Source organism: Kogia breviceps, chromosome 9 (assembly GCF_026419965.1).
Source record: "Kogia breviceps isolate mKogBre1 chromosome 9, mKogBre1 haplotype 1, whole genome shotgun sequence".
NCBI lineage: Eukaryota > Metazoa > Chordata > Mammalia > Artiodactyla > Physeteridae > Kogia > Kogia breviceps.
In genome coordinates, this window is record NC_081318.1 from 83,347,109 (window position 1) to 83,491,287 (window position 144,179).

The window sequence follows — 144,179 nt, forward strand, 5'->3', positions numbered from 1 at the left end:
ATCTCTAGTGGCTCTCTCAGGTTATCATCGTTAGGCTTATTGGTAGAAGGTAATTCATCCTTTGGATGGGGATCATGTCTCCTTTCCTTTGTATGGTCTTGTATCTATTAGTACATTGGGCAGTCAAAGATGATTAATGTTACTTCCTAGCAGGTGCAAGAATTGGAGTAGGTTTTAACATATGATTTTATGTTTGTAAAAAGACGTGTAAATACAACAGTCATCCAAGAAACAGTAAATGGGTTGGAGGGGATAAAAATACTTTCAATTACCCACTTTACACCCATAGGTCCTAGGGTATGTGGCCAGGATTTTTAGCAAAATCCATCTGTGTTTGACAGACTTTGTGTAATTCCTATAACTATTTTTTCTGCTCCTTTTAAATAAATTATTTGACTTTTTCTTTGCACTGCTACGTCAAATTTTCAGTTACTTTTGCATAAGAACTTTGGATTTACATCCCAGAGGAGGCTCTGGGAAGTTTTAGGGTATCAGATAAACTTGGACTGGAGGAGTGCCAGACATATAAAAGAGTCTCCAACAAGGATAATACTAGTTGTAAAATCCTCCTTCCTTAGGAATCTGAATAGATAAAGGAAAAGATAGTTTTGCAACTTCCTCTTTCAAACATACAGATCTCCGTCTTTCCAAACAGCAGTATTGTTTGCTAATCTTCCTGCACTGTCAAGTGTGATTTTTTGTGCTTTCTCCTGATTCCTTGAATAGACAGCACATTGCAAAATGTCTCTCTCAGAGAGCAGTTAGTGCATTATTGCACAGGGCAAGGCAGAAACCACTGCAAGGTTAAGATTGCCATCACAGACTGGTTAGTATAGACGGCTTTTTTTTTTTTTTTAAACTTCCATATTATATCATTCAATCAAGACTTCTTAAATACTTACTAAGTGAAAATACATATGAAGTGAAAGCATCTTTCCAAATTACCTTTCCAAAGCTAATTTGGAAAGATACAAGGAAATGTAAGGCTTAACTCCTACCTTTAAAGAGTTTACAAACTACTCAGGGAGGTTAGACATACATATATGTATTAGTTTTTACTGTTGTTGTAACCAATTACTACAAACCTGGTGGCTTAAACATAAAATTAATTACCTTAGTTAGTGTAAGTCAGAAGTCTGACATGGGTTTCGTTAGGATAAAATCAAGATAACAACAGGGCGGTGTTCTTTCTGGGGGTTCTAGGGGAGAATCTGTTGCCTTCTTCAGCTTCAAGAGGCTACCCCAATTCCTTAGCTTGTGTCCCCTTTCCTTCCTCTTCAAAGTCAGCAATTTGCACTTCTCTGACTCTTCATCAGTCATCATGGCTCTCTCTCTGAAATAGCTGGGAGAGTTTTTCTGATTTAAAGGACATTTGTGATGAGATAGCACCCACTTTGATAACCAAACATAATCTCCCATCAAAAGATCCTTAACTTTAATCACATATGCAGAGTTTCTTTCTCTCCTTTGCTATGTATATTCATCGGGTTGAGGGATTAGGACACAGATATCTTTGAGAGCAATTCTTCTGCCTACCACAACATGTATAATCACTGTGGCATCTTTAGCACCTAGCAGAGTGCTCCATAAATGTTTTGAATCAATGAATGGAAAGATTTATAAAGCAATATATTAAAGATACAAGGAAAGTGTGTTTTCGGTTTTGGAAACAGACATCACTTGTACATAAATTTACAAGACCTGGCTATGGCTACAGAAATATATAGTTGTTTGAAGGAAAAGATTTCAAGTCAAAAGATTCAAAGATATCTATTTAGAATATATTATAAGTACATGCTTATAGATACATCATTGGATGTTGTTAAATTATCAAAAATAAATCTAATGTTGATGCACGTAAATAGTTCCTAAGTTTTGCTATTACAAATCATGTACTATTAAGATAGTATTTATTAGAGCTGAAATCAATCTCAATAGAGCATCAACGGACATACATCTTGGGTTTTGTCTTAAATCAATGTCTAAAAGTGTATGTCAGAGAATAGGAGATATTTGAGTGTTCTACAAAAGTAGAACTTTGCTTTCAGTTTAAATTTCTTTTCGGTAAAGAGCAGACTTTGGGTCACTTAAAAATCTAGCAGTCTACTAAATGGTAAACTGGCTTTCCTTAGAGGAGTTTATGGTAGTTTTGACCAATAGATTTTATTTCTGCACTCATGTGTGTATCTGTAAGCTTATGTGCATAAAATTAAATGGTGAATTTACTAGTATTTTGTCATGCTGTTTGAAGACAAACATCAAAAATTTTGGATATGTTAGGTGAAAATTCATAAAGCTTATTCAGAATCTAAATAGTTTTGGGTGGTCACTAAGATATTCCAGACATCACTGTAGGCTCTAACTGGCAAGGTGGACAATATCTATTCAACCATTTCCTCTGTAGACTTGCATGTACAATGAGTGGGTAGCTTGAGTTACTTGGAAATAGGAAAAAAGCAGCGAACCTTTTAGCATTGAGAAAGGGAGTTGATAAGAATCTTTTGGATAAAGCATGCTGCACTTAATACCTTTTTTACCGATTTAATGGAACAGAACACAAATACTGTTAGTTTCTTGATGCCGTATTTCCTTTAAGTAACTTCAAGGAATTTATTTTAATGACATTTATCCAAGCAAGATGCCAATGCAAAGTTGAGCATGCCCAAAACATTTTACATTTAAAATTATCAAATTATTTTACTTATATTTAATTTTCACTAGCATTACTTTATAATATGGAATTCTGTGTCTCCTTCTACTTCCCTAGATTAGTTAATACATGCATACATATGGAAAACTTAAATTCATATTTAGTGCCACTTAAAATTTATCACAAAATATTAACAGACACTTCGGATTAAATAACTGTTAAATACTAGGGGTTTTCCTAACATCATCATTCCAAGAACATGTATTCACTCTGAATTTTAATTTAGGTATTTTCTGTTTGAGATATTAAATGACAAGAGCATCTAAAAGGACAATAATAATTAAAATTGTATTGCACTCTTAAATATTTCCCATGTGCTTTGTGTGACTATTCGCTAATCACTATGTTACCAAGGCTATTGCCCCAGCATCATACCCCTGCCTCTCCCTTGAATGGAAACCAATTACTCTTACCTAAATTTCAAGAGGAAGTTGCAAAGAGAAAACAACAAGAACTGGTTAGAACCAACTAGGCCCAAGATGGTGGAAGACTTGACTTCCAGTAGTCCTTGAGCCTCATACGCTCATTGTAACACATTAGCATGCTAAATGACACATCCACCAGTGCCATGACAGTTGACAATTGCTGTGACAACAACCAGAAAAGCCCAAGCAAGGACTGAAAAAGAGGGTTGCATCAGTTCCGGGTCCAAACCACATCCATGTGATAAGTCATGACTATTCCTTCCAATTTTTCCTTTCCCCCCCACTTTACCTCAACCCTCCTATAAATTTGGTGTCTCTGCCCAAATTGGGTTGAGAAGTTGATTTGCGAACTAAGTTCTTGCTTTTCAATTCTTTGGCCATCGAATAAAGCTTGAGCTGTTTTAGTCTCAGCATCAGTTTCATGATTGGCTGTGCAAATCCAATTGGAAAAAGAACTTCCCTGGCTGAGACAAGGAGGTCTAGGCTGGGGCTAGGGCCCCGGCGTGGGGGCCAGTCAACCAATTCAGCAACAATTACTATAATTGATAATTATAAAATAAATATAATTATAAATAATTGTTACAAGAAGCTGTCCTCTCCCTGGACCCCCAGATCAGGCATCGAGAGATTTATACTCTCTAACAGGCAGAGTCGATGTTCCCACTCAGCCCTGAAATAGCTACAGAAGACGGACCGTTGCCCCTCTGCTTCCCATAAGATTATGGGAGTAAAATCTCTGAGCTGGGAATGAGACAGGAGGGAAGGGGGCAGGGCACAACTATTAGCCATTGAGGATAAGACAAAAACTGGTTAGAACAAACTAGGCCCAAGATGGCAGAAGATATGACTCCCAGTAGACCTTGAGCATCATTACATGCTCACTGTAATAAATTATCATGCTAAATGACACACCAACAGGCACCAGGACAGTTCTGAGGCCGACCATAAAAGGGCAAAAATTGAGGCGACTTCCCTGGTGGTCCAGTGGGTAAGACTCCGCGTTGCCAATGCAGAGGGCCGGGGTTCCATCCCTGGTCGGGGAACTAGATCCCACACACATGCCTTAACTAAAGATCCCACATGCTGCAAGTGAGACCTGGCGCAGCCTAAATAAATAAATAAATATTTTAAAAATTAAAAAAAAAAAAAAAGGAGGTGGAGAGGAACATGGGTTAAAGGCCTATGAAGCACCTCAGGGTCTTGTAAAACTGAGCAATGACCCAATTCCTGGAAATTTCCTCCCCTTCCCCAAAACGGTTGGAATACTCCTCCCTCTCATTAGCCTATGAAATTACCCAGCCTGTAAAAACTAACCACCCCATCTTTCGGGGACTCTTGCCTTCTGAGATGGCCCACCCACTATCTGTGAAGTGTGTATCTCCCTGAATAAACTTGCTTTCACTTAAAAAAATTATTACAACCCTAATTATAATCATTTTGCCAATGAGTAGAGTGAATTAAGTTTTCCAGGTTTGCTCAGTAAGTGAAATAATTAGGACTTGAACTAGCTAGTCTTAACTTTGCACTCTTTGCATACATTAAGAAAGAATTAAATAAATCCATAATAAGGAATGTTAAATTGTACGGCCTTATGGTTATATATTGTATAGAAATCCTGAATTAAAAATTAAGCAAGACACCGGTTTTTTTCTGATAATTAACTTGTCAGATGATGCAGAATAACCATAACATGAAATAGCACTTTGGAGAGTTAGGAATTTGTTTCTGAGCAAAAATTCAGGGAAAAAAAAAAACCAAAACAAAACCTAAAACCTGGAAAAAAATATTAGTATACCTTTAAGCACAAGAAATGTTACGATAAATATATTGTTTGGGGTTGGATAGAATAGCTAAAGAAATTATTTTATTTACTTTTAAAAGGAGGTTATAACCTCTCTTATTCATAAAAATAAAAAATAAAAGTTTAAGATAGCTATAATCAAGTGTTCTCCATTGTGGGTGTCCTGCTAAATGTCATCACCTATTCAATAAATGAGGTGGAATTCTGTTTTAGAGTTTCAGGGTGAGAACGTTTGGTTCATTCTAGAGTTATTTTTCTCCCTTCACTCAGGATTAGATTAAAGCATCCAGCAACATACTTCATCTGTCCTTTAAGGCTGGCATTTTACATAATTTTGTTATTTTCCCCTAATATTGTGAATTGAAAAGCATATAAATTTAGCAATTAAAAAAAAAAGTTTCAGGAACCATGAATTTCCCTCCTCATATTCAACGCTGCACTGCCAGTAAAAAGTGATGTTTCTGATGGATTTGGCTCTATAAAGTCTCCAGGGGTCCAGTGAGTACAAATACTCCCGAACCTGAAAGGGCTAAGAAGTCAGCCAAGGACACTACCATTTAGAGTAAGGAGTCCCAGGCTCATAGATTAGGAATTTAAGGGTAAGCTTGCTTAACAACCTAAACCCCATTGCCTTACAAACAAACTAGATAGAAATTCAGTCATTTAAAAAAAATTACCAAGGTTATTATGTTATATAGGACCATGCTATCATAGCATTAAGTTAAATAGCTCTTTAAGTACCTCATAAGTAGGGCCAATAGACCAGATGAGCTATGTACAGTATAGAATATTATAAGGAAAAAACACTCCCCACCCATACCCCCCAACACACACACGTCCATTCATGTGAAAGCAGTACTCAACCAGGTGAAGCCTTTTTCTCTCAAGTTTGAAATATAATTCCTGGTATTGAGTGCCATCTGGTAAACGGAGTTGCCCTCAGATATCCCCACGACCACAATAAACATGCAACATGTACATATAATAAAAAGGAAACCTCAATTTTATTGTGTGGCTTTTTAGATGTAAAAAATAAATGGATCAAACAGTTGCTTTGAAAAATTCCTTATTGTGAATATTTGTTTTCTTACACTAATGATTTTATCATGTTGGGTTCTAAACTCAGAAAAAAGACATGATTCCCTAAATTCACACATTTTACTAATATGCCAATGTCCAACGTACCAGGTGTGGAATGCTTAGGCTTTATAAGTTTGGGGGCACTCCAGATTTAACAAAACAGCCAACACCTGGAAATACATAAAAGCTGGCCTCTAAACGCAAGGTGATGAGTGTTAGTTAACTAGGCCCCCTGGATTCAAAGAATGGCCCCTTGGCAGCTCAAAAAAGAAAACTGAAAACGCAGCATCATAGAGTTTAGTTTTAGCTCAGATTTCCTGGTGTTCTCAACGCCTATCTTCTCTTTACTCCCCAAAGGCAAGGAACAGCTCTAATCATGACTGTCCTTTTGGTTTTAGAAGAATTTTTTCTAACATACTCCGCTATTGCTATATAGACATTAATGAACTGCATGAAGATTTCTGCTTAAGTATGTATGATACATTTCTACAGAAAAAGTAACCCTGCTTTTTTACACACTTGACCATTCCTACCTTGTGATGATGTTACTGTCATTTTCCTGGATGCTGCCTTGTGGTCTTACCACAAATTCTGCAGCAGATTTCCTGGGACTGTGGCAAAAGTCAGGGGTAAGAGTTGAGCCTATGATTTGATTGAGTAAACATTAATCTTTTTAGTGGTAAATCTATGTTGAATTAACTTTAAAAACCTTACGTTACATCTATGATGCATCCTAAAGTCCTGCCAGGGGTTTTCAATTAGGTCATTAAAGAAAAAAAATGTAATAGACAAAGACCTGCCACATTCCCAGACACCCTATACTTGAATGTATGGGTTGTATCACATTCCTTAGTAGACAGGTGTTTTGTGAAAAATAACGATTTAAAAAACTTTTTCTCATGACAAATTTTTCTGTGCTTGTGTCTGTCCTGTGTGCCTGACACATCCTCCAAACAATGACCTGTCTTCTGTTCAAAAGAAAAAGTAATTTGGAGTCCTGTTATACTTGTTCAAACTATGTAAAATACTAATAGAAAGAAAGTTGGGGGATTTCAAAGTAAATGTCACCAACGTACAGATTAATTTTTAGTATCCTTTTTCTTTCATCTTTAACAGTCATTGTTTTGCTCTACCCCTCTGCTTGAGCCTACAATCACATTAAAATGACATTTAAATGACTTCTTAGACTAGATAAAAATTATCTAATAGAACTTTCTGCAATGATGGAAATATTCCATATCTGCATTGTTCATGACGGGAACGACATACATTTGATGGTTAAGTATTTGAAACATTGATAGTGCAACTTTGAAAGTGTAGTTTTAATCTTACTTAAGGTTTTACATAGCCACATATGGCTTGTGGCTAACAGGCTGACAGCACAGGGTGAAGTTTTTACGTGGCCATTGTACCCTGTCTTGAAGAAATTTTCAAATAAACATGCTATCATGCCTACTTTTATCATATTGTTTTCTGATTCTGCTTCACTTATTTATAAATGTTTTCTATCTGATCCAAAGTTATAGTTGAAGTAGTACTCAGTGTTAGATATTAGACACTTTTCAATTTTGTTTTCTGAAAAGCAATTACCCAATAACCATTTTCTATCCCTAGAACATACACTCCTTCACTAGGAGCTACTGTTAAAGGTACTTGTGTCTTAGTCTTTTTGAGCAGCTACAACAAAACACCACAGAGTGGGTGGGTGATAAAGAGCAGAAATTTATTTCCCACAGTTCTGGAGGCTGGAATTTCAAGATCAGGGCACCAGCAGATTTGGTGTCTAGTGAAGGCCTACTTTCTGGTTCATAGATGGTGCCTTCTTGCTGTGTCCTCACATGGTGGAAGAGGCAAGGAATCTCCCCAGAGTCTCTTTTATAAAGGCACTAATCCCTTTCCCAAAGCACCTCCCAAAGACTCTACCTCCTAATACTATCATCTTTGGGGGTTAAGATTTCAATATTTGAATTTTGGGGGGGACACAAACATTCAGATGGTAGCACCTTGGATATAAGTCAAGGCAAATTAATGTGTCGACCAACACTTTTATGTACATGCTCTGAAATGAGCTGTATTATCTAAAGGAAATCAATACAAATCATAATAAATTTTGCAATATTTCCTACATTAAAGGTAATCAACACGATTGTTTAGTGGTGAGGCCTACAGATGAAAAATTACCATTTAGAGGGTGGAACAAATAAGTAGGGAAAGAATGAGAAGATATGGTTGCATGGGAAAGATAAGCCATCTCAAAGATGACACAGGTACTTTTTTTCTTATGCTGAAGGTAAGAATTGCATAAAAGTATAGTGACCACTAAAGAATTCATATAAGTAGAATAATGAAATTTTAAAGCTAGGAAGAAGGTTGGAAATCTTTCAATCTGGATCTGTCAGTGCGGCATAGTATTTGATAGCAGTGACTTGATACCTGGATAGCTGTGGCTTTGAATCACATGCTATTGGCAGTTTAACCTAAAGTGAGTTACTTATCATCTCTAAATCTGTTTTTTAAAATCTGTAAATCAGAGACAATAATACTTACCTCTTATACAGCTCCTGTTTAGGGGTGGGTGGGTAAGTGAGATAACACATTTGAAATGTTGAGCCAAGTATCAATACCTGGTACATAGGCTAATTTTAGTGATTATAATCTTGTACAAAAGACATGTGGTTCTTCTTATGAGGTTTACAGAAGTTAACCCCATCCTATGGGTTGTGACCAACAATGTTCAACTCTCCCACCTGCATCTTTATTCCTTTGGGATCTTGAACAAGTTATTTAAGAATAAAAATAATCTACTTAAGTTTCATCAACTATAAAATGGGAATTATAATAATTCCTTTTAATGTAGGTTTATTGTAAGGATTAAATAAGAATCTTTTTAAGAGTACTTGGTACAAGGCTTAGCATACACTAAAAACTCAATGCATATTAGCTGTCATTTCAATATAGATAAACCAAATAACCTGTCAAAATAGAAATATAAATAAGGTTAAGCATTTATTATATTTAATGTGCCAATAAAAAATTGTGAAGATGTGTGACCTGTTAAATAAGTTTATTCAATTTCTTTTCAGTGCCCTGAATCTCTTATCCAGGATAGATTTTGCCCCAAGCTATAATGATAATTAAAATTATGCTTATGGCCCTGATTCTGTTTTCTCTGAGAAAGAGAAAACAAATAGAAAGACTGGTCTTCATTCTTTACCTATAAGAATTTACCTACAGAAAAATCTAGCTTCTTTAAAAGGCGTCTGAATCCCTAGTAAAGCACAGGAGATACCATGGGGCAATTCAGAATCATGGTCACGCAATATACTGAAATTGAGAATTGTAATAGAAAGTGAAAAGGAAAGTAAAATAGGCTGACAAATGATTTTTAAGTTTGCTTCGTTTTGTTCCTATAAGTAGAAAATGATCATAGAGAAGGATTAACAGTAGGAAAAGGTAAGATGAAGTGGATTCCTCAAAACTAGTTCTTAATCACTAGCTTCTCTAGCTCTCCCCCAACCTCAGGTTCTTTCTGGAGGTGGCGGTGGACTGAACTGGAGGATGAGGAGTGAGAAGTGCGCAGGGAAGGCTGTTCTGTGGATGGTTTTAATTTCGCCCACTACCATCTCTGTACAGCTGCACACTGCTCCAGAGACATTCCACATTATGCCCACTTTCCTTTCTTCTGTGGACGGAGACACTGTTCCTACCTGTACCCATTTCAGAGATACACAGGGGCAACTATACCCTCAAATCCATTAAATATAAAGCAAGCTCTTACCTAAAGTAATCAAAGCATCACCTCAAGGTGCAAAGACAAATCTCTAGATAACAAGTGTCTGTCCCTTATCTCCACTGCCACCCCAATGCAAGCTCGTCTTCTCTCCACTTAGATTTAGGGAGGCTGCTGAGCGCAGGCGGGACGGAGCTAGAGAAGAAGAGGGGTATGAATTATTTATGAATTCAACCCCCTTGAGAGAGTTCCAGTGAAAGTTAGTCTTAGAAGTTACCCACATGTGTGAGTGAGTGTGTATGTGTGTGTGTGCACAAGGACATGTAATCCGTGCCACGTTTATCTGTCAGAGAGAGGCAGTGGGTAATCCCAATGTCTTAGACATTTTAAGAAGAGTACATGACCAGATTTTATCACAGACCCCAAATCAGACAAATTTCTTCTATGTGCTTTTGGTACCTTTGTGGTGACTGGGGAGTTTAGCTCAGCTTTTGCAAAAAGCTACCTGCTTTGAGCCCATTGGGCCGGGGCAATTTTCCTGCCTGACACTGTGGGTGCTCTTGTTTTGCTTGTTTATTTATTTTTACCCCACAATAACATACCCTTTTCTCACCGGACCTCTTGCTGTCTGGGCTGGACCAGTCTGCGCTCTGCCTGCCAGCCTGCCTCCCCGCTCCTTCCCGGGCTCTGACCACCTGGGGAGCCTGTGTCCGTGTTTGGAATCCCTGGATTGCTCTAGTAGTGAAACTAGAGAGATTAGGAGCTGACGCACATTTGACAGAAAGGCAGTGCTTTGCTTTCTTCTTATGCTGCTTCCCCTTCCTCTTTTCCCAAATAGAGATGTAAACACGTGTATTTTCCTGTTTAAATTTACCGAATTGGTCCTCTGCCTGTGCCTTGATTTAGCTATTGGGCTGAGCCTTGCTCCTCCCTTCCCTGCTCGGATAGGAGCCACTGAGATCTGGAGCTCCAACTTCCAAATTGAAGCTGGCCTCAGGCCAGGTGACCTTCTCTTTGTAAGTCTCTTTCCTCAGCAGAGTGGGGGTGGGGGAGTGGGGGAGCTGCGATCTGTTTGGTGCTGTTGGGGGGTGGGGGGTGGCGAGGCAAGGAGGGGGGTGGAAGAGAGTAAAGGGGCTGTTGTTAAACAGTTTCTTACCGTAAGAGGGAGTTCAGACCTAGATCTTTCCAGTTAATCACACAACAAACTTAGCTCATCGCAATAAAAAAGCAGCTCAGAGCCGACGGGCTCTTCTGGGCACTGAGTCGGAACAGGATTCTCTCACCCAGGCATCGCCAGTGGGATCCGCCAGCACACCCAGCAGCACCATGTGGGTGACCAAACTCCTGCCAGCCTTACTGCTGCAGCACGTCCTCCTCCACCTCCTCCGGCTTCCCATTGCCACCCCCTATGCAGGTTAGTTTTCCCTTTTTCTTCCTTATTATTATGATTCTTTAACTCTCTCTTGCTAACCTTTCCTTTTCCTAACGCTCTCTCTTTACCCTATCCCCAGCATCCTTCCTTAACTCTGTATGTGGTATGGGTTTTTAAAATCTCTCATTTAGCTTTCTTTGGACATTCTCTTTCTGTTTGAAAAGCATTTAAAAAGATACTTAGCATCCCCTCTGGTGTTTCCATCCCCCTCCCCATGGATCCAGCGCCCTCTCACTTAGCCTGAGAGTCAGGGATGGTGGGGCGGGAGCGAGATGCTAACACTGGCTGCACTTTGCTGGTTTGGATAAATTTAAAGCTGAAGAGAGGGAGGAAAGGGATGGTCAGTACAGCAGGGACATTTTTTTTTTTTTTTCCAGAGGACAATTTTCCATGACAATCCACTACCCCACATCACGCAGTCAACATTCAGGGCCAAATTATGACTTAATACACGTTTTCATTTGGAGAAGGCAGATTAAACTCTGAGCATATGCATGTTATAAAAATGAAAGAGAGAGCCTCTCTCCTAAGGTCTCATTCTTTCTGGGTATGGATGCCTGCCCTTTTGAAACTGCAGGGCCAAGGAGGCAAAAATTGTGTGACTCTGATTATAGCTGTAGAACTGCTCCTTTCGGCCTCCCATTTTCTCCCCAGAATTTACAGGTTGGGAAGGAGTTGCTTGGGAGTTCATATTGCCTGGCAGTTTAGAGGTTTCATTTGCTGCTTTGGGAAGTTTTCTGTTGTTATCAGGGCAAGAGGAAACATCTGTATTTGGTTGTATTATCATTGTCTTGGCTGGGATGCCAACGGGAGAAGGTAGTGAGCATCATAGGTGGGCACAGGGGAATAAAAGGATGGAATAACTGCCCAGAGAGTAGACATAGTTATTTTTAATAATATAAGACAGAGAACTGAGATATATCTCAGTTATATCTTTTGAGATAAGTTAAATATGACATTTATCAGACCTCCAATCTAGTTTCCAATGTAATACAAGGTTGAAAACACCAAGAATTTGCAAAATGATGAGGAAAATCAGTCCCACCTGGCTTTCTTCGATTTTGTGATGTGTCCCTTTTGGAAAACAACACTGTGTGGGAAGTGTCAGTTCGAGAACATTTATGTTAGATTTCTGAAGAGGTGAAAAAAAAAGTTCAATCTAGCAGGTTATCACCTTTGAGATGGGTCATGTTAAAATTGATTCTTATACGACATTGCTGGTTTGTGGGATTCTGAGTATAAATTGAAATGACAGCTAATATTTTGAGGACTTTCATTTTTCAAAGATCAAAATGTTGATGGGCTGGAGTAGAATATGGTTACCTGGAATCATCTGTGCTTATGCATGGGGCACACAGTGTGGAAAACCCAAACGGTAGATCAACCATAGACAATGTCTATTTGTTTTTGGCATGCATTGCGAAGTTTTGGCAGGAGATATACATTTGTAATTATATTTCATTTTGGCTAATGTTGAAATGACTGCGTTTCCTGAGGATAGGGGGAATGCAGCCCAAGGGTATGCTGCAGGCAAGGAGAGGCCAGTTGGGAATTACAAGTAATAGAATAATTCCTAAAGTGGATAATGCTAAAATTGTTAACAAAAGAGGGTCTGCCTTTGTCTGGGTGGCAACTTTGTTTTGATAGTTTAAAAAAAAATAACTTTGTTCAAAGTGGAAAACATGGATAGTCCTCTTAGAACATACAAAGAAAGCCTGTTCTTTTTTATATCATCTAACATTGAACATTTAGAATTTTGTTGTTACTTGCTTCCGTTATAGTTTTTGATTGAGCTTATGAGTCTGCTTTTTTACCTATTGTGAAATAAGACAATATTTAAAAAGAAGTGGATACTATAATGAGGTGACAACCAGTTATGAGCAGAACATATTATGGAGATATTTTTAGAAAAGTTTCAGAGAAGTTAAAGAAATGTTCAATATAATAGACCCAAGCCATCTTTATAGGAATTGGTTTACATAGGATTATCCTCTGTCCACTCCCACCTACACTGGATACAAATATCCAATCCCCACTAGCAACAACAACAAAACATTAAATGAGCACCTACTATCAAGGAGCCTGTGGGAGATATACAGATGAACATGTGAGAAAGAAACCTACATTTTGTTTTGTTTTGTTTTGTTTCTTTTACTGACTCTCCACCCCAATACGTTCATTTGTTTTAACATTTTATTGGCGTATAATTGCTTTACAATGGTGTGTTAGTTTCTGCTTTATAACAAAGTGAATCAGCTATACATATACATATATCTCCATATCTCCTCCCTCTTGCATCTCCCTCCCACCCTCCCTATCCCACCCTTCTAGGTGGTCACAAAGCACCGAGCTGATCTCCCTGTGCTATGTGGCGGCTTCCCACTAGCTATCTATTTTACATTTGGTAGTGTGTATATGTCCATGCCACTCTCTCACTTTATCCCAGCTTACCCTTCCCCCTCCCTGTGTCCTCAAGTCCATTCTCTACATCTGCGTCTTTATTCCTGTCCTGCCCCTAGGTTCTTCAGAACCATTTTTTGGTTTTAGATTCCATATATATGTGTTAGCATACGGTATTTGTTTTTCTCTTTCTAACTTACTTCACTCTGTATGGCAGACTGTAGGTCCATCTACCTCACTACAAATAACTCAATTTAATTTCTTTTTATGGCTGAGTAATATTCCATTGTATATATGTGCCACATCTTCTTTATCCATTCATCTGTCAATGGACACTTAGGTTGATTCCATGTCTTGGCTATGGTAATTAATGCTGCAATGAACATTGTGGTACATGACTATTTTTGAATTATGGTTTTCTCAGGGTATATGCCCAGTAGTGGGATTGCTGGCTCATATGATAGCTCTATTTTTAGTTTTTTGAGGAACCTCCATACTGTTCTCTATAGTAGCTGCATCAATTTACATTCCCACCAACAGTGCAAAAGGGTTCCCTTTTCACCACACCCTCTCCAGCATTTATTGTTTGTAGACTTTTTGAAGATGAAACCTCATTTGTTGAGTGACTGTTATGGACCAAGTTCTAAAACAAAGCTTATTTAATTCTAATAAGATTGGCATTATTGGATTGACTCATCTTACATGAGGAAACTGAAATTAAAGAACTTAATTTTTTTTTCTTATTACCTTACATAATGGATAGAGCTGAGATTCCTACCCAAATCTATGTGAATGAAATATTCAATGTGCATTTTTCCCTTTTATTTATATTGAATACAGCAACAGTGAAATCAACTGAAACTCACTTTAAAAAATCCATTTTGCTAAGTAATATAAGAACAATTCTGTGTTAGAAGTATTATTATGATATGGTTGAGAGTTCATTTCTAGCTTAGAGGATCTAAACCAGGTTTAGGGAGTATGCAATACTCAAGTTGAGTGTGAAAATACAGGTAGTAGTACGGTCAGTACTTAAGTCAGGGGAACACAAAGAGGCTGAAGGTACTGAAGGGAGAAAGTATAAGGACAGGCAATCACGTAGGGCTGGTGTACTGAGTACCTGAGGAGGAGGAGTATGGCCTGGGTTTGGAAAAGTAAGGTAGACTAGCATGTATGCTTGAATATCAAGCTAAATTACACTATTTTAAAAATTATGGGTCACAGCTGGAAGTTTTTGAGTTGACAAGATACCTGACTGAAGTGTGGTTGTTTTAGTTGATGTGTGGAGGAGAGCTGCAGGCAGAAACAGACAGTGAAGGAAGAGACCAGGAGGATGAATGAGGAAGTGGCGTGGAAGTAGAAGGAGGGAAGTATCTAGGGAGGTCCCTATTCTCACACTGAACATCATTTCTTTTGTAAATCTTTTTGGAAGAGATACTTATGCTGCTTGCTTCTCAAATACCAACATTTGATTTAAATCTGACTCGATCCCTTCTTGACATCTTTATTTATGATATTGTTCCCTTCTCTAAAGAAGGGATGAAAGTTGTCCACTTGTGAAACCCAAGTCCTAGATAATAGAAATGAAGATTTGGACTTGTATTTATGATTTTTGCCTTTGGGAAGTAAATCTCCAGTCACCACCATTACCTTCCATTAATTATTTGTGTACTTTCATCTTAACATCTTGCCACTTCAAGCTGTTAATCACTAATCATGTGGGTAGATTTCTCAGAAAATGTGGAGCCAGATTCCTGCTTCTTTCCACACCCTGCAAATCCTTTCCTTTGCATGATTTTTCTTTGAAGTCAATGGTTAGTCCATACAGAGAAGAAAATATATGAGGTACTGAGAGAAATGAGTGTGAGGCCCAGGGACCAGAGGGAGAAATGTGTCTTTCTTCAAGCACCTTGATACATTTGACCCTACTTTCTGTTTGTAGCTTTTCACTGAGAGCCTAATGACTTCAGTTTTAAAATAGGGACTTTGGTTTCTTCAGGAAATATAGCCACAGAATGTTTTCCCATACTGAGGGAAGAGAGAAAAGGAGTTGCAATTTAAAATATAAGAAAGCATGACAAAGTTGCAGTGATCTCTTACCCTTTGATTTCATTTCAATGTTTTGTTTATAAACTTCAACTAGCAGTCACGCACAAAAAATAGTAGGGAAAAATCTGATCCAAAGATATTTTTGAGTTTCCTCCCAAATTAAGCTTGTCTTTTAACTGTTGTTAAAACAAGCATCAGTTGTTAATACATATGGAAGAGAAAGTTAAAAGTATTTTCAGCAAAGGAATTTTATTTTCAGATGCTGTTTTTGAATGACTTCTGTTTTGAATTTTTCTTTTATTGAAGAAGGAATTAATTTTATTGATGTGTGGATTACATGACGTACAACTAGCTTGAACTTCACATTTTTGAATAATTAGTTACTGACCTAATGATATGACTGAATTATAAGGGAAAGCTTCTAAATCATGAGAAATAAAGAGGAATCTTAGTATCTGGTTCTGATTGCCCCTGATTAGATTTGTAGCCCCAGACAAGCTTTTCTCTCCTATTTATTATCTAGTAAAGGGAAATCATAGATTTATTTGCTTTTCAGGATACTTTTTGATCTTTAGATGAAAGGTAGTGATCAAAAGTTTATCAGCAAGCAAGAGTAGACTCTTTTTATGAGGTACAGCCAGGCATTAACACATTACAATAGGACAGCTGAGGAACTGCGGAATTAAATATAATCAACGATCCCACAGAAACCACTTTTCTCTAGTCATCCTCAGTGCCTTCCTTCATGTTGTATGGTTCTGAGAAAAGAAACCAGAGCACTGACCAGGTATTCTATTTTATTTGATAATTGGTAAAATACATGTCTGAACTCAATGTTTGTCTTAGACTTTTAAAATTTAGTTTTATGTTCTTCTCTCACACTGAAACATAGGTAATAAATACATAATACATTAGGCCAATTTTAATTCTATACTTTTAGTTAATTGAATTTATTTTATATATATGTATATATACACATATATATGTATATATATACCACAATTTTTCACTTTGGCAGATAGTTTTTTGAATAGATTTTCTGCGTCCATTAACCACTATTTGTTTCTGAGAAGTATTCCAATTTATACAGGAATTCAGATGATTTTTATGCTGTGAAACATTTCACAGCACCTAAGAAATAGTGCACTAATGTCAAAAGAAGCAGAAACTCTTAGTGGAGAAACTTACCTCCCATTAACATGGTCCTGTGGCAGAAACCAATATTTGAAAAGAATAATACCACTTCTTTGCTTGGGAGAATAATGGTTTCTTTTCTTATGCCAGAAATTAAAGGATGAAATTTCAAAAACAAAACTAAAACTTTGCATATTCATAACATTTTTAACCCAAATTGATTTCCAAATGATTATAGTTTAAATGGCTCCTTTTACTTCAAATATAATATAACTTTCATTTTGTAAATTGAGTAATGGGTTATTAGCATTGAAGGTAATTAAACAAAGTCACTTGGCAAGTCAATAAGAATGCCAGAATTATCATCAGTCTGCCAACGTTATGCAAGGCATTTGGTCCACACTCAATAAATAACATGTTGATGGATTATTTGGTTGACTGAATTTCTATGTTAAAATGTCTTTTAAATTATATTTGTTCTACCATAGCCATTCCATTTTATAGGGCAAAGAAAAGTTGAAGAAAAGAAAAGAAAATGAAAGCATTATTACAGAAATTAGTACCAGTCTTCTGTGGATTGTGTTCTGGAGTTTTATAGAGAACCAGAAATTTTGAGGAATTCATGTTTTCTCTCACTTACTGTGGACTTCAGGTTAGGATAGATATTAACGGGTAGCATCTGCATGCTTAATAAAACAACTGGAGCCAGTGGTTGCTGGCAGACTTAAGAGTGTGATGCCATTCTTGGTACCTCACTCTGTTAAGCCATATTTCCAAATTTTCTACAGAAAAATTTTCACCCTCCTTTCTTGGCATATTTCACCACGTTTAAAGACAAGAAGTGATTTCCTGTTCTGCCATCCAAGTTATTTTTCTACTGATAGCTTTAACCAAATCTTCAGAAACTGTTTACAAGCCGTTATTTCCACATGCTTTCTTAACAAGTCTTAAAGAGAGATGGCATCATACGTGTTTAAGAGTGGGGGCTCTGACCCAGGCAGCTGGATTTTCAATCAGATCTTCTAAGTCGTCAATTTTCCCGTGTCTTGGTTTCGTATCTTAAAAATGAACGTATTGGGCTTCCCTGGTGGCGCAGTGGTTGAGAATCCGCCTGCCGATGCAGGGGACACGGGTTCGTGCCCCGGCCTGGGAAGATCCCACATGCCGCGGAGCGGCTGGGCCCGTGAGCCATGGCCGCTGAGCCTGTGCGTCCGGAGCCTGTGCTTCGCAACGGAAGAGGCCACAACAGTGAGAGGCCCGCGTACCACAAAAAAACCAAAAAAACAAACCAAAAATGTACGTATTGTTACTGCCTTTGTTATAAGGGTATTCAAATGAATTGACAGGCAGAGGAGGGGCACAATTATGTCCATCCTTGTTCTACAACAGCTGCAAAATCTCTCAGACAATTTGATCCTCATTGTGAAGAGGTGATTATCATTAGAAACCAGGTAACTTTGGGCAAATTAAGAATGAAGAAGCAAGTTCTTCATATTCTAAAGTTATCCATAAGATTAAGTCTCTTGGGATGTTTTAGCCTTGCTCTTCAGCTTTTTAATAGGAGGCTTCATGCTATCTAGGGGCCTGGTAGAATACTCTGATGAAGAAAAATGATATTGCTACATTAAAGGATGAAGTTTTACATACATTTGATTTACAACATTTGGCTTGATTTCAAAACAAGCACTTCAGTGATACTGAGAAATAGTGCCCCAAAGCACAGAAAACACTTATGTAGGAAATGAAAGGGCAAAAATATGAATAGTATGAAATACTTTAAAGAACAAGTCAGAAAAATTTACCCAGTGCACCATTTGTAGTGAGAAGTTTCTCACCTGTCATTGAATTGGCTTATCTAATTAGTACTATAACTTACATAAGGACCAATTGTAGAAGGAAATGACAGATTTAATTATAGAGCATGATATGATATGTCCTGGCACTGTCTTTCATACTATTTGGAGAATACCATGTTATTTATTTCTTAAGAGTGAACTCTGTCCTAATTTTTAAAAGCATCCTTCATTTGAAAGAATGTAGATAAATGACTCTGTATGTGAAGTTATTTTTTCTTCACTGATTAACTATCCCTCTCTTGATCTTAAGTATCTGAGAGTATCATTACCCACATTACTCCACCCCCCAACCCCTGGAGGTCTGGTATGTTGTCAGATAAAATCATTACCTTGTAGATGATTCTTAGGGATATTTTTTTCTATATGAGCCTTAAAAGCTTTTCCCCTATGTTTTAAAAAAATTATTATTATTAATAGAAGGACAGAAGAAAAGAAGAAACACACTTCATGAATTCAAAAAGTCAGCAAAGACTACTCTAATTAAAGAAGACCCATTACTGAAGATAAAAACAAAAAAAATGAACACTGCAGACCAATGTGCCAATAGATGTATTAGGAATAAAGGACTTCCATTCACTTGCAAGTAAGTTGCTTCATTTGTTCTTAGAATAATTTTCCAAATATAGCATGGAGTCATTATCATCATCTTTTTTGTATTCAATGCAATGTACTCTTAAAATTGTAAGCTTGATTTTAGTTTTAACTCATTGCAACAGAAGACTTAGCTCTCATTTGATGTAAATATGAGTAAGGGAGAACACATAAACTGAGATCTTTTAGAATCCACAGTGGCTTTAGTTATGGAATTTATATTTTCTCATCTTATGAACAACTGAACTTTAGGAACTAAAATTCAATTAGATTAACTTTTTATCTCTCTAATATTTTACAATATTCTCTTCAGAGTAAACTTTTTTTTTTTTTTCTTACAAGAGGAGTGGAGGAATTTTCGGAATAGAAGTTGGCCAACAACCAAAACTTACTGCAACTTGTATCATTGTGTTTAGGGATGTAAATAAAAAACATTGAGATAATTAGATTAAAAAACTAGAGGGATTGGTGTCAGCAGCAGAGGCTGTTTAAAAGAAGTTAGCGGGTAGTGATGATGAAGTTTTAGGTGAAAAGTGATGAGGCAATTCAAAGAGGCATGAGGGGACTCAAATGGAGAGTTTTCTTATCTTTTGAAAGTTTCTCTGTGACCTCCCAGGGAAAAATTCCTTACAACTTTGCCAGTATGCCAGAGGATAAAACTTGGAGTTTTGGGCCATGAAGGTAACAATTTCATCTGAATAGTTTTCCAAATTGCCAGAAGAAAATGCATTTCCTAGTTCTTCATAAATATTCCCTCCCCACACTTACTTTCCACCTTTTAATTCCCTATTTCATCCCACTTTAACAGGAGTGCACATGGCGTCCTGTCACTTTTGAATTCTACTCTATTACATTTGGGTAGCTAACACATAATGTGAACACAGATTTTAGTAATGTCATGGCAAGAGGTCCTAAATTCGTCTTGCCTTTCTCAGAGAAATAAGTGTTATGGGCCTGAGGAGAAAGGACATGGTTAGAGGAGGTCTTCAATAGATTTAGCAGGAGGAGAGACTATCTCTTTTCTATTCATTTAGATCTCCTCTGGAAGTATTTTTATAGCCAAACTGCCACTTTCAGGAGATATTTCCTTGCACTGGGAGTGAGGAATTAACTTTGCAAGTAATTCCTATGATAATTCCTTCTTTCCCTGACTTTTCTAGAAAAGCCTTGAGATTAAAAAAAATAGATGAGAGAAAACTACTCTCAATCAATATCTCAGCTGTGTAGATTTATGGAGATGTTCTTCTGGCAATTGAGGAGGTTGGATTTATTGTATTTTCCCCTTTCAGGGTTAGAAGGGCAGGGCAAAGGGAATGGGAGAACCACATCTCATTGTTGATTTTTAACTTTGAATCTGAAAATACACTCTCCTGGATCCACAAGTAAGGAAAGTATTGCTAAGCCTCAATTTTCACATTAGTCAGCCTTATGCCTAGAAAAAACCCCAAACAAAACAGCTTTCCCTTTGTTTTATTTAGGAGAAACTAAAATGATTTTGCTGCTTTGGAGAACACATGTGACCAGATTAATAAAACTTTACATATCCCATGTATACGAGGTTTCATGCTTTTCAACCATATTCTGATTGAGTTATATGTAGTCTCCAAATTTATGGCAACCTGTGCAGAAAACCACATGTAGTAATACCAATGTACAGCTAAAGTCCTCTGCTCAGAAATGGTGTTATCCTTCACACTTGTGTATCCTAAATATATATACACACTTATTTGGAATCACTAAATACATTACTTATTCAGAATTGAATGGACATACTTGTGATAATCTGAAAGTAGGTTCTTAATGAATTAAAGATCTTTTTGAGGACTTGTTACATGAACTAGAATCATTGAAAAACAATGGCAAACACACTAAAATGTTTGGAAAATACCAACAATGGTGTGTGAAAGCATCTGTGACTCAGTGGGCATGAAGTAGAGGTCTCAAATTTTGTTTCCTCTTGAGAATGTATCAACAATATTGACTTTATAGAGACTGAAGTTGTTTTTTGCTGGATGAGAAAGATGACCAGAATGCCTGATTCTAACCGTTTCAAAAAATTACTGTACATGAACTGACTCAAGAGATGAAAATTTCTAACCATGACTGAGTAACTGGTACTGGAATTGCCCTTCTGCCATAAGCAACTCAACAAAATAAATTCTTGAAAGGAAGATGATAGTTAAAAATAAGGCTAAGAGAAAGACTCCTAAAGTCAAATTTAAAAGAAGATATGCAGCTAATGGAATTTGTCAGCTTGGATCCAGTCCATATGGAGGTGTAAAATAATACAAGCAAATACAGTTTTCTGAGAGTATGTGGAATTGTATGGAATGAGTGAAAAGGGTGAATGAAAACAGCAAATTGGAAACCCTGTCACCCACTTTCCAGATGGAATCACCTTTGTATTCACAGAAGCAAATCTCACATGTTCCTGATGGGGCTCATGAGTCACTTGCAAGGCAACCTCATGTCAAAGCCATATTACTGAAAAAAAAGTAGTAGTTTATATATGTGTGGTACATTTTTATTTTAATATTAAGTGGTAGGTATTTGAGTCTGTAATTTTAAAATTTCTTTTTAGATGTTCGTTTAGTTGTTATCTTCATATGTATTCTTTATCTAATTACTGTGCTTTCAAGGTTATTTAACTCTCTCCCCCCAACACCCTACAACAGGGAAATAGGAAATTTTACATGTATTGCATAAATTTACTATCTACCAGATCAAAATTCAAATATATTATTAGCCAGTTTTTCTCTTATCAAGTTATTCTGGCACAGTTGCAAAAATAGACTTTTATGTTTGTTCTTTAATACTATTTCAGCTGTAAAATATTCTTGTAGGTGGACATTTCAAAATGTCTACGTGTAAATCAAAGCACAAAGTTTATACATATAATTTCTGAAGTTATTTAGATATAGAATAAAATGCAGTATGTAAACATATAAAATAATAGTTAATACTTAAATTTTATAACGTCTTTTAAATATTTGTTTTATAAAAGTTATTTCCCCCTATTTAAAATTACTTAAAAGTTGTTACAATGTTAAGAAATAAATGACTAATTTGAACTACATAAAATTACAAGAAAATTATGTGCTTTCAAAAATATATGATCTGGAGGAGGACCTTCAAGATGGCGGAGGACCAAGATGCGGAGATCACCTTCCTCCCCCAAAATACATCAAAAATACATCTACATGTGGAACAACTCCTACAGAACACCCATTGAACGCTGGCAGAAGACCTCAGACTTCTCAAAAGGCAGGACACTCCCCACGTACCTGGGCAGGGCAAAAGAAAAAAGAAAAACCAGAGACAAAAGAATAGGGACAGGATCTGCACCTCCGGGAGGGAGCAGTGAAGTAGGAATAGTTCCCACACTCCAGGAAGCCCCTTCGCGGGCGAAGACTGCGGGTGGCGGACAGGGGGAGCTTCGGAGCCACGGAGGAGAGTACAGCAACAGGGGTGTGGAGGGCAAATGAGAGATTCCCGTGCAGAGGATCAGAGCCCACCAGCACTCACCAGCCCGAGAGGCTTGTGTGCTAACCCTCCAGGATGGGTGGGGGCTGGGAGCTGAGGCTCGGGCTTCGGAGGTCGGATCGCAGGGAGAGGACTGGGGTTGGCGGCGTGAACACAGCCTGAAGGGGGCTAGTGTGCCACAGCTAGCCGGGAGGAAGTCCGGGGAAATGTCTGGACCTGCCTAAGAGGCAAGAGACCATTGTTGCAGGGTGTGCAAGGAGAGGAGATTCAGAACACCGCCTAAATGAGCTCCAGAGACGGGCACGAGCCGTGGCTATCAGCGTGGACCCCAGAGACGGGCGTGAGATGCTAAGGCTGCTGCTGCCACCACCAAGAAGTCTGTGTGTCACCATCCACACCTCCCCCCACCCCCCGGGAGTCTGTGCAGCCCGCCACTGCCAGGGTCCCGAGATCCAGGGACAACTTCCCCGGGAGAACATACAGCGCGCCTCAGGCTGGTGCAACTTCACACTGGCCTCTGCCACCGCAGACTCGCCCCTAATTACATACCCCTCCCTCCCCCCCGCCTGAATGTCCCAGAGCCCCCGAATCAGCTGCTCCTTTAACCCCGTCCCATCTGAGTGAAGAACAGACGCCCTCAGGTGACCTACACGCAGAGGCGGGGCCAAATCCAAAGCTAAACCCCAGGAGCTGTGCGAACAAAGAAGAGAAAGGGAAGTTTCTCTGTGCATCCTCAGGAGCAGAGGATTAAATATCTACAATCAACCTGATGCACCCTGCAACTGTGGAATACCTGAATAGACAACGAATCACCCCAAAACTGAGGCGGTGGACTTTGGGACCAACTGTAGACTTGGGGTTTGCATTCTGCCTCAAATTTGTTTCTAGTTTTATGTTTATCTTAGTTTAGTATTTAGAGATTATCACTGGTAGATTTGTTTATTGATTTGGTGGCTCTCTTCCTTTATATATATATAATATTTATATATATAATATATATATATTTTTCCTCTTCCTCTTTTTGTGTGTATGTTTCTTTGTGTGATTTTGTTTGTATAGGTTTGCTTTTACCATTTGACCTAGGGTTTTTCTGTCCATTTTTTTTAGTGTAGTTTTTAGTGCTTGTTATTGGTGGATTTGTTTATTGGTTTGGTTGCTCTCTTCTTTTTCTTTTTAAATTACTTTTTAATTTTAATATTTTTAATTTTTTATTTTAATAAATTTATTTATTTTATTTTTTTCTTTCTTTCTTCTTTTTTTTCTCCCTTTTCTTCTGAGCGTGTGGTTGACAGGGTCTTGGTGCTCCAGCCGGGTGTCAGGGCTGAGCCTTTGAGGTGGGAGAGCCAAGTTCAGGACATTGGTCCATCAGAGACCTCCTGGCCACTCGTAATATCACTCAGTGAGAGCTCTCCCAGAGATGTCTGTCTCAATGTTAAGACCCAGCTCCACTCAACGACCAGCAAGCTCCAGTGCTGGACACCCCATGCCAAACGACTAGCAAGACAGGAATACCACCCCAACCATTATCAGAGAGACTGCCTAAAATCATAATAAGTTCACAGACACCCCAAAACACACCACCAGATGTGGTCCTGCCCACCAGAAAGACAAGATCCAGCCTCATCCATCAGAACACAGGCACTAGTCCCCTCTACCAGGAAGCCTACACAACCCACTGAACCAACCTTACCCACTGGGGGCAGATATCAAAAACAATTGGAACTATGAACCCGAAGCCTGTGAAGAGGAAACCCCAAACACAGTAAGTTAAGCAAAATGAGAAGACATAGAAAATACACAGCAGATGAAGGAGCAAGGTTAAAAACCCACCAGACAAAACAAATGAAGAGGAAATAGGCAGTCTACCTGAAAAAGAATTCAGAGTAATGATAGTAAAGATGATCCAAAATCTTGGAAATAGAATTTAGAAGATACAAGAAACATTTAACAAGGACCTAGAAGAACTAAAGAGCAAACAAACAATGATGAACAACACGATAAATGAAATTAAAAATTCTCTAGAAGGAATCAATAGCAGAATAGCTGAGGCAGGAGAACAGATAAGTGACCTGAAAGATGAAATAGTGGAAATAACTACCAAAGAGCAGAATAAAGAAAGAAGAATGAAAAGAATTGAGGACATCTGGGACATTAAATACACCAACATTCGAATTATAGAGGTCCCAGAAAAAGAAGAGAAAAAAGAAAGGGTCTGAGAAAATATTTGAAGAGATTATAGTTGAAAACTTCCCTAACATGGGAAAGGAAATAGTCAATCAAGTCCAGGAAGGGCAGAGAGTCCCATACAGGATAAATCAAAGGAGAAACATGCCAAAGACACATATTAATCAAACTATCAAAAATTAAATACAAAGAAAAAAATATTAAAACCAGCAAGAGAAAAGCAACAAATAACATACAAGGGCATCCCCATAAGGTTAACAGCTGATCTTTCAGCAGAAACTCTGCAAGCCAGAAGGGAGTGGCAGGACATATTTGAAGTGATGAAAGGGAAAAACCTACCACCCAGATTACTCTACCCAGCAAGGATCTCATTCATATTTGATGGAGAAATTAAAACCTTTACAGACAAGCAAAAGCTAAGAGAATTCAGCACCACCAAACCGGCTTTACAACACATGCTAAAGGAACTTCTCTAGGCAGGAAACACAAGAGAAGAAAAAGACCTACAATAACAAACCCAAAACAATGAAGAGAATGGTAATAGGAACATACATATTGATAATTACCTTAAATATAAATGGATTAAATGCTCCAACCAAAAGACATAGACTGGCCGAATGGATACAAAAACGAGACCTGTATATATGCTGTCTACAAGAGACCCGCTTCAGCCTTAGGGACACATACGGACTGAAAGTGAGGGGATGGAAAAAGATATTCCATGCAAATGGAAATCAAAAGAAAGCTGGAGTAGCAATTCTCATATCAGACAAAATAGACTTTAAAATAAAGACTATTACAAGAGACAAAGAAGGATACTACAAGATGGTCAAGGGATCACTCCAAGAGGAAGATATAACAATTGTAAACATTTATGCACCCAACATAGAAGCACGTCAATACATAAGGCAAATGCTAACAGCCATAAAATGGGAAATCGACAGTAACACAATCATAGTAGAGAACTTTAACACCCCACTTTCACCAATGGACAGATTATCCATAATGAAAATAAATAAGGAAACAAAAGCTTTAAATGACACATTAAACATGATGAACTTAACTGATATTTATAGGACATTCCATCCAAAAACAACAGAATACACTTTCTTCTCAAGTGCTCATGGAACTTTCTCCAGGATAGATCACATCTCGGATCACAAATCAAGCCTTGGTAAATTTAAGAAGATTGAAATCATATCCAGTATCTTTTCCAACTATACCGCTATGAGACTAGATATCAATTACAGGAAAAAAACTGTAAAAAATACAATCACATGGAGGCTAAACAATACACTACTAAATAACCAAGAGATCACTGAAGAAATCAAAGAGGAAATCAAAAAATACCTAGAAACAAATGACAATGAAAACACTATGACCCAAAACATATGGGATGAAGCAAAAGCAGTTCTAAGAGGGAAGTTTATAGCAATACAATCCTACCTCAAGGAACAAGAAAAATCTCAAATAAACAACCTGCCCTTACACCTAAAGCAATTAGAGAAAGAAGAACAAAAAAGCCCCCAAAGTTAGTATAAGCAAATAAATCATAAAGATCAGATGAGAAATAAATGAAAAAGAAATGAAGGAAACGATTGCAAAGATCAATAAAACTAAAAGCTGGTTCTTTGAGAAGGTAAACAAAATTGATAAACCATTAGCCAGACTCAAGAAAAAAAGGGAAAAGACTCAAACCAATAGAATTAGAAATGAAAAAGGAGAAGTAACAACTGACACTGCAGAAATACAAGGATCATGAGGGATTACTACAAGCAACTGTATGCCAATACAATGGACAACCTGGAAGAAATGGAAAAATTCTTAGAAAATCACAACCCTCTGAGACTGAACCAGGAAGAAATAGAAAATATAAACAGACCAGTCACAAGCACTGAAATTGAAACTGTGATTAAAAATCTTCCAGCAAACAATAGCCCAGGACCAGATGGCTTCACAGGCGAATTCTAACAAACATTTAGAGAAGAGCTAACACCTATCCTTCTCAAACTCTTCCAAAATATAGCAGAGGGAGGAACACTGGCAAACTCATTCTACAAGGCCACAATCACCCTGATACCAAAACGAGACAAAGATGTCACAAAGAAAGAAAACTACAGGCCAATATCACTGATGAACATAGATGCAAAAATCCTCAACAAAATCCTAGCAAACAGAATCCAACAGCACAATAAAAGTATCCAACACCATAATCAAATGGGGTTTATCCCAGGAAAGCAAAGATTCTTCAATATATGCAAATCAATCAATGTGATATACTATATAAACAAACTGAAGGAGAAAAACCATATGATCATCTCAACAGATGCAGAAAAAGCTTTTGACAAAATTCAACACCCATTTATGATAGAAACCCTCTAGAAAGTAGGCACAAAGGCAACTTAGCTCAACATAATAAAGGCCATATATGACAATCCCACAGCCAACATCGTTCTCAATGGTGAAATACTGAAACCATTTCCACTAAGATCAGGAAAAAGACAAGGTTGCCCAATCTCACCACTCTTATTCAGCATAGTTTTGGAATTTTTAGCCACAGCAATCAGAGAAGAAAAGGAAATAAAAGGAATACAAATGGCATTTTTCATAGAACTAGAACAAAAAAATTCACAATTTGTATGGAAACACAAAAGACCCTGAATAGCCAAAGCAATCTTGAGAGAGAAAAACGGAGCTGGAAGAATAAGGCTCCTGGACTTCAGACTATACTACAAAGCTACAGTAATCAAGACAGTATGGTACTGGCACAAAAACAGAAATATAGATCAATGGAACAGGATAGAAAGCCTAGAGATAAACCCACGCACATATGCTCACCTAATCTTTGATAAAGTAGGCAAGAATATACAATGGAGAAAAGACAGCCTCTTCAATAAGTGGTGCTGGGAAAACTGGACAGCTACACGTAAAAGACTGAAATTAGAATACTCCCTAACACCATATACAAAAATAAACTCAAAATGGATTAAAGACCTAAATGTAAGGCTAGACACTACAAAACTCTGAGAGGAAAACATAGGCAGAACACTCTATGACATAAATCACAGCAAGATCCTTTTTGACCCACCTCCAAAAGAAATGGAAATAAAAACAAAAATAAACAAATGGGACCTAATGAAACTCAAAAGCTTTTGCCCAGAAAGGAAACCATAAACAAGACGAAAAGACAACCCTCAGAATGGGAGAAAATATTTGCAAATGAAGCAACTGACAAAGGATTAATCTCCAAAATATACAAGCAGCTAATGAAGCTCAATATCAAAAAGACAAACAACCCAATCCAAAAATGGGCAGAAGACCTAAATAGACATTTCTCCAAAGAAGATATATAGATGGCCAACAAACACATGAGAGGATGCTCAACATCACTAATCATTAGAGTAATGCAAGTCAAAACTACAATGAAATATCACCTCAACATTAGAATGGCCATCATCAAAAAGTCTACAAAAAATACATGCTGGAAAAGGTGTGGAGAAAGGGAACCCTCTTGCACTGTTTGTGGTAATGAAAATTGATACAGCCACTATGGAGAACAGTATGGAGGTTCCTTAGGAAACTAAAAATAGAACTACCATACGACCCAGCATTCCTACTACTGGGCATATACCTTGAGAAAACCATAATTCAAAAAGAGTTATGTTCCACAATGTTCTTTGCAGCTCTATTTACAATAGCCAGGACATGGAAGCAACCTAAGTGCCCATCAACAGATGAATGGATAAAGAAGATGTGGCACATATATACAATGGAATATTACTCAGCCATAAGAAGAAATGAGATTGAGTTATTTGTAGTGAGGTGGATGGACCTAGGGTCTATCATACAGAGTGAAGTAAGTCAGAAAGAGAAAAACAAATACTGTATGCTAACACATATATATGGAATCTTAAAAAAAATTTTTTTTATGAAGGACCTAGAGGTAGGACATGAATAAAGGCACAGACATAGAGAATGGACTTGAGGACACGGGAGAAGGGTAAGCTGGGATGAAGTGAGAGAGTGGCATGCACATATACACACTACCAAATGTCAAATAGATAGCTAGTGGGAAGCAGCTGCATAGCACAGGGAGATCAGCTCGGTGCTTTGTGACCACCTGGCGGGGTGGGATAGGGAGGATGGGAGGGAGTCGCAAGAGGGAGGGGATATGGGGATATATGTATACATGTAGCTGATTCACTTTGTTATACAGCAGAAACTAACACACCACTGTAAAGCAATTATACTCCAATAACGATGTTAAAATATAACATATATATATATATATAAAATCTAGAAGCAAAATATCTTTATTCTTAGAAAATCTATGTGTTTTTCTTAATTAGATGCTTATACATGGTGACATTATAATTAGCATGAACATGGTTAAGATGGAGTTTTAATACTATTTCTTAATGGAAAGAAAATAGTTCAGAATTCGAACTTTATTTCCTATATTTTTAGAAGTGGTAATAATGTGTTAAAAATTTTAAGTACTTTACTATTTCAGTTAAGGGATTTTTGTATTTATCATTTTGCTTTAGAAATACTTGTTTTAGTGAGCAAGAAAATACCAATATAATACTTAGCTATAGGAATGATAATTTTAGGAGTTAACACATTTCAGCAATTTTTGTCAAGATAATATATCAAAAGCATATTCTCTCTGATATTAGTAGTTTTTTATTTAAATTAAAAATGCTTATGCAAGCAAATCATTTAGGAAACATTGACTTATGTAAAGTTAAGAGCAGGATTTTCATCGCCTTTAATAAACTTAAATGCTTTATAACTCACCAAGAAGGGGTATTATACGCAAAATTTCCCAAACATTTGATTTTAGATCCTTCTTTGCTGGAGAATCTCCTGGGGTGGTGATTTGTCTAATGAATTTTAGGACATGTCACTTTAGAATGTGCTTTATACAATTACAACCTTTAGAAGTTAATCATGATATTTCAAATATAATAATTTGTATATAACTGAAAAAATATCTTCCAACTTGCTATGTACTTACAAAAAAAAAAATAAAGTCTTCAGAAATATTCCAAGTAGTTGTACTATATATTGATTTTGCTTGTTGAATCCTTCATTCTTCTATGTGTCAATTAGAATAACATGAGAAAATTTCAAATTTTATTCTATCTGACATTTAAATCTACACCTATAAATATTTAATTTTGTTCTGTCTTATTTGGCTATCAAAAGGGTAGGTTCAAATACCCCTCATGTCTCTGTATATGAAATAATGCATCTGTTTTTATATTGCCTTCCTTGTTTAAACCAGGTGCCTATTCTTTAAAAACTGTATAAATAGTAGTATTCCTTCTTTTCATTCAGATATTTTTTTCAGGGCCTTCGTTTTTGACAAAGCAAGAAAGCGATGCCTCTGGTTTCCTTTCAATAGCATGTCAAGTGGAGTGAGAAAAGAGTTTGGCCATGAATTTGACCTCTATGAAAACAAAGGTAACTGGCTTCTCCCTAAATATTTCATAATGAAACAAAGTATAAAATATATGTAATTGCCTGCCACAGTGCTCTTTCTAACTGATTGTTTCCATTATATCATGGATCTATTATGCAGTCAATTCATCTATTAAGACAGATGACACCACTACTGCCTTGACTATTTTCAGTATGGTACTTTAAAGAGAGCTTTTCCCAAATTTTCCATAGTTAGATTATCCCTCCCCTCTTTGTTTATTTCTAGTAACATTTCCAGGAACTGATATTCTCCACAGTCATTTTAGAAAGTGCCATCTTATGTTATTAGTTTAAGACATTTTATATAACAGCAAATTTTGAGCTTACTACAGTATTCTAAATTTTAATAACTTTGGATAATTAATCTAAGTTATAGTGATGATTGCTGATAACAACAAAATGTGGTTTTGAAAAATTAGTTGGATTTATTCCTAGTTACGTACGTGTAAAAAATCTTTGAAATAATTGAGACCATATTATCAGTTAATTTGTCTACTTTGGTAGTTTGATATTATATTCACAAGGTATTTATTTTGTTCAAAAGTGGACTTATAATAATAAAATAATTGAAGAATGTTTACTAAATGTGTATTTTACAGAATAAATCCATCATTACACAAAATAATAATCATGAATTATGTTTATAATACTATTTATTTCAATTTTAATGTTTTCTTAAGCCATACTGTGTTTTTTATTAAACTTAGGTATTTAGTAATACACACAGACATTTCTTTGTTAATAGGGAAAATGTTTAAATGAAATTAAAATAATTCATGTTAGAAAATATGATCTCTATACACCCCAATAATTCTGTAAATCCTAAATATAATTCAGAATCTAGTATAAAACCATCTTTAATCTTCTAGGTTGCTAACAACTGTATATACTATTATTGGATAGAAATATACAGCTTGTTTCAATTTGATTGTCCTATAATTTAGTAGCTGATCTGTTAGCAAAAATATGGAAAATAATAATCCGCATAATGTAATTATCACATACACAAAACCCCGCACAATTTTACTGATATAAAGACAAATCAGTTATTTTCCATTATCTTAAAATAAATTTTTGAATTCAATATAGGTTTACAAATTTTTGTTTTTAATATGTTCTTAAAATGGTCTGTGAATTTGAGAAAATCATTATGCTAAATTAAATTTGCCTGTCCAGTTGAGTATATAGAATAATTTATGTTAAGTAGGTAGACTAATCTCTACAGTTATCCAGGTATATACTCACAAAATTAAAACTTCTCAATGGTCTTTTTTGTTTGTATTGGATTACTCTGAAATGTATTATTTTGAAAATATTAGTAGAAGTTTTAGGCAAGAAATTTCAATATGATTTGTGATGGTTTATAAGCATTACTTAAAGATTTGAATGGGATTTTATCATTTTTATTTTTAATATACACAGCATATATGTTACACATAGTTATAACATTTTTCTCTGCTTTCTTCTGATAGACTACATTAGAAACTGCATCATCGGTAAAGGAGGTAGCTATAAGGGAACAGTATCTATCACTAAAAGTGGCATCAAATGCCAGCCCTGGAATTCCATGATACCACACGAACACAGGTAAGAACAGCATGAAGAAAAGAGGATAGGGCCTCTCTTTTATAGGTCTGTTACCAATCCCAGGTTAGCGCTTCAGAATAATCCTACACTTCTATAATAATTTAGCCAACTTTGCAGAAGTGTATTAGGCCAAAGCTTACCTGAATTTGAACTGATATTTAGCCAAAGAATAAAAAATTATCATTAAGATGTAGCCTAACATTTTTTCACCTCAAAACCTCAATTTATAGATCTTGGTGTTTGGGAAGAAATAATAAAAAAAAAATTAAAAAAAATTTTTTTCCCTCTCTTTGCCTGCGGAAAGGCACGGCACTCTGCAGCTGGAGTGGAGAGGCTGCCTGTGATAAGTTGGAGATGGAACAGATTCTGATCTTACCCAGGGGCCAAATGTTCTTTAACCATGGTGGTTCTCAAACTTGACTGCACATTAAAATCACCCGCTACAAGCCCTTAACAAATCCTACCACCCGGGCATCAACACAGGCCAATTAAATCAGAATCACTTGGCACCAGTATTTTTTTTAAAGTTCCCCAGGTGATTCGAAAGCACAGTCAAAATTGAGGACCTCTGCTAAAAATTCATGCCTCAGATTGACCGACTTTCCCATTTCACCTAGTGCCTAATGACTAGAGAAAACTTCTTATTCCCTGGAAATTAAATGTCTATAGTGAAGAGAAGAATTGTGTTCATTATAACAGATCAATGCTATTTAAAGATGAGTAAACATAATACCCATAGGCTCATTAGTCTGAGAATTTTAATCATCATGGAGGAGAAACATAGATATCTACTCACTAGAGAGCCATATATAGTCCGAGTTTTTCAAGACTTATTTCACAAAGAATTTTAACAGGAACTAAAGTAGTTTAAAACAGCAATCCCTGGTTATTAGATGCACTGGAAGATTCAGTTTACCATGTGCCAAGTACCTTTGTTGAGCAGTATACCTGGTTTATCTCATTTAATCCTCTCAAGAACTACAAAGTAGGTGATTTTATTAGTTCTATTTTTTATATGGTGAAACTGAAGAGCAAAGATCCTTAGTAACTTTTCAAGGTCATGCACAACTAGCAAGTGGTATGGCCAGAATCTGAGGCCAGCCAGTGTCACTCTGTATCCTGTGTTTTAACAACCCCAGGGCCTTAAACACCCAGCAAATCAGTAGGATACATGCTGTGACCTGTTTTTGCACTAGAGGTAGTAACTTGCCTTGATGAATCCACTTTTTATTCCATTTCATTCAATTGGTGGGGGGCAAAACTATGCAAGATGATTTTACTTCAGTAAACAGAAACTGAGTTCACTGGCCCACATAAAAAGAAAAAGAGTTGGTTGCTCTACCCTGGGATCAAACCTGTGATTTTGGCCTTGTTAACAACAGCTAGTAAGGGTCCAAGCAGATCAGCTTTACAGTGTTTCAATAACAGAAAACAACTAATTTTTCCAAATTCATTACTTATGAATTACATGAATACCTCCAAAACATAGTTTTATCTTTACATTACAAAACAAGCAATGTAATTGGTTTTGTCCTCTCATAAGGATTTGCATGGTGTCACTCCCTGCATAGTGAGGAAAACATTTTGCTTAAATAGATGGATCTACGTTTTTCATGAACAAAGTAATGGCGTTTGAAGTCAGTCCTATCCTAGTTGAGGAGAGTGCACTGGATGACCTAGTAGAGGTCTTATTTCAACCCAAATTCTCTATGATTGTGATTCTCTGCTACAGGAGTACATGTGAAATAGATCTCCCTGGGAACTGGCTTCCCAGTCCAATCAGCTATTTTACCAACAAACATTTCCTTGTGATATAAAGCTTTAGGGCTGAGAGGACCTTGTACATTAATCAATTTTTTTTTCAATGGGAGCAACACATTTTCATCAATTAGCAGCTTATTGGAATATCTACATGCTAGTTTAACACTTTTAAGTGTTAACTAAAGATTAACTCTATGGAAAATTGAAAGAGAAATATATATATATATACGTCTGTCTAGAGGAGTGATTTATTGTCAACTCCCTAAATTGAAATATTTTACAAGTGGCTTAATGGGAAGATGATGATAGATGATGAAATTAGTATAGAAGCTTAACTAGAAAATCAGGTGACCTGATATCTACATCTATATCCTTCACTGGCCACCCAGCATTCATTAAAGAAGCAGATGATGGAATGGATCAAGTTTCCTATGAACACAGTTCATATTAAAAGAAAAGAAAAGGTGGCCAGCACCCAGAAGATCTAATTTATGTTTCAAAGTATATTTGGATGTAACTCAATTTTAAATATTCCTTCACTTATCTCTCTAAAAATAAAGCCTTGCTCACAAGGACAGAGAACAAAAATAGTATATATGTGAGTAAAGGTTTATTACAGAGCCTGTTGATTGGCACAGGGTGTGTGTGTAATAGGTTCTCATAAACATGTGTTGAATGAACACATAGAGTGCAAAGAGCAGGGCTAGGCTTCATCGCTTGGTCAAGTATGGGATACTAAAGAAAAGCAGACTGAAAACTTCAGAACACAAAAGAAAACCAGTTAATTGGGATAAAAAGTCATATACAACAAAGACTGAAGAGGAGAGATGACCCAGACTGCTCTTTACCCTGTATGTGTCCTAAAGAGGAATGTGATAGGCATCGATATAGAATTGTGGAAAGCAGCACACATTTTTCTCTTCATTTTTCATTTTTATTAACTCCAGCGGGAAAACTTTATTCATCTTTTAACCATAGCTAGTTTTGATTTCTACTTTATCTCTTTCCCTTCCTACTTGCATTTTTCCTAGTAAACTGTTGACTTATTCATTCACTACTTCTTTTTAAAATAATTAATTAATTAATTATTGTCTGTGTTGGGTCTTTGTTGCTGTGCGTGGGCTTTCACTAGTTGTGACGACCGGGGGCTACTCTTCATTGCGGTGCACGGGCTTCTCATTGTAGTGGCTTCTCTTGTTGCGGAGCACGGGCTCTAGGTGTGCAGGCTCAGTAGTTGTGGCTCACGGGTTTAGGTGCTCCACAGCATGTCGGGATCTTCCCGGACTGGGGCTCGAAGCTATGTACCCTGCATTGGCAGGTGGATCCTTAACCACTGCGACACCAGGGAAGTCCCATTCACTACTTCTTCCCAGCTTCTTCTTTGCTTTACAAATCCACTGGAAAGGTATATGTGTGTATATGTGTGTGTGTGTGTGTGTGTGTGTGTGTGTGTGTGTGTGTAACAAAATCTCTAAAACTGTAGATATTTTATATGTGTGCATTTAACATGTGTTAAATCATTATTTAGTTTTTTAAACTTAATATGTAAAATGATATAAAATGAAGGAGCTTATAATAATATAATTCATTCCATTCATCTCATAAGTGAAGTTGAAAACCCAAAGAGTAAGTAAATTATCTAAGGGCTAGTGTCATATACTAGTCGAGTGATACATATGGGGCAGCAATGTAGATTTTTGTGATTAACAATAACTTATTCTCAGTACTATACTATACCAAGCTTTTTCAGAAAATAGAGCTATAGGGGGATTTTCTTAGGTAAATTTGATTAATGCAGTACTTTATGAAAAAAAATTAAAGTAAAAGTCAGTTTTGACTCTATCAGAAAAATGAGTATTTCATTATAAATTTACTATGAAAAATTGGAGAACTGGCAAAGTGAAAGGAAATAATTGTCACACAATGGCACAAAGATTACGTTAAATTATTCTGGAATAATGGGGCTAAAACTAAGACAAAAGATGACTTATTTTTCCTTTGAAAATTACTGTTAGGAAGTATAAAGTCATGATAAGTTTTCATTATATTATAATTTTTGTCAGTCGTAAGACCTAATGTCTAATTTTTGTTCCCCAATATTTAAAATGCTAGTGAAGTCGGGATATAAACTCTTTATGTAAAGACATTTTGGCATTTCATAATGTTTATACTACTTAATAGATATCTTGAAAACGTTTAGTGAGTAGTAAGTCTCTTGGACTCTTTATTTTTGACCCATAATTTACATTTTCTGAGCACTTAACTCTGGTGTATTTCCTGTCCAAATTAAATAATTTCATTGCAAAATGTTGCTTGGTATCCAAGGCATGTCCATATTTATTTTATGCCACAGCATAACAAAAATGATTATTTCTTAACTAGAGGTTTCAATGGGTAGGAAACATATTTGAATGGTATTTACTGAGAGACTAAGATCTTTGGATTTCACTGTAATTTAAGTACCATTTAGATCTCAGAGGTCAGTAAAAGTAGAAGTTAAGCTTTATAGCAAAAATTGAACTGAATATTGAAAATGTAACTGGATTTTCAAAAAATAGTGCTTCCTAATGTTACCTACAGATATATATTGTTTACTTATGCTTTTTTTGTGTGCAATCTAGAAGACACTTGCAGCATCATTGAGGCCAAGGTCACAAGCAGTACAAAAGAATAAAAAGGGCTTTGAACTCTTCTGCTCTTATGTTGAAGTACTGTGTGCTGGTAACAAAATTATAACCAGGGCATTAGACATTTTAAATGAAGGTAATATATTGCAGTCTGCACGCAATGGCCAACTATTATGAACTAAACCCGAAAGCACCAAGCCCCAGTCACAGTGAAAACTTTTAAAATTTTTAAACAGAATAAGCATTTCTGTTTTTTACTATGACAGTCTAAAGACTACTAAGTGGAGTGTGCTTAATACCAGATGGAGTTTATTAAGTGTCAATTACTCTCTCATCTCTTTGAACTTCTCAAAACAACCACATAGGTGTAAGACGTTATAAGTTATGGTTATACTCAGTGTATAGGTAGGCTAGTAGGCTGAAAGAGGCTCATTTGCCTGCTGGGGTCTCCAGTTAGTAAGACAGAGATGAAATTTGAGTCCAGATTCAATTTGTTTCTAGACCCTTTGTTCCTGTTACTTTATCAATCTATTTCTCAATTGTGCAGAAAAAAGGGGGGCTATCATTCATAAGAAAAGCAGTAAACAAACAAATAAGTATGTCAGATAAGCAGTGTAATAGTGAGATTTCAAGGTCTAGTGCAGCGTTTCTGCCGTTCTCTCCTAAGTGGCTTTCCTCAATCATTTGCTGCCTTTGAGTGGAACTTTGAAATTGTGGTTCAAACAATGTCAATTAGGCTCTAGAATGACTGGCTCTTAGTGAATCCAGAGATGAATCATTCTTAAGGCTGCTGAATACCAGAATTCAGTTAGGTAAATGTCTATAAAATTTATCTTAAGAATAGATGGAAATGACAGAATTCAAGTTAATATCTATGGAGGTCTGAGATAGAATAAAGGATTTCTCCACTTTGGGGAAAACATACCCACTATTTAGTAAAATTAATAGGCCCCCCCAAAAGTTGCATGCTCTTATACTGTAATGATTATCATTTTAAAACTAGCTTTTTGCCTTCGAGCTATCGGGGTAAAGACCTACAGGAAAACTACTGCCGAAATCCTCGAGGGGAAGAAGGGGGACCTTGGTGTTTCACAAGCAATCCAGAGGTACGCTACGAAGTCTGTGACATTCCTCAGTGTTCAGAAGGTAAATGAACCTGAATGCCATGTGGGGCACTCTGCTCTCCCTTTGTGTGAAACTGCAACTCACATTAAAGGTTAACAGAATTGAATCAAATCACAATGAATATGATGTTCATTCAATTGCAACTATAGATCATAATTTGAGCATTTTTATAGGATGTTTTAAAAACTGATTATCATCAGATTAATGCAAAATAATGCAGCAAGTTATCAGTTTGAATTTCAAAAGAGCCTGAGGTATCTCTTCGGGGAGAGTAAAAGTTTGGGCTGCCTCATCTGCTGTTTTGAGCTCATAATAGCTCAAAATCTGCTCCCATACATCACCTGAAAGGAGCAGAATGACACTTAGCCCTTTATGAGTAACGGTAATTCTACTCATCCAGAACCCGCTTCTGCAGAACTCTTGTCAAAGCTATTTTGAAGTGGTGTGGCAAGGGTATACGGACCCAGAAGAGAATAAGGAAGGGGGTCACTGAAAGTTCGAGTGCCCTGTGTGTGTTTTGGTGAACCAAATTTGATACATAGTCTGGAACTGAATACCATTCAGAATGGTATCTGAAGAGATCAAAACAGTAGATCACAGGCTGTCTGGAAGGCAGGCACTCTAAACCCATGTCTGTGTCTTCACCTCCTCTCACAGCATGAAAGGGCACTGTCCTTACTTTTACAGTGGAAACTGAATGACCGGCAAGAAGGAAGAGTAACCATTTCAGCATTGTATATGGTTTCATTGTTCTTGGTTATCTGGCTACTGAATAGCTGGCTTTTTAGTTCTGTCAGAAACTAAAATACTAAAAATCAAAATGAAACATGGATTGAATTCTGATAAAAATTTAGTAGCATTTCGAAGTACTTGGGGTGGGGATTATGGCTGGAATGCTGTCCAATTTTTATAGTAAGATATTTTACCTGTTTGTTATTAACCAAATATTTTTTGAACTATTTCTTCCATAATATTCATTAAGTATTAGGTTGATATTTATCACATAAAAAGGGCATTGTTAGCTAACTGTCACAGAGAAGGTGAATTTGTTTTCTGTTGTTAGTTAATTTAAAATTCTTGAATTCATGTGCTAGAGCCAGTTCCATCTGTTTGTAAATTCTTACTTTCCATTCCATATCATATTCTGTTCACTATAACTTCTTCATTGTTTTTCTTTTCTTTTAAAAATAATAAACTGATCTGTGATAACGTTATGAATGTCTGTTTTGTATGAATAAGTCTGTAATATTTGTCTTAAATTTACACATGGAAGAAAACCCTACTTTTAGGGAACTCTCCGCTATCACAGTTTTCTGAGGTTGAAAGTTATTGGCAAGGAGCTTTCTTTATTGGTTTTGTTTGATCTGGGACAGTGTTTTCAAGGGAAGGTAAATTGGTCAAACTTTAAACAGTTTAGCATTTATCTTGCCTGCCTAGTCTGTGGGAATGTGATTTTTCAACCCCTGATTTAAAAGAAGAACCTTCATCAAACTATATTGGCATATATCTAAAATGACAGGCAATGTAGAATAAATGTGATAAAAAATAAATGCTTGGAAAAATTTCTGGTATTCCTTAGCTCATTAGAGTATATGTCCCTAATATTTTTTTAATGATTTGAGGTCATCGTCCCTCCCTTAGAAAAGGGCATTGATCATTAGTATGAATGGCACATGATGCTATTGGTCACGGTGGCATTAAAGGTTGCAGATGTGCTTTTTCTGGAAACAACTAGAAGTCTGAAAGAATAGAATAACCCTCCTGTGAGAGAAGTAAACCAACACCTGTCCTATATGCTAAACATATTTCAGGGACTGTGAATTGAGCTGTGATATTTAAATTCATGCTAACATAAACAATGTTTTAGCAGGATTTTAATGAAGAGGATCTAAAATAAGAAGCATTGTCAATACATTAATGGAGAAAAATAGCTATTTATAAAATGGGTAATACAAAATATACAAAATAATGTAGATATATAAATTTCTATTAAAATACATATATGAGGAAAAAGCCTCAAAATCCACAATGTTTAAAAAGTATGGTGGGTGAGACATTTTAATCTATGGATATTGTAAATGTTAAGTTCCAAAGGTTATATTATTATGGATGAAATATTAATGATCACATCATTTTGTATATTTTAAAATTAAATAAGAAAAGTATGTAGTCAACTTTGGACTGTTCTCTGGAAAAGGACAAGTAGAACAGTATATATTTTTTGAAATTTTTTAAACTATATTAAAATATTTGCTAAATAATCACCTGAAATTTGTCTGAAATTTTGGTTCCTAAAAATATATCTGGTATTTAAAGATTAAAATTATTTTCTTTTAATTTAAACCTTTGAAATATATTAAGCATTCCAAAATGAATACTCATTTATCACATTTAGAACCTTACATAATTATGTAAAGAAAATATTACCATTAATGTTTAATTCAAAGATTATGGAAAACAGAGGTATATAAAATTTGACTTCTTGCTTTAACATTTGCTTGGGATTTAAAATAAAGCAATCACTAGTCATTGAAACAGATTTTTTAAATGATAAATATTCAAGTAAATGCATTTTTATTAAGCCATAATCATTATTTTTAAATACCTTACACTTAAAATACCAAATAATACTGCCATAACTTTAAATGTGTAATTCCATACTCTGTGTGGCAAAAGACTTTTAAAAACAAAGATTTAAATAAAACTATTATTTATAAATGTGGATTTGTGAGACTATTCATATTTTAAACATTCAGTTTTGCTGAAGTAATCACTAGAGTGGATTTGTCTGGGAGATATTTTCAAAATAGTTTTTAGTCTGTAAACTCAGATCACTTGTGGTTTTATGATTGATAAAAATGGAACACAGTAATTTTTGAGTGTAGTCAGTATATGAGAAAGGTGTTAAATTAATCCTAGTTATATTACAATTAAGTGTAGTTTTTGTAGTTTTCTATTATCAATTAGGGCAGAACTATAATTAGAAAAAGGTATTCATTTACTTTTGAATATAAACATTTATTTAGTTTGAGCTTTTGTGAACTGGGACAGTATTTTGCTTTTGTTTTTTTTAAGGGAAGAGCTTGCTGGAACGGTTAAATAGTATATTGGCAACAATAGAGAGAGTCAAAAGGAAATACAGCAGGAGGTGCAGTCCTCACCCTCTTGCACTCTTATATAGATAATGCTTTCACCTGAGTCCCTGGTAGGTAGGTGGACTCGGTCTCCACCTATACGGCTTGACTTTGAGCTGGGGAAACTCAGAAGAGTCTTAGAATTCTTGAAGTTTGAGAAGTAAATATGAGTTCAAAATTTGCCTTTCTCGAAGTAATTTTTATGACTAACCTGATGGTTTGATGCAATGGAGAAACCACAACTTTTTCATCCTTGGATAAGATGGCCAGTCTCGTTTCTCCTAGCCCCCAACAGGTGAGAATCCAACAGGCAGGCAACCTACTGCTGTAAACAGGAGCAAAGAGGGTAATGAGGACAGTACTGAGAAAAGGCAGGGAGACTGACTTTCTAAAAGTTTTGCTTTCAACCTATCTTAAAGTATGACCAGTAAGAACGTGTAGGAAACAAGTTAAAATATGTAGGACAAAGAGGCAATTAGGGAGAATGGAAAGAGCGCTGGACTGTGGGTCAGAGGACCTATGTTCCAGGCACAGATCTGGCATTTTCTGTTTTAGGTAAGTCCATTAAAACTTTTGTGAGCCTTGTTTTCCTCATTGCAAGGGTCAAATGATTTCTTATATGTTAAAATTACTGAATAATCAAAGAATATGTAACTATAATATACTTAGCATCTCAGTCCTATCACAGGATTCACTTAATTCCCACCCCAACAGCAACTTTCATTGCCTTCCAAAATCTAACATTCTTCGTGTTAACTTTTATTATTTTTCAATCTCATTAGGTCTGCATCTGCATTCATAACTCTCTCTTCACATCACTATAAACACAGAATACTAATTCATGTTTCTGTACCGTTTATGTTATTTTGCCCCTTTATAGTTTATCCACATCTTATCCATCCTTCAAGTTCTAAGTAAAATCCATTCTCTCCTAAAAGCCAAACACTAAGAACTTTCAGAATTGAATAAATTACCTACAGACTTGCTACTCAATGTGAGGTCCAAGGGCCAGCAGCATCACCATCCTCTGGGAGCTTGTTATTAATGCCCCAGTCCTGATTCACTGAATCAGAACTTGCCCTTTATTTAACAAGATCTTAAAGTAAATTTTATGCACATTAAATTTGGAGAAGCACTGATCTACCGCTCATGCTGGAAAGCAGTCACCTTATACATCACCTGTTTCATTTGTGTAGCTATGTTTCCTGAAGAAAATTAAAAATTCTAAAGTTTCAGGAGAAGTGTTTTTTAATAATGCCCCAGCACAGTTTCCCAGAAAATACTTTTATTCACTCTAATTAGAAAAGGATATACTCTTATAAACTGCATTTTCTGATTGAGACAAAATAGGTATATTTTGATTCCTGAGTACTATACAAGATTAGAAATTGTACATGTGGATATTTTATCCCCTTATTTGTGATCACAGGATTCTATTCTACTCTTTCATTCAATACAAAGGAGCAAACAACAATGATCAATGTTGTATCATTTTCTGTGAACATATCAAACCTTGCATTCTTTTTAAAATGGGAACTAAGTTTGTACCCCCATTCAGATGGAAAGCTGAAATGTGATACTATATAAGCTGTGTGGAGTTGACCTTGGCCAACCAGAGCACCTTTATCGGTATGCTCTTGGATCCCTCTCATTTAAACTTCAGGAGCTTACTGACTGTTGTCTGGGGGATCTCAGTATCAAATGAGAGGAAGCTGAATTGGTCCCTTGTCTTAGTTCATAGATCAACCTACACAAAAAGAAGCAGATGGATCAGGCCAAATCGTTTCATGTTTTAGGGATTTAGTTATTAACGTCGTATTAGATTATAAACATCAAAGGTTCAAAAGTGACGATTCTAATAATTCATCCCGAATTTCTACAAATACTCATTAGGCTAGATCCCGGTGGATAAAACTAAACACTGATATCTTTTCCCACTTCAGCTAATGTTAGACGATCAGTAATCACAAGATACAAATGATGTGTTTGGGGAAGTTTGCCGGATTTGTAGGAAAGCCAAGCAATGATTTATTCCACAGGATGCCTGCCGTGCTACAAATCAACCTGTCCATTTGAGAAGCCTTATTTTCAGCTAGTTGATGTGATTCAGAGTTTTCAGTGTGGTATAAGAGGCCAGACAGAAGAGAACTATTAATTAATTTCACAGAGTCATCAGCAATATCCAGCGTAATTAGATCAGCTTACACATTTTAAAAACAGTGAGTACAAGAAGTTCAATAGCAGGTCATGTTCTGTCCTAAGCTAGATAAGTATGTAAGTCTGCTCAGTTCTTCCATGTGGGTGCTCACTGATAGAAAGGAACCGTGATTTCGTCCTGTAAAATATTCACATTCTTTAAATAGTACCAGATTACTATTTGAAGCTGGTCTCTCAGATCTATCTGGTCCTGATCTTGGCATTAACTGTAGAAGTATGATGTGTACTCATTTTAAATTGTGTATTGTCTGTGTATGTGTTGCAGGGTAAGTTGAGAGAAGAGCACTATCGTGTTGACAGTATAGATATTGAGACCCCTGGCATTTTAGAAAAACAAAGGGAAAAACCCCAAGGATTTTCAGTTTCTAGGTACCTTTTGGACAGTTATTAAAAAATTAGAAAGGCAGCGTCTTGGCCCTATGGTAAATCTGTATGACACTAACTACAAAAATCCCATTTAAACTGTATGAAAAGTTCGGTAGGGAGTATTTTATGCCACGATTAATGGACATTAAGCCCTAATTTAAAGTTAAAAGGGTACGTAAGTTTTTCTAAAAATATTCTTGCTAAATAGGTGATTTACTGTTCTTTAAATGGAACAGTGGTGTTCTTGATTTTGCTGTCAGAAGCAATTAACATGCCATGCTTTAATTTTATTAGTTGAATGCATGACCTGCAATGGGGAAAGTTATCGAGGTCCCATGGATCATACAGAATCAGGCAAGATTTGTCAGCGCTGGGATCATCAGACGCCACATCGGCATAAATTCTTGCCAGAAAGGTAAAATACCACCAAATCATGCGTCTAGTGATTCTACTTACAAACTGTTATTTGCCCCATGGCAAATTACCATGGAGATTCTCTTGATAGAATGTTTTCCTGATAGTCTTGGAGCACAGGGATTTATGATGAGGTATATGAGAGTGTTGGCTTCACCTCCAACTCGCCTTGGCTGATTAGGTTAAGAGTCCCTGAAATCAGGATGGTCCTGAACACAGGAGCATCAGTGGCTGGAGAAGGTAAATAGTAATAGAAGCTTCCTCTTTCCCTTCCACAGCAGCAAAAAGAGAAAAGCTCATTCAATAATAACCACTTTGACAGGCCCAGGGTGGGGAGGGCGGCATTATTGTTAAATAAAAGTGAATGTGAATCTCCTCCTAGTGCCACACCTTCCGTGAGTTAGGTCAAGTGGGGTCAATGTGTGACACCATGACGCAGGTCATGCCCATAGAGAGGGAATGAAAGGTGGAGCAAACAATTCTTTGGCTGCTTTCTTGTGGTGGATTTTGAAGTTGCCCACCTGGAAAAGTCAGGCAACCAAGTCTACTTTTCTCCTCAGGAGTAGGTTTTGAGTTTAAATGGTTGAAAAATTATGTGTATTTTGGCCCATTCATTTCACAGGAAACATTTTAGTTGAAAAAGTTTTTCCTTCTTTTTATTTTAAAGAATAAAAATACAAATAACTACAGAAGAAGGTCTATCCCCACCTTTCTTCTGAAATGGCTGAAAGGTGTTTTTTCTTTTTTTTTTTTTTTTTCCTTTTTTTTTTTTTTTTTTTTTGTGGTATGCGGGCCTCTCACTGTTGTGGCCTCTCCCGTTGCGGAGCACAGGCGCCGGACGCGCAGGCTCAGCGGCCATGGCTCACGGGCCCAGCCGCCCCGCGGCACGTGGGATCCTCCCGGACCGGGGCACGAACCCGTGTCCCCTGCATCGGCAGGCAGACTCTCAACCACTGCGCCACGAGGGAAGCCCCTGAAAGGTGTTTTTTCTTTCTTCTTTCTCTTTTTGTCTTACTCTTCTAGATGAAATTAAAACTGCTTTGGTTTTAAGTGCATCTCTTGTCCTTTAAGTGAGAGCACAAGGAATATGGTAGCAATTAAAACAACTCACCGATTCAGGACCCTGTTAATTTACAGGGAGGTGGGTATAGAGAAAGTGGTGTGATGGACTTTGTCTCTAGCTCTGCTGGAGGTGAGGGCATGACCTAGAAAGACTCTAGCTCTAACATTGAGCTATCATTAGTAACACAGATATTGAAACCTAACTTTCAGTTTGAACTTTAAGTCTGCCCTAGAAGAGGACCTGTTTTCTCAATGAGCATTCTACACTAGGTCATGTTTACATAATCTGTCCTTAATTGGGCTTTGTGAGAAAGGGATTCAGTTTGGGACCTCAACCAGTGGACCCGTACCAAGTGGACCTAACTTACTAGCAAAGGGGATGGTACTCTAGGCCTTAGTAGAATATGCACAGTAATAGATTCAGCACTCAATGATTAGCAGTCCTTGTAAGGCAAAACATAGAAAATCTCTTCTTTCCTCAGCTAACAGTATCTGAGCTAAGTCAAAAGTTATTTTGTGAGCTGAGAGCTGGGTGGTGTTCCAGGCAGATTTACATGACACTTTTCTTGGTGTGGTTTGCAGATATCCCGACAAGGGCTTTGATGATAATTATTGCCGCAATCCTGATGGCAAGCCGAGGCCATGGTGCTATACTCTTGACCCTGACACCCCCTGGGAGTACTGTGCAATTAAAATGTGCGGTAAGTTAGGGTCAAATTTATTGCTTCCTTTTCCTCTCACAGACTGGATCTAAGCAGGCGATTATTAGTGAGACAGGTTAACAACTATTTTACTTGATACTTTAACGTGTATAGGTTTTAACATTTTTAGAATGTGTTACATAATCTTACCCAATCTTTTGCATTTTCAGAGAGCCATTATTTTGAAAGAGATACACACACAAGTGCACACGTACACACAAAACATTTATATTTATGGTAAGGACTTAAACATTCTCATGTTACCAAGAAAAAGGGAAAAAAAAATCTACAGAAGGAGGGAGGAAAAAGATCAGAGATTATGTGCAGTATCATAATGTCATTAGGGCCATAAGAGCTAGGACCTCAGATTCTTACCTTCCAATCCTGTATCCTTTCCCTTCCTATCCTCCCAGACATAACATGAGCTGTCAACTGACTATGCACATCTTCTGGTGAATGACAGAGGCTGCAATGTAGAAAACTAAGTCTAACAGAAGATTCGCACAGACATCTTTTAAAATTTTATTTTATTTTCGGCAGTACGCGGGCCTCTCACTGTTGTGGCCTCTCCTGTTGCGGAGCACAGGCTCCAGAAGCATAGGCTCAGTAGCCATGGCTCACGGGCCCAGCCGCTCCATGGCACGTCGGATCCTCCCAGCCCGGGGCACGAACCCGTGTCTCCTGCATTGGGAGGTGGACTCTCAACCACTGCGCCACCAAGGAAGCCCTCAGGGAAGCCCTCTCACAGACATCTTGAATCTCTAGTAGCTGATCCTCACCTCTCTGGCTGTCCTTATACACAGTCTGCATTCTCTTTCAACCTGTTTTTTAGCAGTCCTACTATCCTTCTATATACTGGCCTTTACCCAACTTTCCTGAGTTTATGATAAAACCTTCTTTCTTTACTTACTTTGTGATATCCCTTTAAATCTGTACTCTTGGTCCTCTCCTCTACAGTTAACTCACATGTTTTTATTCTTCTCTGAAATAATCCTGAATAATAATTAGATGTAAACATGCTTTTATTTCTATGTGTACAGTCTTATTTTTTCAACTGGATCCTAAAATGCTTTCAAATCAGAATTGCATAAATTTAGTAAGGTGGAATCTTGTTATAAATTGGCTGGCTAATATAAAGATATGTATATCTAGAGAGAAAAATTTAAAGACATATAATCAGGTACCAGCATCCAGAATGATAAATATACAATTTTGAAGCTATGGATAGGGATTTGCATATTTCCCTAGATTGGCATGATGAGGCTATTTCTTTGAACAGACTTATTCAGTATTATCTACACTATGATACTGCCAAGGTAAATATCTCTCCACTTAGACCTGCTAATAAAAGGAAATGTTTTGGACGACTCAAATAAAACCCATAGAAAGGAGATGTGTCTGGCAAATGTGAAATAACTGCACAATCTGGAAGGCTCTCAATGTGAACACAGTGTTCCAAGGAAATTGAACCATCTGTTTGGTCCTTTAAAATAAGGGATGACTCTTGTGACAGTGTTTCTCTGTATAGATTGGTTAGTTCAACTCAATGAGTTTTTAAGTCTTGTTAATCTGTCCATAATTCTAGACCAGCTAGGTACAATAAACCAAGAGTTTCCCTTCCATTTTTCTTTTTCTGTGCGTTTTAGGCACTCATAAATCATCTCTGGAATAAGACCAGTATAAACAGACACACACACACACACTCACATGCATATTCACTGGCACATTCACCTTTCAACTGGCATGCGTAAGACTGGCTATTTTTAAAAGACATCGGAGGAGGAAAAAAATAGAATGAATATGACACTTCTAACTATTAGATAAATTTCTTTTTCTTTTCTGTCCACAGTTAGCTATTTATACAACTAACGTGCAACAATTCTGATGGCTTTTTTAAACAGAGGGTGATGTTTATAGGATGCTAATTCTAAGAAAATGGTGGTAGAATTTGTGACCCAAACCTATATACAGTATATAGTATATACAACCTATATAGTATATACAACCTATATAGTATTAATATATACAACCTATATACAGTATATAGTATATACAACATGATGATTGGGGGTGCTGACCCTCCTGGGTTCCTCTGTATCCATTAGTTCAACCAACCTTGGGATCATGTAGTACTATAGCATTTACTATAGAAAAAAACCAGCATATAAGTGGACCCATGCAGTTCAAACCCATGCTGTTAAAGGGTCAATTGTAGTTAAGATAAAAATATTTTCAGCTTTGGGAATATTTTTAAAATATTTTATTACAGGACAGATTTTAGTTTGTAAACTTATATAGAGAGACTGCATTTTTATTAAAATTAATGAAACAAAGTGACATTCAGGAATTTTGGAAAGCATAAGAGAGAATGTCTTCCAGATATTTTGGTTTATACATATAGTAAAGGCTACAATGCAAAACTAAGGAATTTGGTGATGGTTTCAATTGTGTATTAATTTTCTATTGCTGCATAACATATTATCAAAAACTTGGTAGCTTAAAATAACACATATTTCTTATCTCATGGTTTCTGTGGGTCAGGAGTCAAGGCATGAGTCAGGTGTGTCCTCTGCTTAGGATCTTACAAGGCCACAGTCCTGGTGCCCCCTCAGACCTATTGTCTCATCTAAGACTTGGTGTCCCATTCCAACATTCCAATTCAGTTTCCTGTAGTTGTAGTGCTGAGATCCTCAACTCCTGGATACTGCCTGATGTTTCCTATCACATGACCCTCTCCACAATATGGCAGTTTACTTCTTCAAGGCCAACAGGATAGCTTTCTGTTACTTTCAACCTCTGACTTCTGCACCCTCTTCCATTTATTTATTAAGAATTTTTTTCAAAGGTATTAAAATTTTATAAGCCAACTTTACCCAAGATTCTGCACTGGGAATGAATGTCAAAAGGACTTGTTCAGAAATCATATCCTTTAGAACTTCCATATAATTTCTTTCCCCTTAACACAGAGTCGTGAAAGGTAAAAATTACAGTGTTTTGTTTTCCTGGGAAAATAGTATATCTTTATTTGGGAAAATGATTGAAAAATAACTGGTCAGTTTTTGCCTCCACACTGTGATTTGATGCAGAAGGCTCTGCACCTGCTTTTAAGGAGCTCACCTGATTAGGTCAGGCCCACCCAAGGAAGTCTTCCTTTAATTAATTTCAAGTCAACTGACTGGGAACTTTAACTACGTCTACAAAATCTCTTCACTTTTGTTGTACAACATAAGCTAATTACAGGAGTGGCTCTCCCATTATATTCACAAGTTCTACCCGCACTCAAGGGGAGGTGATTACAGAGTGTACGAGTGTACGTCAGTGGATAGGAATCTTAGGGGTGTATTAGAATTCTGTATACGACACACATATTTACCTGCACTAGTTGTAACAGAATATTGATTGCCACTTTTTAGTTGTATCATTTGATTTTTCGGTGAGCTTTCTGGTTTTCTCCCAGTCCCAATTGCTTGAATTCATTCTGAGTTTTCAATATGTTTGAAGAAAAGAATAGAGTTTATGATTGTGTCACTTGTCTTCTCTAAAGTTGAAGGGGAATTTTAAAACTCTTTTTTTTTTTTTTTTTTTTTTTTTCGGTATGCGGGCCTCTCACTGTTGTGGCCTCTCCCATTGCGGAGCACAGGCTCCGGACGCGCAGGCTCAGCGGCCGTGGCTCACGGGCTTAGTTGCTCCGCGGCATGTGGGATCTTCCCGGACCAGGGCACGAACCCGTGTCTCCTGCATCGGCAGGCGGATTCTCAACCGCTGCGCCACCAGGGAAGCCCTAAAACTCTTTTTATTATATAATAACTGTATAAGAAGGTTATAATTGCTACCATTTATTTAACATCTACAGAAAGGTGCTTTCCATCTACTGTCAATAATCCTTATTTCAATTCTACAAAATGACTGTGATTAGGTAGGCCGGTGAGAAAGGTGTGCAAAGACATCATGGGTGAAGCAGCACGGCAATATTCAAGACATGGTAATTATGTTGATATGGGTAGCGATGGGGTAAAGACAGAGAAATGGAAGAAGATAAGAAAAATAAGATTGACGTGAGGCAGATGAAGTAGGATCCAAGAGTAGCCCATCCAGTTGCCATGAGAAACAATGAAAAATTAAGCAGGGAGAGTGGTCTTATCTGATTTGTCATCTAGAACACTAGCTTCCAAATCGGTGTCTATGAAACCCAGGGGAACACAAAGACTATCCTAGGGGTTTATGGGCATGGATAGGTTAAAGGGCTCAAATTCCAGCTCCTAGTTTTCTCTATGAATTCTTTCCCAAAGTCTTCTGCTTGAGATGCATGCGTTCCCAAGGAGTCAGTCAAGTTCAACTTCCTCCCTGCCCATTGACAACTGCCCTTTGCTACTTTATTGAAAAGAGGCAAACTGCTAATCCTTCCTGAATATTAATGTGGTACACTGTCCTGGGGTGTAAAAACCTTGGGGACACTAAACAAAGAGACCTTTGAAAATACTATATATTAATGCTGTTTATCATTTACGTTCTGCTAATAATTGTATAACTCTATCCATAACATGTATACATATATATGTATATTTGTGTGTTTGCGGCTGTGCGTGTGTTTTAGTATAGTGTGCATTTATCTCTTAGAATTTTGTGGTCACAAGAAATTTTTTAAAAATTTAAGTATATGAAAATCTTTCAGGAAAGTATGATAGGTGAGGAATAAAAGACTCTCCAACATAAAATAACATATATTACACTATAATAACATTCTGTGGGTAAAGTGGAATGGAAAAATGATTCAAGGAGAAAAAGAACTTGATAATGTACATTTTATCCAGAAAAAGGTATAGGTATCAAATCACTGTGGTATTTGGAGTCCATTAAATCCCTTTAGAAGAGTGATATAAAAATCTTCAATTTAAAACTATTGATAGTTAAAACATGCTAGAAATCACATCTTCTGCAGCTATTTAAACTTAGCATAAAAATGTAGATGTCAACTTAAAAACAAGAGAGGGAATATAAATATTTTTTCAAAATTATTTTAGTAACAGGAGCAAAAACAAAAACAAATTTAAAAAACCAGCAACATTTGAAGACTACTGATCCAGAAGAATCACTATGTATTCTGGGGAATTAGCATGGAGAGGGCTGAGCAAGGAGGCAGGTGCATCTGATAAGAGCTGATTTTAACAGGCAAGTAAGAAATAAAGAGAATGTGAACTAAGGCAGTAAGCAGTAATAATAACAATGTGAAGGAGGATGTGAGCAATATTAAAGAGTTAGAATGTCCCATATATAATGATGAATTGGATAATGTGGGAAATGAGAGGGAAAAGGTAAAGTCTAATATTCTTCCTAAGTTATTGGGTAGATGATACATATTTAAGAGAGGTATAAATTTGAGGAGAAAGATAATAAGTTTGGTTCTGCTTATATTGAGATGCAGGTGCTTCATGTCTGTGCTCAAAGTACATCTAAGTTCAGTCTTCCCTGAAGGTCATGCAGTCATAAGTGAATAGTGATAGCAGAAGCCTTGGACATAGTAGCAATCCCAGGAAGCATAGAGAGAGCATAAAGAGGAGTTTTTGCCCCTTTTCTGTAGAATTCATTAAATAAATATTTGTTGAGTAGCTCTTATATGTCACATGCTTCCCTAGTTGCTGGGAACTTTCCTAGAAGTGAAAAAAACAGACCAAGATCTATGATAAAATTAAAATTTCAGAATTTTAGCATGAACTAATAAAGTAAAAGCTGACATTGCCTTGACACTGGGCTATTTACACCAGATCCAAGGTTTTGAATACTGCTCTCAATTCCTTTTATTTGTTGAAAAACTGAATGAACTACAAATTTATTCCTGTCACTTTGCTTCCAACTTTCAGTCTTACAATTAGTATAATACTGAAAGTGAAGGATGAACATCACTCATCACCTGACAAATGTGTAGCAGGGTATTCTGGGACAGGGCTTCTCCGCCCTCCTTCACACCATGTTCTTCAGAAGGTGGTGTCTACCTAAATGGCAGCAGCCCACACATATCCTGGCTGTGTAACTTTTAACAGACTTCCAAGAACATGAAATTTTAAGACACTGCAAACATATAGCAAGATTGGAAATCCCATGCAGTGCTTAAGTGAAGTACTGATTTTTTAATGGTTTTCCTCTATAATAATAACTTTGTATTCTGAATAAGAGTTTGTTCTATACATTACTTCACTTCTTTTCAGAGAGAAATATTTGCTGGGACTAATTGTGCTTTTCTGAAGTGAACTTTAGTAGCTCTTTGGCAACTGAAAAGCTAACTTGTGGTTAATGTCCCTTATCTTGTGGTTGATGTCCCTTAGATATCCCATTGAGTATTTAAATCAGTTGGACTGAAGATATCTTTACACATTATTGAGAACCCCAAATTGTCTGCGTGGGTACACGACTCAATATCTACTGTACTGGAAATTAAAACATAAATTTAAAAACATTTAATTCATTAAAAATAATAAGCTCATTGGATGTTAATAAATATAACATTTTAAAAGAAAAATAACTATTTTTTCATAAAAATAGGGAGGACAATGACATTGTTTTAGATTTTTTGTAAATTTCTCGAATGTTACCTTAATTAGAAGACTATAGTTGAGTGTCTCATATTTGCTTCTGCATTCAGTCTTTTGGGATATCATACATCAAGTGCAACTGGAAATTCCACTGTAAAAAGGACAAGTAACATCTTAGCATTGTTATGAAAACACTTTTGACCTCCTAGATCCCTGAAAAGATCTCTGGAACACAAGGTATCCCTCTGAGAACAACTTTCTTGCTACATGTCATATGTGTAAGGCTGATGTCCCATTAAAGTACACCTACTAGGATATACCTGTTGGCTGTTCCAATGTTCCCCACCTTTTACCACCAGCAATGTGCCTGGTTGGAGACTTTTATCGTTTATTATCTTTTTCTCTGATTTTCTTCATTTATCCTATAGGATGGTCTAATCTGCTTTTTTAAAGCTCTCTTTTGCATGATTGGTACCACCATTTACAGTTTAAAATCCAAAAGCCTAGAATAATCCTAAACATGCTCTTTCCTTCACTCCTCACATTTAATACATCATTAAGTCCTGTCAATTTTATTTTCTATGTATCTATCAAATCTCCATTTCACTTCATCACTGTCTCCTTTATCCAAGACAGCATTATTTTTCATCTTGAATATTTGGGTGGCCTTCTGAGTGGAGCTATATCCACGTTCACCAGCTTTCCCCTCCAATCCCTTCTCCACACTGCAAACAGGATGACATTTTTAAAAGATGTGAATACATCATTCCCTATGCCTAGCATACCACACACATACACAACAGTTTAAAACTCTTCAATCATTTCCTTTGATCTTAGGACACAGACAAAACAAAACCATCCTTTACTCCTCCACCCCTATCTTTAGCCTCATATACATGTCTCTCCATGCTCTCTGTTCCAGCCAGAATAGTTTTCTCCCTATACCTCATATTGTCTGTATTCTCATTATAGTTCCTTCACCCCTGCCATCTCCTCTCCCCTGAACAATTTTCTCTTCTTTCCTCTCCTGGTTGACAGCTACCCATTATTCAAATTTCAAGTCAGTTATCATTTCTTCATTTGACTTCCCTGACTGGGTCAAATTCCTTATTGTATATTTATAGCAACATAAACCTCTCCTTCCACGTACTTCTCAGAATTTGGTTTTTACATTTATTTTTGAAGTTATTTGGTTAATAGCTGTCTCTGTCAAAATCTGTAAGCTCCAACAGAGTAAGGACCAGGTCGTTTTTGTATTCCACAGAGTTACCACATTGCCTTGCACGTGACAGGAGTTCAACAAGTCTTTGTTGAATGTACGACGGTTACCTTCCTGCTCAGTGGTAGTTTTCACTTTCTTTTAGTGTCTCCTGGAATTTCTTCTATGCTTCTTGATTTTCACATGAAAACTTGGCTTTGCCCAAACATTGCCAACCAGGAAGATTTGCTTCATACCTTCTTCCCGTCACCTCAACTCATTGTCAGTTTTCATGCTTCCATGAGCCAGTTTTGTTCCTTTGTTGCTTGATGTCTTGATGTCTTTTCCTTCAACAAAATAAACAAATCTTGTCATATTTTACCTTATTTTTCACTTCCTCTTTCTTTTCCTCCTTATTTTTTAAATTTCTAGATATGTAAGTGTCCACAGCCATTTTATATTTTTAAGAGCTTTACTGAGGTATAATTGATATTTTAAAACATCACATATTTAATGTACACAGTTTGATAGGTTTGAACATATGCATACACCCATGAATCCATCTCCACAATCAAAGATAATAACCATATTCATTACCTGCAAACGTTTCCTCCTGCCCCCTCTTGCCTTTGTGTGTGGTAAGAATACAACTGTCTTAACAACTGTTTGGTATACAACACAGTATTGCTAACTATGGGTACTATGTACAACATAGATTAGTAGATCTACTATACATAGTAGATCTCTAAAGCTTATTCATCTTGCATAACTCAAACTTTATTACCTGTTGAACAACTCTCCACTGCAGAAGTGTGCCCGAGGCAGATCTTTGATAGTTAAGATTTCTATCAAAATTATCATTGTGGACTGAATTGTGCTCCCCACTACCCACAATTCATATGTTGAATTCTAAGCACTGAATGCATTTGGAGACAGGGCTTTTAGGAGATAATAAAGGATAATGAAGTATAATGGCGGGACCCTAATCCAATGGGATTTGTGGTTTTAAAAGTAGAGGATGAGAGTGATCTCTCTCTCTCCCTACCATATGAGGACATAGCAAAAAGTATGTCTATACCTATACCTACAAGCCAGGAAGAGAACTCTCACCAGAAACCATTGGCTGCCACCGTAATCTTGGACTTTACAGCTCCCAGAATTATGAGAAAATATATTACTGTTGTTTAAGTCACCCAGTCTTATTTTGTTATGGTAGCTTAAGAAGATATGGTGCCATTGGTACTACATAAAAAGAAATCCGTCCTCCTAGTAACTAGTGTACGCTGGCATCATTTTAAAGGAATATGTAACCTTTTAAACTTCAGTGTCTTTGTGTGTTGGGAAAATAATTTTAGCAAATTATTTTCTTTCTTTCTTTTTTTTTTTTTTTTTTTTTTTTGGTGATACGTGGGCCTCTCACTGTTGTGGCCTCTCCTGTTGCAGAGCACGGGCTCAGCGGCCATGGCTCACGGGCCCAGCCGCTCCGCGGCATGTGGGATCTTCCCAGACCGGGACACGAACCTGTGTCCCCTGCATCGGCAGGCGGACTCTCAACCAATGCGCCACGAGGGAAGCCCTATTTTCTTTCTTAAAGCTGATTATTTTGCGAAATTTTATTAATTCATCCAAGGCCAGAACAGAGATTCATAGAAATATAATCCTCTTATTGTATTCTGTGTCAGGAAAAAACAATGCTATCAATATCCTTTCTCAAGGGAAAGATCTTGTATTGGAGGTCTTTGCCTAGTCATCTTCTAAGGAGTAAGAGTATAGGATTGAAGACCTTTCATGAAAGTCTTGTCTTTTGAGTATTTTATACCAGAAAAGTCTTGGATAAAGTCCAGAGAAAAGTTTCAGACAGGAATTCCAGGTCCACATGGAAAGAAAACGTGCAAGCAATTTGAGGTTTGTGCTTTGGAGGTCTTTATACTATTTTCCCATGTCAATTTTAAAACAAGAAGCTCTTCAAATTTACATTGAGCCTGATCTTGCCCTTTGCGGCCCGAAGAGCACAAATCTGTTGACGGGAGAGTAGCTTTACACACTGTTCCAAATATCCAGGGACCATCATAAAGTAAATTCCATATTTCAGTTGCTCTTCAGTAGCTGGGAATAAGAAGTGGGTTGGATTGAATTATTCCAAGAATAATCAGGTACTTGTCCAATGGCCTAAGAAGCAACTTGTTCTTAACTACAGGCAAAAGAATAGCAATAGCTTGTCACCACTAAGAAATCTAGATTTTTTGGAGGGTTAAGGGGACAGTAAACATAAGGGTTTACTTATTGTCCATGTAAAGCTTATGGATCCCTAGGTGTGGTTTTCTGTAATATACATTTGCACTCACATTCTCCAATTGCCATTCACGGACCTCTGTCAGGGCCTTGTGCCCTCTCCGCAAGGATTTGGCCAGTCTTTCACAGAGAAAAAGGTTTGATTTATTATATGTTGTCTTGTTGCGTTGATCTCTTTCTGTTGGGGGGCAAGAGTGTTTTCCCAACAATTACATAACAGTTAATGTTCATTCTCTCAACAAATCTATTCAAACTTTAAAGTTCTCTACCAAATAGTAGTGCAATCAGATCATAGCAGGTCCACACCAGCAAAGTGAAATTAATGTTCCAAGAGGCAACCATTATATTTGATCATGTTCTAACAGGACAGTGAAAAATTTCAATAGCAAATGTTGTTTTCCTTAAAGCATTTCCAAATAGAAAACTTTGTGTCAGTCATGAAAGAAAAACATTCCTTCACTCATAGGCCACTGAGGATCATATAAATATCTTTGCATCTGCTTCCAAAGGGTGACCACCACTGACACCCCTGGCAAAATGTTTTATTTGTGAGGAACTCTCGGAAGAGTTCCTGGCATTTTCAGTGTGAGCTTGGTAGACATACTTGCAAAAACATTTATGGATGTGGGGATGCAGTATTTTAAAAACATATTGCCTTGGCTAAACTTGATAGTCTTCAGCTGATATTGGGGATGTTTGTGTGTTTCTTTAACTCTTCACTAGACCACTGGAGACTCTTCAGAGCCTTCCCTTATTCAGGTCTCATGTTTAAGTATTAAGTCCAAAGGAATAGCTTTCCCAACATTTAATAGCCCTTTCCCAATCAATTGGCATGAAACATTTGCTCTGTTTTTGCACCAAATTTTGATGTTTATGTAGTGGGACAGCTGAAGGAGTCTATTTTATTGCGGTTCAGGAATAATTCCTTTTGTTTGAATCATAAGTATTTATGCAGGCAACAAAGATCAGACATTTATATCACAGTTAAATGGTCTATGGACAAATCATTCATCATGGTCCCCATCAGATAATATTTATTAAACAGCTGCATGAAGTCGCAAAATAACTCTTACTAATTGATGAAAACTGTAGTTACCTTGTTGTACTAATATATCTTTTTTTGCCTATATTATTTATTCTATACATTACCACCAGAATTATGTAGCTTTTGTTTATGGGGTTACTTTTAGCAGCTCAATGTGAAATGGGATAAATACAGATGCACTAACTTCAGGGGGTACTTTTTAAATAAAGAAAAATACTATATGAATACTGCTAGTTTGTAGTTAAAATCAAAATAAATATTTCCACTGAATTAAAACGCAACAATAAGTAACATTGTCAAGTTGCTTCAGTTATATATTTCAAAGTTACAGATGCTTATTAAAATGAGACAAAAATAATAATATTATTTAGATTCTTTACATCTTGATAGGGCCTGACTTAGTCAGCTCAGGCTGCTATAACAGAATACCATAGACAGGGTGGATTCTAAACAACAGCAATGTATTTCACATAGATCTGGAGGCTGGGAAGTCCAAGATCAAGGTGATAGCAGGTTTGGTACCTGGAGAGAGCCTGATTCCTGGTTCACAGATGGTTCACACTTTGCCCTGTGTACTCATATGGTAGAAGGAGCAAGGGAGCTCTGCAGGGTCTCTTTTACAAGGGTACTAATCCCATTTATGAAGGCTTTGCCCTTACAACCTAAACATTTACCAAAGGGTCCAACTCCTAATACCATTACATGGGGATTAGGATTTCAACATATGAATTTGAGGAAGACACAAACATTCAGTTTATAGCAAGGCCTAATGAAAATTTGTATTTATTCTGTACAATATTGTATTTTATTAATGTGCAGCAATTCTTTGTATTCTGTAATTTTTGTAATTTCAAAAGGTTCTACTTTCCACCTCCAAATTAGAATCTGTTAAATAATCCAAATTATTTAATCCAAATCCAAAATTTTGGTTTTCAATCTAACCATTTTAACTTACATTGTCTTTTAGTGAATATTTAGTGACCCCCTTAAAATAAGTTTATATCGTAAGTTTTAAAATATAATAATGAAAGTTTAGAAAAAAATCTTTGACATAATTGTTCAAATGAGGATTTTATAATAGCTACTTTTAAAGTGAAAGATTCTTTAATTAAATCTTGCTGGGAACCTCTGCAGTTGAGGTGCAAAGTTAGCACAACAATTCAGGTCTCTGAACTTGACACTGAAATTTTATTGTATCAATCAGCAGTGAAATATTTTCCTCAGTATTCTTATATAGGTACTCTTTTCTCTGACCTAGGGTTTTTGTAATATAGATATTTCTTTTCACAGGGACTCCTAAAATTCGAAAACTTTACCCTCAAATTAGAAAAAATTTTATCTTCTACTAGCTTTTAAATTTTTCATTCCTCTTTTTTCATTGTTTAGGTTGATGTCTGGAAAATCATACTAGAGTCCAAGGAGCTCAGTGTGTTAATCTCTGATGGGCTTAGTCTTGAACTAGGTACTTAGTGAGAAGTGATAGGCCCATATCTAGCCAAAGGTGGCCCTGGTTGACTCATCAAGACTGGATCCTTTGGTTACAAGTTCACAGTGCCAAAATAATACTGAGAAGAATGGATCAGTAATACACGAATAAAACAAAACACACACAAATAACTAAGAAAGTAAGAGAGCTGTAGTACCCAAGTCAGGCAATGAAATCTGTGAGATTAGTGGAAGTGCTTTTGCTCTGGCTGCCCTAACTCTAACTTTCCTCCCATTGTCAGTATTCTGAGTCCTAACTGAGGCCACAAGTTTGCTGCCCAGGAGCTTGTACCCAAGAAGTGGGGGAATCAAAACTTTTCTTCTTAAAATGTTAAGCTAATGAACTGATAGATTCCTGGGGGCATTCGTTTTGTCTTCTTTCATATCATAGTTTTATAATTAGAATGATATATGTCAGTACAAGCTTGACCTTTTACCTGTTTTAGAGTTGTCACCCTTTAAAGACTTCCCACACATACTCAGTTTCCTCAAATCATGTAACAATCAACTCAAATCATCAGAAAAACGGCTTAGTAGCATTTTTTTTTTTTTTTTTTTTTTTTTTTGTGGTACGCGGGCCTCTCACTGTTGTGGCCTCTCCCGTTGCGGAGCACAGGCTCCGGACGCGCAGGCTCAGCGGCCATGGCTCACGGGCCCAGCCGCTCCGCGGCATGTGGGATCTTCCCGGACCGGGGCACGAACCCATGTTCCCTGCTTCGGCAGGCGGATTCTCAACCACTGCGCCACCAGGGAAGCCCAGTAGCATTTGTTTTAATGAAATATAGTTCTAACCCTCAGAACCTATGAAATCCATCTTATTTTCTATTTCATCAAAGAACTTCAGGTAATATTAAAATCGTAATGAACTTGGTTAAACAGCACCAACTTCTTCTATACAAGTCATTTCTCTCAGTCTAAAATTTTTGTTCTTCCTAAATCAATATATATTACCAATATCAATACATATAAATTCTCTAAGCCATCAGCTCTCAATGACCATTCTATAGGTCAATCTCTGGACATTTTCTCATGTCCTTTTGAATTTCCTTTTAATTTAGGATATTTCTGAGCTGCATTTCTATTCCCTAAAGTAGATACATAAGAAATAAAAACACATTATAAGATGAGCTGAAGAAGAGATTTTTTTTAAAAAGAAGAGTTATTAAAAGGGAAATTTTTGGAAATCTGTATATAAAACATTCTAGGGATTGGGATGGTCATCAATTAATCCTCCTTTTTTGTCCACAAAACTTCACAGAATAACTCCAAACTTAGGCTCTACTTAGTTTGCATGGAACTCAATGAAATAAAGCATTCAGCCACATAAGGTAGTAATTATTTGTAAGAAAGAAAGAAATTTAAAATAAAGTTAAAGAGCCACTTTAAAATAATTTACACCATTAAATATGGAACACTATTATAGACATCCCTAGCCTCTGAAGGCATGTCTAATTCTAACCTCTCCTTTGGAGAAATGATGCACCGAATTCCAGAATGGATGAATCAAAGACATTTATTCAATTCTTAAGCTATCCTAGAGGGTGTCAACTTGAGTTTTATGCAGAGGCACCTTGAATAACCATTTAGGTTATAAAGGTAACTGCGAAGTTTGCATGGAAACAAACATTTTCATGAATGTTTTGAGAAGGTATATGAATTTTAGTTACTCCAGAATGTTTGAGTTATATTTTATGCAAGTGAGTAAACCTTAAGACAAAAGATGGAGTTCAAGTTGTGGTAAATTTAATTTTGTACTTTAAAAATTTTCTTACTGAGATTTTCAGGATCTTCATGAAGTATGGTAAAGCACTGCAGTTGGACTAGGAAAAAGGCAACAAAGTAAATCTGCCTAGAAGCAAGTAATATTTCTTAAATGCCAACAAGTTGATTAAGAAGAAAAATGTAACATATCAGCTTAAAATATATTTATTATTTTAGAGGAAAACCACGGTTAATACCATTAGCAACTTTGTAACTATTTAAATAAACTAATTTTACGAGTAACTGTATAGTCATTTCAGAAATACTGTATATTTGGCATGTATAAGTTATAGCGACATATGGAAGTAAAATGCCTTTAAAGAATTTTTCAGGAATAAACTAATTTAGTGTTTGAATGAAAAGAACTGGCATGGAAATAGTAATAGTGACAAACTGATTTTTTAAAAATAACTCTTTTCTCTAGACTAGCATTAATTTTCTTTTTCTTACTGTTTTTAATGGCCAAACTTAGGGCACAGTGCTAAAATTTCCCTACTTGGTCACTATATTATTCGTAGATGTTTTCCAATTTCAAAAGTAAGAAAAGTGATTTTAAAAAAAACATATATGCAAAACTTAAACATTAATAGAGAGATTTTACACCTATTGTTAATAATGAGTAGATAGATCCAGGAAATTTAAATAGTATTAAATGATGCTTTTTAAAACAGGTCTAGATAAAGTCAAGCCAGAATGTTCTTTTTATCAGCAGAGAAATTCCATGGTTGAGTCCACCATGTTAATTCCTCCTTTTGTTTGAGTGAGACAGTAGTAATGATAAATTGAACTTTTATTCCATTCAATTATTATAAAAATTATGTGACAGAAAACCCTGAAAATAAAATGCAAGTGAACTCTAAGAGGTAGATGACAGATGGAAATATTTTATTTAAATTTATATTTCTTTTTACCAATAGCTCACAGTACTGTGAATGACACGGATGTCCCTATGGAAACAACTGAATGCATTCAAGGTCAAGGAGAAGGTTACCGGGGCATCATCAATACCATCTGGAATGGAATTCCCTGTCAGCGTTGGGATTCCCAGTATCCTCACCAGCATGACATAACTCCTGAAAATTTCAAGTGCAAGTGAGTAAATTAGAGAAATATAAATTCAGGAAAAGAGGCAGAGTGGTTGCTTTTTACAAATTTCTGTGTTAGTGATCCTTAAACTTTAGTGTGCCTAGGGAAAATTCAGCAATGAAAAGGCAGATACATCCACCCAGAGACTTTGATTGCTCAGGTCTGAAATTTGGACTTCAAATAATACATTTTAACAAGCACTCTTGGTGATTCTGAATCAGATGGTTGATGTACCATCCATGCTTTGGGAAACACATCCCTAGGTTTCCGATCACAGCTTTGCTCTTGCAGGTCTATTTAATAAACCAATTAGTGGTAATGATAACCAGGCAAGTTTCTAACTAGTGCCTTCTTAAATTTTCAGATTAACTTTAGGGGAGATTACAAGGCACACCTTGATTTCAATCAACATTGTAAACTGATGAGTTTTCAGCCTTGAAAAAAATTATTTTTAAAATTTTGAATGAGTGATTTTTATTGTTTCTAAATTTTCTTTAAAAAGTGGGGAAATAAAACAGCTGTTTAGATGAACCAAGCCGAAGAAACTGCCCTTGAATATCAATTACATAGTTGTTATGTTCTTCTCCATGGCTGCTTTTCTTCACCACTTGACTTTTGTTAGACAGACAGCCACAATGCCATGTGTTTTTAAATTGCCCACCTTGTTATTAGGAACATAAAATGATTGCTTTTAAAATTTATAACACACGTGTCATTCATAGTGGCTTTGCTGAAACAGCACCTATAAATAATATATATTGCCTTTATGTAACTGGCTTTTAATAAGAGAGCTTAACATTTCAAGATGGAGAACTACGAACATTAGTTGGCCCATCCACTGGAGAGGGGATATAGTCTATGGCTTTTTATTTTATTTTTAGATTTTTAAAGCCAATTCAGAGTTCTTTGCTTAGACAGTAAATATTCATCTGTTATGTTTTTAAAATTATTTTATAATAACAGATTTATAGTTGCCACTCTGGGGTTTATTTCCTTCATTTTCTTCACAGCAATTCACTTTCTATTTTTGACCCATGTGTTTCATACCTCAGAAATAAACATAAAAGTAGAGAGAGAAAAGAAAATGAGAAACGAATAGGTAAGGGAGATAAAGGAGACAGTGTCAGCGCTATGCACACTTTTTGTCAACTTCTAATGACTGGTAATACTCAAGTTAGAGATTGTGTATGTGTAAATACCCAAATGAACCTCATCTGTAAGAAAAAAGATAATTATAGAAAGTGAATCCACACATTTCACAATTAAAAATGATCAAAAGTTTAGCTGTTACATGTTATTGGAATTTAAGCCATTCTTCCTTAATTGGTTATTTGGTCAAGGTAACCAAACATAAATGTCAAAAAAACAAAAAGTGAGCTGTGTTATAAAACTGATAATATCTGACTCAACATTTTACTCAGAGTATTGATGCATTTACTGTTTGTGGGCTAGCAGAGAATGGAATACCGGTCGGGTATCTCTGGTTGTACTAAACACGATTTGCCCCCAAACTGAGACTCCTTACAAATGATGATCTTTAAAACACTATTTGTAGGGCAGGAATAGAGACGTAGACGTAGAGAACGGACATGTGGACACGGGGTGGGAAGGGGAGGGGGGGACAAATTGGGATATTAGGTTTGACATAAATACACTATCATGTGTAAAATAGATAGCTAGTGGGAATCTGCTGTATAGCACAGGGAGCTCAGTTCGGTGCTCTGTGATGACCTAGATGGGGGAGGGGGAGGGAGGGAGGGAGGTCCAAGGGGGAGGAGATATAGGTATACATATAGCTGATTCACTTCATTATACAGCAGAAACTAACACAACATTGTAAAGCAATTTTACTCCAATCAAAACAAAACAAAACAAAACAAAAACACTATAACTGAACAATACTGCCTGTGGTGAATGTACATGAATCATAATCATTAATTCGCTTTAATAATTGTAAACACTTCTTTCTTCAAGTGAAGGGAAAGAACTTAGAAAAAATATTTGAGCAAACCTTGACTCTCATTCTTGATTAATCTAGATTAATGAGGTGCTTCTAGATATAGATTATAAAAGCAGGCCTAAACTAAGATTTTTGATAGCCTCAGATCTCTGTTTAATTATGTTGCCTTAAATTAACAACTTGAAATAATTTAACTAAGCAATTATTCACCTAAAATTGCAAATTTGCATACACTTTATATAAAATTTAATGCACGTATTTTGTACTGACAGTTCTTTTAAACATGAGTATAAATTGGTTAGAAGAAGGAAAAGATTTTCTTCATCTTTCCAGTTAATAATTTTATAAGAAGGGTAAAGGCTTGAATATAGGTTATAAATAAGAATATTTGCTATACAATGGCCTTAGCTATTGGCATTCACTGTTCTTACAACCTTAAATAACAGTTGTGTCAGGACCTATTTTGGCTAGATAAACTATTAGCTGTTGATTTTATAACCAAACTCAAGCTTCTTCTTTAAAAACTTTTCAGTTTCTAATGGTCAATTTGGATAGTAATAAAAGTGTAGTATTTTTAATTGGGCCTAAATGAAATAAATAATGTACCTTTCAATAGACTGAATATTAATTTTGTTAAATTATTAGCAGGGATTTACAAAAAGAAAGTACATGCTTTCTTCAAATTAGAGAGCATTATCAGGAGAGCAAATCATAAATTCCACATTTTATTTAACATGAGCCTTGCGTTAAGGTAAAATCCTTTTACATACAGATAATGTTAGTTTAGACTTTTTCCTTATTGTGAACTATAAATGTCTAACTATATCATTGGTAAAATAAAGGAAGTACATGTATTACATTGACAACTTTTTCTACAGTTAGGTTATCTATATTGTAATTAGGATTTAATTTTACAGAAATATAAAATTACATGTTGTAATCTCTAAATCAAGAAAGAACTACATTGGAATTAAAAGAAATCTATGAAGTGAATTAAATAAATCAAAGAAATACAGAATTTAAAGAAGAAATATCTATCATGTGTTTTGTGGCAAATGTTTGAATAGGTGGAACTTCATTTTTAAACAAGAGAAATTAAAGACTATTAATTATAATAGCCTTTCTTCTGTAAAGAGAATGTGTTTCTACAAAGTAATAACAGACTAGTTTTTAAAAATTGTAAGAGTTGAGAGTCCACGTCTTGAAAATGAGTGAGAAGAATGAAGCGGTACTATTTGTCTCTTTCGCGAAGCTGTAGTGTTTGTGTGAAACTCCAGGTCTGTGGAAGAAAAAGAATTCTGACATCTGACAACATTTATTTCAGTAATGTGGGCAGTGTCAGCTGTGTGTACTGAATTCTAAACTGTTATAACTATCCTAAATCTAAAAGGTAGGGCTCTATTTATAGAATGCATACATCCTAGGATTCTAGAAATGTAATAACACTGACTTCACCAATGTAAGAAACCCTGGCAATTTACATTAACATGTTTATTCTCAATAGGGACTTAAGAGAAAATTATTGCCGAAATCCAGATGGGGCTGAGTCACCGTGGTGTTTTACCACTGATCCAAACATCCGAGTTGGCTACTGCTCCCAAATTCCAAAATGTGATGTGTCAAGTGGACAAGGTAATAGCTGACATTTTGCAGTGTGGGCATGATTAAATTCAGTGGAAATGCCTAAATGGAGTACACATTACAGCAGAAGACTTATTTCTTGTTGCACTGTTAGCAAACAAAATCACCAAGCCTGAAGTTGGATTTCTTTTATATATTAATTTGTTCAATATCCCTTTATTTATCTGAATGTATACTAGTGCCAGGGACAGTTTAAGACACTGTGTATATACCAGTAGACAAAACAAAATTCTCTGACCCCATTGAACTAACGTCCAGCAAATAAAAACAAGCAAAATTAAAATGTAGGTGGGGATAGTAAGTTAGTTTGTGTAAGTGCTAGAGAGATAAATGTCCCAGAGTTAGAGGGAGGAGGATGTTGCTATTTTATCTTTTAATGGTCTGAGAAGATCTTAAATATTAAGGTAACATTTAAGGAGGACCTGAAATAAGTCAGGGAGCAGCATGTGCCACGTGCATGCTAGGCAGAGGAGAGCATTCTAGGCAGAGGAAACTGCAAATGAAAATGGCATGAGATGGGAGAGTGCTTGAAAAGTTAAAAGAAAGAAACAGCGTATCATTGTGACTGGTAAAGAATGAGCAAGGTAGAGAGTAGCAGGAGATGAGGATAGAGAGCAACTGGGCTAAAATTCCATAAGCCTAGTAGAAACTGGAAGGACTTACACTTCTCTTCTGAAAGAGGAGAGACTCTGCTGTAGGATTCTGAGACGGGAACTAAATGATCTGTCTGACTTAAATTTTAACTGGATGACTCTGGCCGCATTATGAAAGATAGCCAGAACTCCTGACAAAGGGCCAAAACAGGGGAATCAACTGAATGATTGCTTCAGTAATTTAGGCAAGAGACGAGAGTGATGTGGACTGGGGTGTTAGTAGCAGAGATGATATGTAACAGTGGGATTTGGGATAAATCACCATTGTGCTTGGAAACATAGAGACCATTGAAAATAATTGTTTCAGGGAGCAGTGGTTGAGAAAAGTCACATTGAAATAGGTTTAAAAAATCATTTGTCAAAAATTAATAATAATGGGCTCTGGGCATTTATTGGTATATAATGAATTAGGAGTTATGATTTTTAAATAATCACATTCTTTCACATAAATTTAATTATGATGGTCATGGCCATGGTCAGTCCTAAATCATTCTAAAAAGTCCAGCCAAATTTAAAACTCTATTTCATGGATTTATTGCCCTGTATATACTTCTTCCATCCCCTGACTTTCCTCAGTGCCATTTTTTGTGAACAACTCTGAAAACAGTTGTAGAGGGAAGAGATGAGTCCCTTTTCAATCAATTTCACTCTTCTTGGGCAGACTTTAAAGGTCAGTTGGAAATAAAGTTGAAACCAATGATTAAGGAAGGTTTGGTACCAGCTGGATCTTCTTTGTCCCTGCCTTAGTCATTTAAACAATTACTGATAATTTCTGAGTGACAGAGGCAAGTGAGAACAATTGTTTTATAAGCTTCTGATGTGTATTAAGATGCTTTTATGTATATATATATCATTTATCAAAGATCAGGTAATAGAATATGAGGATTTTGGGTTTTGAAAGTTAAGCTGATGTTATTGCTTATATAATAGAGCTTGCACATTAATAGATGAAGAAGTTAGCTTTATGGAATTTAGTAACTTGCCTGAACCCTCAAATTAGCACAACTGTGAGTCACTCTAATTCTCCTTAAAATAACCTTTCCATTACTCCATGCTTTTTCCTTTTCATTAATACTTTAACAATACATTATATTCCTTTTCTTTAACAATATATTATACCTGATATATGCAACAATGTGCTAGGCTCTGTGGGGCAATTTGAAAATGAATAAGTCCTACTTAAGAGACACTGTTAGCCAATTCAACATACAGCTGTGAAATTTTAACAGACAGTTATGTCATTGTTTAATACTGCCAAGCTAGTAGTATGGATTGTTACATATTTGATATGTATGCATGCAGGCACACACACACACACACACACACACACACACACACACAAGGATGTTGCTCTTATCCTTCTCTATATATGAGGAAATATAAATTCCACAAATAGGTTGATGCGTTAAAAACTTTTGCTCAAATCTTGCAACATCTGATTTAACATATACATAAAAGCTCTTGCAGTTGGATATTAAATAACTCTGTTAAAAAAAGAAAACTGAAATTTCAGAATTTCTTTAAAAATGCTGACAAAACACAGTGTATTATACTATATAAGGTACATTTAACACAGGAAACAAAACACAATGCACAGCTTTAAATATTTATATCAATAATATACATAATGAAGACACGGGAATGAAATTTCCCACTCAAAGAGGTGGAGGAAAAAGTAAACCAAAAGCAACACATGAAAGAAAACAACTAAGATAAAAGCAGACATTAATAAGGTAAAGAAAAGAAAACAGTAGAACGAATGAATAAAGCCAAATGATGATTCTTTGAAAAACTTAACAAAATAGACAACCACCAGATAACTGACTCAAGAGAGGAAAAATATATAAAATAATAATTATGAAGGCAGAAATAACCAGTGAAACAGGAAAACATGAGATTATTTTATACAACCTCATGTAAAAACTGAAAATGAAAGTAAAATGGGTAATATACTAGGGGAAATCAAGTTATTTGAATTGACCCTGATAGAGAAAGAAAACTTAGACTCATTCCTATAGAAGAAACATGGAAATTTACTAATAAAGTATTCCACCACAAACACATCATGCCTAGATGCATTCATAGACCAGGTGATCTCAATGCGACGTAAATTGCCCTGTAGCTTAACCAATGCAGTAAAATTTCCAAATTATTTTTATGATGGAATTATAATATTGAAACCTAAACATGATAAAGGTATCACAGAAGAAAACGATAGACTTATATCATTTGTAAATATTAATAGAAAAATCTTAAATGAAATTTGAGTGAACAGTTCAATAAAGAAATTAAGTAAATAATACATAATGATTGAGTGGAGTTTAGTCTGAGAACAAAAATGGTTTAGTTTTAAAAATCCATTAATATAATTCACCTTAGATGTAAGAAAAACAACCATATAACAAATCTTAACAGATTTTGAAATTACTGTGACAAAATTCATGCATTCTTCATAAAAGTACTCAAAAATTTGTGGAATACACACATACTTACACACACACCCATATATCCACTCATATATATATATATATATATATGTATGTATACATAGTATATACATATAGATATATAGATGTAATCTCAGTCATAAAACCATCACTTACTTGATGGGAAAACATTAGAGGTATTCTTACTCAGGTCAAAAAGAAAACAAGAATGTCTAGCATCTCCTTTACTATTTAATATTGTAAATATAAGTTAACATTATATTTCTCTTTAACATTGCATTGTCTATATTATTTTATACAATAAGATAAGAATGCATATTTATTGATTGGGTAAAAAGGCAAAAGATCTTTGTAAAAATGATATAATAGTAATATACTTGGAAATCTGAATTCAAATAATAAAAAAATCACTAAGGTAGCAGGATACACAATTAATATACAAATATTAATAGCATTCATATATGGTTTTGAAAATCTAATTAAAGAGAAAACTACATCTATAATAGGAAACAAAACTGAGGAAAACTTAGGAATAAACTTAGGAAAGTTGTACAAATCTATGTAATTAAATTTTAAATTACTACTGAAAGCCCCAAATTGTACTTTAACATGTAGAAAAACATCCCTTGTTCTTGATATGAGAACTCAACATAATAAATACATCAATTCCACCTAAGCTAATTTGTAAATTTAATGTGATATTTTCTGATATCAAACAAATTCATTCTAAATTTTTCCTAGGAGAATAGACATGTAACTATACTAAGGAAAACCTTGAAAAAGAAGAGTGATTAGAGGTAAATAACCCTATCAGATGTTAAAATATTTTTTAAAGAGTTTATAATTAAAAGAATGTAGTTCTAGCACATGAATAAATTGACAGAACACAGAATCCAAAAAGAGACTCCTTACTGAGATTATATTTAAAATGTGGCATTATATGTCACTGGGTAACAATAAACTTTTAAAATATAATAATGGATAAATAAAGTACCGTTTGGAAAAATAATAAAATTAAACCCATGCCTTGCACCATACCCGAAAATAAACTCCAAATGGATAAGAGATGTAGTGTAAAAAGGAGTACCATATATATATATACTAGAAGTAAACTTGGAAAAATGCCTTTATAACTTAGATGTGGCAATATGCTTTTAATTAACACTAAAAATCTAAAGGCAATAAAAGAAAAAATAATAAGCTACATCAAAAACTTACCATGGCAAAAAACATAAACAAACCCATCATATTTAAATTCAAAAGACAAATTTGGAAATGTCTTAAAATGTATATCACAGATAAAGATAAATATTTTTAATATATAAAAACTGTGAAAGTGAAAAGTATAGGACCAAAAAATTTAATAATGGACAAAATACATGAACAGAAAGATTTCTTTGGAGAAAAATATAAAAATTCCCTTAAATACATGAAAATTATGCTTAAATTCACATGTAACAAGAAAAAAACTAAAATATAAGTATTGAGATTTTTCATAATATGAGACTTTTATTTCTCACATATAAATTCAAAAAAATTCAAAAGCTTGACAATACTATCTTTTGGCAAAGCTGTATGGGGAAATGAACTCTCATGCTTTGCTCTTGGGAGTGCAAAATGATAAAATCCTTATGGAACAGAATATTACAATAATTAAATTACATATGCATTCACCTTTTGGATCAATAATGCACTATTTGAATATACAGCTCCAATAATATGCAAAAACATATGCACGAGTTTTTTATTGCAGCATTTTCTGTGCTAGCAAAACAACCCAAATCTACTCTGGTGAAGTCACACAATGGAATACTGCAAATTTGCAGAAAGAATGATAAAACTTTTCATGAACTAATATGAAGTGATTTTCAGGTATATTATTAATTTTAAAAAAAGCAAAGCACTAAAATATATATTTGGTATTCTATTAGTAATAAAAAAGGGATTTGCTACTAGTAATAAAGAATGGGATATAATAATACATATATAGAATATATATACATATAATTATATATTTATATTACATATGTATATGTGTGTGTGTGTGTGTGTGTGTGTGTGTGTATACATCTTTGCCAAAAAGGTAAAAAAAGAAAAAAGAAACACAAGAGCCATAAACAAGAAACTAATGAAATTGGTTACTTGTAATGGTGGGTAGTAGTGGGTAGAAATATGACACAGAAGCAAGAGGGAAAATGAGAACACTCTGAATACACACTTTCATATAGTTTTGACTATCAACCAATATTAATGTTTTAATAATGTTTTAAATGTTCAAAAAGTAATCTCAAGAAAGATGGAAAAAAACACAGAAATGTGCCTATCTGTATTTCAAATAGATACCATTACTACAGAATTTGGAAAAAAATTCCAAATAATTTTAAAACACAATTTTCTGACTATATATAACTTCATTGGAATACATTTAAAGTTAGATAACTTTAAATACCTTTTGAACTTTAAAGTGTAATTTTGCTATATTAGGATATAGCAGCTTTAACATTATTTTGTGTGCAGTGGAGAATCAGAAAACGAGCAAACATACTAATGTTACCTAGAATCATGGTTCTCACTATGGGAGAAGAAATACACAAATGAAGAAGAGAAAAGGAAGAACTCTGGTGCTAGATTGGAGTTAGAGGGATCAGTTCAGTTACTCATGAACACACACACACACACACACACACACACACACACACACACACACATGCACACACGTCCCAGCTCTATCAAATGAGAGGGACTAGAAACAATAGTACCAAATAGCAATGAGCACACATGGCACCCACGTCTTCTCCTTACCTTTCATCACTAACATAAACAATGGCTCCTTGGTGAAATTGAAGATTCCAGGCCTGGGGCAAGAAAAACATAAAGTGAAGCTGGAATATCTTATGCCATCAAGTTAATAAGTGCTCAAAATTTATGTCTTCATCTCAAAAACCCATAACCCAGATCTAATCATGAGGAAAACATCAGACAAACCCAACTGATGGACATTTTACAAAATACTAGTTCTCCTTAAACTATCAGGATCATCAAAAAAGAAAGTCTGAGAAAACTGTTACATCTAGAATAGCCTTAAAAATCATGACAGTTAAATGTAATGTGGTATCATGTGGGATCCTAGGACACAAAAAAGTACACTAGGTAAAAACTAAGAATTTAAACAAAATATAGTTTTCAGTTAGTAATAATGCATCAGTATGGTAAATAGTTGTGAGAAATCTATCATACTAATATAAGATAGTAAAAGTAGGGGAAACTATGTGGTATATTAGAATTTTCTGTACCAACATACAACTTTTCTGTAAATTAAAAACTATTCTAAAATAAAAAGTTTACTAAGGGAAAAAATACCTAGCTCATATTCAAATAAAACGGTGGTGGTGGTAAGGAGGATCTCTTTCTCTAATATAGAAAACACAGGTTTAAAATAAAAAATGTATCAAAGAGCAGTACCAATATACCGCATTGCACAATTTCTTTCTTCAGTAAGAAATTATCTGAAGAATTTACTACCTAACAGCCAAAGGTTTAACCTTTCCTAATGTAGAAAAAAATAGCACTGTCAGAGGAAAATATTTTAACTGATATATTCTGCATATGTACAAGAATTGGATTTTACAAATTTATGCTTTCTGAAAACAGTTTTATTGTATATGGTAATGACTGCTATATTATCTGTATCAAATCCTATCCTATTTGAGTTTTTATATCTAAGTTCAAATTTATGGATACCAAAACATGACTACTGAATATATTATTATATTTCTTTTTTACTAAATTAACTAACTCCTGGACAAATTATTATTCATTTAAAAATTTTATTAGAATTTGTACCTATTATTTATTCTAATTACATAGTATATTTAAAACCAATGATAATATACTATGGCTTACCAACTTTAAACCAGAGAATAATCTTAATGTATGTTTGTAGATAATATTTTATAGTTAAAACTACAGTTTTTATTTATTTATTTATTTTTGGTGGTATGCGGGCCTCTCACTGTTGTGGCCTCTCCCATTGCGGAGCACAGGCTCCGGACGCGCAGGCTCAGCGACCATGCCTTACGGGCCCAGCCGCTCCGCGGCAGGTGGGATCTTCCCAGACCGGGGCACGAACCCGCGTCCCCTGCATCAGCAGGCGGACTCTCAACCACTGCGCCACCAGGAAAGCCCCAAACTACAGTTTTTATTCATATAAAAATCAGAATTGTTAGTTACTATTAAAATATGCAGGATTATTTCAAAATATGGAAGTGTTTCCTTTCAAATGTAGAACTGCAACTTACATATTTGAAAGAACTTAACTTCTTTTTATTATTTTTTAAAATTCCAAATACGGACACTTCTATAAATGTTTAATAGAACGCAAACTGCTCAGCTGAAAAAATGTGAAAAATAAAACCACATGGGAAATGATAAAAGACACAGGAGCCATTTTAACATGGCTTCCATTGGCTAAAGATGGAACAATTTGAGCATCAAAAGAACAACAGGAATAGATAATATGTCACGCTGAATAAAATGAGAATCCATGAGTCCATACTTACATTACTACTTCTACTAGTAGACTACTACTACCACTGCTACTACTACTAGTAGTAGTAGTAGTACTACTTAAGTGGAAGGAGTAGAGGAGAAGAAAAACTTTCATTTACAGAAGAATAACAAGAAAGAAAGAAAAGTAGGAAATTAAAAAAATTATTTTAAAACCAGCAGAGTAATAACTGATGCATGCAAAATTAATCAAAGTATGGCTAAGCCATTTTGTGAAAATTTGTTTGGGAATAGGATGTAGTCAGCCTCAAAGGCCTCAATTTATTTTTGTTTGTTTTTCTTATATATGAAGAGAAGTTTTTCCTTTATACCACTTAACTAAGTTATCAAACTCATCAGCAATAATCGAACAAACTGACATCATGTGTCACATGAAATAATCCTGAAAAAAGGACAAAATATCACCTAGGCAATATTTCTGTATTTAACTTGATTTCATTCATGAGAAACTAATCAGGCAAAATGAAATTAAAGAGCATTTGTGAAACAGCTGGCTTGGATGACTCAGAATGTCAATCTCACGAAAGACAAAAATCAAAACACAACAAATGTGACTGGTATACGAGTGCTCATTATATCATTCTTGTGACTTTGCTGTGGAGTAAAATTTTTCAGTAGAAAATATTGGAAAATATATATGTCACTCACAAAATTCTCATTTCTTCGGTGTTCCTAAGAGCCACTCATTTAATTTTTTCTTTGATTTTTTTGGAATTTGTAATTTGATACATAAACTTTCATTTTAATGAAGAAGAAATTTGATTAAAAAATATTTTATGAGAGATAGTTAAGTGTCTTTGCTTTGTACAGATTTCAGTGCTTTGTTTTAATTTTTATGTTGATTTTCATGAATTCATATGCTTGTAAAAGAAGTCTTTGTCCTATACTCCCTAGTATTCGTTAGTCCTCTTTCCATATATTTTATGTTTAGATTGTTATCGTGGGAATGGCAAAAACTATATGGGCAATTTATCCAAAACACGATCTGGACTAACATGTTCGATGTGGGACAAGAACATGGAAGATTTACATCGGTATGTAAATTTCTTTCTTTCAATATATAGTATGTAGTGATAACAGCACATAGGTGTATTGAGGTACACTGGTATTTCTTTCTATTCATTTATATATTATAGTAAGCTAATAAAAACATTAGATTGATCGTTCTGTGCAACTCAATTTAACATTTTCTCTCTATGTGGCAAACTTAAATAAACAATTCAAAGCAGTACATATTTATTGAGCATTTACTATGTGTTCTGCTGTGTAACAGGTGCCTCGGGAACATTAACAAAAAGTGGACATACATTTGGGCTCCACCTTTAAGCATGATATGGTCATATGGAGAAAACAATTACACAACCGGATAAGACATTGTACAATGAAATGCCAAATCTAGTGTTTCAAATAATACATTATAGGATTATATTCTCATAATTATTTAATTATTAATATTAGTTTATAAAATTGATAAGTGACCATCTTCATGTATATACACACCTTAAAATTCTACTTAACTACTAAAAACTTATTGAGACACGTTTCCTTGTATAGCTTTATTCTGATACACATGATTTTTCTATAATTAAAGCAATGGATATATAATTGAAAAAATCTATATATTTCAGAGAATTAGAGATTTTGACATTGTACATATTCACAACAAAAGCAGTTATCTTCCACTTGACCCCAGCAGTAGTGCTAGTGTGTTTGAAATTACAAAAGACGTATGAGACATAGTTGCAACATAGAACAGATTTTTATTAAATATCCTGGAATATATACAGCGGGATTAAAACAAAAATGGTAGTGTCATTTAATAAAGTATCTACAACATGGTTGCTTTCTGCGAGTTGTTATCTCATTTGACCATCATAATCCTATATGGAAGATATTTCTATGTGTGAAGAAGAATTTAAGGATCCAGAGAAGTTGAGTCATTTTGCTCCTGGTTTCACTTTAGCTTTAAAGTTCTTATTCTCTTTCAAAATTTACTCACTAGTGGATGATATTTTTTCGACTAATTTACTTCACAAACAAATAGTGATAGTTCTAAAGCAGTGGTCTCTAACATAAATATGCAATTGACATATGTAATCACATTTGTACTTTTTAAGTTTTCCAGTAGCCATACTTACAGAAGTAAAATTAAACAGGCAAATTTTAAAAATAATGTTTTTATTAATCCAATATTTCTAAAGCTTTTCATTTCAATATGTATTCAACATAAAAATTATTAATGAGCTATTTTACATTTTATATTAAAGCTACAAAATTTGTTCTATATTTATAACTATAGCACCTTTCAATTTGGATGAGCCACATACTAGCTTTTCTACAGTCACTCTGGCTAGTAGCTACTGTATTGGACACTGTAGCTCTAGGACTTCAAAGTTAAGCAGAATTCTGCCATCATGGATCTCACTCTAGTACGGAATGGCAGAAAACAGCAAATGCCAATGCCATATTAGAAAATCCACGAAAAAAGCATATCTTATGTTATGGGACTGCAAACAAGTGACACTCACACTTAAATGGTCAGGAAGTTTTCCTACAGGAAGGGATGTTAGTTGGGACATACGTAATAAGTAGGAGTTGGTCAAAGGAAGTGTAGGAGGAAAAGTACATCAGGCAGAAGAAATAACTTGTCTAAAAGCCCCAAAATGGAAGTGTATAAAAATCAGAAATAACTTTAATAAGGTTGAAACAGTATAATTTGGTTAATGTCCACAGATAAGAAATTCTCCAGTGGCAAAACCATACAAGACCCTGTAAGCTGTGTTAAGAAATCTGAAGAAAAACGAAATGAAATTGAGTTATTTGTAGAGAGGTGGATGGACCTAGAGTCTGTCATACAGAGTAAAGTAAGTCAGAAAGAGAAAAACAAATACCGTATGCTAACATATATATGGAATCTAAGGAAAAAAAAAAAAAAGGTCATGAAGAACCTAGGGGTAAGACAGGAATAAAGACACAGACCTACTAGAGCATGGACCTGAGGACACGGGGAGGGGGAAGGGTAAGCTGTGACAAAGTGAGAGTGTGGCATGGACATATATACACTACCAAACGTAGGGTGGATAGCTAGTGGGAAGCAGCCGCATGGCACAGGGAGATCAGCTAGGTGGTTTGTGACCACCTAGAGGGGTGGGATAGGGAGGGCAACCCAAGAGGGAAGAGATATGGGAACATATGTATATGTATAACTGATTCACCTTGTTATAAAGCAGAAACTAACACACCATTGTAAAGCAATTATACTCCAATAAAGATGTTAAAAAATTTTGAGTTTTATCCTAAGCATTAAAGGAATTCATTCAAGAATTTTAAGCGAGAATTGGCATGATTAATGCTGATTTCAACACTGATATTTCTAAAAGCATTTTTAGAAATATGGTGGAGTGGATCTAGCTCCTCACGGACTTGAGAAAGATAATTGTAACCAACTCTGCCTTCAGTGATTCCATATTAGAAGCTTGACAGTTTTATGGTGGAAGTAGTTACAGTTACACTACAGAAATATGCAAGGACAACAAATAAAGACCCCCTCCCCCCATACACACTTCAGAGTGCTAGTTGTTAAACATTTACCAGCATACCACTGGAAACATGTCGCATATTTATTCAGGGATGCAATGGTTATAACTCAATTCATTGAGTTTAGGTTTGCCTTTGGAAATAGTTAAAAGTCATTTGGAAACAACGTGTAGGATATTGATGAATGATTAAGTCGCATGGTACCATTTTAGTTTAAGAACAAACTATGACTGAGTAAAGAGGTAATACTGTGTGGTGGTTTTGAACACTGACTCTGGAAAGAGCAGTGTGTTCAAACACTTGTTCTACAGCTTAAAAACCATGTGACCCTAGAAAAATTAATTGTCCTCTGTGGATTTCAATTTCATCAAATACAAAATTGTATAATCTTTGAGCCTGTCTCATCAGATTGGTCTAAGGGCATATATGTAAGTCATCCGTAATAGAAACTGTCACATAGTAAGTATTGTATGTCTTTACTGTCATATTGGTCCAAAAAGCAAATCCAAGTTTAGTAAGATAGTCCAAGTTTCTATGTTGAAGCTCTTCCCAATTTTTTAAAATGACACATTAATTATGTTCAAGCGTGGTAGTAATTAGTAATCCAAAAAAAATTAAGCTAGGATGTATAGTTTTCATGACATGGTCAGGATGGCCATGTGGAATTTAACTTCATTAATGTTACTGAGGTAAATATAAATATTGATGTTATATGAGTGGGCATGGTCTTGTAACATACAGTATTATTGCTTTACTTTTGTAATAAACTCAGTTAAGATGTAAAATGAGAAAGGCTGAAGTGTCACTCAATTATCTGTCAAAAAATCATATTTTGTAACTCTATGTCCAGTGACATTTTAGAATTTAATAATTTTATTAGCACATTATTATTGTTTTCAGTGTATCTTCCAGTACGTTGACGTTGTCATAGTAATGTTGCTAGTGATGCTTCTTTACATGTTTCTGAAACATGAAAAAAATACTTTTGCAATAGCTTGCATTTTCTATGCATTTTATAACTTAGATCTTTGTCATCTGCTCCTTTTTTGGCACAGGGGTATTGTTACCTTGCCAGTATAGTTATTAAATAGAAGCAAAGTCATAAAACCTGTTATCACTTTATCTATGCTGACTATTCAGCCTTATTCCTGAGTCAAAGAACATCCTTCCAAACTGCAAGAACAACAACAAAATAAGCCTCAAAAAACCCCCTCCGAAATTCACAGCAGGTAGCTTGTGTTGTATCTGTAATGAAAGTTATGCACTGGGATTATATCTTCTTCGTGACATTTTGTTTCTCTTGGACAAGATGTGCACTTTGTGATGTTCAGAGTTTGTTGTTTATGCAGGCATATCTTCTGGGAACCAGATGCTAGTAAGCTGAATAAGAACTACTGCCGGAATCCTGATGATGATGCCCATGGTCCCTGGTGTTACACGGGGAATCCTCTCATTCCTTGGGATTACTGCCCTATTTCTCGTTGTAAGTATATTTTGTGATCTTTGTCAGGTGAACCATTTTAAATATACTGCATGCCCTCTAAAATGATACCTTAACCAGAGGTGGAAATAATAAAGGAGGGCTAGAGTTGATCCCCAAATAAGGATGCATTCCAGACAGCAACACACATACACACAACTTCGTCTCTCTCCTAGACAAGGGGACAATCTGCTGACCTTTTAAAAGAGATTTTCCTCCCTCAGAAGATTCCTATTTGGAATTCAGAAGCAATACATGGCCATTGTTCTGACTGGGCTAGAAAGACCTCTCCCCCCCCCACCCCCCACCACCAATAAATACTAACTGTTTAGCCTTTGAAAGTAGCAGAGCTCTTAGCAAAGTCCCCAGACCACTAACAGACCCATAAACAGATCAGAGATAGTTGTGCTTCCATTTTCTTCTCAGCTGTTTAGGCCAAGACTAAGAAGCCTAAAACAATCCATCTACTTCTCTGAGCCCAAGACGATTTTGTTTAAAAAGTATTAATTAGCATGTAAAGTAAAAGATATACGTAAAGTGTATAATATATGTCTGATACACTTCATGTAAAAGAGCGCCTATATAGCAATAAGAAAAAGATGAGATGATTTGAGAAAACTGAAGATGAATCTTCAAGAATAAACTTAATAAACAAATGAAAAGATATTAAAACTTAATAGTAAGAAAATATAATAATTATAATGAAATGATAAAAGCATAAGAAATCATTTCCACCTATCAGGTTGGCAAATAAGAAAATGATTGCTAATATTATTGCTAATATATTGCCTAATATTAGTGAGAACCTGGGTAATCAGACACTCTCAGTACTGTGCTGCTCTGTGTACTGGGAAGCCTGTATTGAAGTCAGTTTGGGAAAACGTATCAGGATTTTCAACCTCTGCACGACTGACATTTTGTGCTGGATAAACCTTTGTTATGGGAGGCTGTCCTACGCATTATAAGATGTTTGGTAGTGTCCCTGGCCTCTACCCACTAGATGTCAATAGCGTCACCTCCACTGAGAACTGCTAATGGAGAGTAATGTATATTGAGATGAAAATATATCCTCAATATGTTATTGATTGAGTAAAAAAGACTTATAAAGCTCTATTAGTAGCAAGAGACCATTTTACTGTGGTACATGTCTCATAGCTCTGTTTAGAGCAGACATCTTTAAACACTATGTTAAACTGCCTTCTTGTTTAAAAAAGACATCATTTTATATGTTCAATAAGAGTCCTGTTTTAAGAATGTTTTTCACGTGAGACAAGGCAGTAGCAAGTACCTTGAAAATAGCAGCAGAAATACTCACTTTAAAAGAGATTAGATTGAAGAAATGATGTTTGCTTTAAAACATAAAACACAAACACAAGTCTATATTTTCCATAATATACATCAAATTAAAGAGATAATTTCTCACCATAAATTGTAACACTAGTCACGTTTCATGAAATTTTAGCATAAAAGAAAACTTTTAAAATATGATGTTAATCAATTATATCTATAGTTAAAACTTGGAACTTCCCAATCTATTTTTAATAAAGAAATTTTCTATAATAGTAAGTAAATATCTTATATGTTCACAAAGAAATAGTATTTCATTTCATCAGCTTTAATCATAGCCTTTCAAATTAATTAGTGTTCTCCTAATGTTCCTAACTTATCCCAGATTAGGGTTTGCATAGGTCCTGAAAATGTTCTTTTATAGAAGATGTCTTTCTGGTTTTAACATTAAAATAAACAAGCAAACAGACCAACCTTTCCAACCTCTCTGGTGTACAAAAAATTTTTTTAATGGTGAAAGGGTTATTTTTTCTAAGTATTAGTTTTATTTCATGGTACCTCTTTGTGAAGTTTCTACGATTAAGAATAATGGAGGCTAATAGACTCTTCAATGACCTAGGAAGAAGGAAAAAAGTCAATGACCTAGTTTCTAAAACAAGTTCTATTGCTTTCCCTATAGAATTCCAGATTTCTAAAAATCACAGCAGCCTAATTTTAGTACGTAGATATAGTTAAGAGTAAAATGTTCCCATAGAGAACTGTGATTTGGTTTAGAAATTTGAGACAAGACTCTAATAACTTTAAAGTTTTTAAAGCATACTTTCAACTAACATTTTTAAACTAAAAGTTAGTAATGTGCTATTGAAAGACTTCAGGGTGTTGCTAGTATCTGATTAAATGCTATTGAAGATAACTCATTTATTTCAATGTATTCTGAACATTAATTAATTTCAACAAATATTTTTACACTGTCATTTTTCTAACTAATATTTATAGCCAGGATTTATTTACAGTTTTCTTGCTGGTGAAAGGCTAATAAAATTTATCATTAAAAGATTTGAGTTCTTATTTATTTAACTTCAGAGACTATATATCATTTTCACACTGCACGTTTGTATTACAAAACATGTAAAGGTTTGTATTCCTTTCTAAAAAAATGCTTAAAAAATAATATTTAACATATATTTTTAAGGTTCTCAAGATGCAAAAATAAAACTGTAGAAATGTCTATATTTGTATATACACAGTATATCTTAGAAAATTCTTAAGTATTTAGAGAGCATAGTGGTTTAGAGTTTCAACTCTGATTTCCTGGGTAAGGATTTTAGTTCTATCACTTTAAGTGCCTTGGGTAAATTATCTCCACCTCAGTCTGTATTTATTTATTCATTTGTTAATAAGTTTAAATTGTGCTCCTATTGTGTGCAAAGGCCTATATATCATTCTAGGTATAGAAAATATAAACAATGTTTCCTACACTCAAATCGTTTTCAGTGTACAGAGGAGACATTTTACATACATAATTGCAAATAAAGTCATTTAAATACATCCATATTAATATTAAAATATATAATAAGAATGGGAATACAAATGTCAGCATGGAAAAAGGTGTGCTGTTCATAAAGTTTAGAATTTGAGTTGAAACTTTATGGATCTATTAAAAGAAAGTTTTCTTTATGTTTTCAGTAAGAGCACACGTTTGGTTCTGAGGCCATATAAACACACACACACACACACACACACACACACACACACACACACACACACACTCTCTCTCACACACAACCCTACACTTCCATAGGAAAAACTTTTATCATTGACATGTTTTCCTTCTTCAAATTTAAGGTGAATCAATATAAAGTAAAATTTGTATCACATATAGTTGTTCAGATTTGAGTACTACGGTGGAGACGTAAGGAAAAAGTAAAAGAGGAGAAGTGAAAATAGTATTTTAAGGTAAAATGGAAAAGGCCTAGAAAACAGAAGAAACTGGAATGCTTGCAAAAAATTCATAATCTAACCAGCAACCCAGAATCTCTAGAAATCTGATTTTAAGTGGTAATGCAGCTTCTTCTAAGTTGTGAGAAATATTGGCTTACAGGAAAATCTATCTATATATATACTCTTAATTATTAAAGCCCCTAAATGATAAGATCTACACATTTTAAAAAATTTAAATATTTTAGTAAGGTACAATAATGAATGAAATACTTTGTTGACATATTAACTTGATGCCTAGAAATAGGAAACTTGATATGCAATTAAGAATACAATGAATAGTGTAGTCTTTCTCACCACAAACGATACAAAGAATAAATATCTAGTTTTTTATTTTAGAATTTTTATGTAAATAACTTGAGTGGAAAAAGCAATATCCTTGATGTTTTAATGACCACAGTCGGCCTCCATTCTAATTTGTACTGTGAACTAAAACAATGACCTCAGCTGACTCTAAGACAAAATCATCCCTAAGGATAAACTAAAGGGAAAGGGAAATGATGAAATTTGTATGTTGACCTTTATGCTTATTCACTTAAAATATCTAGATCTGGAAAATGGACATAAATAAAAATGCTTTAGCATGTATTAATTTTCTCAAGATTTCCCATAAATAAAAATCAGATTTGCATCTATTACAAAGGAATCCATATGCCATTTTTGTTTTGTTGCCTGTTTATTTGAGCTCAGGGCACTTCCAGAGACTAACAACCAGCTGGGTCTAAACAATGCCTGACTAAGCTCTATGTCATCAATTCTGGACAGTCACACACTCAATTCCAAGAAATGTCTTGTACCTCATTCATTACTACTTAAGTATTTTCAAATCCTAGCATCCTCCAAGCCTTTCTCTTGGCAGCAATTAAACCCCACTCAGTAGGGAGGTTGTAAAAAAAAAAGTAAGTATGAAGTTTTAGTTATAATTTATTTGCCGTTCCTGGTATTCTTCTTTTAAATACTTTTCCTCTTACTACCTAGAAAAACCAGTCTTTGAAATATACTAACAAAACATAATGATATTTGGCTATCCCTCTTTTTCCATGAGTGACCTTGATTTCTATCTTCTCGAATTCTTAAAAAAGTTTTCTGAAACATAGGAAGTTTTAATTATCCTTAACCATATAAAAAAAAGTAATTTTCAGAAAAAATATAAATGGGTCAAATTACAGTAAAGCTACATAGTTTATCTATATGAATGGCCCAAATAAACAATAATAAGCATTAGTGCTCTTCGGTGGAATGTTCATTGTATACGATGTTTGGCATCTTGGGAGAATGAGGCAGCTCCTTGTTGCTAGCAGTGTAATTCAAACTGCCAACATCCGTCAAACCACATACCTGATAACCTTCACAGTCATAAAACAGGGCTTTCCTCACATGACCCACTACCAGTATGTGCATGCTTTCAACTTTGTCTAAAAGTGATATATAATTACTCAAAAGAGTATTATTGCATTTTATTTTTGAATAAAATGTAAAGAATTGTAGTAAATTATCCATTCATGGATATTTGAATTTCAATATACAATTTTGGTTCTACATAACAGAAATATGTATGTAAAAATTATGTATATACATATATATTTGTTTTTACAGGTGAAGGTGATACCACACCTACAATAGTCAATTTAGACCGTAAGTAATCTTTCAAAATAATATATCTGAGTCTCTATGTGTCAGAAGTGATGTCACTATTTTCTTCATAGAAAAATAACATCATTATATCAACTTCCATCATAAAAATAAAATAATCTATTTTATTTTATTTGAACATGTTTTTTCTGTGTGCATGTGTAAAGGTGTTACAAAGGCAACTGCATACTGAATATCAAAATTCAATGCTCTTTCACAAAACATGTTATATTTAACTTTGAAAGAAGCATGTATATTGCTTTTACCTAACTGGGGGCAGAAGGTATCCACTGGACTTTCACCATCCTTTAAATTAAATCAGGATGCTACAGTTAGAAAGAATGAAACCAGAAGGTTGGAAAGTTATGCAGTGTCTTTATCCTGCTCTATCTTTAAAGCTCTTTGCATGCTCTAGGAGGCAAAAGATGACACAATCTGAGAGGTTCAGTTAATCCTCAGCTTAAGAAAATCTGTTGGGAGCTGCTTGTATCTGATTTTCACACATTTCTTGGGCTGAAGGAAGTTACTCAAATGTTTTGATTTAAGAGACCACCTGCTGTGTCCCAGGATGAAGAGCACATGGAAATCTATTTTAGACCATGGACAAGAGTGGAAAGGATAAGGCAAGGAACACCGAGGAGGGTCAAAGAATTCTGAATTATATCATTTGGATATAATGATTTAGACATAGTTATGTCATTTGGATAAAATTTCAATTAATGTAACTTTGGAAACATGTTGCAAAATGGTTCGATACGCGGGCCTCTCACTGTTGTGGCCTCTCCCGTTGCGGAGCACCGGCTCCGGACGCGCAGGCTCAGTGGCCATGGGTCACAGTCCCAGCCGCTCCGCGGTATGTGGGATCTTCCTGGACCGGGGCACGAGCCTGTGTCCTCTGCATCGGCAGGCGGACTCTCAACCACTGCGCCACCAGGGAAGCCCCGTTCTATATTCTTACTATACAAATTCAGGAGTAATAAACCAAATATAGTTTTTTTTTTATTTTCACTTAGGCTATTGCTTTTCATTGACATTTAGAAATAAGCACTGTAAATAACCTTGTTCCATTTTATGTTGAGGTTGTTAAGGGAAATACAATTAATGGTAGACCTGAAGAACTTGAACCTAGTGAGCAAAGCCACTGTAACTATCATGGTAATGCTGTTGGCCTTGAGTTGATTAGTTTTTCTGTGTTACCCATCTACTTAGATGAGGATAGCAAACACTTTGGGACTGATTTGGCACTGTAGTTATGCTATTTACCTTCTTTTGTCCAAATTGTTCATTTTGTCCAAAATGTTCTTCTGACACAATTACAGTAGTTACATTTGTGTAGTTACCATTGCACTAAAGAAAGCTGAGAGGCACGGATTATTTCAAAATGTTTTATCAAAATGTTATGTTTGGTCCTCTTTTTAGATCCTGTAATATCTTGCGCCAAAACAAAACAATTGCGAGTTGTAAATGGAATTCCAACACGAACAAATGTAGGATGGATGGTTAGTCTGAAATACAGGTAATTATTAATAGACACAAATCACACATATCTGGATTATTTGCAAAAGTTATATTCCCAACAGTATGGCCATGTGTAGTCGTGCAGGTTGTGCCCTCCACAAGGCACCTGTATGGGGGGGGGGGGCACAAGAGGGGACTAATCACATTCTGCTTGCCACAAGGAATGGATTTTGCAATTTGTGCCTCCAGAGATGGTGCCATTTTAAATGCTTACAAAGGTCTCATATGTGTTTGCATTGTCCCTGATGTGGCACTTCAATTCTCATAAAGCAAAAGACAACTACACAGAGAACCTACCTATATCCTGATATCACCATATAGTTATAATACTTATGTTATTAATTTCCCAATCTAGTATATTATGAGATTATTTTTTAACTTGTCTATGCACAATCATATCAAAAATTTTATATTTGTTTTTAATTTCTGACTTTTGAAATTGTCATTCTAATGAAAAATAGCAATAATTTAAAATTCTAGAACATTTCATCATTAAGGAAAACATTAAGAAATTATACTGATAGATGAACAGTCTTGAAATTATAACATTCAGTGTGGATAAAAAAATTCTTGACATGTCTATTTCTAAATGTTTTAAGAATCAATGCCATGTTCTATGTAAAATTTTTCAAAATATACTATTATACAAAATTAAGATTAGTAATTATGTTGTAAGAATTAAATATTGAAAACAGGAGTTAGCTTAAAACCTGATCATACGACTTTCTATATACTACACATATTATACTGTATGGTAATCAGTTAAAATATCTTTGTCTATATCTATCTGTATTGGAACCTCATCATGCAACATACGCCAAAGTGCACCTGAATTCTAGCCACATTTTCCCTTGTTTTCAAGACACCCCATGTTTCTCTCTCTGAACCTTTGTGCTGTGGTTCCCACTGTATGTTATAGATTTCTTCCTCTGTATTTTACGCCTGGAAAATCTTTCATTCTTTAAATACCAACTGGAATATCTCCTCTTTTGGTAAACACTCCCTGTTCCTTTACCTCTAGCCTCCTAGAATAGAGGAAGAAAATCCATTTTTTTAAACCATAACCAAATCACAGTGGCATTAAATTAGAACAGAGACAACTTGAAACTGAAGTTTTTTTTAAAATAAGTCTTAACAAGCTTGAAGTTTATATCCTTTGATATATATATGACTTTAGATACCAGGTAGAAGATGGCCTAAAGTTCTCGTTTAGTGGATTTTTCTTTCAAGGAGTAACTCATCAAATTTTTTTTTTTTGGCGGTACGCGGGCCTCTCACTGACGCGGCCTTTCCCGTCACGGAGCACAGGCTCCAGACGCGCAGGCCCAGCGGCCATGGCCCACGGGCCCAGCCGCTCTGCAGCATATGCGATCCTCCCAGACCGGGGCAAGAACCCGCGTCCACCGCACCGGCAAGCGGACTCTCAACCACTGCGCCACCAGGGAAGCCCTCTCATCAATTTTTATAAATATTTATGTTGATAATTGTATGGTAGCTGTCCTGGGTGTGTAGTACCGAAATAGATTTATGAAACTCACCAGAATATTAAAGCTGATTGTGCAATATGAAGACTTAATGAAGGCTGTAAAACTGGGGGGGGGGGGGGCGGTGTGTGTTTTATTTTCTTTATTATAGAAAATGTTCCAAGAATCTGCATCTTTGAACTAATTAGAGGATCTTTGCAAATCTCATTACTGGAGAAAAAAAAAGACAAATACTTTTCAATTTATTCTTATTCAAAGGAGACTTCCTTTGGAAGTCTCCATCCTTGGAGAAGCAGGTGAAACTGTTTTTCATCAGATCAGAGTAGTATAAACTTTTTTTTTAAAAGTACTTTTCCTTTTAAATCCAAGTTCTTAGTAACAACAGCTGCTTAGCTATTCTTCCAAAACTCACAGAGAGGAATAGAAATTCAAACTCGATATATATTCTTAACCTCCTGTGTGGTACAGGCCATAAATAACTGTGGTCTTAGTCTGGGAATCTTATTCTATTACCCTCTGAAGCACTGAACATCTGTACTCTTTGGAAATGTAAATTGTGAATAGTTGTACTTTTTTCCATGTGTCTGCCAAAAAATAATGGATTTACAGATTTTGTATACATCAAATAAATGTTCTAGTATTTATTATTCTCTACAAATATTTTATAAGTTCCTAGATCTGTCTTGCAAAATTGTTTTGATTTTATAAATAAATGTTATATTGTTGATCTTAAGCTGAACAAACAAATTACTCAAACTCAGTTATACTCTAAGTTAATATATCAGAACTACATAATGGTAATGAAAGAAGGGAATAGCGCATAAATATTATATATGGTTACCACCAGATGGTTTTCAGATTTTAAATAAAAACTCAAATTTGCAGTTTTCATAATCAAACACTGAATTTAAAATAGGTCTAATTATCCTATATTTGTAGCACATACTTTCTCTCACAAGGATAGACACACACACACGTGAACATATGTGTTGGGAATGGATCTTTGTGTGTAGTCACAGGGTTCCTCATACAAAAATAAAGTTGCTTTCATAAAATTGTAATCACATCATGAAAAAAAGTTCTAATGCTATAATCTTCAAATATCATCCTTTGATAAAAGGATTACTCATTTTATTCTAGTTGGGTTAATATCTACATTTTTCTCTCAAAGTGTTTAACAAATGGAGCCATAGGTTTTGCATTAATTGGCAGGCACCCTTTCTGCGACGTTACTTGTTTCTCTTTCCTCTTTCTCTTAGAAATAAACATATCTGTGGAGGATCATTGATAAAGGAAAGTTGGATTCTTACTGCAAGACAGTGTTTCCCTTCTCGGTAAAGTATTTCTGAAAACAATATTTGTTTTGAGCATTTAAAAATATGTATGGCTTCCACTTAGCTTTTAGGCTTAGAATGTGTATTCATTTAACAGATATTCACCAGCATAGGGTGAACAAATTAATTTCTTTTTTTAGATTTAGCTTATACAATTTACCTTGACTTAATTGATACTTACTTATGGGTACTACTTCTGTTCACCTCTTTCCACGATTGGCACTACTCTCATTTGAGGAAAAATTTTGCTAGAATTATGTTAATAATTTTTACCCCAACCTCCTCCTTGTACTGTATATTCCTAGATATTCTTTTTCTGAATTATCAACAAACTTCTCTCAATCCTCACTTCTTTGTTATGTAGACCCAGCCTCAGAATAACACTGAGAATAATTTTCAATGGAAATTAGCATAAGGAAAAGATAAGGAGGTAGCATTTGTAAGCTTACTCCTTGATTCCCATTAAGGTCACATTGATTTTGTTAGTATAAATATTCAATCCCTATTAACAAACAAAACACACACATTTGAGATAAAAAGGAAAATTTGCAATAAATTATAACTCATGTACTGTGCTTTACCTGAGAATGTTTCATACATGACCTACTCTCTAGCAAGAATAAGCAAGTTTTCAAAAATAAAAAAGCCATTTAAAATTTCAGCAATTTAAAGGTTCTTCCTGCTTATATGTTCTTGTAGTATTCAGAATCTCCCATAACAAATATGTTGCTCTTTATTATATTTTAAAGTTTAAATTTAGGTTATTTATCTGCCCTTATAAGCTAATATAACAATATATGTGATTAATATTACATATTTTAAAGTTATATTTTATATTTTAATTTTTTACTTAGAAACAAAGACTTGAAAGATTATGAAGCTTGGCTTGGAATTCATGATGTCCATGGAAGAGGAGATGAGAAACGCAAACAGGTTCTAAATGTTACCCAACTGGTATATGGGCCGGAAGGATCAGATCTGGTATTACTGAAGCTTGCTAGGTGAGTTCCTTTAGATAGTTTCATATTTGTAATATAGAATGGAATTGTTGAAGCTTTTTCTTCAACTATGTTCTTATTCTTTCTCTCTCATGTAGAGGTATTATAAAAGCATATGTCACATGGGGTGTGTGTGTGTGTGTGTGTGTGTGTGTGTGTGTGTGTGTGTACTGAGGCAGAGAGAGGGGCATTTTCAAATTTTTCAAAAGTGAATATATGAAATTGGACCAACAGTATGATCAGCCTGCTCTAAAACCAAAGGTTAGTGAGCAATTATATGATAACTTTAACAGGTAAAATAATGATTAAAAAAAAGCAGTGACCATTTATTCTTAAATATTTGTAAGTAAATATTAATTTCTCTTTTACCTACTGCAAAGCAAAATTGTTTATTCTCTCTAAATGAATCATATTAAACATTCACACTACATTTTAATATGTTAATTCTGTGTTGAATCCAATCAAGATTACTTACCATTATATTTTCTCTTTTCAGGCCTGCTGTTCTGGATGACTTTGTTAGTACAATTGATTTACCTAATTATGGATGCACAATTCCTGAAAAAACCACTTGCAGTGTTTATGGCTGGGGCTACACTGGATGTAAGCTATTTTTAGAAAGATAAGGCAATATCATATGTATTTTGTAAAAATATTTTGTATTTGTTTATTTTTCTCACCTTACCCTGTGCTCATTAACTGTACATATTTTGCGCCATTCTAGTGATCAACTCGGATGGTCTATTACGAGTAGCACATCTCTATATTATGGGGAATGAGAAATGCAGCCAATATCATCAAGGGAAGGTGACTCTGAATGAGTCTGAAATATGTGCTGGGGCTGAAAATATTGTATCAGGACCATGCGAGGTAAAAACAGAGATTTTTACATAAGGAGTATGTGATGGATAGCATAGTTTCTTGTGTTTATATTTTCTATTTTTCTCAAATGAGAATCACTGTACACCAACGTGTTCTATGAGGGAGGAATTGAAAAAGATAACCCTTATTATCCTTGTACATTTTTTTAGCTAAATAGTGAAGCAATACATGTTTCATTGGCAGTAAACTAAGATGACATTTGTCTCTCAAAAAACAAGAAAATAATACAGCCAAAACTCTAAGAGAAAGCTGTTCAAATTAGAAGTTTCCAATATGCAGTTTGATACAATCGCTTGCATTTTTCTAATATTTTTCTAAATGTAACTGATCTTCCCAAATTCTAACTTAACTCTATTAATTTTAGTAAGAGATACATGCCTGCTTTTAAACTTTTAAATATGTTTTTGGTTAAGCCAGTGTGTGTGTGTATGTATGTGTGTGTGTGTGTGTTTAAACAAATTCTATTTAAAAAACCACAAGGTCAAAGTTTATGATTTTAAGAGCTTGGACATTTTCATTTGTTAAGCAACTGTTCTTTCCACTTGGCAGTGTTCCTATCCCTATTTCACATAGACAAGCTGTTAAACTTATTTTTTATGTTTTTTGAGTTAAAGAATTTTAAAAATTACATTAAAATAATACAATTAAAAACTGATTATGTGTTTATAACCACTTTCAAATTTGGTGTTTTTTCCAGTACATCAGTATCACTAAGATTTTCATCACAAATGAAAACTACTAGGAGAAAGAATTATTTATTTATCTATTTGTTTGTTTACTTATTACTGAGTTCTGTAAACACAAAGTTTTGAGCTAGACCAGATCTTTGAGATATTTAGAAAGCTTGCACTTATCCCAGCCCTACTGCCATTACTATTTTGATATCTGCTCTTCAGGAATAGCCTGTAATCTGGTTTGTCATATATACATTCTTAGATTGCTAACTTTAGCACTGAAAAATTTATCACATAGTTGTTATTTTTATCTATATTTACAATCAATCAAATTGATTCAGCCACTTCTCAAAAATGCACTCATCCTCCAGAATTTTTTTTTTACATCACTGATATTTGAAACAGGGTAATATAATCACCAAACCAGGGAAATCTAGACACCTAAAAAAGAAATCTCCTAAACATTTGTATAATAGCAATAGCATCACATTTAGTGAAAATCCCTCAAAATCAATTCTCAAAATGAATTGAAGAGTTCATATCAGTAATCACTGGTGCATTAATTTAAAAACCAGATTAATACCTGTGGCAGAGTTTATATGAAGTCTCTTTGAATAAACTATTTTCCTTATTGTTTTATCTTCTATTTCACCCCCACCTTGATTTTCTCTGTTATAGAACGTTAATAGCTCTCTTCTTTCCACCTGTATTACAGAACTAAATTTTGCAGTAGTTTAGTTTTATCTCATCACATCACTACTGGGGGAAAATCAAGATAGTCGGAAGCACTCTTCTAAATACAAAGATGCCAAAAATTAGCCACTGCAATCCTAGGAAGGCTACATGGCACAAAAAGTGATGCAGCATTTTTAAATGATTATATATAGCAATATGTATAAACATACATGTATAAAAAATATACACACAAATAATTTTATCAATCTATTCATCTTTCATCTGTCTATCACCTATCTATATATGATGATACAACAGGATTACCATACAAGAAATGCCATGAAATCACAGCCTACCTTCCACAAAGGGGAAAAAAATATAAATATAACTATACTAACTACTAAGACTAAGTGGAGAAACATTCCTTCTTTCTGCCTGGAAAAGCAATTTCCACAGAGTAAACAGAATTATTCTACCACCTACAAGTTTTTATTTAACTGTTAAAATCATTCTAGGGGCAGGATTGAGGGAAAGGAAAAAAATGAGAAATAAGAGAAAACAATGTGGGTTAATCATTAAAACTGTATGATTACAGGTGAGTTTTTGGATACATGTATTTTTCTACATTTTCCAAATTTTCTATATTGAACATACATGGAACATCAGAAGAAAGTCAAAATAAATATGAAATCTACCTTCTTAAAGAGCTATCAATGGTCATGTGTTAATTAGTCTGCATTCAACAAAGGCAAAAACCACTTTAAAACATGAGTGACTATTTTAGAAAAGACAAGTCATACTTAAATGATAACTACACATGACAGAACACTTTGAACTTTTGTACTTACCTCAGTCTAACAGAAAGACAACCAATGGTCTAGTACATCAATTTTATGTCTTCATATTTCAATTGAACTTATTCTCTTTTTTGCACATATGTATATTTGAGATATAAATCGATACAGGTAATGTTAATGAATTGTCAATTTTTACTTCTAAAATAATACTTTGTTGTTATTGTTGCATGTCTTCTTCCTAGGGAGATTATGGTGGCCCACTGGTTTGTGAACAACATAAAATGAGAATGGTTCTTGGTGTCATCGTTCCTGGTCGTGGATGTGCCATTCCAAATCGTCCTGGTATTTTTGTCCGAGTGGCATATTATGCAAAATGGATACACAAAATTATATTAACGTATAAGGTACCACAGTCATAGCTGATGTAACTGTGTGTGAAGCTTCCAATAATACAACTCTCCTTTACGTGAAGATTTCAGAGAACATGGAATTAAAATGTAACTTAAAAAATCCCAAGACAACTACTTGAGTGTCATGTTTGTTAAGATACTCATTAATATTTATGGGTGTTTTCTGTTGTTTTGTTTGTCAGTGTTATTTTGTAAATGTTGAAGTGAATTAAGGTACATGCAAGTGTAGTAACATATCTCCTGAAGATACTTGAATGGATTAAAAAATGCAAAGGTATAACTGCTGGATGCTAAAGATATAATGGAAAAGATCAACTAATCTCTCTCAGCTGCTTTCCAAGGTTAGTTTCTCAATAATAAATAAGCCATAACTTAAACATTATTTCAACCTCACAAAAACAATTTATATCTTGTGTCCTTAAATTGTAACTCTATATTAAATTATATTACCTTTAATATGCCATACATTATATTTCATTCATTTCTCCTCACCATGTATCCTGTAATACTGGTACATATATTCTGTATAAAAGCATATACCTATACACAAATGCCTGGGTACACATATGCATGCACTACGGTTCAAATTGTAGTGTATCTAATATAACCCCTAAATGTTCTGAAATTTTGTACTTATAGTTTTTCCTTAAGAAAAATATAAAAATTTCTAAAGACCAGTAGAAATATTAAGGAAAGGTGCAAGACAGAAGTGACCAGATCATCCTCCATCCATAATCTGCAGATGACCTCTACTGGTTGCCATGTGAGGTGTGGACATGACCTACGAAATTAAATAACACCTAACCTAGGTTCTTACATATATTTATCATCCAAGTTATTTTATGTAGTTTCTAATTCTTAAAGAAAAGTGGCTAATATGTGTATTAGTATTATTTCTTTTCTTCAAATTTAGGGACAATTATTTATGCAAGATGTTTTTAGATCTTTTTTCCTAAAGTATCTAAACAATTCTGAGATGAATAATTGAAGTTTAAAAGTGTTTTGGTCTTTAAAATGTATTTAAATATGTTAACTCTAAGACTTGCTGCTGTGATTGGCTTCTATCTCACCTTCTTTAAATTAAAAACAATATTTAAGAGGAAAATTTCCATGTCTCCAAAATTTGTAAACAGCTTTTCATCAAATTATGCATTAAAATATATATTGAGGAAAGAAGTCAAAATACTTTTCTCTATCTGGAAGTCTTTTAGCCTAATAAAACTTCAGTCAAGTAAAGGAAAAAGATGTAAAGGAAAGGAAAGGAACTAGCTTGTCTAAACTCTGTATTCAATTATTTTTTAAAGTACAGTTAAATCTGCTGAATGAGATATTTTATCAAAAATATCTTCATTTTATCTTTATTTTACATAGATCTTTCCTAATGCATGGGAAATATTCAGATTTTGTATTCTGTATGATAACAACCAAATCATATTTATTGTTGTATTAGTCACGATTAGCTAAACATCATGTATTTGCCAAGAAATGAAATAACAAAGAGTAATAGGATAGGTCTGAATTTTCACAAAATATTCCTGTATAAAAGTTCTCTACAAATAATTATTTGAATATTTTGAATCTAGTATTTCCATTTCTCTAACTTGTTTCTTTTGGATGGTCTCAGTTAAGGCCAGGGATTCAAATGATGCTCTAAATGCTCCATAAGACAATGTTCAATCTTGAGTAAAACAGTTTTAACTTTACTCAAGAGCTTAGTCCACAGAGTACAGGGCAGCAAATCCAGAAATGTTTTTCCAAATTGTACCATTTTATTTACTTATTTTCTGTAATAAGATATGTGCTGGTATCAAAAAACAGTGAAAGCAAAGAGAGATCCAACAAGTTGCTACTCCATACCAGCTTATCTGATTGTATTTCTCTCTCCCTTGTGTAATATACCATTATAATCAACATACAGAAATTTCAAAGGCATATTGTCTAAATATTAAAATATTTTTCATTTAAATGGCAAAATTTTATTGTCACATATTAATGATATTTGTAAAACATTTACTGAATTGTAATTCTTTTAAATACTCAGATTTTAAAATATTTCTTTTATGTCTTTTCCTCTAAATTTCCACAGAGAGCTAGGGATGACCTAGATACAAAATGAAGCTAACTTTATAGACATTTTGAACTCAGTGTTTTCCATTTTATTAAAGGGTAAAAACAAGACCACCAATAAACCATCAGACATGTGTAACATGCAGTTCTTTCTTTGAGAGTTTCCTTTTAATAGGAGGAGATTGATGGAATTGATAATAAAAGCAAGATGAACAAGACCCATGCTATTTTAGGTGGTACAACAGGGAATAATCATGTCATTTTTCTCTGGTGAAAGATACTATTTCCTGGGCATTCTTTTCTTAATCAACTACAAAAAAATTAAAAATCCAATTTATCTAAAAATCCATTTCGAGTCACGGAAAAAAGATCTTTTAAATTAACTTTTCAACGTTATTTTTATTTTGGCTGTTTGAATAATGGTTATATGCTGTTATAATTGTGGACATTTTCTTATGTCTACCAGGAATAGTAATGTAAAATTAAAATATTTGTCATAATGCCTCTGCCGTGCAGAAGGGATAATAATCCTTTTGTATACTTCTTTAATTTTATTGTAAAATGTGTAATGACTTTTACCTATCTGCTGTGGGCAGGTCCTCAGTACAATGGTTTATATTGAGTCAATCTCTAGTATTAACAGGCTCTTACTTGCTATCTAAGTGTTTCAAACTATGGGAAATGGGAGACACTGGAAGGCAAGAAAAATAACAATAATGACATGTGATAGCAAAATTGTATTTCACTTATTCCTGTGAATATTTCTTGTTGGTACCAATGGTACTGTACAAAGTGAATGTTATAGCCACAATATTCTCTTGAAAAAAACACTGTCATGAAATAAGAAATCGCTGTCAGGAATTTTCTTGTTGTTTCTAAACATTTTTTAAAAAGAAATAATGGTTTTGCAATATAGGGATCATGAGGTAAAGAATTTTAGTAAACTCTCATACTAAAACACTTTTAAATTGACTTGGTCCATAAAAGAACTACTTTCAATCAGTTATATCCCATATTTATAGACAAACTCATTTGAGAAATAAAGTTATTTGAAATGAGATGTAGTCTTTATGTGAATAAATTACTTTTCACAATAAAATCCAATAAGAATTTATCTTTCAACGTTCAACTGAATTTTCAGCTAAGAATTTACTAATACAAAAAAAATGTTAAAATTCTCTGAACCCTGTAAATCTTGACAGTGTAATTGTAAGTAGGTTCATTTCCATTTGCACAGAAAGTTTCTGTCTTTAGGAAACTGAAAATGGAATACTGTGGATGTTATGACTGTTTGTCTTGTGTGTAAATAGGAAATAGATAATCTGACTATTGAATGGTATAGCTGGACGCTTACCCAAAAGGGGAACACTGTGGTTATGACGTGTATATACATTTTCTGTAGTTAATAAAGTTGTTATTTTTATAACCATGATTATATTATTATTATTAATAATAATAAAATATTTTATCAAAATGCTCTTTTTCTTGTTTTAGTTATATACATGGATATATTTGAATCTGCTCTAGGGTCTAATGCAGAAAACAACAACAATGATCTCATTGACAGAAATTACATATACTTTGTTGCAAGAAATGTCATGTAACCTGTCTATAGAACTAAGACAAAAAAATATTATTCTATTACAACTTGTATCTATGGTAATATCAGTGGTCTTCAGCAAACTATTAATCTCTATGCACTTCAATTTCTCCCATTGCAAAATATAATTATTCATTCTTCATATTTGCTAGAGTGGTGCTATGATATAATTTGCTTATAAATAAATAAATAAATAAATATATATATATATATAGTGTTGTCATGAATGATCATCTGAATATCTTTACCATATCACTATATATTACAAAGAGAATTATAATTCAATTAATCAATTTGGAATATATCTTCAAAATATGCATTAAATTCAGAATAAATATGAATCAAATTCACTCATTTCATTCAAATTGGAAGCAAAATTGGAAGAACTAATTATAAACTGATCTAAACAAAAAGAATTCTGCAAAACCATTGCCTATTTCAAGTTATATTATACTGCCTCCCCCTCCAAAAGGTTGCTCTACTAATTTTTCTGGCATAGATACTTATCTCAAGTGATGATTAATGTATCTAATTCTACAGCCCATTATAAAATACTTAATCTTCTTGATGATTATGGTCCAAGCAGAATATATGTACTCAATCTTTTTCGGTGTCAGTAAGAATATTTCAAATGTATATACCTATCTTGTTTGATTTTTCTAAATTTTGATTTTTTTACACTCTTTTCTAAAACTCCATTCTATCCTAAACCTATACTATGCTATTTCTCCCATGCTACTTTACCCACCCACCCCCAACCCAGCAAAAACATTAATTTTTTTCTCTGTATTTATGACTGTTTCTGTTTTATTATGACTGTTCATTTATCTTTTTTTTAGAGTCAACATATAAGTGAAATCATACAGCATTTGTCTTTCTCTATCTGACTTATTTCACTTAGCACAATATCTTCAGGGTCTATCCATGTTGTTGCAAAAGGCAAGATTTCATTCCTTTTTTTACAGCTGAGTAATATTCCATGGTATATATGTATGATTTCTTCTTTATCCATTCATCTATCCATGGGCACTTAGGTGGCTTCCATATCTCGTCTACTGTGAATAATGCTACCATGAACATAGGGGTGCATATTTTTTTTGAATTAATGTTTTCATTTTATTTAGATATATACCCAGGAGTGGAATTGCTGGATTGTATGTTAATTCTGTTTTTAATATTTTGAGGAGCCTCCACACTGTCTTCCATGATGGCTGTGAAAACTGACATTCCCACCAACGGTGCATGGGTGTTCCCTTTTATTCACATTCTTGGCAAGTCTAGTTATATATAATCATTTTGAAAATGGACATTTTGACAGGTGCGAGGTGATATCTCAGTGTAGTTTTGATTTGCATTTTCCTGATGATTAGTGATATTGAGCATCTTTTCATGTGCCTGTTAGACGTCTTCTTTGGAAAAAATGTCTATTCAGGTCCTCTGCCATTTTTTAATCAGGTTGTTTGTTTTTCTGATGTTGAGTTGAATGAGTTCTCTATATAGTTTGGATTTTAACCCCTTATCAGATATATCATTTCCAAATATCTTCTCCTATTCAGTTGGCCTTTTCATTTTGTTGATAGTTTACTTCACTGTGCCAAAGCCTTTTAGTTTGATGGAGTACCATTTGTTGATTTTTTGCTTCTGTTTCCCTTGAGGACATATCAAAAAATATTGCTAAGATCCATGTGAAAGACACACTGCCTATGTTTTCTTCTAGAAGTTTTATGGTTCCAGGCCTTATGTTTAAGTCTTCAATCCATTTTCAGTTTATTTTTGTACATGATGTGAGAAAGTAGTCCAGTTTGATTCTTTGGCATATAGCTGTCCAGTTTACCCAACACCACTTATTGAAGGGGCTGTTCTTGCTTCCTTTGTCATTGATTAATTGACCATATAAGCGTGGGGTCTTTGTTCTGAACCATTGGTCTATGTGTCTTTTTTGTGCCAGTATCATACTCTTTTGATCACCATTACTTTGTAGTATAGTTTGAAATCATGCAGGACTATACCTCCAGCTTTGTTTTACTTTCTCAAGATTGTTTTGGCTATTTGGGGTCTTTTGTATTTCCATACAATTTTAGAATTATTTGTTAATTTTATATCTTGCAACTGTACTGAATTCATTTATTAGTTCAGATAGCTTTTTACTGGTGTCTAAGGGTTTTCGATATCTAGTATCACGTCATTGGCAAATAGTGACAGTTTTACTTCTTTCTGTCCAGTTTGGTTTCCTTTTACTTCTTTTCTTCTCTGATTGCTGTGGCTAGGACTTCCAATACTATGTTGAATAAAAGTGGCAGGAGTGGGCACCCTTGTTTTGTTCCTAATCTTAGAAAACATCTTTTCAGCTTTTCACCATTGAGTGGGATGTTGGCTGTAGGTTTGTCATATATGGCCTTTAGCATGTTGAGATATTTCCCTCTACCCATTTCGTTGAGTTTTTATCATAAATAAATGTTGAATTTTGGCAAAGCTTTTATTCATCTATTGAGATAATCATATGATTTTTATTCTTTAGTTTGTTAATGTGGTATGTCACATTGACCAATTTGTGGACATTGAACCATCCTTCTATCTCTGTGATAAATCTCACCTGATCATGGTATATAATCCTTTTAATATAGTGTTGAATTCAATTTGCTAATATTTTATTGAGGATTTTTGCATCTATGTTGATCAGTGATATTGGCCTGTATTTTTTTTTCTTCATGGTGTCTTTGGTTTTGGTATCAGAGTGGTTCTGGTCATAGAATGATTTCAGAAGTGTTACTTCCTCTTCAATTTTTGGGAGTAGTTTAAGGAGGATAAGTATTAATTGTTTGTTTGGTAGACTTCACCTGTGAAGCCATCTGGTCCTGGACTTTTTTTTGGTTGGGGATTTGTTTTTTATTACTGATTCAAAGTCATTACTGGTAATTGGTCTGTTCATATTTTCTATTTCTTCTGATTCACTTTTAGGAGATTGTTTCTAGGAATTTATCCATCTTTTCGAGGTTGTCCATTTTATTGGCATATAGTTGTCTGTAGTAATCTCTTATGATCTTTTGTATTTCTGTGATGTTGATGGTAACTTTTCTTTTTTCATTTCTGATTTTATTGTTTTGTGTCTTCTCTCTGTTTTTCTTGATGAATGTGGCTAAAGGTTTATCAGTTTTATTTAACTTTTCAAAGAACCAGCTCTTAGCTTCGTTGATCTTTTCTATTGTTTTTAAAGTCTCTATTTCATTTATTTCTGCTCTAATCTTCAGGATTTCTTTCCTTCTACTAACTTTGGGTGTTGTTTGTTCTTTTTCTAGTTGCTTTAGGTGTAAGGTTAGGTTGCTTATTTGAGATTTTTCTTGTTTTCTGAGGTAGGCTTGTATCACTATAAACATCCCCCTTAGAGTTGCTTTTGCTGTGTCTCACGGGTTTTGGATTGTTGAATTTTTGTTTTCATTTTCTCCAGGTATTTAAAAATTTCTTCTTTGATTTCTTTACTGATCCATTGGTTATGTAGTAGCATATTGTTTAGCGTCCACATGTTTTTGTGGACGCTAAACAATATTCATTATTTTCATCTTTCTAGTTTTGGTCTTTTCTTTTTCCCTTAGGGAAATTCCGTTAACGTTGTGGTAAAGTCAGCGCTGCTGAATTCTTTTAGCATTTTATTGTCTGTAATCCTCTTTATTTCTCCTTCAAATCTGAATGATAGCTTTGCAGGTACAGTATTCTTGGTTTTAGGTTTTTCCTTTCATCATTTTAAATATATCTTGTCACTCTCTTCTGGCTTGCAAAATTTCTGCATAAAGTCAGCTGACATTTTCTGCTTTGTTTTTAATGTGCAGTCTACCTCCACTCAGTTTAAGCTCCTTGGAGACATCAGCAATGTCTTTTAAAAAAAAAAAAAAAAAAATCTATATTGGAGTATAATTGCTTTGCAATGGTGTGTTAGTTTCTGCTGTATAACAAAGTGAATCAGCTATACATATACATATATTCCCATATCTCCTCTCTCTTGTGTCTCCCTCCCACCCTCCCTATCCCACCCCTCTAGGTGGTCACAAAGCACCGAGCTGATCTCCTTGTGCTGTGCGGCTGCTTCCCACAGCAATCTACTTTACATTTGGTAGTATATATAAGTCCATGCCACTCTCTCACTTTGTCCCAGCTTACCCTTCCCTCTCACTGTGTCCTCAAGTCCATTCTCTATGCCTGCATCTTTATTCCTGTCCTGCCCCTCGGTTCTTCAGAACCTTTTTTTTTTTAGATTCCATATATATGTGTTAGAATACAGTATTTGTTTTTCTCTTTCTGATTTACTTCACTCTATATGACAGACTCTAGGTCCATCCACCTCACTACAAATAACTCAATTTCATTTCTTTTTATGGCTGAGTAATATTCCATTGTATATATGTGCCACATCTTCTTTATCCATTCATCCGTTGATGGACACTTACGTATCAGCAATGTCTTGTTATTAATATTTGTATATTCGTTATTTTGCACAGTGCTTACACATAATACCCAGTATATATTTTATAATTATTAATACTCTATAATCCATCCTCTTTTTCAGGGCTTATCAGTATTATCCAGAGATTTTCTAGTGTTTGTAAAAATTGTGCAACTCTCACTGAAGGTTAAGAAATTGGGGTTTTATATTTAACTGCATTATTTTGATTTGAATTAGTAAGTGGGACTATTTAAAAATAGTTTTTTTATATTTCACATACTAGAACATACAGCTGGAAAAGAGAGGAATTATTAACTTTAAGAGCTTTTACATTTATATTTGTAAATATAGTTATTAAAATAAAAATGGAAAACTAGATTTTAGTTTGCCAATGAATACAGGTATTTACTTCATACAACCTAATATAATGTTGATTATGTTGGTGAATATTTTACTGTCTGATTTTCTTTTATGAAGCCTTGATGTCATAACTTTTAGGGGAAAAGGATTATGTCAATTGCTGCAAAAGAGTTCTGACTCAACAATAGTCCACTCAATACTTATGTGCAAATATGCCATCTGCTATGCATTGAGTAATTTCACAATATTGTTATTTAATTAGAAAAGAATTTTCATTTGATGAGTTTTCTTAATTGAGAGAAATCTACCCAGGTAATATGTTACAATAAAATGAAATGGAGAAAAGGCAGATAAGGATTTTCGTGTTTCTTTTCCATATATTTTTAGCACTTTATAAGATACTGTCTACTTTTCAGATATCTTATTTTTTAGGTGGCTAAAATCCAAATGCAATGACAGTATGGAATATAAGACTATACCCTAAAACTTTATTTTCTATAAAATAATAATAATAAAATATTTAATAAGTGGAAATTTGACACCATGGAATGATAAAAGTTAATTAGGTCTCTTTAAAGTAGAGAAGAGAAGGTGCACATAGGATTTAACATCTTTCTTTGGCTATTCAGAGTCATTCTGAGAGGAAATAAATGCTTAGATTTTTCTGATTAAGAAAGTAAGAATTTGGGAAAAATAAGATTGATATTTCTGTCAGACAGTTGAGGTATCAGGTAGAACTCCCTAGTTCTGAAGACTATAGAATACAAAAATGAATAAGAAAACTGAGAACCTCTTAACTATGGACATTTCTTAAAATAGGGAATATTTCATCACTGACTTGGGTAAGCTTTACCCAAACTGGTCTGTCATGGACCACCATTCTGCAGGACACTAAAAACTGTGCTGAGAACAAAGTGTTTGGGGCCTGAATAAGTTTTAGAGATGCTGGGATGCTTTTTTTTTTTTAACATCTTTAGTGGAGTATAATTGCTTTACCATGTTGTGTTAGCTTCTGATGTATAACAAAGTGAATCAGCTATTCGTATACATATATCCCCATATCCCCTCCCTCTTGCGTCTCCCTCCCTCCCACCCCTCTAGGTGGTCACAAAGCACAGAGCTGATCTCCCTGTGCTATGCAGCTGCTTCCCACTAGCTAGCTATTTTACATTTGGTAGTGTATATATGTCCATGCCACTCTCTCACTTTGTCCCAGCTTACCCTTGCCCCTCCCCGTGTCCTCCTCATCCTCAAGTCCTTTCTCTATGTCTGAGTCTTTATTCCTGTCCTGCCCCTAGGTTCTTCAGAACTTTTTTTTTTTTTTTTTTAGATTCCATGTACGTGTTAGCATACGGTATTTGTTTTTCATCTAAAGCATTATTCGTTATTATTCTCTTTCCTTCTTGGTCATAATCATTTGTATTTCCTAAATCCACTTGTAAAAACTAAATATAATGAGTCATCCTAAACTTAACAAACACAGAGTATGAGTATAGATTGTCTACATTCACAGTCAATGTCCCATTTTTATTCTCTCATCTTCTCTATTCCTTTTTTACTTGCTGCCTCCCTCGACTGTATCTCACCTGTGACCCAACAGGGAAAAACCAAATTCTCAATATATTAATGTTTCTCTGTAAAATATTACAACCCCCTTTTCACCTTCAAGGGCTTTAGCATCTTCTTCTATGCCATAACATACAAGTGAACTTGGCTGGAACTTCAGCAAGGCTGCACAACAGGAAAGAACTGAGGTATCAAATGGAGGCACAAAGGCAAAAGTTCACTTGTCCCCCTGACATCACTACTTGGATGTGCTCTCACCATCTGAACTGAATGAATCCAAAACTAAACACTACTCCCTCTCTTCCCCTCAATCTTCTTTTCATTAAAAGGCACATCAATCTGGTTTGCACAAACTACAGTCCAGAAAGACACTTTTTACCTGTTGACCTACGATGAACTGTCCTTGACTGTTTAACTCATCCATTACCTCTTTTCCTTTTGCCCACTGTATTTCAGCTATATCAGACTCTTTCCATTACGGGAGTAGGCTAAACTCTTTACTTCCTCAAAGCCTATGCATCTGCTATTCTTTCTGCCTGGAATTACCCCCCACCCACCAGTTTTTGCCTGACTAATGCCAGCTTCATCCTTCAGCTTAAATGTCACAAATTATCCGCCTCCCCCAACTCCTGACCCAGTTACACATCTTAAAGTATGATGCACTTCTATTTCAGAACGCTTATCTCAGTTAATTAAATTGTTATTTGCATAGTCTCTCCTACTAGATGGTAAGCTCCATGAGAACATGGGCTAGATTTAAATTCTTCACACGTTTATCTTCAGTACCAGCTAAGTACTACATGATAAATATTTTTTAAGTCAATGTATCAGTAATTACCTCCTTGCAGGATATTTTATTTTTCATTCACTTCCAAAATACAATCTCTTTATAATTTCTAAATTGTGTTTGCTATTAAAATAGTAACATCTCCAAATTGCTTCAGTTGTAGTGTCGGGGAGGTAGTTTCTACTGGCCTCTGTCATACACTTCTGTTTCACATCAGCACATATTTATTGATCACCTACTACGATAGGGCTAGGTGCTGGGAATACAATAGTGAATAAATAAAACTTGGCCTCTACCTTGATTCTAAATACAGGCACGTCTGGGAGATAAGCATAAAACAAGAACCTGAAAGGGTTAACTGAGAAGTGTGAATAACTTCTGGAGCATATGGTAAGATTTCACTGAGCTTTTTGCTCATCTTCCCTCAATCTTTCTATACAGCTGTAGCCTTAAATCCTGCCAATTTGAATATTAGCTTTTCCTATTTTATGAACATTTCCATCATTGCATTACTAATTATTTAACTAAGTTTACAGTTCCTTTTCTTTCATCTTTCCCCTTTTTATTCAGTTTTCCAGGTTCCTAATCTTTTAAATTTCTGCCACCTTTTCCTTGCATTCCCAAGACTCTTAGGACACTTTTGGAAGACTCAGAGAGGTTTACGCATTTATTATCAAGGAAATAATGTAATTTCTCAAAGGGAGAGAACACTAACAATTTTTAGAGATGAAATTATAAAGGTTTCTTATGCTAGCGCAAGACTGATAAATGTTTTATCAGGATAAGTGTTTAATTATATTTGAAGATGATATAATAACAATAGATAATGTTTATTCTGTGCTTTCTATTTGCCAGACCCTGTTTTATCTCATTTAATCATCATTACGAAGTTATATAGGCAGGTTCTATATTCATTTTAGAGAAAAGGAAGTGTTCAAGTAACTTGTAATAAGAACATACTTACGGGCAGATTTTCAATATTAATTCTGCTTGACTCTTTCACTCTAGTCTGTCTAATGTGTATTTAATTTAATTATTTTCCAGCAAAGGAGGGCAAAGGGGGAAACTCTTATTTAAACAAGAAAACGCTGCCATCATCTGGGAACTATATGAGCCAAAAGCTATTCAGGGGTCAAATTGCTTTTCAAGCAGGCCTTGCCCAAAGCTCTGTGAGGCATCAGCTAAAGGAGCATGGCCTCCTCACCTTCAAATATGAATGGCTAAAATATGAGTTGCTTGTAATGCTAATTACGATGGAGTTGAAGGTCAGTGGGGTAAGGAGCTAGCTCAGCAGGGGAGGTTTCTTTATCTTTGATGGGGGAGGTGGATATAGCTATTGACAAAAAAAGTACAACAGCCTTGTGAGATACAAATAGTAGGAACCATAGAGAAACAGGTAGTGGTAAGAATTCAAAGGGGCCCCAATGGGGAAAAAGAACTCAGAATTTATTTTGAAACAAAGAAAAGTAGTAATGGTGCTTGTCCTTTATTGCAGATACCAGAGGGTGTTATATGAAAGATGGAAAAACCTTCAAAGGAAATTATAATCTTTTACAAAGGGCCACTGCAGTCCTGGGAAAAACTTGATTTAATATTTATTTTTTGCATTATACTCCATGAAACCATAGACTTTGATAGCTGCAAAGGCTGTCAATTTACAGAGGAAAAAAAAAGAGAGAAGTGTAATTATCTAGGGTCACACATCTAGAGGCAGAGCCTATCCAGGAAACAAAATCTACTCCTTTTTAAAATTCAAAACCTTGGTTTTATTATTTACGTATTTTGAACTGAGGTCATAAAATACATAATACTGAAATTCAGTTAAAACCTCAAAAGAACTACAGTACTTAAAAAGAATTTTAAAAGAAAGGTTAACAAAAACTTAAAATACTACCCAAGTAAAAGTCACGTCCAATTTACTTTACAGCCTAAGGGGATCTGGCCTAATTCCTGGCAGAGAGGGCCATCCCAGGTAGAGATCTAGAAAACTCCACCACAAGGAGTAAGCCAAGGTGGATGTCATCTGGCTTCCTCCCCTAGCTCAGTTTGTGATCGGATCCCATCTCTGACTGGGAAGAAGCCTTCTAAAGACAAGCTGGGGGATTATTTTTTTGGCAAAAATGGAACTGAAATGCAGAAGAAGCCAAAACACATGCTAACAAGCAGTAGCGTAAAATGAAATGATGTGCACAGGACTATCCTTTCTAGCCCCTGGGGAAATAAACCTACTGGGCTAACCAATTCAGAAATTGATGAGTTCCTCACCAAGATATTTTATTTTTTAAAGCAGTTTTTAAAAGATTGGCTTTATTTGCAGGTTAGAATTGCTTTCAGTTCCTCCTCTAGGGTCAGGGCTGTTTTGTGGTTGTGCAACCTGTTAAGGAGATGAGTTTGAAACTCTAGCTCTAAACTTCCCCAATACAAAGTTATACATTGGGATTAAAGGCGTATTTAAAAAGTACTTATAATTCCCAATATTATACACATGATTTATATGTTCCTCAGCTACCTTAATTCATCAGTTTGAATTTTCAAACTCTGCCTCTATGTACCTCAAGAGCATTCTCAGGACATTCACGTCTTAAAACATAACAAAGGCCTACTTTAGTGTAGCGATCCTATCTTGGAAACGAGCGGTCTCTGCTTCATGTAATATACTCCTGTTGGGGGAAGAGGTAGGGTTGGCAAATGTGGCCTCTGGATCATTTCAAGTTTTATCACTTCAGCATATGGTCAATGATGTCGAGTTGGATACGCTTGAGTTTTGTGGAGTTTTTTTGGTAATAGTAACGACAAACTGAAAAATGTTGTTTGTATTAACCTCACAATAATGTGGCACACATTTTAGTCAACTGAATTTTGTTTGGATTTTTCTACAGTGCTATGCACTGTAATGCATAGCATTATATTTTTCTTTCTGCAAATAAAAGAAACTTTCGATAAAGTGACTTATAAATTTTGTTTCTCTCTTATGTGAAAGAGAGCTGAAGGTCTTCATTCAAAGCTGCTATGAAGGCTCCTTGGTCATCAGGTTACTTTTTATGTTTCTGAGTCACACTGTCTTGGCAGGTGCTTCCGTCTCAAATCATTTCAGTATCCATAGTGGTCTGTGGTTTTTGTCCTGGCCTGCAGTACCACACCACCTGTCCACACTCAGTCGCCACAGCTGATGTCAAATACTGCTAGTCCCAGGGCCATTTTATAATATGTTCCTCAGGGGGAAGATTCTGTGGTAAGGGCAAAAGTGAGTTCTTGTCCTGACCTATAATTGGCAGTGGTCCTTTGGTGGTCAACAGTTGAACTTGGATGGTGTTGACTAGTTGTCTCTGGGTTAACATGGCGTAGGCCCTGGGATGATTGCTTCTGGAATGTTCGGTTATAGATTTCCTGTCTCAGTTGTTGTTTAAGTAGGTCCTTTCATCCTTTCAATTAGCCCAGCAGCAGTGGGGTTGTAGGGCACGTAGAAATGCCAGCATATGTCACTTTTAGAGGCCCATTCCTGAACATTGTGGTGGGTAAAGTGGGTTCCTTGGTCACTATTAATGTCGATGGGGGTCCTGTATGTCATGCACAGCTCTTCTAGACCCTGCATAGTGGGTTTTTGCATTGCTCGATGACTCACATAGGCCTTTTTATAATGTCTTCCACCTGTTGTAATGCATTATAGACTGCATATAGCTATTGTTCTCTCACACTGTATCGTTGCTCTGACCCTTGCCATAGCTATGACCAAAAAAGGGTAGTCTCATCATTTTGCCATTGTCACAGGCCCCAGCCAAACCTGGGTAACTGGCCATTACATTGAGTTTAGTGTATTGAGAGTCCAAAATGCTCTCTTGAGGTTTACTCAGAAAGACAAAACTCCTGTGCCTCTTTCCACCTGGATGTCCAATAGGTACTTCAAACAATATCTTCCAAACCTAGAACAGGTTCTTTCCCCCTAAACCTGATTTTCCTCCAATATTTTCTATTTTCTATTCCAGTTGTGGCAGTACCATCTGCAAACCCACTGAACTAGAGCCCTGGCTTCTTATAGTGAGAGCCTTGGTTCATACCATTCTTCTACCCCTTCCCCACCGCTCCGATCTCCAGGAGTGCTGATTTTAACACCTAAATATGCCTTGAAAAGGATCATTCCCCTTCCTTTTTACCTCTTCTTCCCTGATTGAAGCCCTCATTATTTCCCTCCACTGCCTCAGTATCCTAAAAGGCAAAATCCAAATTGGTTCTCCCTTAAGCCATCCTCTTCCATACTGATAGAGTGATCCATTTAAAAGGCACATATGACAAAGGCAGAACATACATACGACTCTCCATCTGCCAGGATGCAGACCCCAAGCTTCTGAGTGACCTCAGAGCTCACTCCATACCTCTTCCCTCCTAGTTAACTTTGCTTCAGGCAAACAGATATCATGGTAGCTGCTTTAAAGAAGTGATTTGTTTTGTTTTACTGTTTGTTTGTTTGTTTTTATTTGTTCCTTTGTTTCTTTCCTCAATAACTTTGTCATGGTCTGTCTTCTTGAAATAGTTCCACCTACCATCTCTGTGGTTTGCTCACTTCTAAAGTTTTGAGGCTGACCCTAGGTGTAGCCTACTCTTGTCCTTTATCCCAGCCAGCTGACTCACTGGGTCCAACTTTCTTGTTCAGTTTCTGCCAGCCCTGTTGTCTGGGAGCAAAACACGGCTCTAGATCAGTTCCATCTGTTTTCAGATGGATATCCTTAAAGAACCTACTTTCCCTGAAGCATCAGAATCTCATTTCTGTAGTTGTTAGCTGGGCCTAGCCCCTTGGAGCTTGAACAACAGTCAAATGTAAAACTCCTGTGACATTATTTTCACATTTGATCCCTCTTGGAGCTTCCGTTTCCACATCATATCACATAATATGCTAACAACTGCAGGGGGAACAGGTGTTTTTATCAATAAAACCTAGATTCTGATATTTTTTGCTTTCCTTTCCATGAAATGGAATTTAGAAAACTGTACACATACATGCTTTCTAAAATAATTATGACCTTGGGTTTGCTTTATTTTAATTTTAGATTTTTAGTTAATCAGTAGTAGTTTGGATCACCCTAATTCACCTAAGTAATTAACTGTCTATACTTTTGATACTTTTGGTTTTTTTTGTTGTTATAGTTTGCAAGTATTCTGATATTAATATTTCTGTTTATTAATACAAAAGAAAACCCCATGGGTGTGGGTTTTTCAGTTAAAATTAGGTTTGGCTACAACTGACAAAAATTCAAAATAATAACTTTATTTCTGTTTCATATAAAAGCAGTCTGGAGGTAGGAGTCCAGTGTTGGCATGGTAAATTAAGGAAACCATTAGGGATTCTATTTTATTGCTGCATTATTCTCAGTACTCAGCTCTGTTTCAGGTCCAAAATAGCTGCTCAAAGTTCTATCATCAAGAATGTGTTCCAGACAGCAGAAAAGAGAAAGGAAGGATGGAAAGGCACCCTGCATTTAAGAGCACTTCCCGGGAGTCCCCTGGCCGTAACATAGTCACATGGCCAAACTTGAGCTCAAACTGTGACTAGGATAATGTGGTATCTCAGACTCCATGTGCCAAGCTAAATATTGCAGAATCTATTACTAAGGGAGAAGTGGAGATTTGGGATTTGGAGATTTGGGGAATGCTAGCAAACTCTGTGATAGGGAGGATTTACTTTTTTAAAGAAAAGATCTAAATTTTTTGAGGAGAATGCTTAACATATAGCTCTCTCTTCCTTGTGTAGTAAGGCTTAGAGGGGGAAGGTGAAAAGATAACAAATTAGCATTATTCTAACACTTAGAGGAATATTGACATAATTATCTAACTCACTAATAATAGCATTTTCTTTAAATGACAGGATCAGGCTCTGAAAGGGACAGTCAGGTATTCATAAGCAGTTCAAATAAGTATTCCACGCTATTCAGACTGAGAATGGGAATATATGCTAAAGAAAATTTGTAGCCCCCCACATTCTCCTTTTATATTCTTTTTTTTTTTTACTGTTTTCATCTGATCGTAGTCTTGAAATTTCACTTTTTAATACAGTTTACTTCTTATTATGTGTACTTTCTGGGGAAAAATGTATTGTACAGTCAGTGTACAGTCACTGGTATTTTGATAGGGGTTGCACTGAATCTGCAGATTGTCTTAGGTAGTATGGTCATTTTAACAATATTGATTCTTCCAATCCATGAACACATTATACCTTTCTATCTGTTTGTGCTGTCTTCAATTTCTTTCATCAGCATCTTATAGTTTTCAAAGTACAGGTCTTTTGCCTCCTTAGGTAGGTTTATTCCTAGGTAGTTTATTCTCTTTGATGTGATGGTAAATGGGAAGCTTTCCTTAATTTCTCTTTCTGATACTTCATTGCCAGTATACTGAAATGCAACAGATTTCTGTATATTAATTTTGTATCCTTCAACTTTATCAAATTCTTTGATGAGCTCTAGTAGTTTTCTGGTAGCGACTTTAGGATTTTCTGTGTGTAGTATCATGTCATCTGCAAACAGTGACAATTTTACTTCTTCCTTTCCAATTTGGATTCCTTTTAGTTATTTTTCTTCTCTGATTGCTGTCTCTAGCACCCCCAAAACTATGTTGAATGAAGGTGGTGAGAGTGGACATCCTTATCTTGTTCCTAATATTAGAGGAAATGCTTTCAGGTTTTCACCATTGAATATGATGTTAGCTGTGGGTTTATCATATATGACCTTTATTATGTTGAGGTATGTTCCCTCTATGCCTGATAAACAATATCTTGTTTAAATTAGAAAGACAAAGCTGTACTTAACATCTTGTCATGAGTACTTCAGGAGACACTCATGTGATCCGATTGTATGTTGGATAGTTATGCTAATTATGGATTTTATTCAGGAGAGAAAGTGGAGTAATATTTTTTATGCATGTTCTAGCAACTGTTGCAATTTAAATCAAACATATTTATATTCTTGTGATAAAACATGTAGTAGATAAAAAAATATCACCGAAGCCTGACACTCTGTAGGAATTTCTTATATGGAGTCTATGTACTTATGAGGAAGAAAGTTTTATTCTACAATGGCCAAATTCTTAAGTTAAAGTGTATATCTAATGTAATGCCTACTTTTTCATTATTAAATTATTAAATAGACATTTGATTTGGAAAATATTTATGATTAGGTAATCTACTTCAAAATAGTGATGTGTTATATACCCAAAATTTAAAGCATATTTATTAAAGATAATATAAAACAGCTAATATTTATTGAGTGCTTCCTATATGACAGACACTAGAGTAAGAAATGAATACAGTTTTCTAACTTAATCTTTAAAATAATCTGCATATCTTCATTTTACCTACAAGTTAATGGAACATTAGAAAGTAGGCATGGTTGATAGCTATTAAGTGTTCACAACCAATTTGTGCTTTTTACCACAGATTCTTTCATCTTGCTCTACCATGACATGAGCTTTATTCTCAGTCTTTTATAATATCAGGATGAAATAGCTAAAACATCTACTTTGACAGGTATACTAGTGTTGTTGCTGTATTTATATGGTCTGCCTTCCTGGGTTTTAAGTATATGTTTCAAGGAGTTAACTTATTTTCTGCTTGTTGATAGTCATGAAAATTTCTTGCAGCAAGACAACAAACAATTTATTCAAGAATGTGAAACTTGGTCCTGCTCTAAGTTACATTTGTTAATTAATTTAACCTGCACATATTTATTGAACAGATGTTATGTGTCAGATACTTTTCTAAGCACTGGGAACATAGCAGTGAACTATCCAGGCAGTAAACCAGTAAACAGATTTTTAAAAATATAAAAACAAAACAAAAAATATTTATATAAAAACAATGGTTTTAGAACTGAGAAATAAAAGAGTAGGAAGATAAACAAGAAGAAAAGCCTGCAGTATTAGATCTACAATCAGGGAAGAACTCTCTCTTCATGAAGATCATATGTGAGTAGAGATAGAAAATATAGGGAGGAAAAAGATGTGCTCCACGGGGAGGGAAGACAGAATAAAGGACATGAAAATGTCAAATGCTTGGAGAATGAGAGCAGCAAGGAAGCCTGAGTGTCTGGAGGAGAGTTTGGAGAGTAGTGAAACGAGGTTTGGAGGTAGACAGGAGCCAGATCATATATAGCTTTGTAGGCCATGCTTAGGAGTATGGGTTTATTCTAAACGTAACAGGGAGCTCTGCCTAGTCAGCTTGATGGAAAAGCCTCAGTCTGGACCCCTGCCAGATATCACTACAGAAAGGACTTAAAGCTGCTGCCCACAGGTAACACATTTCACTTCTCCGTTCAGTTCATTGATGAGAGCATGTCACGTGGCTAAGCCTGCATCTGTGAGAGACAGTGTAATCCTTCCTCAGGGAGTGGGAGGGAACATTTATGAATAATAACATAATTTACCACAATTGCTGTTACTATGAGGGTCCTCTGCGCCACCCAAATAAATTTCAAATACTGCATATAACAGAATTTAAATCACACGATTTTAAATAAATTTTCTCAATTTTGCAAAAAACCCCACCGAAGTTCCAGCTCTTTCAGTAACAGATACATCTGCCAGACAAACAGGTCAAAATTTCTATTTAAAGCTCTAGAAAAAGAATCATTGGATTATTGAAATAATTATTTTTGAAGCTCTTCACACATATAATCAAGTTGCCTTCACATTGGGTTGGATGATTTTAAACGTCCATCAATAACATGAAAACTTAAGTGTCACTGGAGTATCAGGAGTAGTTTGTTTTCTGGCTTCATGTGTTTTGGTTTCTTCATACAGCACAATAGGAACACTTTTTCCAACTTTGATTTCCAAGAGGAGCTAGAGTTTCAATGCCCCCCACCCCGCACCAAGTCTCTCTCACTCCGAAGATGTCCCTTTCCATGCTCTTTCCACTAGCAATGGATATATGGGGTGAAAAGAAACAAAGCTTTGTTTTGAAAACCACTAGGATATTCATTTTGTTTATTACCATGACATAACCTAGTCTATCTTGACTGATAGAATTACGTGTCCTAGGATTGCAACTAAGATACACTAAGACCCCTACTTGAAAGGTCAGTCAGCAACAGCACACAATAAGCATTAAGATTCTATGACAATTTTGTCAATTATACCTCCGTAAAGCTGAAAAAAGAGAAAAGATTCTATGGAATGAGAAAACAAATGGTGGTTTCATGTATGAGGTCAAAATTAAATTTCAGCTAGGCAGATACTCCAAATAAAGAGGTGTTGACTTAGAGCTTACCCACCTCTCATAGGCAACTCTGGTTTGGGCCAGGGTGAGTGGTGTCAGGGAGTTATTTACTATAAGTATTATTATTGATTCTTGATAGCATGGCCGAGAAGGCTAACTCATCTAGCCTAAGGAAACAATTACATATATAGAGAAAAAAGCATGCAAATATATTTATCATATTTAAATATTTTATAACATTTCAACACTGAAAAAACCCTAAACAGCCAGCTTTAGAATGATGTAATATACAGTACAAACTCATTGATATATTTTGCTGCTATTAAAATACATGTGCTGAGGTTACATGTAAAATGCTTGTGCTTATGAAGTCTATATATATAGCACAGTAAAAATAAAAGTGAAAAAGAAAACTGTGGGATGGCTAGAAACCAAAATGGTGACAACTATAGTCATAAGATGAACAAAGGAGTGATTTCAAATTATTCTTGCTACTTTGTACTAATTTTTATTACTCTATAGTGTATGCAAGCACCCACATTTGAAAAAGGAAGAAATAGGGGCTATAGGATTTGTCAGGTAGAGTGTTATGGTTGATCTTAGAAAGACAAGATTCAGTTGAGGGTGAAAAGAAATTAAATATGATGTATTGGATTAGCAGGTAATTTTAGTTTGTATTTTTCCAGATGTTCTCTCTCAGCCTTGGGCTTTCTAATCAGAAAAACATAATATTACAACTGCAAAATGTTCATAAAGTGTTTAAAAGAGAAAATCATAGTGCTCATCTACATGAAAAATAGCATTTTCCCCTTTAACGTTGCCAACATTCTTTCATGTAACTCATAACGAGACTCTTTATAACTCCATATTAATCCATTTCATAATCTTACACCATCAATTTATCATTTGAAAATGATGAAAACTTTATTAACTCTAGCTGGAGTCTCTGAAGATATTTCTTGTGTCACCGTAGGTGCCGTATGCTGAGGTTTAATTTCATGCTATTTATCACCTCAGTCCCTGACCCCTTTTGCTTCTAATTCTGTGTAGAATAAAGGAGGAAATTTATCTTTACTTACTTAATTGTAAGCCACATAGATTGCCGCTGCGGTCCTTACAAGGCAGCAGTGTTGGTAGTCAGGAACCAACCATAAACGAGTGGAAACATGGCTCCATATGTCTCAATTACCCTCCCCTGGACTTTCTCAATGTCAACCTTATCATTGAGGTAAAGCCACTACTTCCCCTTTGCATTTTTGTGAGCTGGATCCTTTTGTAAAAGGAATCGATGTTTTGTTTTTCAATGCCATCTTTTGTGTCTTATCTTAGTGTAAAATAAATTGTGCGTGTTTGTATTACCAAGTTTCGTATTTATAATAAAAATGTAAAACATGCCTACAACTGTAAAAAATGCAAAAGATGCAGAACAGTATAACAATATAAGATATAATTGAAAGTGACCAATCATCACAGAAATTATATTAACAGTTTGGCATATGTATCTTTCAAATTGTATCTTATGCATATAATACTATATACTTTTGTATGCTCAACACTATATCATGTGCATCTTTCCACGATCACATTTATGGATAAATTATCTCTCTTATATCTGAAATCATTCTATATTTTAGTTTTATACATAGATGTCAGCATTTCACTTGAAAACTATTAGTTTTTTTGTTTGAATGGATATCACATAACTTTATTATGTCACTTTTTTTAATCACACTGCTCAATCCCCAAGATTACCTTATGGCACCTTCAAAATGAGTTATTATTTTTTGCTTTTTCTTGTGAACATAACCATCAAAAATTTCTTATTTCAGTTTAAAAAGAAAGAGAAAGGGAAATGAAACATTGTGCTTTATATGTGCCAGGGTTTATACTAGGAACTTGAAGTGTATAAATTATTATCTTCATAACAACCCTGTGAATAAAAGCCATCGGTGATAAAATATTTACTGAACACCTGACATGTACCTGATACTGTGTGAATTTTTTCCACCCATCATACAAGTTGATATATCATCACCATTTTACAAAAGGGAGGGAAAACTGGCTCTAAAGGTTAAAAAGTAAAGGTGATAAATGGCTGTGATATGAACATGTCTATATAAATACATAGCCTTTAATCTTTCCATTAAACCATTTAATGTCATTTATTTAAGTGTTTGTAATAAATAATATTTGTTTTACACTGCTCCACATTTTATCTTTCTAAAATAAAATGTAATAATCCTACTTAAAAACCGTCAGTGTCTTCAAATTCTCTAAAGGATCTAGTCTTAAATTATCAACAACATTTAAAAGCCATTCAAACATTTGTCCCCTGCTTCCCAATACCATCATCATAGTGAACTAACTTTCATTCACCAAACATGACATATTGTTTTACAACTTTGCGCATGCTTTCTCACATGCTATCTCATTTTACTTCTACAAATGGTGAACATATATTCATATTTCATATACTATTGAATTGTCACCACCTCTGGGAAGTCTTCCTAGACTTCTTCAGAGAAAAAAATCACTTCCTACTATGAGCTACTAAAACAATTTTTGCATGCCTTTACCATAGTACATATCATAATATAGCACAATTATGTTTTTATTTCCACCAGAACACAAACTTTTGGAAAGTAAGATTTGTGTTTGAGGTTTCTGTTTGTCTTCCCAACAGTCTAGCCTACTGGCTAGAACAGTCAGTGCTTAAGAAATGAGAGCTAAATAAATCCCATGAAATACTTATTTTAAGGTTATATACCAACTCTGACAACAGAATAAGAAATCACTAAATCTACAAAAAGAATATTGATTTAGTGTAAATCTGCACCTTTTTGGGGAGTGTATTTTTGTACCTTGTGGATGATACTGATCATGGTCTAAAATTTATCACTTTTGTGGCTTATTCTACTCCAGAGCTGATATGAAAAAGGTCAGAATGCTGGACAGACATCTCTTTCCACTATAGGACCATTCAAAGAAGCCAACAGATATTGCTAGAGTTTACTATGATATTAGGTCCAAAACATGTATATTGTTTTGCTGGCCACAAGACGAAGACCTGAGGGAAGACTCCCTCGGCCTCCTTTTAAAGGCAGCAAACCGTTTCATGATAGCTATACCTTCTTCATTTATAATTTTCTAGTTCTAGTAAAGCCACGTTGGAAAGCCAGACTAGTGTCTCCTTTATTGAATTTTGCTGACATTTCAGCGGCTTTTGATTCATATTTATAATCACCCTCTTCTTACAATTTTAGAAACAGGGACTTTCCAGTGCGGATATAAGAAACTCATTTCAATAATATCCTATATTTGAAGGTTGTTTTCCTCTTATGAGCAACTTTATTGGTTGAACGCATATTTATACTATCATAAAATTCTTTTCCAATGAGGTATTGATTTTTATAAACTGAAAGTCAATACTTTATTAAAAATAAGATTACATTTAAGTGAGAGAACTCTAACAAAATAGTGATTAATTGCATTATTATAGTGTTTAAACTTCTTACCTTCAATTATTCCATGATATACTAGAAAACAGCTATTGTATTTAAGCATAGGATTGGCTTTATTTCAGCAATGAATTAAGTCAAGTAGATGCATACATGAGGATAACACAGGGAAGTTAATTTGGAAAAGCAATCCTTTGAACACAATCTGGCACACACTGAAGTTATTCAAAGACACTCTGTTCATCTATCAATAATCTGAGATTGCCATTGGGTAGAATACATTTACCCTTTTCTCATGTCATGTTTGCCTCTGTTAAACCCATTCTTAGTCTTTACTCAGGGAAGAGCTAGTTGCTGGTCTCTGATCAGAGCTCAAGTACAAGACGTCATCAACTGCAATAACCAACAAATGGGGTAACAATAACTTAAAGGGTGGTTGTCATTGTTCCGTTCTTTCTCTTCCACTTCCTCTTTGTAGGTGGCTGAATGGATAAGACCCTAGCTAAGTGCCAGCTCTCACTCTCTACCTCTGCCTAGAATTCTTTTACTTTGGTTACATCATGACTTACTTTCTTCAGGTCTCTGTCAAAGAGCACAGCTCTCAGTGAGACCTTTCCTCATCCATCCTTACTACAAACTACATTCCTATCCCTCTGGCTCTCCCTATTGCTTGTCGCTCCTTTATTTATTCCCCCATGCCAGTTATGATCATCCAATATACTGAAAATGTAATTTACTTGTTAATTGTCTCTCTTCTCTCAATGGAACATAAACTCCAGGAAGGTAGAGAGGTGTAGGTTTAATCTTATAATCCTAGTACCTGACACAGTGTACCAGGTACCCAGTATTCATTTACCACATGAACGGGGGATTTAAAAAGATAGATCAGCAGAATGTTGTATGCCCAAGTTATACATTTCAATTCAAGTTCACCAGAGTTTTCCCTTGGCATTATAGATTACTGTCTCAATGGGGACTTTAATCCTTAACTTGCTGCCATCCTTTAAGAATAATTCTACAGGGAAATTAACATGGTAGTAGAAGACAAGTGGTTAGTTTTCATAAGCAGGGGGGAATATGGTTATTTCTTTGTGTCTGGATGTAATATCAACATACACCATCAAAATCTGACTATAATATCTAATAATAATAATAAAAAACAAGTGCCCAATAAATGTTCACTTATTCACAATAATGTTGAATTTTTCTTTATTTTACCCATCTGAATCTTTAGAGAAAATCAACAGGATGAGAAATCTGAGAAGTATCCTACTAGACTCCATGCCTGATTTTTCATCTATAAAATGTGGATACCTCCATAAAATGGAGATAATAATGGTATTCTCACAGTGAAGTGCTTACAGTTGTGTTCAGCATATATTGTGTCTAATATAAAATTAGCGAATATTCCCACCATCATTCAATCAGTTACCAGGCTTTGGTGAATCTTTCTCTTGCTGTCTCTCAACTCTATCCTCTCCTTTTTGTTACCAACGAATGATAATGTATTGTTTTCTAAGTTGTACACACGCCACTAGTAGTACAGAAGATTATTTTAGATTGCATATAAGAATAAATAAAAAACAGTTATTTATTTTATTTTAAGATAATATAAGTATTCTCTCTGAATGATTAGGTTTGAATTTTAAAGCAAGTTGATACAAAAGTAAGCAATAAGTAAAGACATATATAGGTAATACATTGATATGCAAAAAATCTTGATGACTTTTATGAGAATTACTGATGGTTGAAAAACATGTTACCTGGACTGTCTTTTTACCCTAGCCTCATCTTTACTTCTTTCTATCTCCATACTGTCCCCTGAGTTATCTTTCTAAACAAAAATCTGATCCTGTAGCCCTTTGCCTTAAGTGTCAACCACTCCTAAGCTTCTTTATAGGACAAATCCCAATCTTAGTAATGTACGACATTTTCATCTGGACCATGCTTTTGTCCCTGACTTCATTGATTACAACTTCCATAGCATAATTTGTGCTCCAGCAAAATCAAGTGGATGAAATTCCTTGATCATATCCCATATGCCTTTACAACACTGTGCATTCAGGCAAATTGTTGTGTTTTTTTTGTTGTTCTCTGTTTTGTTTTGCTTGGGTGGTCATTTATTTCCTTATCCAAATGGATAATTTACTTCACAACAGTACTATAGTAATTTGATTACTGTAGTTTTATAATCATTTTGAAATAGGGAGGTGACTGTTTTCCCACTTTGCTTTTTGGCAAATTCCTTTTTGCTATTCTTGGTCCTTTCTATTTCTATATAAATTTTAGGATTAGTTCATCAATTTCTGGGAAAGAAAGCCTGCTGGAAATTTGATAAAGTTGTACCGAATCTGTAGATCATGTGATTTTTCTTCTTTAGTCTACTAATATGGTAGATTACATTGACTGATTTTTGAATGTTGAAGTAGTCTTGCATCACCGGAATAAACCCCATTTGGTCATGATGTATAAACCTTTTATATGTTTCTAGATTCTATTTGCTAATATTTTGTTGAAAATTTTTACGTCTATATTTATAAAGCATATTAGTCTATAGCTTTCTTTCCTTGTGGTATATTTTTATAGCTTAAGTATCAGGGTAGTACTGGCCTCACAGAGTGGAAAAGTGTTCCTTCTTCCTCTATTTTCTGAAAAATTTTGTGGAGTGTTGATGTTATATCTCCTGTAAATGCTTAATGCAATTAACCAATTAATCCATCAGACTTCAGGCTTTTTTTGTGTGGGAAGATTTAAATTTACTAATTGCTTACTATTGCTAATGGGATGTAAAATGATGCAGTCATGTGAAGGCTGTACCTGGGTCTCAGATATCAGTCAACTGTCTTGGGAAGACACTATGGTGGGAACGGAGGACAAGGATATAAAAATTAAAACTGTACTGAGATATCACTATATACCCACCACAATGGCTACAGTAAAAATGATGGTAAATATCAGGAGGCTTCCCTGGTGGCGCAGTGGTTGAGAATCCGCCTGCCGACGCAGCGGACACGGGTTCGTGCCCCGGTCCGGGAAGATCCCATATGCCGCGGAGCGGCTGGGCCCGTGAGCCATGGCCGCTGAGCCTGTGCGTCCGGAGCCTGTGCTCCGCAATGGGGGAGGCCACGGCAGTGAGAGGCCCGCGTACCAAAAAAAAAAAAAAAAAAATGCTGGAAAGGATATAGAGTAACTAGAACTTGTATCTGTGCTGGGGGGAGTGGAGTGTATATTGGTGTGGCCACTTTGGAAAACTAGTTTTATAAAATAAAGCTGAGCATCCTGATACCCTATAACCTGGCAGTTCAACTCCTAGATATATACCTAACAGAAAATCATAAACATGTTCACCAGTAGATGGGCACTAAAGTATTTATAGCAGCACTATTCTGAATGGATAAATACACTGTAGAATATTCACACAATGGAATATAACATGACAATGAGAATTATTTATCTACAACTACATTCAATATGGATGAATCTCACATTTATAATGTGAATGAAAGAAGACAGACACTAAAGAGTATATTACTAAAATATGAAATATAACATTGACTCAATTTATATAAAATACAAAGCAGGCAAAACTAATCCATGTTGTTAGACGTCAAGGTAGTGTTTACCCCGGGGGGTAGGAGAGGTGGACAGTAAGACCTAGAAGCAAGCACAGGGAGTGCTTCTGGGGTTCTGGCTATGTTCTGTTTCTTGAACTGAGTAAGTTCAGGTTGTGAGAATTCATTGAGCTATATGCTTATGATATATGCATTTTCTGTATGCATTATACTTTAATAAAAAGCTTAAAAACAAACAAAACAATCCCCCCAAACAAAACAAACGAACAAACAAAAAAACAAATGGAGAATTTAAATGCACACTTTAAAACTTAATTAATTTGTTATCTTTTAGGAAGCCTCATGAAAGGTAGAGCTGGTTATTTCTACCAGCTCTGATAATCTGACATTTTACATTATTTAATATTTTCCTCTATCATCTTATTTTTAGTGTTTTTCAGGAGTATATGCACAAATGATCTCATCCATTAGACTATGGTCAGAGGCTGTATCTCCACCCCTGGCAATAAACATGGCAGAGAGCAGGCAATAAATAAATGTTGAATGGATAAATTAATGAGTAAATACATATATATTCCTACCTTTAAAAAATATATATGTGTAGATATAGACAATATAACAATCACTGTTAATGATTTACACACACTGTACTTTCTATTACATTTTAACTGTATGTTTTTCACTGAAATTCCTCTCGAAAAGTTCCACCTTTCATGCGTTGCTAATTATCAAACACAATGCCTTCATTTCAGACTCCATCTGAACTCCATAAACATTTGAAACATTAAATGTTAACTCCACTCTTCTCCTCACTTCTCTTAGGACATCGGATGCAAAATACCATTATTACACTTACTGTTTTCCTAGGGCACATTTATGTGGTCTGCTTCTTTATTCTCCATTTTAATTATAAATCATCCAATTTTTCTAGATATAAATTTTAGCATCATTCATAATAATGCCCACTTTGTCCCAAACCATATACAGCTGCATAAATGTTTTGTGCATTACTTATTAGATTGGTTTTTAATGTTAATGACTTGTGCGTTCCATAGTATTTCTGGCTTGAACTCTCACCTAGATATCGAAATGCCTTCTTAACCTGTTGTGTCAGAACCTCAAATCCAGGTAACTTACTCAAAAAAGGGGAAATTTGTTGGCTTATTGTATCAACTATATACTACCTCAATAATTTTGCATCAGAAAAAAACATAAAATCTCGGTGGAATATAACAGTAAAATTTATTTTGCTCTGTAAGTCTGTGAGTTGTGTGAGCAATTCTGTTGACATGGACTGGGTTTGAATAACCTTGGCTGGGCTAGTTTATGTGTCTGAGGTAGACAGACAGGTTGGCTGCCTAGTGGTTAGGCTGACTCAACTTTTTTCCATATGGTTTCTCAACCTTCAGCAGGTTGCCCTGGATTTGTTCTTACGGCAATGGCAGGGTTTCAAGAGAACGTAGGCCTCCTGAGGCCAAGGCTCATAACTGGAACACAGTCACTTCTGCCTCGTTCTATTGGTCAAAGCAAGTCACAGCCTATCCTAGATTTAAAGTGTAGGGAGATAGATGCTATTTTTGATGGAAGGAGATGAAAATTCACATTGCAAAGGGCACAGGTAAAGAGAGAGAGGAAGAGTTGGTGCCATTTTCACACTCAATATACTATACTCACATAAACAAAATTTAGAAATGGGATGGAGCTGTTTTCAGAGATTAGATATGGGGATAGAATTCTGTCAGGAATTAGTCTCTTTCTCTCTTCTCTTCACCTCTAATCTGTAATTTTCAGGCAGCTGGCATACATACTCTTCTCTGGTCCTTTAGCTGTAGCCATGGATAAATGATACCATAATTAACCCAGCTAAGGTAAGGTAGGATGCTCCTTCCTTCCAGATTCAGAAAAAAAGAAAAGGTGCATTTACTAAAAGGGGGAAGAAGAGTGATGGGAAGGCAAAATTGACATGACCCTGGTCTTATGCAATTCAGTTCCTTCACATTCTTATACTACACAGCATTACTAGTAGTTTTCTCTATTAACATCTCATTGCATTATTTCTCAGCTTAAATTCAGTGATCCTTCACTGCCTGAAGTTAAATACAAACTTAACTTGATGTGATGTGCTTGTCAATTTGCTACAAACATATCTCTCCAGTCTTTTATCTGCTCCTTTTTTCCTTGGTTACCCAAAGATATTTTAGCCATAGTGACCTATTTGCCATGACAAAATGTACAATGCAATTTTGCCAGAGCTTCAATTACATTTTCTTCATTAAATCTATATTTCCTACGTGTTTCCTGCCAGACCATTTCAGCACCTGGTAATGTATGATCAAGTCATACTGTATTTCTGTCCTTAAACTCCTAATATTTTATGATTCAGTGCCTTTGCTTATGCCCCTTAAATAGTATGCCTTACCCTTTCCTATTCTCTATTTGGTATAATCCTGATTATTCTTCAAGTCCCAGGTCCAATATCCTCCTTTCCATGAATCTTGCTTTATCCATAAATTAATTATTCATTGTTCTCCCATAATCCCCCTCATGCTATATTCTGATTATTTGTATTTTTTTTTAGAGCTTCTCCCTCTGGAATTCTTTATTTGTTGTCTTTTAATTCTTTGTTAGCATCATGCCTAGACTGTACTACATACACAGTAATTGCTAATAATTATTTTGTTTGTAATAATTAGTAATCCTCAATAATTTTTAAATTTAAGTACACATAAATATTGGAGGCTGAACTGAAAAAGGATACTATGAAGTCATTAAAAATATTTGCAAATCTTCGTGAATAGACAAACCACTATGTTTCAATCCTAATCATTAAAATAAAAATAAGCGATAATTTTCAACGTTCACTCTTCTCCAAAAACCCTTAAAAACACCTGAATCTAGTGAAGTTCAAAACTAATTTATCAACTTTATCTTTAAAATTTCATTATTGTATTAGTTATGAATTATTCTCTCCTCTTGCACAAAAACTGTCACTATCTTTTGAAATTAAATATCTGATATTTCTTCCTTGGTCTAATACAAATGTATCCTCTTTCTAAGCAGAGATAAATGCATTTTTACTTTGTTCTGCAGAACCATACACGCTAGTGATAAATGAGCAGTGTCTGTGGTTACAGTTGTTCTTATCTCTTTTGAAGCAGAAAATCTGGCAGTCTCTTATCTAAACTTTAACAAGTGGAGATAAACCTTGATAGAAAAATGTTTCTGGACTGCCATCGCTTTTTGCAAGAATAAACTATTTAAACTAAAAGCAGCTGTTTGATTGTTTCCCAAAAATAAATCTAAAAGTAGAATTCTCTCCAAAGAATGGCATATAATTCAATGTAGCTTTCAATCAAGTGCAAATGCAACTGTACTGCACATTTATCTGTTATAAATAAAAGGCCATTTTATAAATTAAGTTCTTTTGGCTTTAGAACTAAGGTGTTTATTGAAATAATGTCCAGTCTGTGCCATTAATATGATCAAGGAAGTAGCATTAATGTTGTAGTAAGGCTATTAAGCTTATAAACATCTATATTTTATTTTTGTAACGATCAATAAATCCATTTGCTAGATTTTAACTCATGTCTCAGCAACTGGGAGTTCCCCAGAAGGTTCTCAGAGTAGACTTTGGCTCTTAATGGAGGAAGGCAATTCAAGATCAGCGTTCTTGTTCCCTTTCAGAAGGGGCTACAGAAAGAAAAAGAAATTCACGGAAGAAGAGAAAAAGATAAATCCTAACAGTGAAGAAGACAGCAGATAAACAAATATTTCTGCATTATGAGGGATAGACGAATACATTTTAAACTTGAAAACTGTCATCCCAATCTGTCACCTTCCCTTGCTCCAATTAGCTCACTGCTCTGACTTTCCTGACTTAACTGCTGACACAAATTGGCTCTTTTTTTTCTTTTTTAATGCTTATCCTTTGGGATGTTTAGGTAACAATGTTTTCTCTTGCACAAATACTAGACTGATATATAATAAAATATAGTGTATTTTCAAGTTGGCTCATTAACATAACTTTCAAATTTCTTTCCTTCCTCCCACCCTACCTCCTTCCCTTTCTTCCTTCTTTGTTTTTTTCTTTGTCAGAGCAAAAGAGAACATTACCACAGTTTAGCAAAAATTATTCTTACCTATAAATAAATTATTATAAAATATATGTATCTATATTTTAACTAACTCACATTAAGATCAAGTGGTTAATTAAGCTAACGTGCCTTAAACTATAATATACACTTCTGTGAATCTAAGTGCCAAGGAATCATTTTTCTGTCCTTTCACAGAATGGAAGTCACCAAGTTTGACTTCCAAGTTACTGTAGTACTTTCTAACTCTTTCACCTTTGGCTTAAAGACAGACATTTTATCTTTAATTAACTTTAACGTACACTTTAGAATTAGTGTTAAATTTTGTGAGAAATTTGAAATGTGAGGATTCTGCACTGTGCATATGAACAAATAACTTCTACTTTAGGGGTTTTCTTGGGTAAATTCAGCTGTCTTACTAACAATCTCCATAGTTGATGTTGAGATTAAAGTTATCAATTTGCTTTATCTTTATCCTTTGGGAGAACTACAATCTTTGAAAAAGAGTTTGTGTCTGGTATCATATTTTAGTTGTGGTCCCAGTTTTCATAGAATAGAAATACATAATAGATGAATTCAAGTAATACTACTACTTTAAAATTATAAAATCTTTTTCTTGGCACAAACATGCATTTCATAGTTATGATTTTCCAACTCAGATTATTAGTGACAACAGATAGCCGTGAAGGGGTAGGGCATTTCTGTTCCACTCTGATTGGGTGGAGGTAATTGAAAGCTGACTGTAGGACAATTGCATTTATTCAGGAAAAAGAAAGCCAGAATAATTCTTTAAAGAGAAGTCTTTACGATTTACTGTCATCAAAACTGAACTGTTAAAGTAATTTTCCTCTTTAAATTGTGGCATTCCCCCACCCCTCAAAAGGACTTGAATTTTCTTAGCACTCTGCTTCCATACATTGAATAATCACACTCTTGGTAGGTGTTAAATATATACCAATTCCAATTACTTCATTAGAAAATAGAGAACTTCAAAGAGGAAAATTGCTAGTGAGTTATAAGTAAATATAGTTTCAGAAAGAGTTTTATCCAACCTAATGGATTGGTCTACCTTCTTTCAGTCTTTCAAACCAGTTAGAAGTTAAGATTTGTAGAACAAGGTACTTTGGGGCAGTTACCATGTAAAGCCTTGTGTTTAAACCAAAATTACTCTTGGAAACATTACAAGCTATTTGTTATCTTCTGCCTATTTATGATACCCAGAGATCTCTTGAACTAGTCTCCAGAGTTCGTAAACAGAGGACAGTTTATCAGGATGATTCTTTAAACATTGATTCTAATTTTTCGGTACAAATTTTTATTTATTCTTTTAATTTTTACCACTTACTTTTTTGTTGTTGTTGTTGTTGTTGTTGTATGCGAGCCTCTCACTGTTGAGGCCTCTCCGGCCGCGGAGCACAGGCTCCGGACGCGCAGGCTCAGCGGCCATGGTTCACGGGCCCAGCCGCTCCGTGGCATGTGGGATCTTCCCAGACCGGGGCACGAACCCGTGTCCCCTGCATCGGCAGGCGGATTCTCAACCACTGCGCCACCAGGGAAGCCCTTTACTAGTTACTTTTATGTTTACATTACCATATCACTTATACTCATACATTAATCCTAACCTTAAGTTGTCAAATGGCTGTTTCCTCATATATTTTTACTATTTAATCTATAATCACTTACTGGATCTTTTAGTGAATTTAGTAAATGCCTTTCCTCTATGAAAATACAAAAAGGACAAAGCATCACCCTCATACTTCTTGCATTTTGGTAGTGGGTTTGTGTTGAGATTAGGCTTCATGACTGACTCAAGACTGGAAAGGCATCTCAGTATCAATTCCACTTAATCGAAAATGCTTTGTTTTCCATGTGTGTTCTCCAATATTTAAACCAGTAGACTTAAATGATAGCATCAAAACTTTCCTTTGGCTTCATGGTTTATTATGGCCTAATCCTTTATACAATTTAGACATTCTATGAGTTATACAAAGCTACTAACACTTTTGTAATTTTTGTTTTCACTTTGTAATATCTTCTGTGGTTTAAAGTTCATACATCCAACATTTTCTCATAGCACTTAAGAGCCAAAGCTCTTTTCTGAGTACAGATTTGCATTTAACTGATGATGCATAATGCCTGCATCAATTCTGAATTGTCTTTAAGATTAAACATCTGATTCTTGAAAATTCAAAGTATGATGACTTTCCCTCCCTTGCTTCTGCTATATAAAGCAATTGAATTTCACTTTAGCAACATATTTGAAGGAAATATACTTATCCAGGGATTCATTCATGCCTACTGACATTCAATACCTGCCAAAGACTCTTAAGACACTGACATTTGAGGACAGCCTACAAGACATTTTTAGAAAATATGAAAATATTTTCCAAGTTCTATCCCAGTATTAAGTAAGAGTACATAAAAAAAAGTGTCTGGATCTTCTGTTTCAGTCTTCTATATTGATTTAATATAATACCCTGCACTTCATAGAAGAATACTTTAAGTACTAACCATTAAAACAGTGCTTCTTCATCTTCTGGAAAATTTTATAAAAACAGTTATTACTAGAATAATTAAGATTAATTAATACACCTTTGTCATAGTTAAAGATATTTTCTACTCTATTGTTAAATGTCAAGGAGTAACATTCCCAGTTAATTTCTGAGAAAAAGATGTATATTTACATGTGAATGAGTATAATTTGTGAGTGGCACAATATTTGTTTGCCTTTTTTGGCCTTGATTTTCAAAAATGTATAATCATTTATCACAATATTGGTAAGGTTTTAATCTAGGGCTTTATGATTCCTATAACTATGGCTTAAATTTATTTTTTAAAAATTAAAAAAAAAATTATTTTTTGCGGTACGTGGGCCTCTCACTGTTGTGGCCTCTCCCATTGCGGAGCACAGGCTCTGGATGAGCAGGTTCAGCAGCCATTGCTCACAGGCCTAGCCACTCCGTGGCATGTGGGATCTTCCCGGACCGGGGTACGGACCCGTATCCCCCACATCGGCAGGCGGACTCTCAACCACCGCGCCACCAGGGAAGCCCTTAAATTTATTTTTAAATTTTATAATGTTTTTCCCTTTTTCCTGTATATTTAATTTTATTCTTCCCAAAATCTTATTGGAAGAAGTGGAGTATGCATCATGAGTAAACTGAGATGAGAGAAATAAATACATTGTGAATATAGAAAGAATAAAAGCCCAAATAGAAACAAAAGAGAAGAAAAAGACCTATAAAAAACTCCCAAAACAACTAAGAAAATGCAAATAGGAACATACATATTGATAATTACCTTAAATGTAAATGGATTAAATGCTCCAACCAAAAGACACAGACTGGCTGAATGGGTACAAAAACAAGACCTGTGTATATGCTGTCTACGAGAGACCCACTTCAGACCCAGGGACACATATAGACTGAAAGTGAGGGGATGGAAAAACATATTCCATGCAAATGGAAAAGAAAGCTGGAGTAGCAATACTCATATCAGGCAAAATAGACTTTAAAATAAAGACTATTACAAGAGACAAAGAAGGACACTACATAATGATCAAGGGATCAATCCAAGAACAAGATATAACAATTGCAAATATTTATGCACCCAACATAGGAGCACCTCAATATATAAGGCAAAGGCTAACAGCCATAAAAGGGGAAATTGACAGTAACACAATGATTGTGGGGGACTTTAACACCCCACTTACACCAATGAACAGATTGTCCAGACAGAAAATTAATAAGGAAACACAAGTCTTAAATGACACATTAGACCAGATAGATTAATTAATATTTATAGGACATTACATCCTAAAGCAGCAGATTACATTTTCTTCTCAAGCGCACATGGAACATTCTCCAAGATAGATCACATCTTGGGTCACAAATCAAGCTTTAATAAATTTAAGAAAATTGAAATAGTATCAAGCATCTTTTCCAACTGCAACGCTATGAGAATAGAAATCAATTACAAAAAAAAAAAAAAAAACCCACCAAAACTGTAAAAAAACACCACAAACACATGGAGGCTAAACAATATGCGACTAAATAACCAATGGATCACTGAAGATATCATAGAGGAAATTAAAAAAAAAATACCTAGAAACAAATGACAATGAAAACATGATGACCGAAAACCTATGGGATGCAGCAAAAGCAGTTCTAAGAGGGAAGTTTATAGCAATACAATCATACCTCAAGAAACAAGAAAAATCTCAAATAAACAATCTCACCTTACATCTAAAGCAACTAGAGAAAGAAGAACAAGCAAAACCTAAAGTTAGTAGAAGGAAAGAAATAATAAAGATCAGAGCAGAAATAAATGAAAGAGAGAAAAAGAAAATAATAGCAAAGATCAATGAAACTAAAAGCTGGTTCTTCGAGAAGATAAGAAAAATTGGCAAACTTTTAGCCAGACTCACCAGGATGAAAAGGACAGGACTCATCAATAAAATCAGAAATGAAAAAGAAGTTACAGCTGATACAGCAGAAATACAAAGGATCATAAGAGACTACTAAAAGCAACTCTATGCCAATAAATTGGACAACCTGGAAGAAATGGACAAATTCTTAGAAATGTACAACCTTCTATGACTGAACCAGGAAGAAATAGAAAACACAGATGAATCACAAGCAATGAAATTGAAACTGTGATTAAAATCTTCCAACAAACAAAAGTCCAGTACCAGATGGCTTCACAGGAGAATTCTATCAAACATTCAAAGAAGAGCTAACACCTATCCCTCTCAAACTCGTCCAAAAAATTGCAGAGGGAGGAACACTTCCAACTCATTCTATGAGGCCACAATCACCCTGATATCAAAACCCAACAAAAATATCACAAAAAAAGAAAATTACAGGCCAATATCACTGATGAACATAGATGCAAAAATCCACAACAAACTATTGAATACTAGCAAACAGAATCCAAAAAACATTAAAAAGATCATATACCATGATCAACTGGGATTTATCCGAGGGATGCAAGGATTCTTCAATGTATGTAAATCAATCAATGTGATACACCATATTAACAAATTGAAAAATAAAATCATATGATCATCTCAGTGGATGCAGAAAAAGCTTCTGACAAAATTCAACACCCATTTATGATAAAAACTCCCCAGAAAGTGGGTATAGAGGGAACCTATTCCAACATTAAAAAGGCCATATACTACAAACCCACAGCAAACATCATTCTAAATGGTGAAAAACTGAAAGTGTTTCCTCTAACATCAGGAACAAGACAAGGATGTCCACTCTTGCCACTTTTATTCAACATAGTTTTGGAAGTCCTAGCCACGACAATTAAAGAATAAAAAGAAATAAAAGAAAGCCAAATTGGAAAAGAAGAAGCAAAACTGCCACTGTTTGCAGATGACATGATACTATACATAGAAAATCCTAAAGATGCCATGAGAAAACTAATAGAGCTAAACAATGAATTTGGTAAAGTTGCAGGATACAAAATTAATACACAGTAATTGCTTGCATTTCTACAAACTAACAGTGACAGATCAGAAAGACAAATTAAGGAAACAATCCCATTAACCACTGCAACAAAAAGAATAAAGTATCTAAGAATAAACCTACCCAAGGAGGCAAAAGAAGTGTATGCAGAAAACTATAAGATACTGATAAAAGAAATCAAAGATAACACAAACAGATGGAGAGATATACCATGTTCTTGGATTGGAAGAATCAATATTGTGAAAATGATTATACTACCCAAAGCAATCTACAGATTCAATGCAATCCCTATCAAATTACCAATAGCATTTTTCACAGAATTAGAACAAAAAATTTTTACAATTTGTATGGAAACACAAAAGACCCCATAAAGCCAAAGCAATCTTGAGAAAGAAAAATGGAGCTGGAGGAATCAGGCTCCCTGGCTTCAGACTATACTACAAAGTGACAGTAATCAGGACAGTATGGTACTACCACAAAAACAGAATTATGGATCAATGGAATAGAATAGAAAGCCCAGAGATAAACCCACGCACCTATGGTCAACTAACCTATGACAAAGGAGACAAGAATATACAATGGAGAAAAGACAGTCTCTTCAATAAGTAGTGCTGGCAAAACTGGACAGATACATGTAAAAGAACAAAATTAGAACATTCCCTAACATCATACACAAAAATAAACTCTAAATGCATTAAAGACCTAAATGTAAGGCCGGACACTAATACTTTTATAGGAAAACATAGGCAGAACCTGTTTGACATAAATCACAGCAAGACCTTTTTTGACTCACCTCCTAGAGTAATGAAAATAAAAACAAAAATAAACAAATGGGCCCTAATGAAACTTAAAAGCTTTTGCACAGCAAAGGAAACCATAAAAAAGACAAAAAGACAACCCTCAGGATGGGAGAAAATATTTTCAAATGAAGCAACTGACAAGGGATTAATCTCCAAAAATACAAACAGCTCATGAAGCTCAATATCAAAAAAACAAACAACCCAACCCAAAAATGGGCAGAAGACCTAAAGAGACATTTCTCCAAAGAAGACATAGAGATGGCCAATGAAAAGATGCTCAACATCACTAATTATTAGAGGAATGCAAATCAAAACTACAATGATGCATCAACTCACACCAGTCAGAATGGCCAGCATCAAAAAATCTACAAACAATAAATGATGGAGAAGGTGTGGAGGAAAGGGCACCCTCCTACACTGTTGGTGGGAATGCAAATTGGTACAGCCCTCCAGGAAAACAATATGGAGATTCCTTAAAAAAACTAAAAACAGAGTTACCATATGACCCTGCAATCCCACTCCTGGGGTTATATCCAGAGAATACTATAATTCAAAAAGATACATGCACCCCAATGTTTATAGCAGGACTATTTACAATAGCCAAGACATGGAAGCAGCCTAAATGTCCATTGACAGATGAATGGATAAAGAAGATGTGATACACACACACACACACACACACACACACACACAGACACTGGAATATTACTCAGCCTTAAAAAAGAAGGACATATTGCCATTTGCAGTAACACGGATGTACCTAGAGATGATCATACTAAGTGAAGTAAGCCAGACAGAGAAAGACAAATATCATTTGATATCACTTATATGTGGAATCTGAAAAAAAAGATACAAATGAACTTATTTACAAAACAGAAAGACTCACAGACAGACAGAAAACAAACTTATGGTTACCGAAAGGGAAAGGGTTGGGGAGAGATAAATTAGGAGGTTGGGATTAACCTCCCAACCAACGAGGACCGAATGTACAGCACCAGGAACTACACTCAGTATTTTATTATAACCTTTGTAATAACCTATAAGGAAAAGGAATCTGAAAAAGAATATATATATATATATATATATATATATATATATATATATATACACACACACATATATATAAAACTGAATCACTGTGCTGTATACCTGAAACTAACAGGACATTCAAAATCAACTATACTTCAATTTTAAAAAGGCTTGCATTGAATAAGTTAAACAGGCAAAAAAAACAAAAAAACAAAAACACCGTGAAAAAAGAAATAAATCCTGCAATGTAATATATACCATAATTATTAATGGAAATCATAATTACCAACATGAAAAATGTTAGCTTCTCTTTTAAGAGTGGAGAGCCTTTGTCTCAAAAGTTAAAAATTATAATTAGTAATAATTGCTGATTTTTTGTTGATAATTAATAATTGTCAAAATAGAAAGTAGCTGTCTTTGTCAATGTATTTATTATATAAAGATTTTTGTGGAGGAAAAAAAAAATCCATGTGGCCTGTTGAGAGTTTAGTTTGTGGTGTCAAAGTCACATAAATATTTATCAAAAAGAAACTTGAAGTCTCTCATGGACATACATCTGCTACTGAAGAGCTGTGACTCACACATCATGTGTCTTTTCTTGACAAATGGCATGTCAGAAAGGAATGCTTAAAAAGATGAAAAATTAAAAAAATGTAAACTCCTATGAAGCACGTTAAAATCATGGGTACATAATAATACAACTAGTTAAAGGATTCTGGAAATATATCTGGAGCACATATGGAATAAGACAGCAATTAGGTTGCTTTTTAAAGGTGAAACAGATTTATAATATTTTCATTATAATCCTCATATATTAATATCAGAAATTTCTAGGAGTGATTATTATTCACGACATTAAAAAGAAAACAAATGTGTCTTTCTTTGAAAAGATCAGATTTTGCACATTAATTCTGAATTGACTCAAAGTGTAAGAGTAAGTAAGATGTGTTATTTTAGCCAAGATTGAAGAATGCTTTAAATAAATCCAAATGAGAAATGGAAAGTATTAAAAAATTGCAGCTACTCTCAGTCATGCAAAAAACAGTTAATTGTTTCTTTTCATAAATTAGATTCCTTAACATCCTTTTACGACAATCTTATAAAGAGCATAAAGTAAAAATGAATTAAAAAACCTGAATGAATTACATAATGAAATGCAACTTTGAAAGCAATTGTGCCTTAGAAATCTGTTTACAACCATTACAAACAGAATATTTATACAGTCTCTGTTTCTGAATTTATGTCTGTCTCTCTTTGTCTCTGTCTCTCTCTATCTTCCTCTCCCCTTTCTCCCTCTTTATCCAGACTCTGCTGTGTTCCAGAAAGATTTATTGATAAGATACCTTATATGGAAATATATGAAATTCAGCAAGATAACTGTCAGGGTGTAAACAGGAAAACAGAAACTGCTCTAATCATGTTTTAATAAAGTGAGTTTAATAGAAGAAATTGTTTACACAGGGGATAAACTGGAGGAGAGTCCAAATAGGGCACAGAGAAATTAGCAACAGCAGGAAGCAGCTACCATCCTCAGCTCAGGGCAATAAGGCTGCGTCAGGGTATGTAAGTACTACAGTCTCCTCATAGGAACTAGACACACTGCAGGTCTGTCTGACAGGAAGGAACCAGATCCACATAACACTGAGTAAAGATGAGGGTAGTGTAATTTAGTGTAAGTGCCTGACAATGAGCTTTTCTTATTGTATTGTAAGTGCCTGACATTAAGCTTTTGATTGCTGAGGCATCCATTTCAAAGACATTCATCTCAAATAAACATATTGCCAGCTATACAACTAAATAAAGATTCAGGCCACCCCACCCATAAAGTCACTTTTAGAAAGCCCTGGGTGACCTAGATAACTGACCCCTTGAGTGATCCCTCTTTTCCCTTCCCATGCTTTAATTCCTATTCTTATGTTTTAAATTCACTGATAAAGAGTGACCTCACAAAATCCTGGGCACCCCACCCTCAACCCCAATAAAGGCAGAACTCTAGTCGTTGCCATATCTCTGTCTTTCTCTGTGACTTAGCTGAGTGGCCCTAGGTGTCCTTTGTACTCTCCAGGACCTGTGAGTAATAAAACTTGCTTTTCAAAATTCCCTGATAGTTGGTGCTGAGGTACATCCTGCAATCATAATAAGAATCAGAAGGGTTGGTCCAGTCACAACATTGGCTCCCTCTGGAGAATGTCTATCGCAACTTGCCACAAGTAGTACAGTCCCATGTGGTACCCCAGGAAATACTAGCTGATAGCTGAGACCCAGCTAAAACATATACAAAACTGCCACAAAATTAATAAACAATAAATGGAGGCAACTAGTTTTTAAAGCTTCCTTACCAACAAATCTAAGAGGAACATATAGGTAGCCATATACAGTGACAAAATTTACTCAGAAGAGGCAGAGCTTTCCTAATGACAAAACCAGAAATGAATTTGTTCTAAGTGTTCTAACAAAAAAGACATAGTTTAAAGTAATGAATATTGTCCTCAAAATCCTTGCAGTGATTAATTTTATTCTTCACAATATTTAAAAATCTAAACAAGTAATATTGAACAAGAAACTGTAGGGGTTCAGAACAAGCCTTCCCCCAAATGTGTCACTTTTGCAAGAGGATCATTTTGAGCTAAAGACAATCTAGATCCTGCAGTTTCAAGAGAAACTACTGCCCATCCCTTAACTACCTAGAAGAAATTAAATGGGGGACTTTTCCTGGAAAAAGAGTTATTACCAGAAATAAATTTTATCTAAGTGGTCCCATCTATATGACAGGGTAAAAATCTAATTATCAAACATCTGCTCATCTTATCATCCTGTGAATGACCCTCTTGTCCTTGGAAGCCCGGGGCTCCTATTCGATTCCTTAGACAAGGATAGCATATATATCTCATTTTATCTTTCTGTCTCTGAACCTCTCATGTGTGTGTGATTCCCATATGTACAAAATTAAGTTTAATTCTCTCCTGTTAATCTGACTCATGTCCATTTAATTCTTAGACCAGCCAGAAGGACCTAGAAGGGTAGAGAGAAGTTTTTTTCCTTCCTGACAGTTTTGGTACCCAATGTAGGGTACTCACTGGCTGGAGAAAAGTGCTTTCTCCCAAAGACTGCTGCAGATGAAGACATTCTGGGACATCTGACAACAGCAGGCAGAAGGTTAGATTTCTTGCCATGTCAGTTTCCCAGATCTCTGCCTGCTGTAGGGTCCGTTGGAAGTGAGAGTGGTCAGAGTCTTTCCACACCCCCCCACCCTTTCTCTCTTTTCCAAATTCAGATTACCGAAAGAAAGTATATGTGGAGCTGGTCCTTTGGGCAAAAGGGACTCTAGAAAATATCTGGGATGAGTATACTCTGGTTTTCTGTTGATCCCATTCTTCCCAGAGACAGTCATTGTTTTCTCTCTGATCTCTGCCAGCCAGGGGTACAAATGCACCTGGGGAGCAGCTGAGTAGGCTGCGGATCTACGCTTAGAGAACTAAAGAAATGGGTGACTTGTGGGTTGGTGAGTCGCTCTATTCTATTCAGTGAGGGGAAAAATGTTATTCCCTGTGTTTTGGAACAGCTGCTTAGAAACAGAGACCCTCATAGTTACTGACTTTACTTTCTTAGGCTAACTCTGAGAGTGAACTTCTGGATCTTGTGAGGGTTGAATCATTAACACTCTCTTATGTGACGGCTCTTACCTACATGGTTAAGCCATAAAAAGGCTTATTGGTTTGAGTTGTTATTAAGATTAACAGATCCTACTCATCAATGGCCACATAATGGATTCTCTGAATTGGCTAAATTAAAAAAAAATTTTTTTTGAGAGTTCTCATATTGGTATAATGGCTAGGTGTTGGAATTCCTTTAGTAAGAAGGAAGGATAGACATTAGAACAAAAATAAAAGTCCACTCACATCCCTTTCTATTTGCCTTCAAACATTTGCAAATACTGCTTTGAGACTGATATCTAGAATTCTTATTGACTGGCTACTTTCAGAACTCAGAAACTGGGATTATAGTCTACTCTAATCACTAACCATTGTTTCTTTTTTGTTTTCATAGAAATACCTCTTATTAAATACCTGATTACTTGTACCATAGGCCTAGCTTTGGAAGCATACCTGCACCACCACCTACTGAAATGAGATACAACTGTTTAACTGAACTGACCTGTTCTCAGGACTAACATACTGAGGGACTTTTCCCATACAAAGAGTTATTCCTGGAGATAAATTTTATCTAAATGGTTCCATCTATATGGCAGGGCAAACGTCTAATTACCAAACATCTGCTCTTCTTATATTCCTGTGAATGACCCTCCAGTCTTTGGAAGCCCCAGGTCTCTATCCCATTCCTTAGCTCAGGATGGCATATATACCTCATTTATTTTCTGTCTCTGAACCTCTCATGTATGTGGAATTCTCTTTCATCTGAAACTGAATTTGACTTTCTCCTGTTAATCTGTCTCATGTCAATTTAATTCTTAGACCAGCCAGAAGAACCTAAAAGGGTAGAGGAAAGCTTTTTCCTTCCCAATAAAACATTTCAGAGAAATCTTTTCTAAGAGGAAAATGCACCCAATAAGATCCAGGTAGACTATTCTCTGGTCATCCAGATTCTAGATTAATCCAGGGACTGACTTAGAAAAGGGATTGGGATGCAATTCATCAGATACTGTTCAATAATGATGAACCTTTGATAAAGATTAAGTGAAAGAAACTCAAGATTAAACTCCCAAGTATTTTTGTAGAGCTATTTACTGTTGTCAGTCTAGTCTGGAGATTTTGTGCTTTAGTAAGCATTTGACCTGGATTAAGAGCCAATCACACATTATGTAATTATGATACAGCAGAACATGATAGCCTGAAGTGGGAAAATAGTTGCATATGATTAATGGTTTGCCTATATTACTATGCTAAAAATTTCAAGGTATTAATAGCTAATAACAATTTCATTCCTATTTAGAATGATAAAATTATCCAGATTTAGTGTGAAATGTAATTTATTCAGTAATCCTTGGTTTTTCCTTTCTTTATTAATTAGCTGAAATATGCCCTTCCTTTTCTATGACATTTTTTTCTTTTCTTGTTTTCCAGAATTTTCAACTAATTGGTGGGTAGACCAGGGCTACAAAAAAAACCCTGTGGTGTCTAATAGTATAAGCATTTGGTTTCATTATATTATTGCTAAGAGTTACAGATCATAGCTAAAGTCTGCTAGGAAACTAGTAGAGGCCCCAAATTAAAAAAAAAAACACAAAACTTGAAAGGTCAATATCCAAGTATATACAATCTTCTTTTGGATATAGTATTAGTGAAATAAACTAGCTTATAATTACTGTTGTCTGCACACTATATGATTCTCTCAGAAAATATTATTTGCCAACTTTCACAAAATTCATTATGTATTTGGTGTTACATAATAAAAACTCTTGCATCCTTCTTTTTACCAAGAATGTAAAAAAGTCTGATAAAACATATCTAAACATTCTATTAGTGGGGCAATATCTTTTGTCCCCTAGAAAATAACAATCCATTCCCCTTTGCAGAATCATGCCAAGTTCAGTAACTATGTAGAGCAAGTGATAACTATTGAGAAATATAAGAATTATCTTAGAATACTATTACTTAATATTGGAAAAATAATATTTTTAAATAGAGATAGCAAAAGTTCAGGGATTTATAATATTAAACAAAACTAGCTTTGACTTTTCTTTCACTAGCCATAAGTGACCTTTTCTAGATGCTTTTTAAGTAAGGCAGCAGAGGCCTATGGTTAAGAACCCTGATTCAGAAACCCAGCTACTGGTGCTGAATCTGGCTTGGTCACTTACTAGCTGTGCAACCTTGGGAAATTTACCTTATTTCCCTTGCTCCAGTTTTCTTAACTGCAAAATAGAGGCTATATTGGAAACTTCTTCATTAGTTCTTACCAGGTATTAATATTAGTTAATATCTGTAAATTGCTTAAAACATTGTCTGGCACACAGTAAGTGCCACTAAATGGCTGTTAAATTAAAACCCTCAGTATATTTCTTTTTAAAAATGAACAGTAAAATTATCTGCTTATTTACAGTGTATAAACTTATAATATTTTATATGATTCTAACCAGGCTAAAGTTCTCTAGGAATATTTTACAGTGTTTTCATATTCATAAATAATCAACCACTGACCTATAGGTGGTTCCCTGTGAGCAACGTGACTTATCAGATGAAAGCAAAATTGTTGTTTTTACCACATTTAACTATTCTTGCCACCCCATTTTGTTAGAGCCAAAAAAAAAAAAAAAAAAGAAAGAAAGAAAAATCGAGAGAGAAAGAGTCAAAGTAGATGGTAGATGTCTGAAGCTCTCTGCATGCATAGAGTTAGGAAAAAATATGTGTCTCAAGACAAAAACACAGCTGAAGTATGGTTATGGCTAAATGACTCAAATATAAACTTTTTGTTAAGTACTTAAATAAGTTCTACATCTGGCTGGCCATTTATTATTCATCCTACTTCCTAGGGGGAATATTGCAAATGACAAAGCATATGTTGATTTGGGATCATTTCAATAAAAACTCTTTCTTATGCAAATATTTATCCTAAATTCCTTAAAGCTCCTAATGAAGGCAAAGATTTTGAACAGACAATAGAGTATTGCAAACCCTGGGCATATTGAGGGCCTAGATTTTCAAAGTTAAACTGAAATTCTTATTGTGTAATGTTTAAGAAATCAGTTATATTGTTTAAATCTTGTTAAAGTATGCATGTGTTGCTTTTTAGGCAGGAAAAAAAAAAAACTACAGAGAAGGAGATTCAAACAAAGGTTAAACATGTACTCCTATAGTAGCAGTAGTAGTAGAGCTGTAATTTTTACTGTACTAAATGCTTTCCACATATTATCTTATTTAATCTCAGCAATAACCATGAAGTAGGCAGCAGTTTTCTTAATTCATAAAAAAAGAAAACTGAGACTAAAATGTATTAACTATCAAAAATTATCTTACTTATTATTATGTTCGCCTGATTACTATACGTCTTTCTCACTAGAATGTAGTCTCCAGAACTTGCTCTGTGTTTTCATGACCATATCCTCAGTGTCTAGAATAACTTCTTGTACTTAAGTACTGAACTAGCAGAATGAATAAGATGATCATGCATTGGACCGTCAGACACCAAATTTAAATAACAATAACAACAATAAAAATGTCAAGCCCTAGCCAGTAAAGCAACTATTTCAGGCAAATACAGGACTCCAGAATGACTCCAAAATATAAAATGGAGATGTAGTGGTGTTTCACATAAGGAGAGTATACAGAGAAAATTTGTCTTTGCCTCAACTGATGCCAGTTTTTCTGTGCTAGTTGTCCAGAGTGTACAACTTGAGATGTTAGACTTTATTGGGAGACCCCTTTCAAGTGGCCAATTTGGCCTTGTGCATGTTCCTGTTGGGGGGAAAAGCCATTGATACATACTGTCTCTCCTCTCAGAGAATGGCGTTTTGGCCAGCCCGCACTCAATATGCACATCCAGCATGTTCATACTCTCCTACTTGATAAGTTCCTCCTATGCTGAGCTGGGTGTGGCCTCTAGGGATGACCTGTCTTCCATAGGCTTTCAGGTGATACCTGACTGCTATGAAAGGTTTATCTTTCATCTCCACATTTGTTTCAGTTATCTATTTGTTCTTAGGAGATTCTGAACTGAGGTGCAGCTGATACCTCTGAAATGCGGGCCCCATAGTTCAAGTCAGAACCAGTAGCACTACATGTACTTCCCCAGGCATTGTCCTTCTTCAGCTTTTGAAAGGCTTGTATAGCTTTAAGGCCTTGACCAGCAGTAGTGGATCATGCCTCTAATATTCAATTTCTTTATATTCTTTATCTTTTTTAGGAAGATTTAACTGAGTGGGTACAAGTTCCAGTTGTTTCCTTTCCATCTTTAGTGCACTTGGACTAAAACTGGGTCAGAATGCTTTCTTTCAATTTCCTTTCCCTTTTTCTTTCTTACTCCAATATCTGTCCTGCCTTCCACTTTCATAATGTTCTATTTGTTGTCTTGGGTTATCTCCTATAGGGTAAATAACGAAAATTAGTTCAATGACTTTCCAAACTACCCACTGTCCAAATAACTCTTTTCACCTTGAAGTTCTTGATTTGAAAGAATGACACCCAGGAGATATTCTCCCATTAAAACATAACCTAGGCCTGGAATCAATCTGTCTCTTTCCATCTCTCTCCTTTATGTTTAATGTGTCTCTTTTTTGTGGACCTTCCCTCAGAGGCCTAATGTCACACATCCTTTAGGCATAGGCAGTATCTGTAGTTCCACTTATAATATCATCTTGAAAATCATTTACTAATGCCTTGAATATTTTATTCCAATATTCTTAGTCTTCCCCTCTAAAGTCAGTGAATTGTTTTCTGTAATCATGTGGACAAAAGTCTCAAACTTTAAGGAGATAGCTACCAAATTGCTCTTACTATGAAAATTTAAGAAACACTTCTCAATTCGTTTTTTGGATCTTAGCTTGCTTTGGAAGAAGGATTCAATCTATTCTTTCAGACTTTGCTCCACTTGGGACCCAATATGATTTAGTAACAGCTAACACATTTTCCTCCTTTATTTACCTCTTTATGAGTAATTAGATCTGAAAGCATTAACTTTTCCATTCAACATATTTTTTTTTCAATTTACTTCTCTAAACGTTGGACATCCATCTTTTCCCAAATGATATCTTTCTTTTCTTTCAGTTGAATCATCTTGTCTTCCTTTCCTTCCCTCTATTCCATCCTCCTTTCCTTCTTTCCTTCATTCCTTCCTTTCTTCCTTCCTTCCTTCCTTCTCTCTCCTTTGCTCTTTCTTGTTCTCTCTTTCTCTTACTCATCAACTGTTCCTTTCTCATTTAAGCATCTTTTACAAATCACCACATTTTCTCTTTGAGGAAACCTGATTCCTAGGCACAGTGTTTCATCAAAGCCCTGTTTAATTACCTTTCTATGCGTGGGTTTGGATAATTTCTCTCAGTTCTCTTTTAACCCAAGAAGACTGTATATTTCATTTATAATATATACCTATATTCCTTACATTTGTTCATTGATGAAAACTATGTTTCTCTGGGTGAATTTGAGACCTAGAAGTCTCTGATTTCTGATTCAAAGAAATGGAAATATATCCCATGCTCTTGGATTGGAAGAATTAATATTGTTAATATGGCCATACTACCCAAAGCAATCTATAGATTTAATGTGACCCCTATCAAATTACCCATAACATTTTCACAGAACTAGAACAAATAATCCTAAAATTTATATGGAACCATGAGAGACCCAGTATTGCCAAAGCAATCCTGAGGAAAAAGAACAAAGCAGGAAGCATAACCTTCCCAGACTTCAGACAATACTACAAAGCTACAGTAATTAAAAGTGTGGTATTGGCACAAAACAGACATATGGATCAATGGAACAGAATAGAGAGCCCAGAAATAAACCCACACACCTACAATCAATTAATCTTCAACAAAGGAGGCAAGGATATACAATGCAGAAAAGACAGTCTCTTCAGGAAGTGGTGCTGGGAAAGTTGGACAGCCGCATATAAATCAATAAGGTTAGAACACACCTCACACCATACACAAAAATAAACTCAAAATGGCTTAAAGACTTAAATATAAAACATGACACCATAAAACTCTTAGAAGAGGGCTTCCCTGGTGGCGCAGTGGTTGAGAATCCGCCTGCCGATGCAGGGGACACGGGTTCGTGCCCCGGTCTGGGAAGATCCCACATGCCGTGGAGCGGCTGGGCCCGTGAGCCATGGCCGCTGAGCCTGCGCGTCCGGAGCCTGTGCTCCACAACGGGAGAGGCCGCAACAGTGAGAGGCCCGTGTACCACAAAAAAAAAAAAAAAAAAACAACCTCTTAGAAGAGAATATAGGCAAAATATTATCTGACATAAATCATACCCGTCTTTTCATATGTCAGTCTCCCAGGGCAACAGAAATAAAAGCAAAAAATAAACAAACAGAACCTAATCAAACTTACAAGCTTTTGTACAGCAAAGGAAACCATAAACAAAACAAAAAGACAACCTATAGACTGGGAGAAAATATTTGCAAATTTTGTGACCAACAACGGCTTAATTTCCAAAATATATAAACAGCTCATACAACTCAACAACAAAAAAACCAAACAACCCGATAAAAAAATGGGCAGAAGACCTAAATAGACATTTCTCCAAAGAAGACATACAGATGGCCAACAGCACATGAAGAGATGCTTAACCTTGCTAATTATTAGAGAAATGCAAACCAAAACTATAATGAGGTACCATGTCTCACCAGCCAGAATGGCCATCATTAAAAAGTCTACAAATAACCAATGCTGGAGAGGATGTGGAGAAAAGGGAACCCTCCTACACTGTTGGTGGGAATGTAAATTGGTGTAGCCACTGTGGAGAACAGTATGGAAGTTCCCTAGAAAACTAAAAATAGAGTTACCATATGACCCTGAAAACCCCACTCCTGGGCTTATATCCTGAGAACTAATTTGAAAAGATACATGCACACCAATGTCCATAGCAGCACTATTTACAATAGCTAAGATATGGAAACAACCTAAATGTCCATAGACTGATGAATAGATAAAGAAGATGTGGTACATATATATAATGGAATACTACTCAGCCATAAAAAGAGTGAAATAATGCCATTTGCAGCAACGTGGATGGACCTAGAGATTATCATACTAAGTGAAGTAAGTCAGAAAGAGAAAGACAAATACCATATGATATCACTTATATGTGGAATCTAAAATATGACACAAATGAACTTATATACAAAACAGAAACAGACTCATGGACATAGACTTGTGGTTGCCAAGGGGGAGGGCAGGTGGAGTATGGATGGATTGGGAGTTTCGGATTAGCAGATGCAAACTATTATGTATAGAATGGATAAACAACAATGTCCTACTATATAGCACAGGGAACTGTATTCAATATCCAGTGATAAACCGTAATGGAAAATAATATGAAAATGAATGCATGTATATGTATAACTGAATCACTCTTCTATGCAGTAGAAATTATCACAACATTGTAAGTCAACTCTACGTCAATAAAATACATTTTTTTAAAGTCTCTGATTTCAAGGATGTTATCAGAATTTATGTAATTAACAAATTCAAGGCCAACTTAAGCCCATAAGGTGGAAGGTGAACCTTAAAATCCTGTGGACAGTCACATGAATCTAAGGGTTTAGCTCCTACACTTTCAGATTAAAATGCAGAATGGAATTTGGAGCAGCTAGTCTAGTATTGCCTGACAAGTCTGGCAGTAACAACTGAAAGTGGATCTTCACTCACAGTGCCCTATAGCACACATGGAAATCGGGTATAGCCTAAAATCCTGGCCTGCACAACCCAGACACATGGTATTGCTTTTATTCTTTGACTCAGTGTTAACTGGAATGGGTGGGAGTGGTTGCAGCCAGGGGATGACACTTTTTGTTTTCTATAATAGGTGTTCTTATTTCATGGGTCAGGAAACAAATGTGGACATTCTGGTATTATTACATATATCTATTACCACTGTACATTCTGTGTAATTAATTTTCCACTGTACTGTAAGTGTTCAATGTTGAGGTATTGTAAATATCCTATTGACTTGTTGTATGTAGTATCACTTTTTAAGGTTATGCTCTGTTTACAAATATTCAATATGTAACATCATAAAAATATATTTGATTTTCATATCAACCTTTATCTTTAACCTTTCCAATTTATTAATTCTAATAGTTCTAATTTTAATAGTTCAATTCTAAAAACATTGAAATCATAGAATAGTATTAGTATACTCCATACATTCTTTAAAGATTTTTCATTCATACAATTATGTTGATTATAAATAATGAGTTTTTTGCTTTCCTTTCTTATTTTTACTGGCTAAGATATTCAGAACAATGATCAGTAGGAATGATGATAAAGAGTATTCTTGTCTTACTTCTAAACCTGGGGTGTGAAGGATATTTTCCAATATTTCATAAATATATGTGCCTGTTTTTCAAGACAAATTTAAGTATGTATGTTTTCTGGGGTTTTTTCCTAAATTTTTATTGAAGTATAGTTGCTTTACAGTGTTGTGTTAGTTTCTGCTGTACAGCAAAGTGAATCAGTTATACATATACATGTACCTACTCGTTTTCAGATTTCCTTCCCATTTAGGTCACCACAGAGCATTGAGTAGAGTTCCATATGCTATACAGTAGGTTTTTATTAGTTACCTATTTTATATATAGTAGTGTAAATATGTCAATACCAATCTCCCAATTCATCTGATCCCCTCTTCCCCTCTTGGTAACCATAAGTTTGTTTTCTACATCTGTGACTCTATTTCTGCTTTGCAAATCAGTTAATTTGTACATTCTTCTAGATTCCACATATAATCAATATTATACGATATTTGTCTTTCTCTTTCTGACTTACTTCACTCTGTATGACAATCTCTAGGTTCATCCATGTTGCTGCAAATGGCATTATTTTGTTCCTTTTTATGGCTGAGTAGTAGTCCATTGTATATATGTACCACATCTTTTTTAGCCATTCCTCTGTCAATGGACACTTAGGTTGCTTCCATGTCCTGGCTATTGTAAATAGTGCTGCAATGAACATCAGAGTGCATGTATCCTTTTGAATTATGGTTTTCTCTGGATATGTGCCCAGGAGTGGGATTACTGGGTCACATGGTGTATGCTTTTTGAAGGTTTTTGTAATACAGATGCTTTATCTCAGATTAAAAATATACTCTTTAATTGCTTGTTTCTGAATATTCAGAAATTCCATATATATATGTGTGTGTGTATATATATATATATATATATATATATATATATATATATGGATTCAATTAGCAAATATTTGTTTTGAATTTTTGTGATGATGCTTATAAGAGAGACTGACTCATAGTTCCCCTTTCTTGTGATGTACTTGTCAGGTTTTCATATCATGCTTATGCTCATCTCATAAAGCATAATGGTTTTCCCTCCTTTTTACATCCTTTGAAAAAGTTTATGTAATATTTTTATCATCTTGTTCCTATTGCTTTCTTGTTTAATTCAACTGGTCTACAAATATACTCTATATTATTTACATCCTTAGAAATGTATTAAGACTTCCTTTCAGCATTTTGGTAAATGTTCCATCTGCACTTGAAAATAATGATTTTGCTACAATTATTGGACATGGTACCCTATACATGTCAATTAGAGCTAGTTTGTTAATGTTGTTATTCAAATCTATATCTTCACTGGTTTTTCTTTTCTACATTTTGTATCAGCTGTTTGAAAAGTCTATTAAAAATTACCATAATACTTTTTGAGTTTTCTATTTGTTTCTACAGTTACATTGATTTTTGCTTTATATAGCTTGTGATTATGTTATTAGCTGCAAACACATTTAGAATTTCATATCTTCTCAATGGATTGACCCTTTTATAACTGTTGACTATCCATTGCATCTCTAGTAATGTTTCTTGCCACAGAATCTTTATGTGATATTGTATGGCTATTCAAGATTTCATTAGTTGTGGGTAGTGTTTACATGGCAAATTTTTAAATATTTTAAAAAATTTTTAAATGTTTCTGTCATTAGATTTAACATGTATCTCTTGTAAGCAGAATGCAGTTGTTGATTTCTTAATGCAAACTGGCAATCTTGCTTTTGGTAGGACTTTTTAATCTATTTACTTGTAATGCAATTAGTTTTACAGCTACCGTTTTACTATATCTCCTTTGCCTCCTTTATTTCTTCATCGATTTTATTTTAATTATCCTGATACTCTCTCAAGTTTTTTTTTTATAGTTACCTTGGGGATAGCAATGTACATCCTTGACTTTCTACAGTGTGATGTACATTAGTATTTTCATCATTTCTAAGACAAGGCAGAGATCTTAGATCCATTAGATCTCCTTTTACTTCTCTCTAGTCTATTGTGCTTTTTTTTCCTAATATATTGACTCATATTAATAATGTTTTATACAATCAGCATTAATTTGTATTTGTTTATTTATTTACCCTTTCTGGTGTTTCTTATTCCTTCGTGAATTTTTATGCTTCCATTATAGGTAATTTTCCCTCTGCTTGAAGAGTTCCTTTAGAAGACATCTGATTAAACCAAATTGTCTGGGTTTTTTTTTCCCCTGAAAACATCTTTATTTTGCTTTCAATTTTTTTTTTTTTAATCACAGAGGTAAATTTTTAAAAAATAAAACAGGGTGTGAGATAGATAACTATTTCAAACAGAAAAATATCTGCAATAAAGTTTTACACATTATTTTTTTTAAGTTACAGAATCTTATTTTAATTAGTGGTTTTGTTTTTTTCGGATATATACCCAGGAACAGAATTGCTAGGTCATATGATAGCTCTATTTTTAGTTTTTTGAGAATGCTCCATACTGTTTTCTACAGCAGCTGCCTAATCTACATTCCCACCAACAGTGTACAATGGTTCCCTTTTCTTCACATCCTTACCAACATTTGTTATTTGTGTTCTTTTTGATGATAGCCATTCTGACAGGTGTGAGGTGATATCTGACTGTGGTTTTGATTTGCATTTCCCTGATAATCAGCAATGTTGAGCATCCTTTCATATGCCTATTGGCCAACTGCATTTCCTCTATAGAAAAAAATATGTCTATTGAGTTCTTCTGCTTATTTTTAAATTGGGTTGTTTGTTTTTTTGATGTTGAGTTGTTTGAGCTGTTTATATATGTTGGATATTAATCCCTATCAGTGACACCGTTTGCACATATTTTCTCTCATTCAGTAGCCTGTCTTTTCATTTTGTTTATGGTTTCCTTTGCTGTGCAAAAGCTTCTAAGTTTAATTAGGTCCCATTTGTTTATTTTCGCTTTTATTTCCTTTAGTTTAGGAGAGGAATCCAAAAAATATTGCTTGATTTATGTCAAGGAGTGTTCTGCCTATGTTTTCCCCTAGGAGTTTTACAATATCCAGTCTTACATTTGGGTCTTTAATCCATTTTGAGTTTATTTGTGT

At 35.0% G+C, this 144,179-nt stretch overlaps 1 protein-coding gene across 4 annotated transcripts; it reads left to right on the forward strand.

Annotated features, from left to right (window-relative positions):
• The first annotated feature begins 10,485 nt into the window (after window positions 1-10,485).
• HGF (hepatocyte growth factor) lies at window positions 10,486-93,104 on the forward strand. 4 transcript variants are annotated; one of them, XM_059074307.2, is made up of 19 exons: window positions 10,709-10,762; window positions 11,034-11,160; window positions 19,035-19,200; window positions 30,232-30,344; window positions 31,835-31,949; window positions 37,341-37,483; window positions 43,474-43,594; window positions 45,238-45,356; window positions 60,582-60,756; window positions 64,215-64,342; window positions 72,949-73,051; window positions 76,904-77,037; window positions 81,916-81,954; window positions 83,371-83,467; window positions 86,213-86,287; window positions 87,142-87,288; window positions 87,782-87,888; window positions 88,010-88,155; window positions 90,556-90,763. In XM_059074307.2, the coding sequence occupies exons 2-19, from the start codon at window positions 11,073-11,075 to the stop codon at window positions 90,730-90,732; spliced, it is 2,193 nt and encodes a 730-aa protein (XP_058930290.1). In that variant the 5' UTR covers window positions 10,709-10,762; window positions 11,034-11,072; the 3' UTR covers window positions 90,733-90,763. The 4 variants fall into 4 exon arrangements, with proteins under 4 accessions (XP_066898824.1, XP_058930290.1, XP_066898826.1 ...); XM_067042725.1 differs by lacking the exon at window positions 10,709-10,762 and having other exon boundaries at window positions 10,791-11,160; window positions 37,356-37,483; window positions 90,556-90,827; XM_067042723.1 differs by lacking the exons at window positions 43,474-43,594; window positions 45,238-45,356 and having other exon boundaries at window positions 10,486-10,762; window positions 37,356-37,483; window positions 90,556-93,104.
• The last annotated feature ends 51,075 nt before the right edge of the window (window positions 93,105-144,179 follow it).

Coding starts and splice junctions, on each gene's coding strand:
- HGF (XM_059074307.2), top strand. CDS start 11,073: ATGTGGGTGACCAAACTCCTGCCAGCCTTACTGCTGCAGCACGTCCTC. Junction 31,950..37,340: donor ATGATACCACACGAACACAG/GTAAGAACAGCA, acceptor TTTTAAAACTAG/CTTTTTGCCTTCGAGCTATC. Junction 87,889..88,009: donor TGGCTGGGGCTACACTGGAT/GTAAGCTATTTT, acceptor GCGCCATTCTAG/TGATCAACTCGGATGGTCTA.